Source organism: Protomyctophum parallelum (genome assembly GCF_964188405.1).
Source record: "Protomyctophum parallelum genome assembly, chromosome: 3".
Taxonomy (NCBI): Eukaryota; Metazoa; Chordata; class Actinopteri; order Myctophiformes; family Myctophidae; genus Protomyctophum; species Protomyctophum parallelum.
This window is the reverse complement of record NC_139698.1, coordinates 51,879,125-52,023,303: the sequence shown is the minus strand read 5'-3', so window position 1 is coordinate 52,023,303 and position 144,179 is coordinate 51,879,125. Positions and strand designations below refer to the sequence as shown.

Below are 144,179 nucleotides of genomic sequence, written 5' to 3'. Positions count from 1 at the left end.
CCCGTTTAATTCCCCATTACTGCGCATCCATCCAGCACAGCTGCTATTGATTACAGAATACTCCGTTTTTATTTCCATTCCAGATAACATCCAGGCAGTGTATTACTCGGTTTCAACTAAATCATCACGCTAAAATATGTATCTGAAAACATTATAGGGTAGAAATAAGCCACATAACAGTAAACTGGTACACCTGGCCGACCATATGATTCATAAACAAACACTCACCACGCTGTTGCGCATAGCATTAGCCACCGTCCCTAGCTACCGTCCCATCGCCTGAAGGGCTCTGATTGGTTCAGAAACTTCAGACCGGTGTTTCATGTTGAAACACCATTTTCATGTTGTTCACCATTTCCGTTTCACTACACCTTTAACATTGAGGTTGTACTTCCGCATTGGACCACCAAACTTTGGTGGTCCATTGCGGAAGTAGACGTTTTGAGACGGTCATTCAGGGTGCTTCAAAACGCCACTGAGCAACTTCCACTGACATGAATAGCGGAGGGGGTGGAGCTTCATGCCAGATCAGTCTCTATCCTTCTCTATGGCTACTACTCCATGGGTGTCTGGTTCAACACTTTGCTTCGAGATACACTCTGCCTACGTATGAATTCCTCAACTAAGCACGGTTCCCTGGTTATAGTATGTCACAGTAAATGTGTCAAAATACGTGTTGTCTTATTAGCTAAGTGTCATTGATTGATTGAATACTTTATGAAAACAGTACGGGTACAGTCATACACTTGTCTTGGGCTAAAAGGATAACACAAAAAAGTCCTGAGGACTTGTTTCCTTGTGCATGTATTACATCAGATATATAAAAAAATCACTCCCGTGTGAAGTGAGGGGCGCTCTTAACATCATACATCATCTCATTCTGGCCAATTTGCGTGATCACTTTCCCCTCTTCACTTTACTGTTTACACAAACCCAGAAAGCTGGGCATTGCCTCGAAAACACAATCACATTTGACACACTATCATACAGCAATTTCTATTGTTCTAACGAATTCTATGCTCTGCCACACTATAATGAGTGTCAAGGTGACACTCGGGCGTCATCCAGTTTGCCAGATTGGGTTGTTTTCCGCCCAATTGGGCTGCTTTTGATTTGATTGTGTAGGGAGAATGTGCTTGGGTTGGTGGGAAAAAAAAGGTTTGGTTTTCTATGATTTGGGTTTTTTTTTTTTTTTATCATAATTTACATTGCAATTTGTATAATTTATCTCCACACCCAGTCATTTATCCAAATATTGTATTCCATACTGCACTATTGAGTATATACTTATACTTGTTAGGTGCATACTGCGTGCACACACACTTTTTGCTACAGGTTACAGGTTTTGCCTCACACAGATCTCTACACATGCATGATTCATATTCTTTGAGGGGCTCTAGCCCCTCCTATATCAGCTTTTGTCCCTACACGTCTCAATATTTGCCATTGACAATGAAAGGAGAAATTAGGTCAAATATCTGCCAAATATGACGGGGTGTATTTCGGAAATGATATAACTATTATAGCACTATAGCCTGCCTAGCATTAAGCCAGGCCTGCCACTGCATATAACCACACTCTCAATTTCATCTCATTCTGCCATAATTTATGACATTGAAATTGCACATTTCTTCCCACATAATCATATTTTATTTGACAACTATAACTCTTAAATTCCTATTACTGGATCATTCACCGTGTCTTTGTTACATGTCTATCTGATACTATACTGCAGCTAAATTAATCAAAGACCTGAGGACGATTCTACAAATGTCTTCTAAATCATTATAAGTTTTCTGAAAAACCTATGCTTCTATATCAGTGGTTCTCAAACAATTTCATGTCAAGGACCCCCAGAAGGGTTTCCCGTCCTGAATGGGTTAATTCAATGCTTTGTCTCAATACAACAGCTTCTCGAAAACATTGCCCCTCTAAAAAAAGAATACTAAAACAAACAAGGTTTAGCTTCATGGAACAGTATAACAACCAAACCTGCAAATTAAAGCACACATTGTGAAAACTTTAAAGTATATGGCAAAAGAAAACCTCGATTAGTTTGGCATAGATAGTCTTAAAATATATAAGACCCTCTGTAATGCCTGCTACAGATTACCTATTACTCATAGAGGAAAATAAAATAAAACAACCCTATAAAGTAGATTCCCTTTCAGCACATGATTTGGCCAGGCTGAGTCATAACTCTATTGATCCATGTACAATTTACAATGTAGGCATTCAGCAGATGTTCTTATCCAGACTTACAAAGTGCAAGGAGTAAATGGTATATGAACCCAAAAGGCAGGGGGTATATAGGGCCCCTTAAAGGCGTAGTGAAATGAAAAATACGTTTTTCATACTTTTAGACCATATCCGTGGTCGTCATATATGGGCATACCTAACGGATGCCAAAAAAAAGTTATACCTTTTCTCACCGGTGCCTGAACCAGAAAGTTATCTATGGGGCTTTTTCGGTTTTGTTAGGGAATTGGGGAAACCTGTTATGCGCAAAACTCCGGATTTGTAGATGGCGAAAGAAATTTTGTCTTGGGAGATCGAACAAATTTGAAAGCTCTTGGAAGTTGGAACGAGCCAAAAACGTTATTAATGTATAAATCTTGTTTGTTTCCCAGATATGGCAAATGCCCTATCTGATACGGAAGGAGGAAAGACATGGTTTTCTATCAGTGGGGCCAGGGTGGAGAAGGTCTGTAGTTCAAAGTGTCGTTTAAACTGATTCCAAATTTGGCCCAGGCCGTAGCGTAACGGTCTGGGCACCGGACTGGTGATCCAGTCGCAGTGTGCCGCGGGTTCGACTCCCGGACCCGACACAGCCTTTACTGCATGTCATCCCCCCATCTCTCTCCCGTTTCCTGCAGTCAGCCTACTGTCTGTCCCTTCAAAAATCAATAAAAGGCGTAAGCCGCAAAAAAATATCTTAAAAAAAAAAAAAAACTGATTCCAAATTTGTATTTAACAATTATATTATTTGTGTACAAGGAGGAGTTGCAATTGGGAGGGCAATGTACCAGAGCAGCCAGAGATACAGGCCTTGAGGGAAATGTCTCCATCTCTAACCACTCTGGTGGAGGGCTAAGTGCTCCTGGATATAGCCAGAGTTGTAGCATACTGAGATTCGCAGCCCAATAGTAGAATCTAAAATTTGGCAAGGCCATTCCTCCCAATGTTTTATTTTATTTTATTCAAAATAAAATCCAGTATTAAGCTATCAAACTTTTTAAAGAACGTCTGTGGGAGAAAAATTGTTATGCACTGAAATAAGTAGGAGAACTTGTGTCGCATACGAAGTAGGCATGGCTCAAAATTGGCCTTGAACAGATTGTTGAAATCACTTGTAACTTGAATTCCTAAATAAATAAGCAGATATTTTAAATGGGAAATTATGTTAAAAAGGATAGCTTTGGGCTGTTGTGCCCAGAGGGAAAAGTTCACTTTTGCCAATGCTAAGTTTTTATCCTGAAATTAAAACTAAATGAGTTCAGCGTGCCAGCTGTGCAGCTGGAGCAGATATGGACAAGTTGGAGAGGTATAAAATGAGGTCATCAGCATAAATTGTATATATTAGATATAGATCTTGATCACTGACTTGATCTTGATGACTCCAGAGCAGAGATGATGACAAAACTGGGCAAAATCTATATAGTGTGTGTGCACGCACGCACGCACTCACGCACGCACGCACACACACACACACACACACACACACACACACACACACACACACACACACACACACACACACACACACACACACACACAATATAAAATGTATTCCATTTCCTGAAAAGTAACGGTTTTGGACATACAGTTGCAGTAAGTAAGTAAGTACATTTTATTTATATAGCACCTTTCACAGAGAGGACTCACAAAGTGCTTTACATACAATAAAAATACAGAACAAGGTAGACAAGCAAAACAATGCAGAATAAAACATGTGCTGTACAATTCAGCTCAACAGGACAACAATATGATCATCATACGTACATCATAAAACAAAAGGTAGGTTAATTAAAATCAGGTTGAACCATCCACAAATGCTTGTTTAAAAAGAAACGTTTTGAGGCTATTTTTAAAAATGCCCACAGAGGAGGAAAATCTCAGTGCTAGTGGGAGAAAGTTTGGCTGCTACGGCCTGAAATGATTTGTCACCTTTAGTTTTTTGTTTGGTGGAGAGTGGGTCTAATAGACCCTGATTTGCAGACCTAAGGGCCCTTCTGGGCACATAACGAGGTACCAGGTCAATCAAGTAGCCAGGGGCCTGACCATGCATCGCTCTGAAGGTGAGCACAAGTACCTTGAACTGAACCCTGAAGTTCACCGGAAGCCAATGCAAGGAGGCCAGGATTGGGGTGATGTGGCAGAATTTGCTGGACCTAGTGGGTAGTCTGGCTGCAGCATTTTGGATCATTTGAAGGCGGTCCATGGTGGTTTTATTTAAGCAGGTGAAAAGAGAGTTACAATAATCAAGCCTTGAGGGAACAAATGCATGGATAATTTGTTCCAGTTCCGTGAGATGGGCAGTATTTGAAATACATGTATTTGAAATACTATTTAGTAATTTGTATTTCGCTGGGATGGAAGAAATGAGATGTATTTTGTATCTAAATACTTTCAGATTGAGTATTTTCTGTATTTCAAATACATAAAATACTTTTTTTGTTTTAATGTAATTTTATTCTCAAATGGACACATTTACACTGCCTCAGGTTTAAACTGTAGGGGCAAAACACACGCACCCATACACACAACACAACACAATGTGTGATGACACTTCTATTCCACCTTCTGATTGGCTTACACACTTGATTGATTGATTGAAATATGTATTAACAGTTTGCAGAATTACAGTACATTTCAAGCACAAACTCAATACAAAGACTGTTAACTGTGAGTGGACGACCCAATTAAGCATTACACTTGTTTACAAGAGGGTCCACCTTGTTCAATTCATCAAAACATTTAGAGACGTACAAATAGACACTATATAGTTAAAGAACAGAACAGGAATTCATCATAAAGGGAAAATAAACATACAGTGAGGGGAAAAGGGGGGGGGGGCGGTGGGGGGGATTCAGATTTTACAGGGACCAGTTTCGAATTGCAGCCATCCGTAGGTGCCCTTTGAGAGCGTTTTTGAAGGAGTCAAGGGATTCACATGTCTTAATGACTGTTGGTAGAGCGTTCCACATTTTGGTGGCATACGTAGGAGCGAAAATAATTTAGTCCCTTGTTTGTGCCGAATCTGAGTTGTACATGGTTTGTTGCACTCCCTCTGGTGTTGTGGGTGTGGACTTTATTTACATTAAGGAAGTATCTAGACAGGTACATGGGTATCGAATCTTGTGGACCAGACCCATTGCAAGATGCTGTACTTACTCTGTCGTCAACCCTAAGCCATCCCAGCCTGTCAAAGTGGGCAGGGGTGAGGTGGGTTTGGGGGGTGAGGCCAAGTAGGAGCCTGACCAGTTTGTTTTGGGAGGTCTGGAGCCTTGTTTTAAGGGCCTTTGAGGTGCTGTGGTACCAAGAGGTGCATGCATATAGTCAAATAAACCTTGTACGAGGGCTCCTGTTAAGGTCTTCAAGGTGTTTTTGTTGACCAGTGAGGAGATCCTGTAAAGGAATCCTGTTCTTTGATTTACTTTTTTTATTACGTTGGTGGCCATTTTATCACCGGAAAGATTGGCCTCCAGGATGGAACCTAGGTAGGTAATTTCATCTTTTCGTGTGATAATATTGTCACCCACTCTAACCAAGAAGCCATCTGCCTTGCTGAGATTACTATTTGATCCGAAGAGAATGGATTCAGTTTTTCCCAGGTGTAAGGATAGTTTGTTATCAGCGAGCCAGGTGCAGATTCTACCGAGTTCAGAGCTGAGGGTCTTTTCAACCTGCAGTTTGTTCCTGTCCGAGAACAGCAGTGCTGAGTCATCTGCGAACAGGAACAAGTTGCAGTCACAAGCTGATGTCATGTCATTTACATATATTAGGAACAGTAAAGGCCCTAGTATGCTTCCTTGTGGAACGCCACAGCTCACTGGGAGAGGGGGGGGGGGGGGGGGACAGACAGTGTTCCGTTCTCAAATTGAACCACAAATGAGAGGTAAGTTTTGAGTTACCATTCCTTTGTGGGTCCTGTTTTATAATTTGCTTAAAATATAAAGTGTATCATTCTTAATAATCTTCAATGTATTAGACATTCTGACGGGTCATTAATTTAATATTTGACAATCAATTATGAATTTACTTATTATACACATGTTCATGAAAATGTATTTTCATGTATTTTCAAAATACAAAATACGTATTTGTATCTCAAATACATTTCTCAGACCAGTATGTGTATTTTGTATTTAGATACATTTTTTGACCCAGTATTTGTATTTTGTATCAAAATACATTTTGAATGTATTTGCTCTAAGCTTGGCGATGTTTCTCAGGTGAAAAAAGCATGTCCGGGTAAGTGATTTAATATCAGTGTCAAAGTGCATGGATTGGTCAAAATTGACGCCAAGGTTCCTGATGTTTGGACGCACATTGTGTTTGAGGGGCCCGATGCAGTCCAAAACTTTAGGCACAATATTGTCAGGGGCCACAATAAGTACCTCAGTTTTGTCGTTATTTAGCTGGAGGTAATTATTTGCTATCCAGGCTTTACCTTTTCAACCCCACGGGGGTCCGGGAGGGAAAATCTAAAATATCGGAGTTGGAACCTAAAACCTTGACCAGCCCCATTTACCCGCTGAGAGCTGTTCATGAGGTGGACAGAATCTAGCCCCCGCCGCCGGGGGATTGGGGCTCAGGTTTTAATGGCTGATATGCATTCAAGTAAAATATCAAATTAATCAGCAGGACACTTAGTGTTAAAAGAATAGTAAAGCTGGATATCATCTGCATAAAAATGATAAGAAATGTTATTAAAAGTGCGAATAAGGTGGGTCCCAGGACCGAACCTTGGGGGACCCCACAGGAGAGGGGAACATAGTCTGAGATATGGGGACCTACTGCCACTGAAGATGTCCTATCTGAAACATAGGAAGTGAACCAGTCAAGGGCCTTCCCAGTGACCCCTACCCGATCCCTGAGCCTATTTATTAGTGTGGGGTGATCAATCGTGTCGAAAGCGGCACTAAGGTCCAACAAGACCAAAATTGAGCATCTCCCGGCATCTGATGCCATCATTATATCATTTGATACTCTTGAAAGTGCGGTTTCAGTGGAGTGCATTTGTCTAAAACCGGATTGAAATTTGTCTAAAATATTGTGCTCATTTAAAACAGTTAAAAGTTGTTCGGCAACAATTTTTTCTAAACTTTTTGAAATAAAAGGGAGCTTTGAAATAGGCCTATAGCTATAGGTAAAATAAGAGGGGACGTGGCCAGAGACAAGTGAGAGGTTATTGATGGAGAGCAGGGATGGACCTATGGAGCTAAAAACATCTTTCAACATGGAGGTAGGTATCACATCTAGAGGACTGGAGGAGGTTTTCATGCTGCTTAGTTAATGATGGAGGGAGATAGGTGCAAATTCATCTAGAGTTGACGGATGTTGGATGTTGTAGACCGGAAGGGAGGTGGGAGTCGAGGGAATAATGCCAGCCCTAATAGGAGCAACCTTGTTTACAAAGAACAGGAGGGAATTATTGCAATCATTTTCAGAAAAAACATGATGATTGGGCGTTGGAGGACAGACAATATTATTTATGGTGTCAAAAAGGACTTTTGGATTTCGTTTGCTGGATGAAATTTGAATTTAGTAAAATAAGTAGCTCGGGCATTTTTAACCATAGAATTAAAATCAATTAAAAGTGATTTAAGAAGTAAACGGTGGGCCTCAAGGTTTGTGGACTTCCACTGGCGTTCAGCCCTTCTACACTGCCGTTTAAGACGGTGAGTAGCTTCATTCAGCCATGGGGTTTTGTTTAAAGTGCGGACAGTGCAGGATTTGTAGGGAGCAACTTCATCTAAAATATCTGTACAGTGCGAGTTAAAAGAATGAACTAAAACATTAATATCATCAATCATTGGCATTTGGGGGCAGTTGAATTGTGGAGTTGGAAAAAGCAGCAGAAAAGTTTTCAGCGGATTGACCATTCACTATACGGGATACAAGTTTTCCACTCGACAGTGCAACACAACACGATAGGGGTGTTATTGAAAGTACGTCAGTCAGTGAAGTGTCTGTATCCAAAATATACACCAATGTTTCTTTAAAATCTCTACAATGTCTCTTCCAACCTGTGATACCGAGTACAGCATCTTCCGTTTGAGACACATTTTCAAAAGGTGTAGCTGTGATCCACTCTTCCCTGTAGTCGCATTTTCTGAAGCTGTCCTTAAGAACAACTGATTGTTCCTGAAAATCCTCATCAGAGCTGCAAATCCATCTACTTAGACGGTTGGATTGTGACTGAGACAGGGAGCTCTTCTTAAGAGATGTGGGATGGTAAGATTTCCCATGCTGTAATGCGTTTTTCTCTGTGCTCTTACGATAGACTCTTAGTTTAGTTTTAAGGGCATTACCCTCCTAATCACCAGAATGTGTTTGTTTGATTGATTGATTGAATACTTTATGAACAGTTGGCATAGACAAGCTAAAGCTACCAAATAAATGTAGTGGAGTAAAAGTAGGTACAATATTTGCCTCTGAGATGTAGTGAAGTAAAAGTAAAAGTATTGGAAATAGGAAATACTCAAGTAAAGTACAAATACAGTACCTCAAACCTATACTTAAGTAATAAGTACAGTACTTTTAAGTAAATGTAATTTCCACCCCTGCAAAATAAATTGAAAAGGCAGGTTCTCCTGCAGCAGAAAAAGAGTGAATTATAGAGCTACAAAATCTATAACAAGCGACTTTACAGTATTCAATTTACGCTTATGGTATATCTATTTTCCCCGACAAATCAAATTAAAGTGTATTATTCGGCCTCCTCCGAAAACCTGCATAATCCTCCTCCCCCTCACCTCACCCCCCCACCCCAGGAGAATTGTGCTCGTGGTGTGTGTTGTGTCGATCAAAGAAGGACCACCCTCTGGAGAACCCACCAATTTGTTAAAACACAAATGTGCAAAAATATTTGCTGACAGAATGGGCCAAGATAATACAGCAGAGACTGGTGAAATGAAATATAGCAGATACGTCGTCCAGTGGTTGGTGATGACAGCAAAGCTGTGTGCAGCTACTGTAAATCTGAGAATATGCCTAGTAATTATATACACACACACACACACACACACACACACACACACACACACACACACACACACACACACACACACACACACACACACTCTTTAACAGTCAGTGTTCATTGCCATCTCCTGACTCCTCTGAAAGAAATATAGTACATGGCTATATATATATATATATATATATATATATATATACTGTATAATTACTTGCGCGAGCAGAGCGGCGCAAGTACTGTTTTCGGCTGCGTATGTCAGTGACAGCCTCGGCGAATCAGGGATTGTGCATTCTTGGTGACCCCCTCGGCCAATCGGGGATTGTGAATTTTTGGTGACCCCCTCGGCCAATCAGGGATTGTGAATTTTTGGTGACACCCTCGGCCAATCAGGAACCACCGTTTTTACATTAAACATACGTCATCAGCCAATCCCTGATTGGCCGAGAGGGGCATATGTCGGTCTTGTCCCTCGGCCAATCAGGAAAAATACACAATATGTATACATATGTGGATGACGTAAATAATTTGAGTTTCAAACTTATATAATAGGACACTTAAGACATTTAGAACGAATGGGATTTATATAGACATAACTCAGATGTTTCAATAACTTGGTTGAGTTGCGCGCTCTGCTCGCCATTCATGGCCAACAAGTAAGCCATTCATGGCCAACTTGTGTGCAAAGCGCAAGTTGGCAATTTCCCTCTCCTCTCCAACGCGCTTCCGCTTATATATTGACGTGACGCTAGCGGAAAGGCATTTACGTGGATTTCCCACATTAATTTGGAATTCATGGAGATGGCCGTGAACTTGACGCTGACTTTGATTGATCGGAAACTCCGCTAAATCCTACGGGACCTCTTTAGGTGGCGGAGAAATTTGCGGAAGCATACACTTGCATATAGATTTATTCAGAAGGCTTTAGTCTTCATGCTGAATCAATAAATAGTCCCCAAATCTCAGATAAAATATGTAGGCATGTGTCCCCAACATATTGGTCGATCAGCACATAAAAAAACGATATATATATATATATATATATATAAAAGCCGAGTGCACTTGTATGCCTAAATGCATGCATTCTAGGCAAGTTAGCCTATAGAGTCCCATACAGAAACTGCCCCGCAAGCCCGACACCTTTTTATTTATTTATTAGGATATTTCTATCATGCGCGATTGAGGCTGCTCACTCGGCAGCCTTCTACTCGAAGTGCAACGGTTGTGAGCTTGTAGATCGGATCTCGCGGACTCGCGCTGCATGTTAAAAAACAAACTCACAGTTATAATAAGAACATAGGCTTATCTGCATTCTGCACTGTACGAATTCAATCCAACATTGTTTAGTGTAGTAATGCCAGTAGGCGGCAGGCCTAATTAAATTGTTTTGTTACGGAGATCCTTGAGTCAGTTGACTGTCGGTAGAAGACCAATATTAGCCTAATGAATGCAGCGTGTTTGAAAGTCGGCCAGTCATATCAGTTTTAAGCCAGCTCACCTCCACTCGCGAACATGACGGACAGACAGACAGAATTTATAATAATGTATATTGATATTGATCACATGGATGCCACACACAGAATAGTTTAACTCACTGGATAAACTCACTGGATTATAATTTCTTCAGACAAGAGGATCCCAGGCCTACGAGGTAGGCCTATAATATATTCACTTATGAATGTATGGTCTACTGTTCTTTATCGCGCAACAGTGTCGTCTCTCTCTCTCTCGCTCTCTCTGAAAAGACGACTTTTGCATTGACATATCCGATATTTTAAATATCGGATATGTTTTACCTCTGCAAAGGTGTGAGTGAGCAACCGCCTTGGTCCCGAACTTAATTAAATAAATTATAATTATATTGCTTCAGCGGAGCACGCACCGTTGTAATCTTTTTATTTCCTTTAGGTGTCCTTTGATGGATTGATGTCAGTTTGTACATATATAGTAGCCTACAGTGGTAATATAGCCTACAATGGTGCAAAAACGACATAACATAAAAGCCCTAACTGTCCTGCTCCTACATGTGTAGAATTATTAAATTAATAGAGTGCGGGCTATATTCATAGCAGTGACCGTGGCTGTGATTTCTTTCCAGCAATCATTTTTATTGTAATTTGTGAAGGCGCTATTATAGTCTGCGGCTGCAAAGCCTTTTTTATTTTTTTGACAGACGGATCTCAAACTGCTGTCTGCTGAGTCATGCTTGAAGCCTTTTATGGTCGATATGGGGCGTGGATCAATGCAGATGAGGTTGTCGGATGCTTCTCCGATCACTTTGCACCCGCTGCTTTCAGTATGACATACACCTGCGAATACGCCTGTGCACCTGTGGTACACACCACTCTCTGAATAACACGTCATCTCAACGCAGCTTGTTCGGACGGATAAATACGATCTGTTTCCGCCACAGTGTAACGGTGGCGTATTTCATTTTTAATGAATTAGGACCTATAAACTTTAATTTACTCTCTCTATAAACTTTCAAAGTACTTTGGATGAATTGTATGACTTGTATGACCGTCTTTCTAGTTCCAAGCAATTTTAGGTGGATTTAATCAAACTGTTTTATATTGGAACTATCTCTGCATCTTGGATCTTATACTTAATCTACTTAATTTTATTTTTTATTTTTTTGTGCTGGCTATGCTAGGACATGCCATGTATGAGGCAGCTGCCAGCCTGCCTCCTCAAAACTTGCAGACAGCATTCAGCACTTGATTTGAGGGAGATGGATCTGTTTTCTTCCGGGTATATCTGCTGGTGGCACCACAGAGACTAAACACATCTTATTATGCTCTGTGTCATCAGAGTGGTTCCCGACCGACACTCTGATTCTTTTAAAAGTGTGAAACAGGAACATTGGACACAGAGCAGAGTGAATGGAGGTAGAGCAATTTGAGTTTTATTGCAAAGCAATAAACAGTCCAAAAAGGACAGGCAAAATCTCAAAATACAAAAAAGGAGGAAAAACAGCTGGCAAAACAAAATTTTAGCATGCAGAACTCAGAAATACAAGATACAGGCAAGCAGAAGGCTAGGGAGCCAAGACAGTTATTCACGCCAAACATATAATTAACAAACTGGCAAGGAACACAGTAAACAGGGCTGTACAATACACAAGATGGCTATAACTAGACACAGGTGAACATGATTGACAATTAACACGGGATTGGTTGAGGGAAATGAGCTGAAGTGGAAAGCAATGTGGGAGTGGCCAGAGGGGACAGACAGGGAAGGAAGGTAAAAAAAAAAAGGGAAAAAAACACAATAATAGAACATGACTTCAAAATGAAAGGAGCAGAATGTGACAGATACTGTACCACCCTGCCATGGTTTGGGTCCTTTGTCGCTGCATGGGGCGAGCTGGCTCTATTTCCATCCTGCTGGGCCGGCTCTGATTGACGACCTGTGGCCCGACCTTCAAGCAAAGCCAAACACCCAAGCCATTTCCTGTTAGAAAATCCAACTCACATTAGTAGCAGTATACTCATGTTTATATATTCCTGTAATTATTAACAACTCACGAGCCGTCGTTCTATTGTGCACAAGAATGTTAAAAATAGTATGTCCCAATTTATAATGTTAACTAAGCAAAGAATTCAGATTTTGTTTTGCCATTTAGTTAATGGTTTTAATGTACTCTGCACCTCTGATTTAGATACTGCAACATCTTCAATCTATCACGGTGGTCCTTGAGGGGGTTCCAGGTGGTCTCCAGTTAAACTTTAAATGATTTAGTTGGTAATGGACCTTTAAAGATCTTTATCTCTTGAAAGCATAACATGAAACCAAATGGACCGGGTTTCATTTATTTTTTAAATCTACAAACACCATGTTTTGTTTGGGCTGTCACAGCACCAAATCCTTGTGTTACACGTATGTCTCACTGACAGCTGTTTGATTGTGCTGTGCTCGTTGCATATTCCTGTGTTGCCTTCATTGGGGGGATTATCTGGGATCGACTACTTCAGTCTTATACAACATGTGTGATGATGTTGCGTTTGCTGTTATGTTTACTCTGAGTTTGAAAGTAAAGAAGAGTTGTGTTTAAGCTGTGTCATGGTCCACTGATTGACAAACACAATACCTTGTATGAAACTTAATTCTTAACTGTTTACCAATGGTTTAATTGAAAGCTTCCAAACTCCAACACCTGCACAGCATTTCTTGACAGAAAATAGCTCATATAAACATGTCTACAGTGGATTTTTATGAAACACTTTGCACAATGAAAGAGGATAATTCAAGCTTTCCTTACAGTTGCAATGTTGGTGAGTTCATCAGATTAGACCTTTCTGTTTGGATGATGATTCAACCCGTTAAAAAAATCTAGTGTTGCAAATTGCGGTACTAGGCTGTATGCTGTAACCGGAAGGATGCAGTATACAGATATACAGACTGTGTATGTTTTGTCTGCTGTTGCTAGTGAGTTGTGACAGGGTACAGTGTAGGCTACACTACTGTATGTGGTTCTTGGTCAGCTTTCTATGGGCATTTCTACCTGTTTACTTTCTTATATTCAAAGCTTATGTTGTCTCTCAACCTTCTCCACAGGTACACGCCAGTCACGCCAGAGTGATGACCCCAGATTCCCAAGATCAGCTTCTCCAGTCCATTCTCCAGTGACATGCTGTGAATGCTGAACCCTGCCTAGAGTCTGCCCTAAATCCCTGACCACTGCACTACACCAGAATGCTATGTGCAGTACTAAACATCCAAGACTGAGTGAGAAGATGGCAGCCAGGAGAATGAGGCTGGTCTGTGCCATTGATACTGGGAGGAAACTACTGGCCAGAAACGCCACTGGAGGCCTCATCATGAACTAGACTAGAGAGATAGACAGAGTTCGACTCTGGCATCACTTACAGGACTTGATGAACTCAAGTAGAAGACGACTCAAGGTAGGAACTTAAGGGGTGCTAGCCCCTCCTATGTCCAGCTTTGAGGGTTTGTGTAAACAAGCATCGTCCTAACACAAGCATTGAATGCCATTGACGGTGAATGGCAAGTTTTGAGTCTTTGTCCTAACACAAACATTGAATGCCATTGATAATGAATGGCTAGTTTTGAGTGTTTGTGCAAACACTAACATTGAATGCCAATTATAAGGAATGGCCAGTTTTGAACACAAACATTGAAGACGAAGGTGAGGACGCAAATTGTGATTGGCCGGAATGAGATGATGTATGTCTGATGTATGTACTCAGTAGGTGCTTTGGCATAACTTCCGGATACACGTATATGATGATGATGTCACCGGCATGCCCTCTATAGGAGAAATACTAGTATATTTACCAGTGGGGGGTAATTTTCAAGCTAGAGGACTTGTCTAGGTCCAGTTGCAAATTGCGGGCGGTTTTGAAGGAGGGTAGGGAGTCACTCTATTTGATGGCTCGTGGTATAGTAGGGCATTCCACATTTTGGTGGCATATAGTAGAATGAATCCAACCCCATGTTTTTGCTGAATCTGGGGGCAATGAGATCAGTGGAGCTCCCTCTGATGTGCCCGTGGGTGTGTTTCACTCTTTTGAAGTAGTCTGACAGGTACATGGTCACTGGTCGCTTGAGTATCTTAAACAGGCCCATTGCAAGTGTACTACCTTGTCACTGTAACTATGGTTACCACATGAGAGAGGCCGGCGGGATGAGTGGGTCAAGAGGTTGCTTCCCGTCTGAAAAACCCTTAACTTAAAGTACTTGTTTAAAATGTTGGCTAGATTAGAAGAATGGTAAATTCATTATGGTCAATTGAATTTTGTGTTGGCCAACATTTAATTAAATGAACACAGTTGGCAGTGTTTGTAGGCGGAAAGCAGGCAGGGGGATTGTGTCCTTGTCAATGCGCTAACGACTACACTACAGTTGGTACGTGTTCAGCAGGGAGCAGAACTGGCTTGAGATAGCGCGAACGTCCACGCACATCACACTCAACCATTGAAATTGAAAAGAAGCGCCTGGCAACTTCACGTGCATCGGAGGAGGCATGTGGTATAGTCACTCCCCTGTGACAGGGGAGTTGGCAAGCCATCAAGGCATGAGGAAGCTGGGGGGGATAGCATTTCGATGACAAACCATGCAACTTTTTGAATTTCTGGCATCCCCTGTCAGCAGTATATGTGATAGTTGCAAGAGTTACACAGCCCTGTCTAGGCAACCCAACCTGGTGGAGAAATGTGCTCGGTGGAACACCTTTCTAGTTTACATATAACTAATGTGGACAGATCTAAGTGCTTACCACGCCTACGTTCTTATCCGTGAACGGCTGTAGTTTCAGTCCATCCAATTACATGCAAGCTAGGCCATCCCACCACCAGTATTATTTCTGCTAATGCTGCACAGTGAACACAAACAATCTCTTCAAACCCAGTCTGTGATTGCAGAATGACACACTTTTTTCCCCCTTTTTTTTTTTTTTACTGCATTTCAACATTACTGTTGTGTGAGCTGTTGTCATCAGTGAGGTTATGTGACAATGTAATGATGGGACAGGAGTAAGCTTGTATAACCAGTTATTTGGAGACTGCAAAAGTTGCATTTACTGCTTGTAAACAACACTGACATTTTATTATGGGCTTCCAAAGTTACAAAAAGGTTTATTATTTCAGCTGTAAGAAGGTAGAACTTTGAAACAGTTGAAGTAACTATACCAACTGGGTCCAAACTCCAAACACAAGCTGTGCTTCTACTTTTCTTGGTAACAAATAGACAAAGGGTTATTAGACCCTCAACTATCATTCATTCGCCTGTGGGATAATAAATTGTAACTCAAGTGGGTGTTGTTAGGTGTTATGGAATGAAAATGCAAAGGCAGTGCTTTGCATCTTGTCTGCAAAAACAAAAAATAATAGACGAGGAGGTGCTTGCATCATTTGATGCACCCCACTCCTCAAATATACTGTGTGATCTCTTGAATGTTCTGCTCCACTGAATGTACTTTTCTTTTATCGACTGTAATGTAATGGCTTTATTTTGTCTCCGACGACAGAATAATGCACGTTCGGCAACAATGGCTCTTATTATACTTGTAAACTATTGAGCATCCTCAGGTAAGAAGCGGGCACGGGAGGGGTCTTGGTGTTTCGCCGCCAGGGGGGAACCCATAACAAAATATCCTAAACTGATTATAGGACGTGAATAATAAACCAACGCAACTCAATATGTCAATATGGAACAACGTACTCATGACACTGCTGTGATTGATGAAGTTGTCGTGCTTCTGAATTAGGGAATTCCTAACCTATTGCCAATGTGGGCATCTGATGCTGGTGTATAAAGTACCAGAGGCCATCGTGTTGGATGTGCAAGATCAGGCAGTAGTACAGAGGAAAATACTCGGTGTTCATTTATTTATTTGTAACTCAGAGTTAGTGTATCTTCCTCTTGTCTTCTGCTCTTTTTCTCTTCCTTCCCTTCCTCTATACCTTTGCCTTACACGCACGCACACTCACACACATGCGCACAGCCGCACACACGTGTGTGTGTGTGTGTGTTTACTGTGTTATGGGTTCTATACTCGCCTAAAGCTGCAATAGCCGATCTATAAGTTTGCAATGTGTCGCGCTGTGAAGCTTTGTGAGCATCTATTTATCTAATTGTACTATACCTTAAGACATTAAGGCCCTCACAAGTATGGTAATACACACACACACACACACACACACACACACACACACACACACACACACACACTCCCTACCTCACCTCCCTATGGTGACGGATGACACTGAAGGCAGGGGGTCCAGAGTACCCACCCCCTGCTCCCCCCTCTGGCGCGGCATATGCCAGCCTCCGCATCACTGCAGCACCTCGCCTGCCCTTCCTCTCCTCTCTTTATGGACACGGGCAGACAGAGCTGCACAGCTTTTAATTACTGTGCACTAAAACTCTTTGTCTTTCATTCTACATCCCTGGGCTGGACCCAAGCAACGGCTTGAATCTTTGTTTCTGTGGGACCTGGGTTCAAATCCATGGTAGCACTTAACCCATTCTGACCTGAGATCAGATTCATACGAGGTTTCCACTGGACACACACTGGTCTGATCAACCCATTCTGACCTGAGATCAGATTCTAGAAATGTCAGTCGCTCTTCGATTTTTCAAAAATAGCAGACCTACAAGCTCGTATCGCGCCACTCGGTGGCGCGATATGAGCTTGTAGATCTGCTATTTTTCAATAGCTAAAGCATAACATGATGCTGACGTTCAGAATGGGTTAAAGCTTATTGACTGAAGTTTTAACCATGCACTTGAACCCCAGCATTCCTATTCTGGAAAGCATTCCTATTCTGGAATGCTGGGAGCTTGTGGATCAGCAAAGTTTGGCCGAGAGATTTGGTGTAGACGGAAAAAATTGCGGTCCAAATGGAGGTCCATTACTAGCATGCTGGCCGCCTTCCTACTCTCCTTTATCTCCATATCTCTATGTCTATGTCTCAATAGCTCTGTTAGTCTTTCTCTCGCACACACAGACACTCAATATAAGTCAATATTCCTTCTTTGACAGGTGCTGACAAATGTATGTCAGCAATTGTTTGGCTTAATTTATCATATTTTCTCTTTTGCTTTTTGTTGGACCTCTGGACTGTGTGACTTAAATATTGCCCAGTTTTAGACCCATTTCAAGCTGTCATTATCGCTCAGGCGGATTTAGGGATTTTTAGTATTTGTGTATCCTCCCGTCTTTTCAGATTACTGCAACTAGGCAGTTTGTACAGTATGAGACATGTCGCACATATTAGTTAGTTACAGAGATAAACTAATGGAACACTGTGTGTGTGGACTCTTTTGGGACAGGAGGATCAGCGCAGCTCAATGTGCAAAACAAAAAGGATAATCAAATATGACAAGGATTTGTAACATGACATGACGGAAACCATGACATATATGAGTTGATGCACCGAATCTGCTTCACTCGAACAGACCACTCTTTGAAACGACTGGGGAAAAACCAGTGGTAGAACTGGGCCTATTTCATTTTAAACAGTGGATAAATAGCTAAACCTGCCTCTGAGTCTGCTTACAGTATTCCCCCTTTGTTCCATTCCATCCTAGCGGTGAAGGCCAGGGGGGCAGAGGTAGTGAGTGACTTACACGTTGCTTTTCCATTCTTCCATCTCGTTCACCCTCAGCTTGGATCCACATGGCTGCCCTTCCCTGGGCTCCACTGGTCGGGTACTATCCGTGAGTTAATGGGCCTTGTCGTTCTTTTCTCATCTCCTATATCTTGCTCCATGGACTCTTGTCTGGAACCGCCCCATGGTCCCCTTCATCTCTCCCTCTCTGGCTCCACACACACTCACACAAAGACATTACACTGTACATGCACTACACACGCGTGCCGTGGACACAGACCAGCAACTCCCCCCCGGCTCTATCCATTTCATGCCCTTCACTCTGTGGGGCAAAAAGTATCTCTGTCTCTCTCACTCACTCTCTCGCTCTTTCATTCATTTCCCCCCCATATTTCCTTATGTTGACTGTCTCGCTTTGCTTAATGTACTTCGTCCCATGTGCTGTACCTGTACGGTGCCTTCCGCTGGCACTTTGTTTGTAATCTTCCCATCTTTCTTCTCCTCCTGTCATACCAGTATTCGTCTTATTTGCCGTGCATTTCACCATCTTGTTTCTTTCTCCTCGTGCAGCTGCAGACCCCATCTATTCTCTCTTTCTCTCTCTCTCGCTCCCTCATTCTTTGCAAAGCCCCCTGTAAATTCATTGCCAATACATTTCTCACGGTTGAGGTGTAGCGCGCATTCAAATACGATATAGGGTCTGTCATGCAGAAACATTACTCGACATAAATATTTATTTCCCCCTCCTCATTGTGGCTGCCTCCGTCTCCATCTGTTCCTCTCCAAGACCCCCACTTTCCCCCGACTCTGTTCCCTCCCTTTTATTTTCTCCATCATTTCGTCGACTGCCCTCCCTTCCAAACTGTACCGTGCTCGGTTCAAGCGTGCGTGTGCTCCTTGCCGGGTCGTGGGGGAAAAAAATGAAATAAATAAGACATGGCCATTGTTTATGAAAGAAAATCACTTCTGACAGATTGATGCACCATATAAAAGACCTCACCTTTTAATGAAAGTGCGAGTCAGCACAGCTGTTTTTGGCAGTCCCTCTGGGGCCAGGAGTAACAGTACAGATAAAAAAAGAGTGATGCCGTATAAGACTGAAACGATGAAACACGGGTAGAATTCACTCCAATCTCTTTACGTTTATTATTTCACTTATCTCTCTAATTATCTCTTCTGGTTCAGTCTTGCCCCTTTGAGGAAGCTCTTGTGCACATTGGGAAATATAAATTACGGTCACAAACCGTAAACTGGGATTGCGTCTCCTTGATTACATTTGCTACCCAGGGAAAAACAAAACACACTTCATCGCTCAGTCTCCGAAATAAAATTCAATATAGAGATCATTTGCTCATTAAGCCAGAAACCCACAAAAGGCTTGTGGGAATTTCCATTGGGTAGAATTAATTTACTTTGCCTTTCGCGTTTTGCCTGTTCTTGTTGATGATGTCGATGTTTTCTGCTTTCCTCTATCATATTAGTCATACTTTTATCATTCTTCCACATTCACTCCCATTAATCTGTTACACTTTTGCTCATTATTAAGGGGCGGTAGGCCCTTCTATAAACAGGTCACACGTCAAGATTTGCCATTAGCAGTGAACGGAGAAGTGATGTCAGATGTCCTTTTTATGACGTAAATTAAACACTAAACGCCATTGACATTGTAAACGAGCAAATCAGCTAACCAATCACAGGCAACAGGCATTCTGATTGGCTATAGTATGGGATGACGTATGATGACAAGAGCTGCTAATTCGGCAAAGTATGACGTAAATTAAACATCTGAAACTGAGCTGTCGATCGATTCGCTAACAATGGCCATCGTCTTCCTTGATTTGTGTCATGGTCAAATGATAATAACACAGGTGTGATTTTTTTTAAATCCACTTACAGTACCTCTTGAGAGGTTACCTGGCCTTTCCATGTTTGTTGGTATACCAGTGCCCTTTTGACCCAAACCCACTTGATGGAACAGTGACAGGCCAGACGTCCCAGGCAGCGGCGGAAACCTTTTATTGGTTGTTTTGAGACTCTGCACATCCATGATTGGATACTGAGTGACAGAGGTTCTGCCCAGTGGGAGTGGAACCAGTGAAGTGAAGAGCGGGTTCGCACAATGCCTGCAGCTCTGAATCAGCACGGGGGATGACTTGAGACAGAGCATCAATCACATTGCACAGGCTGCGTCAGCTTTTCCTCCAGTCTTCTCTGTGTGTAGCTATCTGCGAGATCATATCATGCACATCATACAAATGAATGAGTGGCGCAATAACAGCTTAATGGCATTGCAGATATTCTTTGGATATCTATCTGAAGGTTTCTGTATTAGAAGTGAGTAATTGACCATGACATTGTTTGTTTGATGTGGGGAAAAAACGAAATGGCATGTATACTGCTCCGTTTATATGCAAATACAATGCTGGCGCCAGTAGGTTAGGTTACATGCTGAAGTATCATGCGCGTTTGCATTTGAATTACATTTGCCATTGTGGGCACGCATTGGGAAAGAATGCATATTCTGCAGTAACACACAAACGGCACACACGCACGCACGCACGCACACACACAGTCAAATGCATGAGCAATTCACTGTTCCTTGCCTTCAACATAAGTCTGAAATTTGTATTTGTTTCCAACAATCTGTACATGTTCATTGGCATATAGGCCCATCCATGTTATAAGTTGGATGCGAGTATGAGAAGAACATTTTTCTATGATGTACTGGCATGGCTGTACACATTGTGTGATATAGCAAACGACTTGATGGAGGTGTTTTGCTCTGATGATGTTTACCGGGCGCTTCTCCCACCTGTCCTTGTTACATGGTGGCTGGCTGTAGCTGGAGCCACCTACAAGCCAGCCATAATTAAAGTGTTTGATCTCCTTCTCCTCCCCGCCGAGATGCGCATTTCCAGGCCGACCGACACACACACACACACACACACACACAGTACCGCTGTAGCAACTGTGATCAATGACTGAGGGAGAGGCGAGAGCTACGAACTGACAGTGCAGAGATTGAACCGGGGGGGAGGGGGGGGGGGGGGGGGGGGGAGGAGGAGGAGGAGGGGGCTACAGGAAAGCTGGAGGGTGGAGAGGAAGAGTGAGTTAGGGTGAATGCTGCTGCCAGGGCTGATGAAATAAGAGTCATATACCGTGTTATATGAAGAATATACAAATGCCCCTTCTTTGCTTGGTGGAAAAGCTGCTTTGTTCAATTTCCTAGTAGGTTCTTTCTTGTATACCTCCTAAAAGACAGAATCACTCATTTGCATTCAAATTGAGCAAATCCTACAGGCATTGTAAAGCTATAAACATCGCAAAATGAATGATGTAGAGTAAACTGTAGCAGGTATAACGGCAATGGCGATTTTCAGTGCAAAAAAATAAAAAAGCCCAAGGTCTTGAAATAAAGAAGGGCTATGTGGTTTTATATTACCCCTACGGGTCTTACGGGCTCTTTTTGAAGAGTTCTTACTCTTAACTGCCTGATCGACAAATAGTTATAGTTATAGTTATATGTATGGTGTCATTGATACAGCACACATTCATATACACTCAAATATCCCATTTTGGCTGTCACACCAAGGTTAATCATCCCTTCTGCTCCAACTGGTAAAGTGGGTGTAGGAGGTCCCTAGCACCAGGACAAGTGAATTGGCTTTTGGCAACCTCTATCCCAGCGGCATGCTGATGGTGTCGCATCTTTGCACACTGCATGCATACTGCATACGCATGCATGCATGCACGCACACACCAGAGGGCACACAGAGGTCACACACACAGAACCTGCTCAGGCCTGAGCTGTATATCTTGTTCCTAGAATCCCTGTCATCTGCTCCCCCTCCCCGTCTCACTCTCTCTGTCCCACTTTGTTTCTCTCTCATTTCTCATTCTCTATTGGTATCCTTTATCTCTTTCTCATTCTCGGTCACTTCTCACTTTCCTCTTTTCTCGCATCTCTCTGTCTTACTCACTTTCCATACATGGGTTTCGCACGCACGCACGCACGCACGCACACGCACGCGCACGCGCACACTTTTTTCACACCTCTGTGCCTGATGCCCACCCCCTCTATCTCTTGCATCTCCTTTTGCCAGTCAGCCAGCCAGCCCTCCCATCTCTACACTCCCCTTCTCCAGACCTCTGTGGCTGGCTGACCTTGGGCCATGGAGGACAGATCAGAGACAGACAAGTCGTGAGAGAGGCCCCTATTCATCTTATGTCGGCACAGCAGCCTGGCCAAACAAGCTCGGGGAAACAATCCCTCGCAAGGGAGGGCTCTGAGCGTCGCCGATCTGAGTGGCACGATCCGTCAAATTACCTTAGCTCGCTGGACCATATAGCCCAGCAACAGACTGAGAGGCTGACTGCAGACTTAACCCATTCTGACCCGAGATCAGATTCATACGAGGTTTCCACGGGACACACACTGGTCCTGATGAACCCATTCTGACCTGAGATCAGATTCTAAAAAATGTCAGTCGATTTCGACTTTATTTTTATTTTTTTACGATTTTTCAAAAATTGCAGACCTACAAGCTCGTATCGCGCCACTCGGTGGCGCGATATGAGCTTGTAGATCTGCTATTTTTAAATAGCTAAAGCATAACATGATGCCGACACCAAAATGGGTGCCCGTTCAGAATGGGTTAAGGCTGCTCATGCACCCAATGCATGCACACAAGCACACAAACAGAAGCACACACACATATCATCTCATAGTGATTGGCCAGTCCAGTTTGATAATGGATTAATACAAATGTATATTTAATTGTATTTAATTGTATTTATTTTGATTGGTTAGTTCTCATACGGATTTGTCATTTGACACAAGTGGCATTACTGTAGTGTAAAAATAGATTGTGTATGAATGCAATTAAAGTCTGCCTTATAACAAGGTGAATGTTAATAAGGTGATGTCTTCGATGGAGCTCTCTCTGCAATCTCTCTGCAGATTTTCCTGCAAACTTTGAAAGCCAATGTTAGCCAATCGGGATGGAATTATGAAATATCGGACAGATCCATCTTGAACACATGACTATAGAGATAGTGTGATACGATTTGCTGTATTTTTGGACAGAATCTGGAGGAGTAATATCAAATGTGTTTTTCAAAAGTCGGCCTCCTGGGGGCACTATAACAGGCCGTTCTGGAAATTGTGGGGCAGAGGTTCATCGTTGGCATCCAGGGAGTGTGTGTGCAAAATTTGGCATCAACCGGATTAACGGTACCGGAGATTAGCTGTTCACAGACGGACGGACGGACGGACAGACGGACACACGGACGGACAGACAGACGGACACACGGACGGACGGACGGAGTGCAAAACATACTCTCTCCCCATGCCTTCGGCCTGGTGGAGACAACTACAATAATGACCCTTATTGTCACCCTGACACATACGTGAAGAATAAACACGTAGGCCTAAACAATCTGACACTTACTGTACATGGAATGTTATATCAATAGTTAAGTTTGTTTTGCTTACTTTGCAACTGTTTAATTGTTTTATTGGCTTAAATAGGCTACGTTGCAGATGGAGTACCGCCATTTTTTCGGTGTTCATATGTTTATAAGATGTATTGATTGATTGATTGATTGAAATATTTATTAACAGTTTGTAGAATTTACAGTACATTTTAAGCACAAACTCAATACAAAGACTGTTAACTGTGAGTGGACGACCCGATTAAGCATTACACTTGTTTACAACAGGGTCCACATTGTTCAATTCATCAAAACATTTAGAGCCATACAAACATTTAGATGTATACATTTTATACATTTTATTATTATACATACATTTTATACATTTTATGTATTTGCACTGTTTAGCCATATTGGTGATATAGTGACCTGTGAGTCCAGCCCACCTGCTATTTACAGATATAACCAAGAAGATACCTTTAAAATGATTCATGAAAGGCTGTAATTGATCATTTATCTTCATCAACTGTTGAAAAACCCAGCCTTTTGCACTGCAGAATCAGATATTAATATTGTATTAGTTTATTTAGCATCAAAGGTCGCCTATGCATAATTTATTGCCACATTCCAGAGATGCCCATGTGCAAACAACCACGGTAAATTTTCAACAGCCGTGTTTACCGTTGCTCTGCCATGATACTCTACAAAACCTATTAAAAAAACAGTGAAAGGTCATGACGGTTTACAAGCTATGCAGTCAATACTTTATCAGCCCTTGTAGAGTAACGGAGAGGTAAAACAGGATGAAGAGGTGGAAGTGGGTTTTATACAAGTGCCGCTCTGAGAGCTTATCCCACCACAAACATTACCGAGAAGCAGAGAAAATGAAAAGCCTTTCTGACCTGGTGGTTGCGGAGCAATTTTCCGTACACAATTTTGTCCGAGTGATCCAACGTGGGACTTGATATGGCTTCAATAAAGTCACACGATTGGCTGGAAGAAGAGTGGTCCAGGAAGTGAAGTAATAGCCGGGGTGCCCAGAGGTATGACGGCAGTGGATTAACGGCGTGCGCTAACTGGAGAGCCAGCCTTGGCACCATTCCCTCTGTCTACGTAGAGGTAACAGCTGGAAATGTCTCCACCCTCGCATCCTTTTTGCACACCCCCTTCCCAAAAACTCTTGTTCCTCTCCATTTGGCGCGTCATGCAGTGGCGAGCACAGACGGGGGAGCTTTTTGAGGAGGGAGGAATTCACACTTGGGGACCATGGGGGACCCCACAGCTGTGCCATGCGGTATCCGTCAAGCTGTTGGAACTTAGTCCACATTGGAGGGGGGGGGGGGGGGTGCAGGGGTGACGACAGATGACAGGCTTACTGCACCAGCACGGCGCAAACTCAGGGGCCGGGAGGATGGATGGAGGTTCAGGGAACTGGAGCCTGGAAGTTTTGCTGATTTATGCTCTGGAGATGCCACCGGAGAGCTGAGTCAGCATGGAGAGTTGAGAGGTGTGTGTGTGTGTGTGTGTGTGTGTGTGTGTGTGTGTGTGTGTGTGTGTGTGTGTGTGTGTGTGTGTGTGTGTGTGTGTGTGCGTGTGCGTGTGCGTGTGCGTGTGCGTGTGCATGTGTGTGTGTGCGTGTGCGTGTGTGTGGTAGCGGAGAACCCCTCCTCATGTCAGTATAGCTTTACCCCACTTCCGAGCCAGAGAAAATGTGGAAGGACTGCTTGGAGGTCACTGGCTGCCCCCCATTGTCCCAAGATCATATGTGATTAGTTTTTGAAGACAAGACCTCCCTATCCATTCTCAGGTCCTTGAGCCAACAGACAGTAGAAATGCTAATGAGTTTATTGATCATTTAAATTGCCATGAGAGTGCTGACTCATTACACACACACACACACACACACACACACACACACACACACACACACACACACACACACACACACACACACATTTTGGATTCTTGAAATGCATCCAAGGCAGTGGGCCTATATGTAAATGACCATTCTTCATGCACTGTGCTGTTGTCATTAACATGTTGCTTTCAAGAGGTGCTTGGACAATTTCTTTGGGAAATGAGTGTATCAGAGTACTGAAAAAGAGGATGTATAAGAAATGTGGGAGGCGTGTGCATATGAGCACACAGTGGAGTGCTGTGTCTTAATTAATACGCAATGAAGTTTCCCCCTCTGCTTTTGTGAGAGCATCCTTGGAGAGACTGTGCCAAAAGAGCTGCATGTAAAGTGTTTCTCACACTCGCACACATTGTATGTACTGTACACGGTACATGCGCACACACACACACACACACACACACACACACACACACACACACACACACACACACACACACCCTTCATGAACACAACATAGACTGCTGGCCACAATTCAGCATGTGTTTTTCTTTACATATTTTTTGTGCTTTTTTTTGGTTGATAATTGAACCATTTTGTAATTTCTTTTGAAAAGTGTCTTTCCACATTTCTATTTAACCCATTCTGAACGGGCACCCATTTTGGTGTCAGCATCATGTTATGCTTTAGCTATTTAAAAATAGCAGATCTACAAGCTCATATCGCGCCACCGAGTGGCGCGATACGAGCTTGTAGGTCTGCTATTTTTTGAAAAATCGAAGAGCGACTGACATTTTTAGAATCTGATCTCAGGTCAGAATGGGTTCATCAGACCAGTGTGTGTCCGGCGGAAACCTCGTATGAATCTGATCTCAGGTCAGAATGGGTTAATCCTCAACCTCCCCCCCCCCCCCCCCCCCTTCTCTCTTTCTGTGATATTCCCCCAACCATTTCTTGACGGTACCCGTAGCGAACTGAAATGAAATTCCATTTGTCCAGTGAAACAGTGTAGAGACGGCGTTGGCTGTGTCACCGACTGAATCAAACTAAAACTAACGGAGGGAGTGGAGTGTGCCTTGAAAATGGACCTTGACCAGTGTATAGGGAGGAAAGGGGAGAAAAGGGGTGGGAGGGGAAGTATTGGCGTGTATATGTGGGGGATGGAGGAGGGTGCAACCCAAAAGATCATCCTTAAGTTGTTTGTGCAGAAGCCGTATAGCAATTGCGATGGGGGAGGTGGGGAGAGTGCACATATTTGCCTGCAGATTTAATGCCGTCAGCAGGAAACATATCTCCCCTGGGACCACACGGCGGGCCACTAATATCATTCCCTGCTGTAACCTGCACTACCACCACCACACACAAACGCATGCACGCCCTCACAGACGTGTGCGTGCACACACATACACACACACACACACACACACAGTGCACCACACGCACACTTACACACCATGTGACCTTACTGATCACACCAGACTAGAGTGTTCAACCCGCCGTGCCTCAGTCTGTCCAGCACAGGCAACTAATCGGAGTCATCCATTATGTGTGGATAGGCTTGCTTCGAGTGACCAGCTATTCTCTGTGATGGATGTGGGGGGAGAGAGAGAGAGAGAGACAGAGAGTCTTTGTGTATACAGACTGTACAGTGTGCGTGTGTGTGTGTGTGTGTGTGTGTGTGTGTGTGTGTGTGTGTGTGTGTGTGTGTGTGCGTGTGTGTGGTTTTGTGAAGAGAGAACAATGTAAGTAAGTCATCTATGACATTATTATGTGATCATGTTATTACATGCGTGTGCACCGATGCATGGCCTCTATGCTGCACGTCCCCTTATTCGCTGCGCAAATCCTGGACTAATTTGTCACTTTGACTCCTGCCACGCTCCCACAGCTTTGCATTGTGATTTCCATACGAGAATTCAGTCGTCAAGAGTATTAACATGCACCCATTGAATATAGGTGCAGTGAATAAGACTATACCTTGTTATGTTTGACATGATTTAAGTCAGAACTGACTGGGAACATAAATTATTTCCCCATGCAGCATTCCTGCTGCATGGGTTAGATAGGTCACGTGTTGGAAGGATACCTGGGGGACATAGTGAGGAGGCATGCGTGTGGTACTGTGATCTTTCGGACAACAAAATGTCAAAGTAAAAGTCATGATTCAATTCAGGATACACTATCTAATTAAGTAGTAAAATAGACAGTCAACAATGGTGATGGGCGGGGGGGGGGGTACAATTGCAGCTGAGTTAGCTTGAGTTTCTTTTCACTTCAGCTCAGGATTAACCTCATTGCAATTTGCAATGATATTGCTTTCAGTTTGGCGGTGTGATAATAACAGCTCCTGTGATGATAACAGATTACCATGCGCATGCATGACACAGAACCCCCGGAGCACAGCATAACGTTGAACCTTCAATTGCATGAGTTAAGATACTACATAGCCTATACATATCGTATAACAATCCATAGAATCCCAGTACAATTACAAAATCAACCATTACCATAAAAACGAAATGCCACAGGGAGGGAGGGAATTTGAACTCTTGACAGTTCAACAAGTTGTGGCAGCTTAGGCACTTTACGTATAGCCTAGAATGAACAGTGTAATAGAGACGGCTTAAATGGACCAACCCGAGTTTCACTGTGGGTATGAGGGTGTGTTTGAGTTGAAGTGAGGTTGAACGTGGAGAGACAGACTGACTTGTGGGTGTATGAATGAATTAACTTGTTAGTGGGGCAGGGAAAGTGTACACATCCTGCCTTCCATGCCTACCTGAACTATCTATGCTGGATGTTACAAAGATCCAGCTATTCTAGGAGGACCATGATGGGTGCGGCGTTGGAGTTGCATGCAGATGGGAAAGGACTAATCATTAATGATGATACAACAGCTGTTACCCAACAGAGGAGACAAGCTGTGCTTTTATACCTTGCTGGATTTATGAGTCACATGCCGGTGTGGTGAGAAGCCAAATGCAAAAACAATCCAGGTGGAGATAGCAAAAAAAAAATTGGGTGTTTTAATTAATACATGCAGGTGAAACTTACACAGACAAGAACTGAAGGATATAAATAGCATGCACAACACAAGGCAATGAACCAACAAGGACAAGACTGGTATTAGCAGTGCTGGGAGAGACAGCTATGAAAGCTAGATATATGAACAGAATACACAGAAATACAAGACCTATAGACAAGACAAGAGTCTGTGACTGTGACAAGATGTCTGTGCATTATGCTGAATACATGCGGTAGCCTATACTTTGTTCCTCAATGCAGAGTTTGGCAACCATACGTTTCACAAGTGAGAAATCAGATGAGACTGTGCAACACTGTTCTTGCACATCCAGACGAAGGACTGTAGCAGACACAGATAACCAGATATGGGATGCAATTCTGAGAAGGAGGAAGGGCATGGACTAACACTCACCTACATGTTGGAATTGGCCTCACGGTGAAAGAATTGGAGAACATATTGCTGCTATATGTCTCTGAATGGAGAAAGGAGGGAGACAGAAACTATTCATCATACCACACAAACAGGAGAGGAGGACTATAAAAACAGGATGTAAGATAATGGATAAAGAAGCAAGGCATTCAAGTGTGAAATCACATGGGTGGCACGGTGGCACAGTTGTTAGTGCTGTCGCCTCACACAGCTAGAAGGTCCTGGGTTCGATTCCCGCTGGGGACGCTGTGGGTGCTGGGGGCATGTTCTCTCCTCCGTGTCATCAGTGCCCATACCCGAAGGCAGGGTTGGCGAAAGGCCCTTTCTGTGTGGAGTTTGCATGTTCTCCCCGTGTCCCCTAGGGTAGGTATACCCTCACAAAAACATGCAGTAATCCTGGTCTCTAAAACTACCTCCCCCTGGTCAGCCAGGGCGCCTGATGGAGGGGAAAGGAACTGGTCGGAATAACCTGTTCCTTCCACGCGCTACATCCGGCCAGGGAAACTCTCTCCTGTCAGGTGAAAAGAAGCAGCTTGGACTCCTCATGCATAGAAGGAGGCATGAGGTCAGTCTGCTGCCACCCAGGTTGGCAGAGGAAGTGTCGGGCCAGGATTACATTAGATAATTGACATTGGGTGAAAAAATGGGTTGCAAAATTTGTTACAGGACTGATCAAGGTAAACCACACCTTGGGGTAAAAGACAACCATGAAGCTAAGAGTGCTGAGAATAGGTCAATATGTCTCAGCTGTTACAGACAAAATCCACACTCCTGCAGCAATACACACATTTTGTTCAAGTGAGTGGGAAAGTGGAACAGATTAGCCTGTACATCGAAGCTTCAACAGGTGGTATAGGAAAAGACAAAATAATTGATGGACGTGGGCATGGGTAAACGTGGAGGATCTACTGACCCTGACAAGGATATCAGGATGTGCCTAGACACGATATGAGAGGAGCCAATATAATGCAATCATGAGGGAACAGTGCTCTATTCTATTCAATACTCCAAAACAAGAATGGCTCGCTGCTCTGCTGTGTTTACGATTGACCTGACTATGATTTGAATTGACCAGAGTCATGGAATACATGATTTGTAGAACACAACACAGTACAGTATGCCGATGCAAGAGACCAACAGTTAGTGTCCAAGTGCAACCGAGCGCTCAATGTTAAACCAGTCAGCTCTCAGCTCTGACCAGTAGGGCCGAGTGCTTCAACACTGGAGGTGACAAAGTGGCACTGTTGAGCTTCAAACTGCACAGGTGCATGATGGGAAGCTGAGTTTTTCTCAGATCTACAAGCTCACAACGTTGACCTCAAGCCCCCAGCTGTTGCCGTGCACCAACGCGTGACAAAGTGGCGCTCAACAAGTACCGTACAGTACTACGAAGAACAGTACAGTATAGTACTACGAAGAACAGTACAGTATAGCACAGTACAGTACTACGAAGAACAGTAAAGTATAGTATAGTACAGTATAGTACTATGAAGTACAGTACAGTACTATGAAGTACAGTACCAAGAAGTACAGTACAGTACTACAAAGTACAGAACAGTACTACAAAATACAGTACAATACTACAAAGTATAGTACAGTAAAGTACAGTACTACAAAGTACAGTACAGTACCGCGAGGTATATACAGTACAGTAAAGTACAGTACATGCGTGCTCGCACACGTGCACGTATACTGTACATGTAGGAATGAGAAATTCCCACTCTGTGACTTTGTAGTGCTGTTAAATCATTCTGAACGGGCAGCCATTTTGGTGTCAGCATCATGTTATGCTTTAGCTATTTAAAAATAGCAGATCTACAAGCTCATATCGCGCCACCGAGTGGCGCGATACGAGCTTGTAGGTCTGCTATTTTTGAAAATTCGAAGAGCGACTGACATTTTTAGAATCTGATCTCAGGTCAGAATGGGTTCATCAGACCAGTGTGTGTCCAGTGGAAACCTCGTATGAATCTGATCTCAGGTCAGAATGGGTTAACATTGAGTAAAGGCACACTGGGGAGTCTCTACTGCAGCACGGTGGAGTGTGAGCCGGTAAAACAATGACAAGCCCTATCTATCCACCCCAGGGTGGCTCTGGCGAAATCTGCCGTATTAAACTGAGCTCTGCGATAAAGCGGCTTCATGCATATAGTTCACCCGCGGGGGAAGGGTGGCGAGCGGGTGTGTGGGGTGGCCCCGCACTCCTTATCCCATTCTGACCTGAGATCAGATTCATACGAGGTTTCCGCCGGACACACACTGGTCCTGATGAACCCATTCTGACCTGAGATCAGATTCTAAAAAATGTCAGTCGTTCTTCGATTTTTCAAAAATAGCAGACCTACAAGCTCGTAGCGCGCCACTCGGTGGCGCGCTATGAGCTTGTAGATCTGCTATTTTTCAATAGCTAAAGCATAACATGATGCCAACACCAAAATGGGTGCCCGGTCAGAATGGGTTATGTATTCCTGTCGTGCGGCATATTGTTTGATATAATCAGCGTGGACCTGGGGGGTGCCGCGCTGCACTCAAACACACACCTCTCCCAAGGGTAATATAAGTCTTGGTAACATTGACATGATTTATGTGGATTCAACACATGGCTATGTGCGATATTGCATGTGAGAGAGGCCGGGAACCCAGAATTTTCCGCGGGTGTCATGGTGAGGTGTTTTTTTTTTTTTTTTTTTTTTTACGTATTCTTGGTAGGTGTGTTTGTGTGTGTGTGTGTGTGTGTGTGTGTGTGTGCGTACATACATGCTTGTACACACACAAGAAGAGCTGTGTTTACGTGGTCATAAGCCAAGGGAGAATGTTGCCATGGGGCATATTTTGTGGGCACACAGTCCATGCACATCACAATCCTGCCCAGTCATTCATTACGCTTCACCTAAAATGCATTATTTCTCAGGCACAATCTGCCCTATACAATGTATCGTAGCCTAATGCAGATTAGGCATGGATGCGTACCATAGCTTTGCAACACACTCGAACACTGTATACATTTAAACACTTTGGCTGGGACTCAAGAAGCCTTGGAAAATGAAAAAAAGTTCCACTTGCCTGGCCAAGATGGGTCTTTACATACCAATAGGATTAGTTGGGTGTTGAAAGTTTCCAAAGCAGTCAACCCATTTCAGGAGAAAAATAAATATAAATATAGCTGCAAGCAGCGATAAGGCGGGACCAAGGAGGTAGGCAATAAGCAATAAGAACAATATGCAAAATAAGCCATAGAAACATGGAAGACTGAACTTGAGAAAAATAAGACACTTCTTGAAGACTCATACGCTGAGTTGGCGGTGGCCAACCAATTACCTTGTGGTCCAAGGTGAGAGCTCAACCGCTATCCAGACATAATCAGTTGTCTTATTGGAAACAGAAATAATTTAGTGTTTTTGATGACAATTATGTGTGTCCTGGTTTTGGGGATATCTTTATCCATTACTTAAAACTGTGTTTTGCTGTAAATGTTTTCACATACAAACTTCTCTTCAACTTCAGATAATGGTCCATAGATTGTGTTTAGAATGATTCAGGCAAATTGCTCCAAAAAACAGGCAGAAAATCAGGTATAAGCGTTTTTTAAACGTGGCAGAAAATCTGAGGGCAGAGCTTACTGGTCAAAGTGACAGATGTGTTCCCCGTGAGTTTTCGTGCATTTTGATCAACGATCATGGGAGGAGATAGATTTTAACTTTTTTTTATATAATTCAAAATGGCGGGTGTTTTAAAGGTCAGAGGTCAAAAGTCAGTATGTATTTGTCAGTAAGTATTTGTATCAAAGTTTCATTGCCAACAGTCGGCAGTTCATGATTGATTGATTGATTCTTTATTGCAGACTCAGGGGAATCGAATATCACAGTACAGAACAACAACACAGCGCATTCAAAGTTTGCATTTTCAATTGAGTGCTATAGCGCCACCCTTTGGCCAATGGTCATGGGCTTCACATAGTCAGCGTTTGGCATGGCCCTCTACCATATTGCCGCGTTTCGCGAAAACCGATTGCACGGTTCAGCCAGAACTGCTATTTTTGGCGGAAGAAGGAGGAGAACTAATTGGTCCCTTAATAATAATAAAAATCAACACAAACCCCATTGGTTTAGAATCTACTTAGTAGGAAAGCCTGGTGACGTGAGGTTATGAATCTAGGCAGGCAGTGGCACTGCAATGAAGAGGTAAGCCATTCCACTTGACTACAAGGCTGGTTTGCCTATTTTGGTCGCAAGAGACTCAAGGACTTGATAGGTAATGTAAATCATGGTTTGTGCTTCAGGAGAGAGAGAGAGAGAGAGAGAGAGAGAGAGAGAGAGAGAGAGAGAGAGAGAGAGAGAGAGAGAGAGAGAGAGAGAGAGAGAGAGAGAGAGAGAGAGAGAGAGAGAGAGAGAGAGAGAGGAATAACAGAGGAATTCTGTTCAGGACCCAAGCTCTCCAAATACGGCTTTGAATTACAATGAAGCAGATAAAAATGGAAGAGCCGACGGGCCGTCATAGGAACTATAGTATTTGACAGTGTCCAGCAGCTGTTCGTCAATCCATTACTAAGTATGTATGTAAAGACTTTATGAGTTCATAGTAACTTCTTAGTTTCATGTTAGTGATGTAAAAATGGTTAGGCTTAATGGGCCTCATGCGCCAACGGTTCTTAAGAACTTCTTAAGAGGAAATTTGTTCTTAGACCCACTAAGGACGTTTTTAAGAAGGTTTTGGGATCCCTCAATGTTTTCTTAGCAGTGATTTGTTCGTAGGCACATGTAAGAACAGAATCTACGCACACTGTGGAGGACTCTTAGGGTGCCTTTTTTGTTCTTAACCCATTCTGACCGGGCACCCATTTTGGTGTCAGCATCATGTTATGCTTTAGCTATTTAAAAATAGCAGATCTACAAGCTCATATCGCGCCACCGAGTGGCGCGATACGAGCTTGTAGGTCTGCTATTTTTGAAAAATCGAAGAGTGACTGACATTTTTAGAATCTGATCTCAGGTCAGAATGGGTTCATCAGACCAGTGTGTGTCCGGCGGAAACCTCGTATGAATCTGATCTCAGGTCAGAATGGAGGACCTCAAGGGGTCCTTGAGGAAGTCCAGGCAGTGCACAGCAAAATATGGAACATTTTACCACTTTAATCCCATTTTATACTTTGAGAAAAGCCAATCTACAAGCTCACAAACGCGTCCCATTTTGAGCTTGTACATCGGCTATTTTCGAAACATTTTGATAAATCTTCAGAACATTTCCGAAGCAGAAAGTATTTTCATATGGGGGTCTGCAGAATGCATGTCAATTTTGGGGGTCCTTGACATGAAAATGTTTGAGAACCACTGGTTTAGAGTTTGCAACCCAACCCAAACAAACGCACCATATCCACCACTACTTCTGAACATGACATATGGAAAATATTGAAATATTGAAAATATGAAAATGTCTGTTCACTTCAGTACCTCCACAGTACTATTGATTTTTAATGTTTGGAGTCTGGCGTTCCACCATATTTAGACTTTATTCTTGACTTCACTCAACTGTATTTCTGTGTGTGAGGTCCTGTGATTTCTGTGTGCTGCAATCACACACAGGTGTGACTGCAGGCAAGGCCATGGAGTCATGCAAAACCACACCCACCTGGGTGAACACAGGCAGGAAAGTGAATTACCAATGCTTTATATGGGATTGGTGGGGCGGTTCCCCATGGTAATTAGGATGCTAATTAGTGGGGCGTCATGGCACACCCCTTTGTGTGCATTTGGATTCATCACCATAAGAACATGCTTACGAAAAAATCTGCCTACTTAAGAACGTTTCATGAATCTGACTGGACTTCTCTTAGGAAAAAGTGTAAGAGGAAAAGTTATAGGAAATTATTGGCGCATGAGGCCCATTAACTGGAACTGCATCCAAATCCACTCATAAAGGAATCAACAATGTATTATGTATTACCTACACATTGTCACTCACAAGCTGCCTCGTGCTACGGAAACATCCAGTCACATCGCTTGGGATTCCCTGGTTCACATTCACAAGGTTACTTATTTATCCCCAGTTAATATATGAGTGAATATACAGTATGTACAGTATACTGTATCATATCTCATCACAGTTATCCTTAACGTGCATCTGTCAACTGTTCCATAGTGCACACATCAAAGCCAGAGTAATAATGCAAAAGAACGGATATTGCCAGAGTCAAAGCAGGAGCCAGTAATCCAAAGAACAAAACAGACGGTGCAGGTCTAAGCTCTCATATGTGGGTCAGGCGTCGTTGTGAACCCTGATGGCTATACTGGCACAAATGACTGTCCAGTCGGCATGGCACAGACGACTGTCCAGTCGCTTTGTGGTGTGGGATGGATGAGCTGAATGTGTTCCTCCTCAGGCCTACTCATCCTTAGAGAGGGGATGGGTTAACCCATTCTGACCTGAGATCAGATTCATACGAGGTTTCCGCCGGACACACACTGGTCTGATGAACCCATTCTGACCTGAGATAAGATTAAAAAAATGTCAGTCGCTCTTCGATTTTTCAAAAATAGCAGACCTACAAGCTCGTATCGCGCCACTCGGTGGCGCGATATGAGCTTGTAGATCTGCTATTTTTCAATAGCTAAAGCATAACATGATGCTAACACCAAAATGGGTGCCCGTTCAGATTGGGTTAAGCCGGTTTATCAAGTACGCTCCCCACCCTCACCCTCTGTGCAGCACAAGAGATACTAATGGGCCACCATGTACTCCAGACTAGAGCAAGTTAATTGACAAAATGCATTTGACAGAACCATGTTGTTGTTGACATCTCAAGATGTTTCCTGACACGTCGGAGGTGTTGGTTAGGTGTTATTAATTACAAATTAATTAATCTCTCTAAATTAGTTAATCTACATGTCAGTGTATTCTTCCCCCCTTGCCTCAAGCCCCACCCAACTCTGCCAAGCCTGCTGGGCAGGAGGTGGGATTCTGGACAATAACACTGGGAGACTGAGCCTAACGGAAACAAATTACTACAAATAAATAAACAAATAACAAATAAACAGCGGGATGAGGGAACATCAGTATTCCGTTGCACTCTGAGAGGACGAGTGGGAGGGGGGAGGAGGGAGACCCTATCACTCCCTTCCGCTAATTAAAACTAACGACACCAGGTGTGGCGCTGGAGCCGGACTGGAGGAGAGGCTGGGCGGGGTGTTTGCGTTGTTGGTTCACCTTCATTACCATCTCCATCCATTCTCCTTACGATGCCGCCGCGGTATTGACTGGAAGCCTGACATACAGTATTGCAGTATGCTGCAACAGAATGGGGTGGAGGATGGTGGTCTAAATGCAAATCATACTGCAACCGCGTGCAGCATATTAGACACGCGGTGTGAGTAGTGGTGATATAGGCAGTGTCGTGAGAGGAAGATATCTTTGGAGAGCGTGCACGTCGCGGTTGCAATCTCAATAATGGCCACCAGTCAATAACGGTACCACACCTCTAAATGTTCCCCAAAGCCACGTGGAAGGAAGTTTCTCTGGAGTCAAACAGTCAATTAACATGTTATTTCCCTTATTGGCCTTTAAGCAAGGCTGAGAACAATGAGAGAGAGAGAGGGAGGGAGAGAGAGAGAGGGAGGGAGGGAGAGAGACCTGTCAGGCCTGCCGAGCCCTCAGGTCACACGCACACACACGCGCGCGCGCAAGGTGCTCTACCCAAAGGCTGCCAACTGACATTCATAACAATGACACATGATGTTGATTTGCCCAATACATCACCAACACAGTGGAAAATTGGCCTGCATTTAATTCTAAATAATGTAGAGCAGTGTTGTGTAAAAGATATCCTACTATAATTGTGCCACGGCTCTGTGTGTGTGTGTGTGTGTGTGTGTGTGTGTGTGTGTGTGTGTGTGTGTGTGTGTGACTGTGTGACTGTGTGTGATGCGTGTAACTCGAGAACCGTTCGCCCCACCGACTTCAAATTCGACACGCGTATTCCACACCCCCGCTGCCCGCAGGGAGTGCAGTGCCCGGCCTCGAGTCGGTCGGACCCACGGTTCCCCAGAACCACCACGAAAGGCTCTGGTCAGGCTCTGCCAGTGGGCCTAATCAGCCTAAATCCCCTCACCTGTGCAATTTCCAGGCTCTGCCTCAGCCAATTGATTGCCATGGCGACCCCACACCTGACAATTGATTAGTCTACTTAACCATTCCACTTTTCACAGTCAGTCATTTTGCCCTCTTTATCGGTCCGTGTATTTTACGGCCATTTGAATTCTAACTTCGTATTTGACAAGCAGTATTCAGAATACGGTTTGGTATTTTCTGAAAACTGTTTGTCAAATATATAAATGGTAAATTAAAACATAGAATATGGTTCGTTTTCTCAATACTGTTTAGAAATTGTTCATTAAAAACTTAGAAATAGAGTATTTAAAACGAAAATATAACCCGATTCTAGATTTTCGTTGGTGTCGTTCGAAACAGAATTAAGAATTCAAAACAAGAGGCACCGCGACCTGTGTTCTCTGGTTCATTTCTCTGCTGTAACGTCCCTCCCTTTCCCTTAACCCATTCTGAACGGGCACCCATTTTGGTGTCAGCATCATGTTATGCTTTAGCTATTGAAAAATAGCAGATCTACAAGCTCATATCGGCCACCGAGTGGCGCGATACGAGCTTGTAGGTCTGCTATTTTTGAAAAATCGAAGAGCGACTGACATTTTTAGAATCTGATCTCAGGTCAGAATGGGTTCATCAGACCAGTGTGTGTCCGGCGGAAACCTCGTATGAATCTGATCTCAGGTCAGAATGGGTTAAAAGGGGACGGAGGCGTGGCCACGGCCGTCTTGAGTGACAGGCGGGCTGTGCTGCTGTGACTGCAAGCAGACACAGGCAGCGCTGTTGACGATCACACCAGGCGATATTATATTTAATGTATCCTTTATTAGTTATTTAAACATATTAGCGTGCTTTTAGATCACATTTTAACGCACTGATGTTATTATATGCCTTTATCTTCTGGATGATTGAACCTCAATGGAAACGGTGCCACTGATTAAACATCCGCTTTGCAAAACTTTGCAAACAGTTAATAAAGTATTCAATAGATATAGGTAGATCGATAATAAAGTCTTCTCGTATTTTTATAGATAGAAAGATATGGATGAATGGATGAATAGAGAGAGATGAGATGGAGAGATGGATTCAATAACATAAGACTATAAGTGCCTCATCATCGTCATCTGTGTCATTGTTCTGTTATTACAGGTATTTGTTATTCAATTGGATGTTTGTAGAGGCGGGTCACTATAGCGCTTATAACGCGGGCCAGTCATCTCATCATGCCAACCAAGCTATGGAAGTCATTGAAGTATAGCCTATAGTAATGAATAGAGTTAAGGTAACGCCTCGGAAATAACAACACCTGGCAATACTGTAACTGTAGGTGTACACATAATCTGGGTCTTATTTGTCACTGTTTGCAGTAGGCTACATGATATAACTACAAAGTTGGACCCCAATGGAAAGTGATTTATTGGGTAGATGTTGTTATTTTCGGAGTTAGTTATGAGGAGGCTGTCAGTGCAGGGAGAGCAGCTGGCATGGAGGTGAAGACATCAGTGTTAAGGTTAAATATCAACGTTAAAACGGGTCAAATCGACATAAAAAAAGCCTTTTTTTTTCGCCGCCGCCCTTCGGACGGCGTCGAACACATTAAGACACTAGAGTCTCACTCTTGACATTTTCTGAAATATGGCAGCCCTGGTGTATATATACACACACACACACACACACACACACACACACACACACACACACACACACACACACACACACACATTTGTAATCAAAGCTATGGGTTGAATGAATTGTTTGAATGGGTCTGACAGGATTCAGTCCGTGCGTGCATGTGTGTGTGTCTGTATTTGTTGCCCTGTCTCTGTTTTTTTGCCATCGTTTAGCACTTTCCAACATCAAAGCCTGTCCCCTGTGTCAGAGATGCTGTAGTTGCTGTGTCCTATGGCCAGCAATCAGTCAGTGTAAACAAACAGCTTCCTTCACAATGATAATGTATTTTTTAAACACACATGCACTCATTCACGTGCGCATGCACACACACACACACACACACACGCTTGAGTTTGGTTGGAGGATACAAACCCTTAACGCCTATAACCAGGCCGAAGGCACATGGGGAGAGAGTATGTTTTGCACCCTGTCCGTCCGTCCGTGTGTGTGTTGGTCTGTGGACACCTATCTCCACCATTGGCGTGATCACTGCCAAACTGTGCACACACACTTTTCACATGTTATAGCGCCCCCAGGAGGCCAATCAAAAAATAAATAAAAATTGGACAGTGCACCTACAGATTTTGTCCAAACATCATGCAAATCGGTACACAGTCTCTCTATAGCCATTAAACGAAATGGGTCTTCCATACTCCACCCTGATTGGCTAAGATTGGCTTCAAAAGTTTGCAGGAGTGCTCCATTTTGAACTAAATGCCTCAAATCATGAATTAACAGACCTTGCATCTCCATATTACAGTTTCTTTTTTCTTCATTCAACAGCGTAACACAAAATCTACAATCTCACTATGCGTTGTAGATCGGCTATTTATGCTATTTTCTAATTTGGCTTAAAGCTGCTATAAGCAATATTATGTCAAATTTTTAATGATGGTATTCAGTGGTATTCAGACAGCCAGCAATGGGTAAAACGCTCCCAACAGAATTTAGTCTCTGTGACTAAAGGAGCCACAATCTGCATTCAAAGATATTTCCTAGAAGCTTTGTCATTGGTCGATTTGCCTGTCTACTTTCTGATTGGTTAGTCATTTCGACAGTTTTCTTTTTACTAATGGCAAAGCTTCTAGGAATATCCTTGAATGCAGATTGTGGCCCCTAGATGTGTCACAGAGACAAAAAAAATGAATAATAAAAAAAATAAAAAAAAGGTAATTAAAATGTTGACATGTTATTGCTTATAGCAGCTTTAAGTGAAAGTGAAAAATGTCTCTTGAATGTACTCATAGTATATGCTTACCAAGTTACCATGTTGTAAAAAATACATATATATTTTCATCAAATACTAACAGTACTATTGTGCTCTTATAATCATTTTCTTTATCTCAACACAGGTTAAGTCTGTGTTGCATGCTCTTTCTAAAGTAATAAAGAGTTACCAATCATTTCCTGCCAATGACAATTTGTTTTAGAAACATCACATCACAGCTAGAAGGTCCTGGGTTCGATTCCCGCTCAGGACGCTGTGGGTGCTGGCGCCGTGTCTCCTCCTCCGCGTCATCAGTGCCCCCGAGGCGGGGTTGGCGAAAGGGCTCTTCTGTGTGAAGTTTGCATGCTCTCCCCGTGTCCCCTAGGGTAGGTACCCCCACAAAAAACATGCAGTAATCCTGGTCACTAAACTGCCTCCCCCTGGCCAGCCGGGGCGTCTGATGGAGGGGAAAGGAACTGGTTGGAATAACGTGTTCCTTCCGCGCGCTATGTCCAACCAGGGAAACTCCCCCCTGTCAGATGTAAAGGAGCAACTTGGACACTCGGGCATGAAGGAAGCATGAGATCAAGTCCGTTGCTCTCCCCATGTTTCCATATATGGGGACTAGGTTGGCGGAGGATGTGTAGAGCCCAGGATCACATTAGATAATTGACACAGCGGTGAAAAATGAGTCGTGGGAGAAAAAAAGAAAAAGAAAAAAAGAAACATCACATCAAAATAAAAGGTGAAGTTTGATTGATTGATTGATTGATTGATTGATTGAAATATTTATTAACAGTTTGCAGAATTACATTTCAAGCACAACTCAATACAAAGACTGTTAACTGTGAGCGGACGACCCAATAAAGCATTACACTTGTTTACAAGAGGGTCCACCTTGTTCAATTCATCAAAACATTTATAGACGTACAAATAGAGACACTTCCATATAGCCAAAGAACAGAACAGGAATTCATCATGATTTGTCAAGTGATGACAAATGGATAAGCAATGACTGAATAAGTGAAGATGAAAATCAATTCTATCACCCTCAGTGACTCTACTGCTGCATGGGGCTGATAGAATTATACGGATGTTTCTCACCCCTCCCGCTTGCATCTAAAATGTAATACTCACATTAACACAGTTGATGAGATAAGTTTAATTTGAACAAAATCCAATAAATAACCCATTCTGACCGGGCACCCATTTTGGTGTCAGCATCATGTTATGCTTTAGCTATTTAAAAATAGCAGATCTACAAGCTCATATCGCGCCACCGAGTGGCGCGATACGAGCTTGTAGGTCTGCTATTTTTGAAAAATCGAAGAGCGACTGACATTTTTAGAATCTGATCTCAGGTCAGAATGGGTTAATCAGACCAGTGTGTGTCCGGCGGAAACCTCGTATGAATCTGATCTCAGGTCAGAATGGGATAAACTTGCCTCAAGGGGAACTGCTAAGTTATCAAGAATGAGACGAGATACAAGGATGAGTTGAATGCTGTGCCAACGGCCTTAGTTGGGTTGAAAACAATTATCCAAGATGAATTTAGCACTTAATATGACTCTTTACAACCATCTTGCATTAACTGTAGACAAAACGAGTGGTGGAAAAAAGTACTCAAGTAAGTTCTACTCAAGTAAAGTATCAATACTGCAATGTAGAAATACTCTACTATTATTAAAAGTCTGGAATTCAAAATTACTTGAGTAAAAAATGATTGGTATCAAAAACTCAAAATGTACTTAAACGACAACTTTAGTTTTTTTCAACCAAGGTTCATGTTTTAGGTTGTTATCAGAGTGTTACATTTCTTTCATTTGCTGCTTTCTTTCGTTTGAGGGATTTTAGCTCTTTTTGACAGGGGGGCGGGGGCATTCGAGCATGGGGCTAAATATGTATTTTTTCACAAAATGTTATGGCGATTTCATTTTATTTTATTTACTATAGTCCTACTAGACCCCAAGAAATTACATCTGGCCACAAAAGATCACAAGATCTTTGTATGTCTACAAACTGACATATTGAGCCTATACACACATTATAAGCCTTCCCCCCAGTAGGCTACCTTCACATTCAGTAGATCCTGTGATCTGCTGTGGTCAGATGTAATTTCCTGGGGTTTATTAGAACTATAGTAAATAATAATAAAAAAATCACCATAAAATGTTGTACACAAATACATATTTAGCCCCATGCTCGAATGCCCCCGCCCCCCTGTCAAAAAGAGCTAAAATCCCTAAAACGAAAGAAAGCAGCAAATGATAAACAATTAACACTCATCTTTTACTTTCTCTAATAACAACCTAAAACATGAACCTTGGTTGAAAAAAACTAAAGTTGTCCTTTAAAGTAGGCTACCAAAAGTCGAAAATACTCATTATGCAGAATGTCCCATTTCACAAGTATTCACAAGTTTTCAAATGTATAAATTGTGGGATAGGTGGTGTAGCAAAACATTTGGCACAACATTTGGAATAGAATTATTATTATTATTATTATTATAATAATTGTCTTTGGGCATTGCACAGCAGCACATAGGAGTAAGAGACTCGTACTGAATGATTGCTATATATAGATTATACTGTAGTCTGGAAATTGGGTTACATATTCTGTGAATTAAAGTTTTGGAAATTCATTGGTAAAATTGTGGAGGAACCCTGTAAAAATACCTCAAAAGTGTACTTGAGTAAATGTACTTTGTTACTTTCCACCACTGGACAAAACAGGCACAAATCTACAGGTTTTAAAAGTAATCTTTTTTTTCTTTGAACTGAAGTTTGTCTTGTCCTAATAAGCATACTGTAGGTGTATAACTCTTTGTATGACCTTTTGACTGGATGCAGATGGCACTGGCATCACTACAAAATGCTTTACCTCCATTTCACCTCAAAACTTGACCTTAGTCATGCTATCTTTTCATTGAAGGCCACATCAGGCCTGCTTTGTTTCTAACTTCAGCTGAGAACAGGCTAATCATATGCAACATTAGCTTACGAATAATGTAACTTACCTGATAGAGTTATGTTATGTACATATACAGTAGATTGATATACATAAATAACAGTGATGCCTTATGTTTAAAAATGAGATATTCAGTTCAGAATATCACCAGACAGTGGCCTTGTGGTTAGAGTGTCCGCCCTGAAACTCGGAGGTCGGGGGTTCGATCCTCAGCCGGGTCATACCAAAGACTGTGAAAATGGGACCCAATGCCTCCCTGCTTGACACTCAGCATCAATGGGTTGGATTGGAGGTCAAATCAACTAATGATTCCCGAGCGCGGCACATGCTGCGGCTCACCGCTCCAAGAGATGGGTCAAATGTGGAGAACAAATTTTACTGCAGTAACGTGTTATTGAATGTCTTCTACATTAGCATAAGTCCTGAATTGACAAAATGACACTTCTACAGTCTGAATTTTCTCAGAGATATTAGATCTATTGATAAATGTATTAGTTAGGCTACTGATTTTCCATTTACAGATTGGATATATAGCATTTTGGATATGCAGTCTTATCATTAATAAAAAAGCACCAACACCTTAGTTTACATAAAGGGGTAAAATCCCAATTATGTTAAATATTGGCACTCCCAAATATTGAGATAATTTACAATCTGGAACCATAGTTAAAGGAGAATTCCATGCTAGAATGCTTTTTTTATCTTTCTTACCTTTCTTTGTAGTTGTTACGTCCCCACCAAAGAGGTCCAGGTGTTTTTTTGTGCAAAAACTCCTTATTTTCTATTTCCCCTACCATAAGCCCTCAATGAATTGCATTGAATGGGAATTGAATGGGGCTATGGGGTGTTGTGCTAATTCGCTTATTTCCATCTAAATAAGTAGTAAAGTGTGACACTTGGGATATTATTTACATTATGAAGAGAGGATATATACAAACAAATAATAATTTTGAGCGATGGAAATAAGCGAATTAGCACAACACCCCATAGCCCCATTCAATTCCCATTCAATTCAATGCAATTAATTTAGGGCTTATGGTAGGGGAAATAGCCAATAATGACCTTTTGCACAAAATAACACCTGGACCTCTTTGGTGGGGACGTAACAACTACAAAGAAAGGTAAGAAAGCCTTTTAGTATGGAATTCTCCTTTAACTTTGAAAATGGAAATCACTGTGGTGTCTCTGAATTCAGTGAGCTATGAATTCTATTTAGTGCTGCGGTAATGATAAACAACACATCAAGGCAGTTTTCTTCTACTGTTCAGTGAACCTATTTATTTAGCACCAAGTGCAGACTTTGGACCAAATTTAGATAAAGACACTCTGTCACATTTGAGTAATTCCTTTTCAACTCATGTCATGCTTATACAAAAAAAAGCATGGGAAAATATTAGAATCTTACAACAAAATAAATAGAAAAGAGTATTTTTTTAATTAGTTCCAACACATCTACTTTTGTCACATTGACAAACATCATACAAAACTAACCAAAATGGTTAAGCAGCTGGCAGCAGGGCCCCCAGCCCACCTGGCCTATGCAGCAACTATTGCAAAACATTGTGCAGTGGAAGATCTGGCGCTTCTGCCTGGTGTGTTCTGGCTTCTTCTGTGTGGGGAAAAAACAGTGATGCAGGTGTTTACATCTCTAGATGTACACAGTAGGCTACACATACACAATGCACTGCAAAATCACGAGTGTTCATTTTTACATTCAGTTAACAGTGAAATTAACACGCACGCGCACGCACGCACGCACACACACACACACACACACACACACACACACACACACACACACACACACACACACACACACACACACACACACACGCATGGCTCATTCTGCGGCAAAAGCAGAGTGACACTCCATTGGGAAAACACATCCACTTAAGGTTTTAATTTGCTCACGGTAATTGGTTTAATTAATTCTGTAAATGAAACATACCATCAACGATTCCATTGACTTCTCTTGATATTCTGCCACCGGAGTGTCATTGCTCCCTGTCTCCTCCAGCTCTTGCACCTGATAATGAATTAAGTGCATTCAGGAATAACGTCTTATGCATTTGCTGACAAATCATTTATAGCTAACAAGCAAATGAGGTGAGCTTAACTACTTAAAGGACAACTTTAAGTTTTTTTCAACCAAGATTCATGTTTTAGGTTGTTATTAGAGATAGTAAAATATGAGTGTTTTTTTTTTCATTTGCTGCTTTCTTTCGTTTTAGGGATTTTAGCTGTTTTTCACAGGGGGTGGGGGCATTCGAGCATGGGGCTAAATATGTATTTTTTTTACAAAATTATTATAGCGATTTCTTTTTTTTATTATTTACTATAGTCCTACTAGACGGTACCCCAAGAAATGAAATCTGGCCACAAAAGATCACAGGATCTACTGAATGTGAAGGAGGCCTACTGGGGGGAAGCCGCACTGTGTGTCGTAGGCTCAATATGTCAGTTTGACACATTCAGTAGATCCTGTGATCTTTTGTGGCCAGATGTAATTTATTGGGGTCTAGTAGGACTATAGTAAATAATAAAAAAAGAAATCGCTATCAAATTTTGTAAAGAAATACATATTTAGCCCCATGCTCGAATGCCCCCGCCCCCCTGTCAAAAACAGCTAAAATCCCTAAAACAAAAGCAAGCAGCACATGAAAAAATATTAACTCATCTTTTACTTTCTCTAATAACAACCTAAAACATGAACCTTGGTTGAAAAAAAACTAAAGTTGAAAAAAGACCTTTTTTCTGAAGTGAAAAGACACAATATACAAGCTCACAACACGTCACAACACACTGCGTCACATTGCGTCGTGTTGAAACTTGTGAGCTTGTAGATCTGCTATTTTTCACTATAAAAAATGTGTTTTTGAGCTACACCAGGTTGTTTAACTAAAATACTTACCCCAGCAATGGGGACAGCATAGCTCTCCATGACGCAAATAAAGGCGAGCACGAGTGTCACTGCAACTGCAATGCTGAATGCCTTCATTTTCCTTCTTTAGTTTAGATAGTTTATTTATTCAATCCTTTGAATGTCAGGGTCCGACGGGTCTTCTTTTCTCATGGGTGTCGAGTCAAAATCTTCTTCAATTAATTATTGGGCTGCGATACCTTCTTCGAGTCGTTTGAGTGCCTCCTCTCAGTCCTCTGTGTGGTGGTTGACTGAGAGACAGAGTTGGTACTTTTTTTTATACACCCTTTGGCCCATCCTCCATGGAGGTGCAGCCTCCATGGAGGCAAGGGGCAAGGGTTACCTAACTCCAGCAGGGAATGTTTTGGACTCCCCTTATCCTTTCTGGCTTTCTCCTCTTCATATTTCTGTAATACAAAAAGTAAGGCACATTCTCTAATCTGTTTTTGATTATGGCCCCATAATATCAAATCAACGATAACATTCTAAAACAATTCCACACGTGAGAAATGTTCTGCTGAAGGAGGCTGTTGTCACTCAAGGGCCGCGGTAGGAGCAATATGCGCTGTATTGATGCAGTGCTAATGCCATCTGACAACAACCTTAAAAATAGTTACCACCCACCCTCGATTATATTAAAAAGGGAATTCCCACACCACAGGCTCCAAGATTGCATCAGAAGTGGTTAGAATAAGCCTCACTCCCAATCTTCCACCGTAGTCTGAAAACCCACCTCTTCAGACTCCATCATGGCCCGTAGCACCCGATGATCTTACAGGCGTATGCAAAGGCTCAATTTATGTAACTTAGATAGCATTTTATGTAGACAGCACTATGCTGTATATAGTATATATGCTCATAGTTTCTTAGCTTATGTGTATAATAATAACTATATATATATATACTAATAACTACTTTTTATGTATGTGATGTATTGCCATGCTTTTTGTTCTTGCTTAATGTAAATCGCTCTGGATTAAGAGCGTCTGCTAAATGCCTAAATTGTATACGGCTGAATAAAACACACTTTGTTGACCTAGGAAATCCTCTGCCAAGGAAAGGAAGTCACTCTGGAATACCCATGGCTCAGTCCAAAGGATGAGTAATTGCAACCTCTGAAATTGAATAATTACCCTTTCATTTTCAACACTTTCTTGTTGTGTGTAATACATGGAAACCTGCAGTTGAACCAAATTAAATCGCTTTGAGAGTGGCAGAACAGTAGCCGAGGCCTGAATAAAAAGGTATTGGGTGTTGGTGAATAGGTAATGTGTTTTAATCATTAAAGATCATAATACAAAAAAAGCAACATTTGTGAGAAGAAGCTGTTGTATATTGTAAGTTATGGACACTGTCAGGTGCAGGCACTGAAGTGTGGTACAGTATGTTTAAACTATTTAAATTACGGGATATGGCCTTGTCTTACAGCTGTACTTTAATGTATCACATCTGACATGCTCTTATGTAACATGCCTGATGCCTACTTGTCATCATGCAGAACATGCACATTTACATTTGACTTTGTACATTCATTCAAATCAACAATCAATCAGTCCTTATCCATGGATAAAAGTCTCTGAGTTGATGTTCAGAAGAATGGAGCAAAGAGATCAAGTACAACTGCAAAGGAGAGGAAGAGGGGCCCATAGAGAATGTGTGATGGAAGAGTAACTCAAAGGGGAAGACAAAGAGCCAATGATTTGATCCATTGATCACGTAATCAATCACAGCCTTTTTAATGAGAGAAGCTGGGCAGCGGGTCCAGACCGTTCTCTGAAAATCAACGGTGGCATCAATGGTAAGAATATTCAGGAATTAAAAGGTTGACTGTGCTATATGTATTTCAGTTCTACTGTAAACTATAATTATGTCAAACGGTTATTCCATCCATGTCCTTTATGGAATGATCAATACACCCTTTTCTCCCCTCACAAATGTCTTTACAGAAGTCAAAGACAGGCCTGGGCTGTTGAAAGGGGTACACTGGTACAGTCTTCAATGCAGAGCAAGAAACTGCCATAGTGGGTATGGTTGTTGCCAACAATGCCCTTTGATTCAAGAACACCAGACCAATTCAAGAGCACAATATATGTTTAGCAATGTCAACAGTGTAAGTGCATGTAGCCACATGCTGACCAGGTCCTTACTGTAAAAGATGATGGGATGATGGGAATACCAATATGCAAAAGTGAAAGTAAAAGTAAAAGTAATGATGAATGAATAATGGTATCAAAATAATGGGAATATGTAAAAGTGAAAGTAAAAGTAATGACTGGGTCAAAGTGGTATCAAAATAATGTTGCTGTCGGGAAATCTCGTATTTTCACGAAAGCTCTATTTTATTTTATACATGTCATAGCCTGGGCTTTCCTCCGAGGTGGAAAGCCTGGTGACGCGAGGTTAATACATGTCATATGACAGTAGATCTTGTAAGCTAACTGTTTTGGACATACTGTACAAGATGTCCACCTGACAGCAACAATAACCATGTGTGTTGAAATCTGTAGTGAACTTGTTCTTACACACCTTCCCATAATCTATTTCATTACAATAAAGTAAAGATATTTGCTGCAGCTTTTGCTCTTGAGTGAAATTCTTTCTACTATGGTCTTCTTTTGGTATTATCTTTTCCGGCAACAAGAATAGACCATGCTGTGGTCAGTGTGGTGGTAGTGGATTGCCTTTACATAACTTAATTATAGTTTCAAAAGTTGCGCACACACACACACACACACACACACACACACACACACAATAGGTTAGCAATGTTATAGTTGCTGTTAGTGTTCATTGGGCCATTGTTTAATGATCGATAGACATAACATTCTGTGAGATGAAAGTTATGCTGTTTTGGTAGGGGTATTTTTGTTGGACATATTTGTTGGACGTTAGACGTATTCTATGTTTTGGTGTCTTATTAGCATTTTGGAAACTCTGAGACCGTGTTAACTGTTTTGCAATAGTGACTTCTGTTTGGAAAATGTGCTCAAGCAATCAAGAAAACATTTAACAGGTGATAAACTGCCTGATTAAGATTAATTAACCTGGTTGTCAATATGTTAACAAACTAAAAACTAAATAAAAAACAATGTCAATAACAATATTGATGTTAAAAACAATATTGATGTTAAAAACACATAACTGGATATAAATTGATTGCTGTATAAAATTAGGGAGCATTTAAATTGTCATAAGAGTAATATATATTTATTCAAAACCATCATAAATGGTCTATGCTATAATACTCTTAGGTATAACATGTTATGGGAGCGCTGTTGAAAATCAACTGTGGCATCAATAGTACGAATATTCAGGAATGAAAAAGTGACTGTGCTATATGTATTTCAGTTCTACTGTATACATTAATTACAGTTTTTCCATCCATGTCCTTCATGTAATGATCAATACATGACAGGCCTGGGCTGTTGAAAGGGATACAGTCTTCACTGCAGAGCAAGAAGCTGACATAGTGGGTATGGTTGTTGCCAAGAATGCCATTTGATTCAAGAACACCAGACAACAGTATAATTCAAGAGCACAATCATATTAATATTAATACTGTTTTATTATCCATTTCAACTTTTTATGTTTTGTCATATTGAAAGCTATACAAAAAACAGCAGATCTGCCGGTATAAGCTTACAATGCCTTGCAAGCGACATGTTGTGAGCACAACAATAACCATGTGTGCTATCTCCACCTTCCCACAATCAATTTCATTACAATAAAGTCAAGACATTTACTGCAGCTTTTTCTCTTGAGTGAAACATTAATGAAATAGGTGGTTATTTAAATTGTCACAAGAGTAATATATTTCTTTATTCAAAGACGTCATACATGGTATAACGCTATAATACTCCTGGGTGCAACAACATGTTATGGGAGTCAGGCTAGACTGCGCCAGGCTGTCTGGCTCACTGATAACCTTTGTGGTTCTATGTGTTGACTTTGGGTGACCACAATGTCAGTGTCAACGAATTTAATCCATGAATGACTCGGCATCCAATGGAATCTATATCCATATTTTAGGAATCAGAAAAGATGAAAGTGTTGGCCAAATGGTGGTGCTGGTTTCGTGCAGTAGCCTATTAGTACAGCAGATAATAGGAACGATCTTTCACTTGGTGATACAAGCGTGACATTTGTCATGAACCTTCCTTTGGGTCAACTCTTTAACTTTTTTAACCGAGCCGTCCAAGAATCCAGTATGGCGGTGCTATTTCAAGATGGCCGCCACATCTAAATGTTAGCCTATGTCTACATTTCTTACAAAATTTAGGAAAAATTTCACCATTATAGATAGATAGATAGATTTTTTTTTTTATATATATTTTATATTCTTTATATTATTATTATTTTTTTGTTATTATTTTTAGTTTTCATACTAAAAATGGTAGCATGCTAATGCTAACTTAATGCTAACATGGTAGCATGCTAATGCTAACATAATAATGCTAACATACACACAACTAGCATATTACCATGTTAGCATTATTATGTTAGCATTGGCATGCTACCATGTTAGCATTAAGTTAGCATTAGCATGCTACCATTTTCAGTATGAAAACTAAAAAAAAAGAAAAAAAAAGAAAAAAAAAAAAAAATCTATCTATCTATCTATCTATAATGGTGAAATTTTTCCTAAAATTTGTAAGAAATGTAGACATAGGCTAACATTTAGATGTGGCGGCCATCTTGAAATAGCACCGCCATATTGGATTCTTGGATGGCTCGGTTAAAAAAGTTAAAGAGGTGACCCAGAGGCATGTTCATGCCAAATTTCACGCTTGTATCACCAAGCGAACAACCGTTCCAATGATCTGCTATATTGCACGAATTGTGTGTGTGTGTGTACATCTGTAATCCACGTAACCCGAGAACCGTTCGCCCCACCGACTTCAAATTCGACACACACGTTCCACACACCCACAGGGAGTGCAGTGCCCGGTCTCGAGTCGGCCGCCCCCATGGTTGTCCAGAACCGCCACAAAAGGCCTTTTTTATTTGGCGGCCATCTTTAAAAATGACCGCCATATTGGATTTTTCGCTGGCTCGGTTAAAAAAGTTAAAGAGGTGACCCAGAGGCAGGTTCATGCCAAATTTCACGCTTGTATCACCAAGTGAAAGGTTCTCTCACAATATGGCTGTTAGCCGCTGTACTATATGTATACTTTCTTGAGAGAGAGAGAGAGAGAGAGAGAGAGAGAGAGAGAGAGAGAGAGAGAGAGAGTGTGAGAGTGTGCGCGCGCGTGCACGCAGGAGAGAAAGTACAGTCACTACATTCTTGAACTTGTACATTATGTCCTGTCATAGTTGACACTGTATGTAATTTTCAGTATGCATGAGTCAACAATGTTTGTGCATTCCCATCTGTTCCAACCACCAGAAGCTATCAGTGAGGATCTTCTGGTCAAACAAAGCGAGGCACCAGTGCGGCGGCCGCATTCACCTCAACAGGCGCCAGTGTACCTCTTCCCCCTGGCCCAGGGCATTGCCCCCTGTCTGTTCCTCTTTCGACATCCAGGCAATCCCCACCCCATACCGTATTACATAATGCCCTGATCCATAGTGACTACAGAACCAAAAGGACAGCCAGCTCATCTGAAGGCCAACATTAGACATGGGCTATTTTTTTCAAATGTGGTTAGAAACTGTTCTATATCATATTCGTGTGACTTGCGCCGGGGCCTGGACCCTTCTTGCTGATCATCATCACCACGATGTCTCCCTTTTGACTTATACCTGTCCATTCAAACTCTAGACGGGCCTGCCCCAAAGTTATTAGTGCAGCCGCGCCCGGCAGCCTGCGAAAACTAGAGTTCTCAACAGGCCCACCTTTCCATTCAAACTCTAGACGGGCCTGCCCCAAAGTCATTAGTGCAGCCGCGCCCGGCAGCCTGCGAAAACTAGAGTTCTCAACAGGCCCACCTTTCCATTCAAACTCTAGACGGGCCTGCCCCAAAGTTATTAGTGCAGCCGCGCCCCGGCAGCCTGCGAAAACTAGAGTTCTCAACAGGCCCACCTTTCCATTCAAACTCTAGACGGGCCTGCCCCAAAGTTATTAGTGCAGCCGCGCCCGGCAGCCTGCGAAAACTAGAGTTCTCAACAGGCCCACCTTTCCATTCAAACTCTAGACGGGCCTGCCCCAAAGTTATTAGTGCAGCCGTACCCCGCAGCCGGTGAAAACTAGAGTTCTCAACAGGCCAGAAAATGTGTTGGTTTTCTGCTTTGTTGGTTTTCTGCTTTATATGTAAAGTGTCTTGAGACAACTGACTTTGACACTTAAATAAAATTGAATTTAATTGAAGAGAATGCCCCCGCTACCACCCTTATATCTCCATATACTGTATGGTGACTCGGTGTACATATCAGAGTAAGAGTAGAGTCAAGAACCAAATCAAGATAGAGGTATTGTCCAGTAATAACCAATTTCTGGGGAAACATATTTAATTGGTTCTCCAGACAACTGGAAATGGATATTTAGCCATTGCTGTTTAGCAATATGTGGTGCTCTGATGAGACAAGGACGCTTCCTAATTCCCACCAAAATCAGATGTTATCCCATTCTGACCGGGCACCCATTTTGGTGTCGGCATCATGTTATGCTTTAGCTATTTAAAAATAGCAGATCTACAAGCTCATATCGCGCCACCGAGTGGCGCGATACGAGCTTGTAGGTCTGCTATTTTTGAAAAATCCAAGAGCGACTGACATTTTTAGAATCTGATCTCAGGTCAGAATGGGTTCATCAGACCAGTGTGTGTCCGGCGGAAACCTCGTATGAATCTGATCTCAGGTCAGAATGGCTTAAGCTGGAACAAATCCGTCATGACGGACGCAAGAAAATTCCAAAAAAATGTGGATGCCATTCCTGGCAGTGTTTGTTTGACAATAGTTGAGAATAATGTTCTGTATATCTGGCTGTTATGGTGCAACCTTGCATCTTTCACTATTGGACTCATAACTATAGCCCTGCTTTCTGATGGTCATCGATCCCACCAATGTGTCCCTTTATTTGTATCGTTATTTGTTAAGCTTACCTTTCTGTCATTTGATGTCTCGTATTGTTGTGTCTTGTATTTGACAATAAATCTAAATAATGTAAAAAAATAAAATAAAATAACTAAATAAATAAATTAAAGAAACTGGCCCTATAGGTATCTGCAGTGGATCTCTGAATAAGTGAATAAATGTACATACAATTTAGCCTATGAATGTGGGCTACATTCTATTAACAAAGAGTAGTTTAACAAAGAGTAGTTTATACGTGAGGTGTGGATGCTGTGAGTGAGACATGGGCAGTGCCGTGTAGTGATTACTGGAGGCGTTGAGGAAGATGAGACTCTGTGTGATATCTTTGTACCATACAAAGGTGTGAGGAGCACTGTGCAGAAGACGGAACAAAGGCCTTTCTGCTCGACAAATAACCCATGCTGACCTGAGATCAGATTCATACGAGGTTTCCGCCGGACACACACTGGTCTGATGAACCCATTCTGACCTGAGATCAGATTAAAAAAATGTCAGTCGCTCTTCGATTTTTCAAAAATAGCAGACCTACAAGCTCGTATCGCGCCACTCGGTGGCGCGATATGAGCTTGTAGATCTGCTATTTTTCAATAGCTAAAGCATAACATGATGCCGACACCAAAATGGGTGCCCGGTCAGAATGGGATAACAACCTCCAAGAGAGAGGCATTGCGAATTAGGCTGAGGCAGTGGACAATACCCGCTGCTGACATTGTATTTCTTTACACCCAGTATAGCTCAAAGCACAAAGGGAAGACAAGCATGTGGGCCGTGTAGTTTCTTGGCTTGTGTTTGGCCTTAGGTATTGAAATTCAATGAGAATCGTTCGACCATGCATAGTGTTCTTCACACCGGCCGTTGGTAGAAGTAGTTAAACCCCAGGACGAAAAGATCAGATTTTCAAGGTTAATTGAAGTTTGCTGTTTATTTTCCGATGCAGTGAGGATATATTTTGAGAAACAGACAGAAAGGTCAGATGGGTAGACACATTTATTTGACACTGACCAGAGATAGACAACTGGCTTTTTCAAGGCTATCATTTCAGCAATTCAATGTTATTACTTGCAGCAAAACAAGTGACATGTACGATAGATGTGGATTTCTACTTCACCCGTCATTTTAACCCTACACTCATCTCCGAAGAGATGATTCATGTCTTAAGAGATGAATGTCGGACTGAGAGGTCAGTGACGAGCGGCAAGATCATATCAAACAGACTCAGCTGCATTTGACTGGACAGTCAGATTAACTGTCCGTTGAGGGTGAGAAGTCAAGCGATGCCATTGGCCCTGACGCGACAAGCACAAGAGAACTGGCAATGCCACAAGTGATTGATTAATTACATGCTGTATCAAAAGTATTTTGAGTGTTTGTGTGTGTGTGTGTGTGTGTGTGTGTGTGTGTGTGTGTGTGTGTGCTCGCTCGCGCCGTACAGTAGACAGGCTAGCCCGTGCATAGTGTATGTTGTTCATAAACCTGATTGCCTATGAGGAGCAGGCCTAATGGTTTTATGCACCACTAAAGAAAATACATGTCTTCAAGAAATAAATACCATTTGGTCCTGTTTTCTACTCTTTGTTGAACTTCTCATTGCTTCGTTCAAATAGCCAGGGTACATTCTTGGCTATTTAAATGAAGCAATAGGGAAATTCTTGATACCAGCTCAGTGGCCTTGTGGTTAGAGTGTCCGCCCTGAGACTGGGAGGTCAGGATTCGATCCCCGGCCGGGTCATACCAAAGACTGAAAAAATGGGACCCAGTGCCTCCCTGCTTGGCACTCGGCATCAAGGGTTGGATTGGGGGTGAGTCCCTACGACATACTAACGTCATGTCCAGGGGGTGTACTTGTATATCAAGCTGCCTCACGCTACAGAAACAGTCAGGCTCCTGCCCCTATGGGCTTACTAATAGGAAAATTATTTTGTTTTGGTATTCCTTTTTCATGCAACATTTCAGGAGTGATAGCCTTTAAAGATTACAGGGGATAGCATTGCAATAAGAGTGAGTAAACCACGATAATGGCACGGCTACTCAAAACAAAGATTTCAGCCGTGCTTTTCTCTCAGAGCGCGCAGCAGACTCGGTGGCTAGGCTAGCTAGTTTCTTGGGACATTTGTGGCTGTAGTGGCCACATCTGTCATTGAAAAAATAACATTTTTCAGCGATTATCTTAGTTTTAAGGGTAACTGTAGTATAATTGCAATATTACACGCAAGGGTGTCCTTTATCATCATTAACCCATTCTGACCGGGCACCCATTTTGGTGTCGGCATCATGTTATGCTTTAGCTATTGAAAAATAGCAGATCTACAAGCTCATATCGCGCCACCGAGTGGCGCGATACGAGCTTGTAGGTCTGCTATTTTTTGAAAAATCGAAGAACGACTGACATTTTTAGAATCTGATCTCAGGTCAGAATGGGTTCATCAGACCAGTGTGTGTCCAGTGGAAAACCTCGTATGAATCTGATCTCAGGTCAGAATGGGTTAATGCACTTCTGCGATACCTTCCGGAACTCGCCCTGTGGGCGAGTTCCTACAGCACCGCAGGTGTGCATTAATGATGATAAAGAACACCCTCTCGTGTAATATTGCTTAATTAAATAACATTTTCAGGACAATAAATGGTCTTAATTATGTAAATCTATGCATCTTCAAAGAAGCATTGATTTCATAATTACACAACATGATTTTTATTTTTATTCCAAAGGCGTGCTCACCTCACCTCACACATTTTTCAAATGGCTAATCAGTAGATGACAGAGAAAAAGCTCAGCATCAAGTACCTCAAACAAATACAATCTGTATAAAACGTACATAGTACATAATAATGTACATACGTACATTATTAGTTTAGGCTTTCAATAAAAAAAATATGACTGGAAGTTTGCGGTTACTGTATTATATTGGCTGCGTTATGCCCAGCCAATAGCATATTACATTATGTAAAACAAATGTATTGAGAAATGTTGTTCCGTTATTGGATTATTATCGACTCATCGAGAATTTAAAAATATATATTGCCAGTCATTACATTATTGGAAATTAAATGATCTGCTGCAGGCCTACTCTTCTGGTAATAGGTGATGCCAATACAATATAGAATACAATCTTTTGAATAGAGGTCCCATTCTGACATTCAATCATACCTTTCACCCAAGGTGCCCTCCATTTCTCCAACCCATTTTTTTTAATTTAAATTTCACCAGTGCATTTATCAATTAATGACATGAACAGCAATGAATGGAATGGGTTATATGGGAAACACAGTCTATACTGTGGGGACAGACAATGAGCCACACCACCACCACAGCCCATCAAGGTTATTAGCCAGTGAAGTTTTATTTTTCCATCGTTTTACTTAGAAAAGACAATCTAACCTGAGAACAGCAAGGCTGCTACCGAGCGGGCAAAAAAAAAAAAAAAAGCTTTCAAGTTTCCGTTCCAAAAATTAAAGTGGAAGTAAAACTAAATTGCCACAAATGACCTTTCATCTGCATACAGCATTAATCTTATCTTCATGCTCAGACCTCTGGTTCTCCCCTCTCTAGATGTATCTAGAAGTCTACTGCAAAAATATTTACATTAATAATACATTCAACTTTGGCTAGGCTTTTTCTTTATTTTTGAAAGCTCACATACTGCGCACTATCCAAGATAAATTTGAATTTAGCAGCAAGAGCAGAACATCACTTCCAAAGCACATGACATTAACTTAACAGTCCGAGATATTCAAATGTGATAAAAGTCTGCGATTTTGCCAGGGGGGTGGGTCTCAGCGTTGGTTTTGGTTTGCTGGATCCTGAGCTGTTGACACAGGGAAACGCAATCACACTCCAATAAGTGACTCCAAACCTTGATATCTCTCTTCCAATTTCACCCACATTGCCCAAAGCAGGAGAAAAATACATCATGTATATTCATACACATCATCAGCATGATTAATATTATTTTTTCAGTTTGTACAACCAATTACAGCTTGGTTATTGTTCACCTGAGTGGGTGGAGAAATATGCAAGACATTTCTTTTCTCTTTTTTTTCCACCTTGGAGAGTGAGTTCTGCTCAGCTAAGAAGTGCAACACAGAATAGTCTCTGTTGTCTTACTATATTGAGCTGAAAGTCTTTCAGTGTTTCTCTCCAGGGTACTCGTCCTCTTGTGCATTGAACTCCATTTGAAGGGTTGCATTACTAGAATAGTGCAAACCGCTTCAAATGAAAAACATGTGGGATATTGTCACATATATCGAGACACCAGAAAACCACACATGAACAGAAGATGACCAAAATTATATATATATATATATGAAAATAATGTAGTGCCTATATTTAGTTTGGCAAAAGTTAGAATTCTGCACTGCACCCGATCTGCAAAACAGAGTATTTTGGAAATGTTGTACATCTGTACTTGATGAAGGTTCACAGATCTGCCATTTCTCTGGCCAATAAAATGTTGTAGAACACTACTGCAATGAAGTATTAAGGTTGCTTACACTTATAGCAATTATTATGACAAAGGGCCAGCATAGTTAATGAGTTATTGATTACTATTCTTTCCTATGTTTACACTAGCAACATAATCTTCCTCCAACATCTTAAAACATCCGGAAGTTGTATCAAAACACATTTCACCCAAGCACCATGAACTGTCAAATATATCAAAGTAATGCCTCTGCTTTGCGTGGAACAATATCACAGATATCTGTGTCACTTGGATAAAACAGAGGCATTATTTCCCCACTGTGCCAAATCACAGCGGTTTGCATAATTTGCAATTTTCCACTTCAATCAAATTCTCTAGGGTTCTTCAACGTAACTGGTCTCCGTCAAGGTTTCTGACAGCAAGCGGACTAATAAATTAACATACAACAGCTAAAAACAACAAAATATTAATACAGAACACACACACACACACACACACACACACACACACACTCTAAGTCAGGCAGTTGTCAGGAGAAGGGGAAAAAGTGAATGACAAAAAGGTCAACATCACAGTCCATGAGTGAGGTTGCATAAGTTCAAAAACAAGAAAGGAGTCAGCAGAGATTTCGCTTTTCTAAATGCTAGTAAATGGCTCTTGTAGCGGTGTTGGTGGTGGTAGTGGCAGTAGTAGTGGTAGTGGTGGTGAGTGTTTTTGTTCTTAGAGCACATTTCTAAATGGTGGTTATCTCAATAGGAGTGGAAGAGTAGAGCAGCCAGAAAATATCAGCCAAGGGTTTCCTGGAACACAGCCTGGTGATCCCAGGAGAAAGAATGCGTTCGGCAAAATAAAAAAGCAAAAAAGAAAGTTCATTGTCAATTTGTCTGCCCTCTACTTTTTGTCTTCTCTCCAAGTTGGTGATGTATTCAAGTGGTGGTACTCCTTTTTTTGTTCTCCCTCTCCTTCACTGAGGTGGCGTTTCACCAACCATCTCAATGCCGTGTTGCTGGAGTTGCGCTCGGAGCAAGGCATTCTCGTTCTTCAGCTCCTCAATCTGAAAAACAAAAAACATCATTACTAAAATCATATTACTTTAATCTTCATCATCCGTCACAAGTATAGAGGGCCCAAACTTTACACTCTCTCATGTGTTGCACACATGCTTTTGACGTACAAACGGGGCTAGTGTCCCTGCGACTGAACAGTATCACACTCGGCACCTCACAAAGATTCTCCTGCCCACAAGCACCTACTGTAGCTTATGAATTCTGAAGGTAAACCCACTTTGCTCTATTCCCTTGGGCGAATCCCTAATGCGCTGTTCGCTCAGGCTGCGGGTTCGACAAGCGGATATTGAGCTTTGAATGTAGGAATTGGAATATATCTACCGTCAATGCCCTCGCGGGCCTTTGTTTGAGCGGGAGAATGAGACGGTAAGGTTTCACATTACCTTTAAGTGCATTAGTATGCCGGTAGTCCTTGCACAACCCCATGAAGTACAACACCGCTATCTCTCCCACTGCTCGTTTCAGGTAACAGTTCTTGTTGTAAAAGCATAAACTCTTTGTCAGGGCCTGATAGTAAACTATGCAGGCTAGGACCGTTGGGGGTTGTTTTAAAGAAATTACAGAAAATACATACGGGGATGGGTTGCAGGCATTGCTGTGCACTGTGAAGGAGTCTAATCTAGTTGATATGAAGCGCATATGCACTGCTGTGCTCCGAGATTGGGTAGCGTGGTGAAGAGAGCCATCTCCATTGTACAGCTGTACTGGCCTCAGATTGAATGCCAGCTGAGCTGCATGTCCCCTTGCGCTTTTCTACCATCTGTCAAAATGAAGTGAGAATACTAATAAGGGGCGCGCACTTCTCAATAACAGAAAATCGTCTATCTATAAATGCACCAAGTCTCTGTACATACATCTGTAATCCACGTAACTCAAGAACCGTTCGCCCCACCAACTTCAAATTCGACACACACGTTCCACACCCCCACATGGAGTGCAGTGCCCGGTGTTGAGTCCGTCGGATAGCCGGTTGTCGAGAACCAGCACAAAATCCTCTGCCCGGGCTCTGAACTTGAACCCGGTCTGGCCTGGTCATCTGGCCCGGAGTGCGCTGACGGACCGCGGGGTCTACAACTGCGCAGTGCTTTCCCAGTTCGACGTGCGGGTGCGTAGTGTCTCCGTTGAGGTCTACACGACAGTCCAGCTCGAGATCGTGGACGAAGCGGAACGCCTGGAGAAGTGCGTCGTGAGGGGCGCCCCCACCCTGCTGCTGAGATCACGTGGCAGAGGAACGGCCTGCCGCTGATAGCCGACGGGAAACGTGTCGTCGTCGTCTCCACTGTGACGATGGACCCGTCCACCACCTCCTCTTCTCTGCGCTACGTGGCCAACTGGCCACCAGGGAGGACCAACAAATGTTGCCCATATACCCTCATGATGACATCAGGGATCTCCATCATCTCCATATATATTTGGAGCCATATATGGGCATATAAAGGGACCCAGGCGTACAGAATGGTACAGAGATCTCCATCGTTGACTCATTCGGGAATCCTGGGAATTACCGTATGCGGTGCCCAGGACGTCTGTGGACGTCTTTTAAAAAGAACATTTTTCTTCTCTATTTTGAAAGGGTTGTGTGGGCACACAACGCGTTTTAAGACTAAGAGCATACATATAAAACCAACCTCCCAGGGGAAAACAGAACCCTTAGGGAAAGCAGAGACAAATGATTGTGCGGTGGTGGGAGCAAACAAAACCAATTCAGTGACACCGACAAGAGGAAAAACAGTGAATGAGATGAAATAGACCGCCAAATTGGTCAGCTGCTTGACAGATCAGTGTTGCTGACACGTCACATACAGTATACTGTACATTTCCCACATAGTGATACAGGCGCATGTAACCCCTCGAGTGTATCAGCCTGAACTTGCTCACAAGCTACGCATCATTAGAATTCACCGCTTTTCACACATCTTGCAGTTTTGTAGTTGCAGTCTGGCTGACCATGCCAGAGCCCATTGACTAGACCCACAATATACCTGCTGTCCTTTTTCCCCAAAATGTTTTTTTTTTGTTTTGTTTTCATCTGAGTAAGGCAAGCCATCCATTAATTATAATAATTATACTAATCATGTTTATAATAATCAATATGCAGCGACTATAGCATCCAAAAATATGGACAAACGGAGCCGTGACGTTACCCATTGGTTTCTACACAACAGTTTTGAAGCCACTATTTCAGCTAATTCAAATCCACCATCTTAGAATTTCCGGACCCGAAATGAAGCTGGAAACAAATACTATTAGGTGGAACGGCAGAGAGGTTTAATGGGAACATCATTTACAAAAACGTGATATTTGAAAGACACCCTCTAGGCCGGTCGGGACCCATTCGTGGGTTGTAGATCCATTTGTGGGTCGCAAGTGAATATCCCTTTGTTTTTTGTTTCCTAATTGTTTCCTTTTAAAGGATTTTCTAAAGATTTCCACAAAAATTACAAATTTCCATTAATTGAAAATTAATTAAAACTTAAAAAACAGATCTACAATAACTTGTAGATCTGCTATTTTCATTGGTTTGGGACCCGACCAAATATCTAATTTCCATTTTGGGTCTTGAGCTAAAAAGTTTGGAAACCACTGCTCTAGGCCATTAATGAGAAAACAGCAAGGTAAATCATCCAGCTACAGAAACTTGCCACCGGAACTAGAGCCCTGCTCAACCATGTTTTCTATTCAAATCTGTCAAACAAAAATGTTAAATGACTAAAGGCCGTTTCAGACGGGGAGTGAGTGACTCAGGCGCTCTCACCTGGATCAGCTGATCAGTCTGCTCATGAGGGGCTCACCAAAATCCAGGTCTAGTCGACCACAGGCGCATGCAAAAGGAGCATGCGCGACAATTTCACGGGACCGTACTCGCTTGCGTCAATGCCCCACAACTTCTCTGAGCTTCCAAAATAATCACCTGATAACCTAGTATCCAGACCTCGTCTTTCTCAAGAGAAAGGACAGAGATGGCCACACAAGATTAATGTCTGGAGATTAGTTTACACATCATCGTTCATGGAAATGAGACTACAGTGGGTTGAACAGATTTGGCATGCACACATACGGACACACATACACGTACGTGGTAAATACCTTCTTTCCGCTATATTGTCGCTCTCGGCCAGAAAACAGGTACTTTCCAGGAAATGGAAAAAATAACCAGTGTTTCAATGGATCCAATGTAATTATAATCTAGTCACAACAAGCTCTTGTTAATACTTAGCCCCCCTTTTCCTTTCTAAAATACTTAGCCCTCAGACCATTCGACCTGACTTCCTTATTTTGGGTATATGTCATTACAGCGAATGTTTTCTAAACATTTCATGAATAGAAAAGATACAAAAAAGACACAGCTTGTAGATCGGCTAACTCATGCAACTTTCATACGTCAAAGTATACATTTCTTAATCAATTCATGAAAAAACTAAGAAAGTGAACTATGGTGATACAAGGTTTGTCCCCGATAACGATATTAAAATGTATTTTTTGATCCTGTGTTCATGATCCAACAGTGATGATGCTGACCACCTGACGCTAGACTGCAGCAGAGAAAAACGTATTTCTCTCTGTATCTCACACCCTCTCTCCACTGAAAGCACATACTGTGACTTGAGCCAAATCTCAGCATTAACCTCATTTCATATGTATTGGGCCCTACAGTATGTGAACCTGATACCGTAGCAGTCCACTATTGAAACCTCCTTGAGATAGCAAGGAGATAGCACATCATTGGGTTATATTATTGTGTTTGTTGCATTTTGATGAAATATTGATTTCATCCATTGAAACATCCACAGCCGTTAACCGCACAAATCATGTTCAGGCAATATTGGCTCAATTATTCAGATAATTGGTTGTTTTAATGACTTGAGATGTTTTCATTACTTTAGATTAAATCTAAAAGAAAAGTACATAAATAGTCTGTTTATGTACAACAAATGGCTGAAGCTGTGAATAAACAATAAAATGATACTGTTAAGGTCCTTTAAGAGAAATAACCAAGAGGGCAACCTTTATTACATAATTATTTGTTTAATTACAAGAAATATCCAAAAGCCCCAACAGTAAATTGTCAGTATTGATCAGATTTAGCTACCTGCAAATATCCTGAAAGTGAACACACATACAGTACTTAGTTGGCAGCATCACAACATGAACGCTTAGAAACACAAAGTGCTTTAGTCCATAAAAGCAGGACATAATGTTTGACTGATCAGCACTAGTGGACAGCAATAAAAATGCATTGATCTTTAAAGAGGAGATCGTCTTATCTCCTTCATTCTTATTCAAAGCTCTGGAGAGCTTATTTACTGACAGAAGGGATCTGATCCACACCTCTCTTTATCTCTATTGCACCACATACTGTGACTTGTGCCACACCTCATCTTAATCGTCATATCATATAATAACATTCCCGGAATCCACTACAGTACCTAGAAGGCCATCTGTATTATCCCATTCTGACCGGGCACCCATTTTGGTGTCGGCATCATGTTATGCTTTAGCTATTGAAAAATAGCAGATCTACAAGCTCATATCGCGCCACCGAGTGGCGCGATACGAGCTTGTAGGTCTGCTATTTTTTTGAAAAATCGAAGAACGACTGACATTTTTAGAATCTGATCTCAGGTCAGAATGGGTTCATCAGACCAGTGTGTGTCCAGTGGAAACCTCGTATGAATCTTGATCTCAGGTCAGAATGGGTTAAATACTGAATATTTGACAGGTTACCTGCTGCCTGCAGAGCTCATTGTCCACCTGTATCCTCTCTGTCTCCTTCAGACTGTCCTGGAGCCGTTGGTTGCTCTGCCTTAGCTCTTGGATGTAGTCACATGCCTTGGACAGGATGCCCCCTTTGCTCTTATAGAGGACAGAGAGACGTGATGTCACACGGTTTAGAAGTTGACAGTTTTTACATGGTAGATGACAGAAAAGCTAAGCAGTAACCCGACAAGTTAAACCGAAGATAAATGGCCTTACTGCGCCTGTCTTGGTGCTGTCCATGTTGCAGTCCGGGATGATTTTAGAGAGAGTGACAATCCAGTTGTTGATCTTGTCTCTCCGCCTCCTCTCAACTTATGTGTTGGGAAGGGGGGAAAAGACAGATGAAAACAGGTCATTAGACATAATAAATCATTTGAGTTATTGTTGGAAGAAATTAATGAAATTTTAATTCTAGTCTCCACAGATGCAGAATTCGTTTTTTTTAGATATTGTTCATTCACTGCTCCCCCACCCTGCCACCCCAACCCACAATATCTTCTCTCAAGTATGGCAACAGCAGTCTCTAGTGGCCAATTAAAGAAAACTATGGCGACTATCAACATACAACGGCAAAAACTTGGGGCCAGACCACAAAGACACGAACAGAAGCCTCTGCCCACCTTCATTATGTTGAGCTCTCCTCCTCTCATCACGGGGCGTTCGAGGTCCATCCATTTTCCTGTGGACAAAATGGCAAATTAACACACTTCTCATACACAACATCCTTTCTCAGTTGCATAAAAAATCAGCCACAAATCCCCAAGCCTCACATCCATCAAATTTTGGTGCCAATTAAAAACCGTTCTCCCCATTATCCTTAAATTGGCCGCTTCTGTAATCACAGCCCTCGCCACCACCTCTGTGCTACTTGACGAAGGGGCATTAGCCCATTCTGACCGGGCACCCATTTTGGTGTCGGCATCATGTCATGCTTTAGCTATTTAAAAATAGCAGATCTACAAGCTCATATCGCGCCACCGAGTGGCGCGATACGAGCTTGTAGGTCTGCTATTTTTTGAAAAATCAAAGAGCGACTGACATTTTTTTTAATCTGATCTCAGGTCAGAATGGGTTAATCAGACCAGTGTGTGTCCAGTGGAAACCTCGTAATGAATCTGATCTCAGGTCAGAATGGGATATGAAGCAACATATGCCGTAATGACACCATCCCCGGGGTACTGGGGAACTGGGGGAAATGCTCTGACTGGAATATTGAGTCTGTACTGTAAGCAGACTTCTTATTCTATCGGGTTGTCCTCTTCCCAGGTGTGGCCCTGAGGGAACCTGCTGTTTTATTATGTGGTAAAATTACAGCGCTGTTGAAAAAAGAAAACACAGAGAAAAAAACACACAGACACACACAGATGCTGTCTATTGGAGTCTGGGCGTACGGCTAATGACACGACTGTCTCCGCGTCTCTCCCCCTAGGTATTTGGTTAATTAAGTTCCGGGAGACGTGACGGGGGGAGTTATGCAGCTGCCCACCACCGCACTAGTATGCACAGGGCAGTGGCACACATACATAATGACAGAGCTCTATAAATATCAAGCGTGGTTTTGTCCTGCTTAGTGGAATGCATTTCAACCAATTCATGTGAAAATACAGGCGGTGTCAAAAACATACCCGGGTATTACCGGTAGACTAGATTATGGGTACGATTAAGATTTCATTTTAAAGTTACTGAATTGTTGTTTCAACAGTCAAATAAAAGAAATCTAATAAAAACAAAAAAAATCAGACCTGTCTGAAATGAGTGGTGCTGTACTATCCTTCCTCCCTGGCCTGTGTGTGTCTGTGTGTTCGGCTGTGCAACAGTGACACTGGGTGGTGAACAAAGGCTATAACGCTATTTTCGTGCTCGGACACATTTTCTCTCTCTCACACACACACACACACACACACACCACTCAAAAAAGACATGGTACACAATGCACATATGATGGGAATTATCTAAATACACATAAATGATATACACAATGCCAAACCCCTTCCTTAATGAAGGGTTAATGGGGGCTTGCTACACACACACACACACACAGAGAGAGAAAGTAAATGAATGTTATTCAAGGTCACTCACAGCCATTTCCGATAAATACATACCAATTTACTAACATTAGTGTCGAGCTTGTGATCTACAATGGCACAGCACCGTTTACATCTTTGCACAAGTAAGCCAAGCAAGAAACTGGATTCTATCTTTTATCTCAATGAATCTTAATGGAATTTCAACTGTATAAAAGGATCCTGTCCCACAGTAGTTGTGTATGTATGGTGCGATAAAAGTGGACCATTGATATGAATGACTTGGCCAGAAGATTAGCCATGAACAACCTGACTGGTTCAATGCCCTTATGCTGTACTGTCTGGAGGAACAGACGTTGGCAATGTTTTACCCAATGCCCCATTTCAATTCAAGGCCTGGAATCTGAGTCAGACACACTCATCCATGTCCTTTGCGGATTACAATCTTTGCTAAATGTGACGTAAGGGACAAAATATGTAATTTTGATGCTTGGACAATTCTCTTGTTGGATGCTAAACAGACAGGTGATTATGATGGATCACCAACAATTTGTATGCAACATTTTGTTCTGCAATGGAAAAATGGCCAAACTGGAACTGCTAATAAAAGTTAATTATCATTATCCAATCCTTTGATTATAACTACAGTATTTATCACCATTGTGAAATATTTTACTCTGCTGTTTCAATACTTTTATAATACTACTGACCAAATTAAAGAACAAGAAGGAAAGAGGACGCACGTCTTTTAAATCGACACCAGAATAGCAGTGAAGATATCATCCATTTTCAAATGGATAAGAGTAACCCAATTTCCTAAAGTCCTAATGGAAAAACAACTTTGCCACAGGCATAACTAACAATAGTGGATCAAGGACGACATTGAAGAAAATGATATATCTGTGTCCCCACACATCAAGAGCAGGGAGAAACAGGAGGGAGCCATAGTAGAGAGTGCTGCATCCTTCTTTGTGCGATCTAGGCCAATTTAATTAGTCTATTGGCTGCAAAGGTGTGTGAATGTGTGTGTGTGTGTGTGTGTGTGTGTGTGTGTGTGTGTGTGTGTGTGTGTGTGTGTGTGTGTGTGTGTGTGTGTGTGTGTGTGTGTGTGTGTGTGTGTGTGCGTGTGTGTGTGTGTGTGTGTGTGGTGAGAGTGGAGGGGTCGTGGAAGTTGTCCTCACCAGTTTAAACCATCATGTTGCAGCGCCTCGTTTTCATCTCTGTGAACGGCAGGTAGTTTTAATTCATTTTACTCAAACACACAATTGATTATGTCAGTAGTAATTACGTTACACTTTCATGTCAAAGGCGTGAAGCCTTTGTCACAACGACAAATGCCAGTACATAAAGAGAATCACGAGTCATTTTATCAGAGGAGATCATTAGAAACGAACATGCAGGCCGACAGATGAGAGAACAAAGTGCTTCTATACAGATGTGCAGGAATATGAATTATGAAACTTGCCTGTTCTCATAACTGACAGTAAAGAGGTCTGTGGTAGGTTAGGGTTATCCAAGACAGTCCATTTGCTGCTGAGATTACAACACCCCAACAGTAATTCCAAATGGGAGTACGGATCTGTGACTCAAAGCAATGCTTAGCTGAATGTTACAGAGGCAGAAGCAATCTCTGCTGTGGACCCCCTGTGATTCATATTCTAATCCTATCCACACACCAGGGGCCTCATGCATAAAACTCTGTGTAGAATTCATATCAGTGAGTGTACAGACAAAATGAGAAAAAACATTGTACGCCCCAAAAACATTGAGACGTACAAAACCATCATAAACTTTCACAAGTAATCTTTATACATCCCAGTTAAATTAAAATTGTACACACATGAATGCACTTCCAATTTTTAAGCCCACCTCAGTAACTCCCACAATTAGCCATGAATGGTAGCTGAAACACCCTTCAGTGGACCTCACATGTACAAAAGTCCCATCACTTGAAATCTCTTGCATCGAACCATGAGCCAGGACCAGCACGCAGAACAATGCTCAGCCAATCATATGAATGGACTGGGACAGAGAATGCTGCTTAGTGAGACAGGAGGGGGAATTGGCAATAGACAGTTGTAGACTTGGTAGACCTTTATTAATCACATGGGGGAAATTCTGTTTTAGCTTCACCCAGTGGGTGGCTGCTCAGATGGTTGTGATGAGTGCTCGGAGGGTAGCTGTTAGCCAAGTGTCTTGCTCAGGTACACTTCCACACAAAGACATAGGGCCGTGAATCGATGACGTTCTGATTACGAAACTACCCAATAAGCTACGACCTCCCCAACTTGGTGTTAAGAGAAAGATAGAAAATGTTTCACCTATTCATATGCTCGCCACAAGGTCACTCACAGCCATACACTTCATTAAACTTGTCACAATAAACCAGGTGACTCCAAAGAGCACATGAAGATGTAGACCAAATACAATAATTTAAACTTACTTAATTACTTCCAATGTAAGTGTAATTCGATAACTATAGACCATACATGACATGCCCATTTAAAAAATCTAGAATACATTGAATAGATTAGTATGAAAGCCACATTTAGCATTTCTGAGGTGGAGGCAGCAGAATGGCCTAGTGCTCAGGAATAACAGACAATGGGAAAGTGTGTTCCTCAACAACCACGTGTTTGTGTCCTTGAGCAAGACACTGATGGACTACCTGCACATTCATAGTAAGCCGCTCTAGCTAAGAGTGTCAGGCAAATGCCTAAAATGTTGTCATATTCAGAGAATGCAAGTGTGGAGGGAAATGGCAGAAATATACACTCAGCTCCATGATAATTTAATTTGTCAAATAGATCATGTGCTCATCTTGAGCAGATAAACAAGTAAAAGGACTGTGTATTCATTTTTCTCCAAATGCAAAAAGAAACAACAATTGACCTTAATTAAATGGCTTTATATTTCTGAGCCATAAGGCTCGTGAGAAACAGCCTATCCAGCACATAAGCATATTCTGAGTCAGAATGGAAGGACACTGGAATACTATTTCTGAATGAACGTTATAGCTAATAAGCCTAAGGTACTATATGTCTAGCCAAGGAATATGTAGCCACAAGTACATTTTCTCTATATTTAAATGCACCCTGATTGTCTGTCGCTGTTATCTATCTGATTGCAATCAACAAATGAAATGTCAAATGATAATTACGATGCACAGTTCTGCTGTCGAGGTAAACAGAAGGAGGAAGAAAAGAGAAACCAGGTCAGGCAGGACATGCAGAGATAAAGATCCCCAGGATTACATCACCCTGCTCAGCGCAGAGCTGAGAGAGAGGCAAACACAGTCTAGCTCACGTTAGAAAAGTATACATACATAGTAGCTCTATATCGGTCCTCTCTGCTTTTGAAAAGCAAAATATATTCAGTCAAATGCAGTACTGCAATTTGTCTTATTCCCCAGCAAAATAAGAAACGGTGCAACTGCACTGTCAGTGGTGTCCCCTTCCCCAGTTGGAGGTAGATAGCATAGTGGAGCAGATACTCACGCAGGATAGGGCTGTGTGCGTGGCGCTATGGTTCGTTGCGTGCCTGTCTGAATAACATCAGGGGGGGTCATCATCACGTAAAACTGACCTGGGGAAGTGATGAGAGGGGTCAGAAGAGACGAGTAGAAAGACATGGGAAGCATATGATTCTGGTCTTGTTTAGGCATATAGTGTCATCACTCATATCTTTTGGTCATTTTTAGGTCATTTCATTACCGTTCCTTTCCCCTCCTCCCCATAGCCGAGCCTTATTCTGTGCCACGTCACAATCACTGTGTTAGTCCGTTTATAAGCTCACAACAATTCAAGCTGCGACTTTCAGTGTACGACAACGGCACTGTCTCAAACTAAGTACAACCCATTTTGGGGCGGGAACCCCTTTTGGTTTATGTTATGCCTTAGCTATTGAAAAATAGCAGATCTACAAGCTCATAGCGAGCTTGTAGGTCTGCTATTTTTGAAAAATCGAAGAACCACTGACATAGAAACATAGCTTTTTCAGAAGACTGTCAGGATGTAGAAGACATTTTTTTAGAATCTGATCTCAGGTCAGAATGGGACAAATCACTGAAATCAGGCTATTAGTGTCTTAACTCACCCCCTGCCTGTGTGAGAGTGGGATCCGTGGTGGCCTGCACAGACACTGTCCCGTCGCTCACCGCCGTCGCGGGGAAGTAAGCAAAGCGTGTCTCTCCTCCCACTGCCTCCCCTGCTGGGCTACCGCCATTACTGAAGGGGTTCTGGATCACAGCCTGTGACAGACAGACAGAAGCCTGATTTATACTTAGTTGGGTGCCGAAAATAGCTGATCTACAAGCTCACAACACATAACTTAAGGTCTTAAGCCATAGGGGAGAGAGTTTTTTTTATCAAACAGCAACACACCTCTCTTGTACGCACACACTGTGTATACAAAGACTCTCTCTCTCTCTCCACATAGCTGGTCACTCGACACACACACACACACACACACACACACACACACACACACACACACACACACAAAGGCACAAAGGGAGGCGAGTGGGAGACTTGTTAGCAGAGACAGGAGTGGCAGGTGAGAGGTCTGCACATAGTATGTGACATTCTGTGCATTAAATACATGGGTTGCATCATTGCATGCATCCATACAGCAGCAGACAGTACAAACGAGTCACATAATACTACTGCCAATTTAGGCTCAATCATAAAACGGCTCATGCTTCGCACAGGTCTCCTTAGCCTTTAACCATTATTTTACACTTTAGATGTTGAAAAATAGCAGATATAGAAGCTCATAGCACTGACCAAGTGCCCGCTATGTGCTTGAAGACTTGCTATTTTAGAAAAATCGTGAAAATGTGTACAAATCTTTGAATATACATTCTTTCACAGCAAACATTTTTAACTCAAATCTTTGCTTCTGGGGGTCCCTGGAACAAAAATATTTTGAGATGCGGGTCTGCAGCCAAATGCAGATAATTCTGGGGGTCCTTGATATGAAAATGTTTGAGCACTGCTCACTGACATAGAAACAAAAACGTTACGTTTTTCAGAAAACTGGTAGGATTTAGAAGACATTTTGTAGAATCTGGTCTCAGGTCTTAATGGGTTATGGTTAATTTATACATTTTCAAATGACCATATGCATATATTAGCCTTTAACCCATTCTGACCGGGCACCCATTTTGGTGTTAGCATCATGTTATGCTTTATCTATTGAAAAATAGCAGATCTACAAGCTCATATCGCGCCACCGAGTGGCGCGATATGAGCTTGTAGGTCTGCTATTTTTGAAAAAAAAAAAAAAAAAATTGAATCTGATCTCAGGTCAGAATGGGTTTAATCAGACCAGTGTGTCCCCGGCGGAAACCTCGTATGAATCTGATCTCAGGTCAGAATGGGTTAGTGGAGCCAGGTTCGTGGGACACTGTTGCCAAGTTGCTGTGGGTCAGGTACCTGTGCTACTGCTTGGGGACCGCCGGCGAAGGCGGTCGAGGAGACCACGCTCACCGCCCCTCCTCCCTGGTCTCTCCCCTCCAGCTGCTGGTCCGTCACCTGGACGACGCGGTACGTCACCTGAGGGACCGTTGAGACGGAGAGAGGGGGCGGTGTGACACAAAGGGTAAAGAGAAAGAGACGGACCACAAGAGAGAAATAAGAGACCCATGGAGTGAGAAAACAGAGAGGGGTCAGTCAGCCTCTCATGAATGTAAACAGTACCTACCATGTAGAAGATGTCTTTATCGTATGCAGTAGTTTCAGTTCAGACAATTCTGCCATTTGCCGCAACAGTTCAAATTTAACCCATTCTGACCTGAGATCAGATTCATACGAGTTTTCCACTGGGCACACACTGGTCTGATTAACCCATTCTGAGCTGAGATCAGATTTAAAAAAATGTCAGTCGTTCTTCGATTTTTCAAAAATAGCAGACCTACAAGCTCGTATCGCGCCACTCGGTGGCGCGATATGAGCTTGTAGATCTGCTATTTTTCAATAGCTAAAGCATAACATGATGCTGACACCAAAATGGGTGCCCGTTCAGAATGGGTTAAGCATGTAAAGATCCCAGGCATTATGCCTCAGAATGTGTTCAATTTAATTTAAAAAAAAAAGAAATCAGCCTGTTTGTTCAAAATAATCCGTATTTGTAACCCGTAATCATGTGACTCTCCGCCTGACTGACATGTGACACGGCCGCATGCCAATCCTGGTCCAGACTGGAATCACATGATCACTCACACCAGCGCTGTTTATGCCAAATGAGCAACACGCATCACCTATAAACTTGTTTCCTCTGTATTCATTTCGAAACAGTCTGCCGCCAATGTCAAGAAAATTACCCTAACTGAGTTAATTAGTAAGGCTGAAGGCACTGCAAGGCAGAACAACATAGCCTAATCTCCCTTTTAAAGCAAAATGCAGTATGGAATTAATGTGTGGGGGGAAAGAATATATATACTTTTTTTTACATTGCACTAAAATGGCATGAGCGAGTGAGGGGCTGAACAGAAACAAACTGACCCCAACAACAGGGCTATTTATATGGTACATAAGTGGTAGAAAACATTGATTAATCAGACAAAGTGTGAATGCTATAATGTCTTTCACAAATAATGTATAATCGTTACACCATTCTCTATAGTCTTGAAATGGTCACAAGATGTAGAGTACAATGACAGCAGTACTATTTTCAATTTTCATGAACCATTTTCATGTACAGTATGGGTAAACGCATGCAGATAGTGGATATACAATAGTACTGTCTACCAACCTGGACAGCTCCTGAACAATTAACGTCATGATAGTAAACAAACACCTAAATGTTAAACATTCAGAATTATTGTTATTACCTTCAGCTGTGTTTACCCTGGCCATTATGTGATGTGAATGGATACTGAAAGTAATAGTTACTGGTGTTGTTTTGCACTGCATGTGAACTTGAAGTATGTGTACGACACTGTTATTACAACGTTATGTACAACGTTGTTATTTAAATGTGCTAAATAAAGGTGGTATGGTATGGTACATCTGAGCTTCAATGCAACCAAGATCCATTCCTGTATTCATATTTCATTTTCATTTGACATCATGAAAATAAAGTGTGAGCACTGCTTTTCCGTGTGAACTCCTACACCAATGTAGAATAGCATTGTCTGTCATTACCAAAGAAAAAGACTCCTGTGCTGCAATGTGAAGGTATTATTTTCCCACTCACTACGTACCTGCCCCCCCTCGGTGCGGAACTGGTATTGTATGTTGTGGTCACCGAATGCTGAAGCCTGCTGCACGCTGGCTATTGTAACAGCTGTCTGCTCCTCGCCCCCTGCACCGGCTCCAGGAAAGGGAGTCAAAAGGCAGTATAAGGAGGGGGGAAACAATGCAATGATGACATTGATGATCCTACCAAGCCATGCTGTGTAGGACAACAAACTGCTTTGTATTGGTATAGAACTAAAAAATACACAAGGATGAGCAGGAAAACACAGACAACTCTATCCATCAACATGAATGCTGTTAAAAAGTGAGTCGATGCCCTGTCCAATATAACAGACAACACGACCGCAGGATCCAATACCTTCAGATATCTGAACAATCTCCTCTTCTTGCTTTTCTTGGCTGCAAAACAGGATTGAAAGCAAATAAAAAAAACTAGGTGAATGTAATGATCACCTTATATTCTTTAAATTGGCAGCAAGCTGCAGTAGTAGACTATAGTAGTACTGACTGACAGTATCTCTTGCCTAGTTTAAAGTCATCCTCAACTTTAGATTAGATAATTTGATACATAGGCTACAGAGTTTGTAATGCAAAATGTCACCAACGTCCAATCGTACTTAAGTTACTTAGTTGCAACAGTCAGTGAAATATATAGTTTTATGTTTTGATAGATTAAGCTACCGAACATGTTTCTGCCTTCGTGTTACCTCCAAAATCTTGGCAACAGCTTTCAACCGTAAGATGTTCGTGGGCTGCTTCTCTAGCTGAATCGTGTATTGAAATAAGTAATAATTACTTATTTTTTAAACTTGTTAGTTTTCAGGTCAGGCCTGTGCTAGCGTCACCAGCTAGCGCGCATAACATTAGCCTGGGCTCAGTTAGCCATTTTAGCTGGCAGTGAATTTACCTTGTGGTGTCCAGACTCTGTTCGAGCATATCCATCAGGGTTGGAATAAAAAGTGATATTCTGTGTCACAGACGGAGATGGAAGTGCTGATCACGGGAACAAACACTCGGGTCATGTGAGAGAGACAGCCCAAGACACGTGAGGTATGGATCGGTCTCGGAGTTAAAATGGAGAGCGCTGCTGCAGCTGGTTATAGACTGTTATAGATGTGGATCTGGATCGGGTCTGATCCACTGCCTCTGGTCTGGTATGGACCGTCGCAGTATTGTTTTTGTTGATGGGAACTTCAGTGGCGCACGGCACAGCCCATTCAAAGCTATGCTTGCACAAGTTTAATACTTAAAATATATAGGCTATATAGGAAGAGAGAAACTATATAAAAGTGTCTAGTCTTTGTCTTACGCTAACATCGGTTACCGTTATACTTCATCATAACAGCTTTCCGTGCAGAAACAGCTGCCTTCGGTCGAATGTATGCAGACCATCCACTCTTATCCCAAACAGGGATGTGATGTGTAAAGGGCCTGAAGGCTGTCGCATTATTCTATTGTGTTTCTTAATACTTTGTTGTTGACAATCCATCAAAGGGCTTGATTTGGCACGATTGTGATTAGCCTTTGATTCTTGTGAAGGTGTTATGGCAAAAGTCAAAACTGTCACTATAGCAAAGTAGACTACATGAAAAAAATATTTCAATCAATCAATCAAAGTGTGAACTGAGCAGTGCAGGCTGTGTGTGTGTGTGTGTGTGTGTGTGTGTGTGTGACTGTGTGTGTGTGTGTGTGTGTGTACTCTACTGTTATTGGTCAGTGGTACAGCTCAACAGCTGTACTGTAGCCCTGCTCAACAGTGTCACTTTACTGTAGGTCACCCAGCGGTATTGGCAATTGCAGCTTTGATTGATTGAAATTTGTATTCAGTTTATAGAATGTATACAGATCAAAGAAAGTACAGTTCAATACTGCTACGAGGATACATACATACCCAGCCAATCGCAGTACTTGCGCGATCTGCGGGGGGAGCGGGGACTTTAACTTTTTACAGGGGCCAGTTTCGAATTGCAGCTGCCTGTACGTACTCTTTGAGATCGGTTTTGAAGGAGCTGTCCGTAAACGGACACATACAAAGGGACAGACACAGCTGTTCATTGGAGCGGTTAGGCACCGCCTCTGGGAGAAATTTTGACTCATTAGATAATGAGGATAGTTCGCCAGCCAACAGGCTTCTTTTGTTTTAAGCAGGAAATTTGGTATATATTTTTTTATTGGCATACATTCATGAATCCACTTGCTGACCGGCTGTCAGTATTGAGCATTTTTTGTCAGGTGAAACCTGACCTAACTAAGCTTATGAAATATAGACGGCCTAGTCATCATAGTAGCGACCTCCTCGCGATTGGCGAGGTCGCATGCACGCATCTGCCTCGTTGACGGCAGACTGCTGTGGGAGCGCTGGCGCTTTGGCATGGGGGGTCAGATCTAGCCTGGATCCAGCCCAAAGACCCCGCCCACTCTCTGAGTGGACTGGTCAGATCAACATGGAATGAATTCTGTACTGGCCAGTGGCCATATAAGGAGAATGTCTTGAGTGTACAGGGTTTGATGAGGTCAGATCAACATAATGGAATGTCAGAACAGGTCAGCTCCATACAGTATATGGAGATATAACTGTAAGGGTGGTAGCGGGGACATTCTCTTGAGTGTACAGGGTTTGATGAGGGCCCAGGTAGGGCCGGGCCTTAATTTTCGGGCCTGTTGAGAACTCTAGTTTTCGCTGGCTGCCGGACGCGGCTGCACTAATAACTTTGGGGCAGGCCCGTCTAGAGTTTGAATGGACAGGTGGGCCTGTTGAGAACTCTAGTTTTCGCTGGCTGCACTATAATAACTTTGGGGCAGGCCCGTCTAGAGTTTGAAATTTGAATGGACAGGTATAAGGGCCAATTCATACTCCTATTTTACCGCTGTTTCGGCGCTGTAGTGCCGAAATGATTTCGGCTCGTCAGAAATTTTCAGTAGCACCGAAGAGCCGACTTTAGGACGGTACCCGGCTACCCGCCCCCCCCGAACCTCAAATGACGTCACATTGTAGGTTCTACAGCGCCGAACGAACTTTTATTCGGCTCTAAAATAGGAGTATGAATCGGCCCCTTAGTCAAAAGGGAGACATTGAAGATGAAGGATGGATCAACTTATTGAATGTCAGAACAGGTATGGACATATATCCATATATGGAGATCTAAGGGTTTGAGGTCAGATGTAGAGTTGCTGGACAATATTGATGACATCAGGGATCTCCATACATGGGCTTAATTGCGCCTGCAGGTCGCATTTACTATGACATCAGGGTCTCCACATCTCCATCCCTGATGATGTCACATGATGTCACGAGACCTGGGCACCATATATAGGGGCTTGCCTGGGGTGAGAAATGTTTTTATGTGATGTATTCCCATGCTTTTTTGTTCTTGCTTAATGTAAATCGCTCTGGATTAAGAGCGTCTGCTAAATGCCTAAATTGTAAATTGTGGTGACCAACCAACCAATTCATTGACAGGAAATGCAGGATTCCATAGTAAATGCGACCTGCAGTCAATAATAATACTGTTACATATAAACCCCTATAAAAATTGCTCAATACCGACATCCGGTCAGCCTGTGGATTCACGAATGTATGTATTGTATATAGACAATATTTTAGGCCAATACAAAAAAAACTATATAGCCTACCAAATGTCCCACTCCACACCCCCAGCTGCCGGACTATGAAAATTGAGAAAAGTCACATGTTTATGGATTTTGATCTCCTGGCCATGACAATCATGCATGGAATGCATAGGTATTTGCACCTACCTAAATATTATAAATATTATTTCTGTTAAGTTGTGAAATGTATGTGTAGAGTTTATATTGTCTTGTGCCGTGCCTATGCCTCGGCCACGCCAACCACAACTGAAACAAATTCTGCTCTGCTAGTAAAATCTGCTTTATTATTTTTTATTATTTTTATTTACATTACATTAATTATGTATGCATGTATTTCGTATATAGATATATGTATTTTCCAACTATCCTTGGGATTGTGGGTGGGGGGTGGGTGGGATAGGGGATGGAGCTTTATTTTTTATTTCTTTCATATTTGATATGTCTCTGTCTAATGCTTGCCCCTGGGTTTGATTGTAAAAAAGAAAAAACTTCAATAAAAAGATTTTGAAAATAAAATAAAAGAAAGAGTTTATATTGTCTGCATCCATGTTCTGCAATGTCCCATCCATGTAATTTAATAATTTATGTGTGTGTTATTGTTTCACTGGTGATGGTTTCATTCCACTGCGAAAATAAATGGCATACAGTACTCCCGTGCAGTTGCCCTGATTGTGTGAATGAATAAAATCATTGTGGTCTCTGAATGGGTGATTTCAAGTTATGCTCGACTCGATGTAGTAGATGATCCATGGACAGTGCATTTAGATTTGATATCAATGCGTATTATTTATTTGGAGAATTACAGTACATTTCAAGCACAACTCAATACAAAACTGTTAACTGTGGACGACATCACGACACCATAAAGCATTACACTTGTTTACAATAGGGTCCACCATGTTCAATTCATCATAACATTCACGTAGGCTACAAATATATACCGTATACAGCCAAAAACAGGAAATCTATGTATGTCACAATGCGACTGCGTAGCCTATGTAATGTATGTCATCTGTCGGCCGAGGTTGGGGGGATAAATGACTACTTATTAGCTGTGTTATGTCCTACAGTCCAATGATGACCGCATATCACAGTCAGTCACCCGCCATGAACTTTACTCTACTTACCGGCAGCGGAAGTTGCGGAACGTTTCTTTACGAGGGTTTTGTTTGCGACGGAGATGACGAGAACACACTACAATATGGACTGTGATTGGCTATGAAATTCCATATGATTGATGGTTTGCATTAATTGCAGCTTCTGATTGGCGTCTATGGTGGGCGGTCCCATTTAGTCCCGCCTTCAGTGGATTCACTCTAAAACATTTCCGACCTTCCTTTAAGGTTCATTGCGGTGACTGCCTGTGTGGCTAATTCAGTTAGCAGAACTTGCACCAATAACACCACACAACTGCAATGTCTGGCCGAGTTCTCGTTGGAGTTAAACGTGTCATTGACTACGCAGTCAAGGTATTGTCTCCTAACTCTCCTTGTTTAAAAACAATTTCCAGAACATGCAAAATATGCTATTTGTCGTACTCTTTGAGGTGCTGTGACCTGCTATCCTCTGGGTCGTCTTTAGGCATGTTAGCCATATCTGACTGACGGCGTACACTGCGCTGCCAGCCCAGTAGACACGTTACAACAGCTTGTATTGTAGGAAAACTAACGTCGTTACAATTCGTTACAATACATTGCTAATGACACACGGTTTTACGTTATAACCTATAACGTGAAAATCAATTGACCAGTTTGATTGATTGAAAATTGTATTAAAAGTTTGTAGAATGTGTACCTGCTGGGATTGATATTCCATGCAATGGAGGACATAAGGGGCTGAAGCTGGTCAGCTGCAATGTCAACAATTTATTTTTGTAGTTATAATGTTATAATGTATTAATCCCCATACATCTAGCTGCAAAGATTAACCTAATCCTATTCAATTTGATCAAAACGTGCTACATACCTGTATGTGTAAGATATTTTAACTGTTATAATCATAACTGGGGTGTTTTGTTTAATCAAGAATTCTATCAAATTCATTGCCTCATCTCAAACCACGTTTGCTTGATGTTATTTTTGAGGGGGCGCTTTCCCACCTATATTCAGCTATTAATTAGTGTAGATTTACGTCTTAGACAAACATTAAATTCCCATTGACAATGAATGGAGAATTTATGTCTTATGTGTCTGAGCAAATTGTTATTTCTGTCCTACACAAACTTAAATTCCCATTGGCAAATTTTGAATGGATAATTTATGTCATATGAGTCTGAGCAAATAGACATGTTATGTTACGTCATGAGGATGTACCCCTTAAGAGCGCCCCTCACTTCACACAGGTCACAGGGGTGTGATTATGTTATTTTTATTATTATCTGCATTTATCAGTATCTGCATATCTGGCAACATTGAAAAATAGGTGTATATTCACTGACTTACGGTATTCACTTCACTGACTTAAAAGTATTCCCTGACTGATTTATATTCCGTCTGCATATTATCAAAGGGATGTGTAACACCCATGGCCATGCTCACTTTTACCATAGAGTCGCGGGTTGAGTTGTCCTTATTCTTTAAGGATGATATTTTCAGAGGAGAAATTTCAATTCAGAAGCACTGCCAGAGATGGGCTAAAAAATCTGGGGTCTCCTGCTAAACTGTTGGCAGTTATGTGTATCTGTTTAGTTTACAGCTGCTCTCTGCAGTGGTCGGAGTGTTCCTGCTTTAGCTGCACTCAACTGGATCTGTCATACAGCCAGGCTTTCAGTCTGTTTGTACAGTGATACAACTCTTTCCTACTAGCAACTTTCTCAACTATGAGACAGGGGAGCAAAACGTGTCTGTCCAAGCTCTGTTCAGGGAAGGGTCACTCTGGGAGAGTTGGCACTTTCGAGGATTAGTCTAAGGCTTAGATAACTATTTTTGTGGATTAAAATGTACATTGCCATAAATGTTCCTTAAAATACATATATTGTCAATCAATATATTCAATCTGTATTCTGTATTTTATATATAATATTCACACGGTATACGATAGTTCGTAAAGACTCTTTATGTGTCAATGGGCAACTGATAGAAGATGAAATATTATTTTTTGACGCTACTATACACAATGCAAATAGGATACAACTATCTGAAGTAAAAGTTCAGACATACATTAGAATTTAGAATAAATTAATATATACTACTCTGTAGTTAATGTTCTCTTTCTCAGCAGCTCACTGGAGTGCAGTTACGATACAGTCATACAGATGGTAACAAAAGCATTCGGAAGGGGACGCAAACCCTGCACTCTCCCAGTGCTGAAGCAGCAGAAAAAATCGTTTTATAGCAATTAGAACATATTTCATGGTGCATCTGGTCTGTTGTGGGGTGGCATGCACCAAAGGTAGTCAACCGGAGAGTGGCATCCAAGGACCATGTTGTCTAATGCATATACAGTGCATGGATCAAAGCAGCTGAAGAAGTGTTACTTTGGTTTATTGCCTTTCAACACAATGCACCAACCTGTCTCTCTCTCTCTCTCTCTCTCTCTCTCTCGTTGCTCTCTATCACCCCGTCTGTCAGGTTGTCCTAGAATCTAACGCTACTTGTCCCTTTCATCATGCTGTAGTGTGCCCCCATCGTGACTGTCCTAATGCTTTCTTCTTCCTCCTACAGATTCGTGTGAAGCCAGACAACAGCGGCGTTGTGACGGATGGCGTGAAGCACTCGATGAACCCCTTCTGTGAGATCGCTGTGGAGGAAGCGGTCAAGCTCAAGGAGAAGAAGCTGATTAAGGAGGTGGTGGCTGTCAGCTGCGGGCCGCAGCAAGTACAGGTGGGTGTGACGGAGCACCAGGCCTCTGCACCACTGCCTCATTACAGATGTCCTTATAGACATGCAGGGAGTTGGCCAATAACCCATTCTGACCTGAGATCAGATTCATACGAGGTTTCCGCCGGACACACACTGGTCTGATGAACCCATTCTGACCTGAGATCAGATTCTAAAAATGTCAGTCGCTCTTCGATTTTTCAAAAATAGCAGACCTACAAGCTCGTATCGCGCCACTCGGTGGTGCGATATGAGCTTGTAGATCTGCTATTTTTCAATAGATAAAGCATAACATAATGCTAATACCAAAATGGGTGCCCGCCCAGAATGGGATAATAGCCATATAGTACTCATTCTTGGAGCAGGTGCACGTGGAGTCTCAGAGAGTGAATAAATCTTTATTCTGGTTATGTTTTCATTTGTTAATTATAACCATGCTAAAAATAAGCGTTTCCATAGATTGTAAATGCGCTATGCTCAGCAGTTCTCTTCTGAAGTGCTGGGTGGAGCAGGATTTCAGCATTGAAAGGTGAAAGTAGTGCCATACGCCAAAATGCTTCATCCATGGCTTATAATAGTACAAATTTCTTCACAGCTACAAGTACATTTGCAGAACAAATTAATTTGACAATTGTAGAGCCACCTGCTATGGCCCTTCTCAGATATTCAGGGCCACAACCCAGACAGGCTTAATATGCACAAGGGCCTTTTTTACCAATGTCCTCTAGACATGCACTGTGGCAACTTGTCTGCTTTGTGTTCAGAATAAAAATTGAGTCATAGATTGATTATTTTGAGTTTTATGGGGTACTTTGTTAGCTATTGTAGGACTGTTATCTTATTTGCCATTAGGGCTGCAAGGCAACTATCGATTATTTTCTCAGCGATTATTCGCTGAGAAGTTTTATATTATTATTGCAAAAAAAAGTGAAGACTATAATGACATTAGGGTTCAATTACTAAGGCATTATATTACGTTTGTTATGATTATGATGTATTACATTGATTATCCTCATAACTATGTTAAATACCTTATATTAACATAATTGTATGCGTGTGTTTGTTTGTGTGCGACTTTTCAGCCTCTGTCCAGGCCATGAGCTGTTATGGCAGCTTGTTGTGTTTGCTGTCTGAGAATGTTTGAGCCCACATCCTAGGCTAGAAAGATTTGTTACCTAACCATTTCATGGGATTTAGTGAGGTGGTGAGTGCAGTTCGTCTGAGGTGGTAGTGAGACTGAGAGCCATGCCTGAGGATTCTAATTAATGTATCTGATCAAATGGCATAATATTCTTTCAAAGAACATGTCTAAATCTGAACATGAAACTAGCTCAAAAGAAGTGCACATCGAGATAAAAAAAGAAAACCTTTTGAAGTGCTGGACCCAAAATTAACAAAGATCAAAGGCAAAGAAGCACAGCTTGCATTGTAGCTCCCTTTTAAATTAAGCATTTCAAGCCAAAGCTCTCTTATTCAGACTCAAGAGCTTTAGCTTGAAACATCACACATTGGACGCCTTGATTAAATTAATTGATTAATAAAGTCACTTAAGGGTGTGTGCCTGTGGACTTCCTTTTTGCCTTTAAAACCTAACCATACCATTACATACAAGTTTCAGTTCTGTTGTCTTTGAGCAAAATAACCTATATATCCAAACCTATATATCGCTACCACTTAACCCATTCTGAACGGGCACCCATTTTGGTGTCGGCATCATGTCGTGCTTTAGCTATTTAAAAATAGCAGATCTACAAGCTCATATCGCGCCACCGAGTGGCGCGATACGAGCTTGTAGGTCTGCTATTTTTGAAAAATCGAAGAGCGACTGACATTTTTAGAATCTGATCTCAGGTCAGAATGGGTTCATCAGACCAGTGTGTGTCCGGCGGAAACCTCGCATGAATCTGATCTCAGGTCAGAATGGGTTAAAGAATATACTACTGTATGTTTTTAGTCATGGATTGCAGAACTTGTCTAATGACAAAAATATTGTTACTCGGGTGTTGCATTCTTGGAGCTCTTTCTTTCTGTCTTGTCAGAGCTGCGTCTCAACTTAAGTGTATGTTGTTTATTCAGGAAACCATCCGCACTGCACTTGCCATGGGGGCAGATCGTGGCATCCACGTGGAAGTCGCTGCAAAGGATTACGCTAACATGGGACCCCTGCAGGTCTCCAAGATCTTTGCGGCTCTGGCAAAGAAGGAAGAGGCTCAACTCGTCATCCTCGGCAAACAGGTTTGAGATATCCGAAAGCAAAACTACCACTTTAGTCAAATTCCGCTTGAAACATTACTATTGGATGGATATATTATCAATAAAATGATTGAAAACCAACCACATAATATTCCCATTAAAACATTGTCTACTTGACTGCATATCATTAGGTTATCTCATCAAAAGTTGTTTTGGTAGCTTGGCACTTCATTCCTTATATCCAATAAATTATATATTCTAATATTTTAAGACTCACTGCTGTTCTCCCCCCCCCCCCCCCCCCCCTCCAAAGGCTATTGACGATGACTGCAACCAGACAGGTCAGATGACAGCTGCCTTGCTGGACTGGCCTCAAGTGAGTTTTAACTTTGATGTGGTCATTGAGTCATAGTATACTGACTTGCACCTAAAAGCATACGGTGTTGACATTATGTCACTGTACCACGTGTCTTATCAAGTATGGTGGATTCTAGTTTGAGTCAGTCAGAGCTACACAAATCCTACTATGAAGGTCAAAGGCTGTTTGGAATCAGTGTTGTAGGGTGTAGTTACTATGTTCAGCCAACAGAGGAGGCACTAACACTGTTTAAAAACTCATCCTAAGGTTTAAGCAATCATAACTTTCAAGAGTAAGTGTTTCAAAATGCCCATCCAACAAGAACAAACTTCCATAATTATTCAACCTGATGCTTAACGACTGCTGGATGTTGCTACTTAAAGCATAATACAATTGTGTACATCCTGCCTGCATATAGGTTATTTATGGTACACCAACTTTCAGCAGCTGTCACTGATTCCCTAGCCTCGGAAACCCAGACGTTTTTATTTCCAGGGAGGAAAGAAAAGTCTGGGTCTGAGTCCACTTCAATTCGGCATAGAGTAGCGCAAACGTTGATCACTCTCTGCTGATTTCTGATCATCTGCACCTTTGTAAAATTTACATACACACGCACACATGTACACACACACGCTCCTCTCTCTCTCTGTCGCTCTAAGTAATTAGTCTCATGTCGCGCAGCTGGGCATAGTTTCTCCCGGCGGATCCTGCCGGGAGCTGCCTATGCCATAAAAAGCATAGGTGAGTTCCAGGCTGCTGATTCCCCTAGGGAAACTGAATTTCACATTGGTGATGAAATGTATTAATCCTGACTACAAGATAACATAGGGACTTAAACAAGATAATGTCATGTTAATGTTGCCTGTCCCCGAGGTCTTGAATTGAGGCTCAGTGTTGTTATTTCAGGGCACCTTTGCATCTGAGGTGACATTTGAAGATGGTAAGGTGAAAGTGGTGAGAGAAATCGATGGTGGACTGGAGACCATTAAGATCAACTTGCCTGCAGTGCTGACTGCAGACCTACGACTCAATACCCCCAGATACGCCACTCTTCCCAATATCATGGTACAGACATGCACACACACTAGAGTTACAGAGTTGATTTCAGGGATGTGTTGACCAATAAATCGGTCAACTCTTGAAATATGAAAGCTCTTGTTCATCTGGTCTTGAATGCATTTTGGTGTAGTTTGGTGTTGTGCACTTACTCACCATTACCCAACCATGAATGAATGCTCCAAAGATAAGCAGTTATTACGGTGCACCCAAATTGTTTTAGCAAAGATTCACTCGTGTTCTTCGTCTCCATTACTTATTTAGAAAGCCAAAAAGAAGAAGATCGTTAAAATGCTGCCAGCAGATCTGGGCGTTGACATGACGACACGATTAGAGGTGGTGAGAGTGGATGAGCCTCCTCAGAGACTGGCCGGTGTGAAAGTGGAGACGGTCGACGACCTGGTGAGCAAGCTCAGGGAGGCAGGGAGGATATAGAGGCCGAGCAGGAGAGCACAGGAACAAAACAGAAGGGTGAGTCTACTCTCCATATGTACACATCTTACACTGAACTCTCACACACACATTTACAGCCTTTCTCTTACACATATACACCGCTGCAATAGCCTCACCTCAATGGCAGTGTCCAATCTGGGCAATCAATGCAATTCTTATACTTTGTTGAATGTTGAACTTGCGAGATGTTATCAATAAGCTGGCGCCAAGTATCGATATTTTACTAAAATATTATGAATACGCATATGAACGGTTTCTGTAATGTAAAGGTGAATAAGATGGGGAACAGATTACCTAGTATAACTAGCGGTTTCAGATGTTATCAGATGATTTAATCATTTAAGCCCTTATCAAGACCATGCAATGGAGCCAGAATGGACATTTCCTACATATTGATGTCAGTCATTGTACGACGTCACGTTTGGCGCGTTGTCTCACTACTAACCCTAAATCTAACCTACATAAACTAAATTGTAAGGTACAGAAACAGAACACTGAAGTCCTTAAACCAGAAACCTAACCCTAACCTCAACAAAGCGAAGTTGTTGTATAGTGCAGTTTCATCATGTTTTTGCTTCAGCGACAGTAATTTCACGTCCCCGTTTCCTAGTCGCCTACTGGCGTTAGGCAGTTTGTGGAAATGTCCATATTACCTCCATTGCATGGTCTTGATAAGAACATAATTGGTGATTATCGGTTGATAACATTCGAAGCAGGTGTTATAAGCAACCCTAGTCAACGGCAAAGATTCATTACAAACCTTGCAGTCTCTTTGCATCTCTGTTCCTTATAATATTGCTCACCATAATGTTGCTCTGTCCTCCATACTTAACATTATGGATGTTATCTGGTTTGTGAATACTGTGATATACAGTAGACATTAGACAGTTATACTTCTTGTCTTCACGTTACGTAGATATCATGATATATCGTGAATTAAATGTCTTGCAATATATCTATTATTGCAGATATTGTGGAGTCAAATATTGTCACAGTATAGTATCATCATCCCACCCCTAGTCGTACAATAGCATTGCTTGCAGAAAAAAGCAATGCTAATTTCGGCATCGAACAATGAAATATAATAATTGGGCACTAACGTGTTTTGTTCATCAAGTTGGCTAATATTTGTCCCGTCAAACTAATTAAAGAAGATGACTCTCGGTTCAACGCAGCTGAGTGCAGACGGCAGAGATTAATGGTCATAAATATACACGCATGGAAAATCACAACTTGTTAATTAGTTCAGAGGCCATTTGTAAAACATGCAACACAAACAAGGTTGTGTTGTGACATTTAGTTGTTTATTTTGTGCACTTTAGGTTATGCCGACACTCTTTTTAGCATTTCACTGTATAACACATCATGTTTGACCCCATAAACAGAGTATAATATTCAGCAACTGTTGAAGCCAGCACTGCTAGGAGAAAAAACAAAAGCCAAATCATCTGCATACTTTAGATGGTTAATTGGGGTGATGCCAACCAGTTTTGCAGCTTCTTAGTTGTTCGTATAAATCATTCATGTACACATTAAAGATGTGTCATAGTCTATTCAAACACCAAAGGAGGCAGAAACGCTGTTACCCCATCTGACCTGCATACTTTGGTTGACATGCCAGGATTCTTATCATCGTGGTATCAGGCACTGTTGACTCTATTTCTGAAATAACTTTTCATGGGTGACCCGGTCTAAAGAATTTGAAGCCAGCATCAATGACACGGGGAAGACTGTCTTTTCCACATTTCAGCTACTTGTTTCAAGGCACAAATAAGTACACCATGCTTAGCCTTGAAGTCAAACTGTTTTGTTCATTAATCATTACTATATTTATATTCATGAAACCGATCCAATAGAATAATTTCCGTGACTTTAGATGCCACACTAGCTAATCGAATTGTGCATGCCTAGGCTATAATTAACCGGCCAGCATTGCCAGATTTGACCTTGGTGGCAGGAACAAGAGTTATGGACAACATAGAATCTATCAACAGTCGTGTTTGCAAATATATAATGACATGAACCTTGCATTGGTCAGCTTTTTCTAGTCCAGGGCAGGGCTCTACAGTATGTGGGCCTACCTGAACCCAAGCCTTTAATGCCTCCATAGCTTCTGTAGTCGCATGCTTATTCCAATCTGGCTTGATCTGGATGTGGAGGATCTACTGGATCTCCCTTATACACAGCTCCCACAATACCATCATACATACTGTAGACTAGGGCAATAGTACAGGTGATAACAATTCAGGTCCAGGGTAGTCCGATTTATTTTCCTTTTTCCTTTTACTTAACCCATTCTGACCTGAGATCAGATTCATACGAGGTTTCCGCCGGACACACACTGGTCTGATGAACCCATTCTGACCTGAGATCAGATTCTAAAAATGTCAGTCGCTCTTTGATTTTTCAAAAATAGCAGACCTACAAGCTCGTATCGCGCCACTCGGTGGCGCGATATGAGCTTGTAGATCTGCTATTTTTCAATAGCTAAAGCACGACATGATGCTGACACCAAAATGGGTGCCCGGTCAGAATGTGTTAATAATAATTTCACATTGTAGAAATACTCTAAAGGCTTGTATTAAAAATATTCGTACAATGCCAAAATAAAAGAAAGAAAAGCAGGTGCGCTACCTCTGGATTGAGGGGGGGGGGGAGAATATATTTATATATTTGACCAAAAGGTGATCATGTAATCAAAAGACTTTATAGAATATCAAAGAGTAAAATGTAGCAATTGTTTCATGATTAAACTAATTAAATGTTACAGTTTAAAAACCTACAGTATGTCTTGAGTGCTGATGACTTCTCTTTCTTGCTTGTAGGAGTCCTGGGTGAATAAATGGACATCATTATATATAAGCTCACCCTGAGGACTGGTTGCTCGTGGCGGAAGCCTATTTATCCACCTAATCCCTCTGTTTGGGACTGTGACTCCAGCGGTTGTTCAAGCGAGAAGTACTGAGGGTGGAGTACTGAGAAACACTGTCTTGTAGCAGCCATCTTCCAGACCCATGGGGCCAGTCCTGTCTTTTTATGTGCATTTTGTATCACATGGTACATGTATAATGTGGCTTACATACCTGTTGTGGAGTAATAGACAACCTGCTTGCAGAAGCAGCAGAACACCAACATTCTTAACATGCAATACGTTCAAACTTCTTGCCGCCATCCATTAATGTCCCTGTTTGTATTGCACTATACATGTTGCCATGGTCGGTACAAAGCAATTTCATGAAGTGGCTTGAAGTCTGAATTATACCTTATCGTACAACGTTGTCACACGCCGAAAATAGCCGATATACAAGCTCACCGTACAACACGCCGGGCGTCACTTTTGAGACACATTGTGAGCTTGTAGATGGGCCGTTTTCGGGGTATTAGGCATGTCTCAGCTGTGTAAGTTTGTGTAAATGGTATATGTAAATATGGAGCCCAACATGTTTATTTGAATATGTTGCATATTGAGCATTAGTGACATGTCTACTGAGTGACTTTGTCTGTATATTTTATAAAATATAATTGAAACTGGGCACCAGGTCTGCCTAGATAGTGTCTCTCAGTATGAGCAAGAGAAGAAAAAAAAAAGAAAAGAACACGTAAAGCTTACTATTTACCACAAGCGCCTCGATTCTGTGTAGATTGTACAGATACCTTCCATGACAATAAAGTAAACTTGTTTTTTAATATCTAATATAATCAATGGTTGTCATTTTATTTGGGCATAATTTGGATTTGTTCAAGTTTTGAGCTACAATTCTCCTAATATAATCGGACTGACTTCCTTGGATCAGAGTGCCTGTTTCTATGTGTCCTGTTTCTTAGATTACCTTAATGTTTGGAAATGAATGAAAGGCAAATGGCCTCGATACTATGAAAGAGTCAAGTGAACAGTGAGGACTTGTTGATATCATGCATTCAATTGGAAAGGTTTGTCATTTTCAACATAGCCTACCTACATGTATACAAATGTATAGTTGTCTGATTTTGAAATTGTTACATTTTTATTTTCAACTGTTGATGTCATTAAATTGTAATAAATGTTACAAATAATGTCTTGACATCCTAAAAAAAAGTGACATGTTTCATAGTGGTGAAGTAGTGTTCAAGGCAATGTGGTTCAAATGGGATTTGGAAAAGACTAACCTATACTGAAAAATGTGTCTTATATGAATTATAATACATAATACAATGATTCATTGTGACATTAAGAACTTTTTATTGTAATTGTTTCATTGTTTTTCTCAAGCTTTCTGTGCTTCAGAACGAACTGCACCCCCTAAATATACATCTAATCATATGATCATTTTGCACCAGCTCGAACAATGGAGGGCTTCAGCAACTCCAGAATCTTGGTCTTCAGCTCCCTGGCTTTCTCTGCATTCTCTCCCTCCTCTACCACCTGCAGACCCTTCAGGACAGACTGCAAGGCATCAGCGTTCTTCACTGAGTCCATCTGGTCCCGGTCAGCCCGGATCTCTTCCACCCAGTCCAGGTAGGCCTGAAGTAAACCAAGGTCATCTACAAAGTTTCCAATAATGCGGAGATCCGGCCTTCGTCGCTCTAGCTCCCTCAGCCTTCTCCTTCCTCCCTCTCCGATGTCATTCCCCGCAATGCTGATCAAACACACAACAATAGAAATGTAATTCTCTCCACACTCCAGTAGATGGCATGGCAGTGTGAACATGTTTCTGGAAACTGAACAATGTATGTGAGGGAGTCTTTGTACTTACGTCAGTGTCTTAAGAGAGGTGTTCTTGCTGAGGCAGTGGACAATGTTCTCTGTGCCCATTTCAGTGATGCCAGTGATGTCCAGGTAAAGTTCCTCCACTGTCGTGTTGTATTCCAGAGCATTCCACAGCTGCAAAACCCCTTCTGGACCCAGATTATTGCCACACATACTGCAGGACCAAAGTCATTCCATTCAATAATAGCATTCAGTCTATATAATTATATTTTAGGTGGTGAAATGTTCTTAAAGTAATGCTTTGAATTCAACATTATTTAATATACTTACAACAGCTTCTTCACCTGGCATTCGTTTGATTTCAAAACGGCAGATTCTAAAATGGCTGCTTGTCTGTCAAGGCAGTTGTATCTCAAACTGAAAGAGATACTTAGAGTAAATAAAGCATTTCGGAATGTACGCGTTTCATTAACTTTCATGTGGTGTTTAAAGTTAGTTGCTATCTTTGTTTTGTTATGCATATTGTAATCACACATTATATAGTGTATGTTGTATCATCACACTCACTAGAGAGATTCACAGCGATGAAGGATTGGACCCAGTCTGCTGAGTCCTCTGTTTCCGATGTTTGAGTAGCCTAGGTTGAGCTCCTCTAACTTGTGCGGGGAGAACTGCAGCACGTAATGCATTGCTGCACAGTCCACCACACTCAGCTTCATTTTGAACAGGTTCAGTTTCTTGATCTCTGGTGCTGCAGTGCTTGTAGCTTCCACCATGTGAAACTCCATTAGACAGTGGAGAAGATTCAGGGCATTTTGGTTTCCCAGTACCCTGCCTTTAAACTGGGCCTGGAACCATAAACCTAGCTTCTTGGGGAGGCCATCCTGTTGCTCCATGGGGTTAAGGGCCAACCCCTCAAGCTGACCTGCCAGCCGTGCACGGAGAAGACCCATGAAGAAACGTGTGAACATGTGCAGGCTCTCCAGCTTTTCCACATCCAGGTCTTTATTTAGTAGAGGTACAGCAGTGGGGGTTGATGGGAATTCACCAAAACACCAGAAATCCAGAGCCTGGATTATATCTTCCTGGTTGTCAAGGTTGATTGCGCAGTAAAGGGCAGCCAGATGCTCCTGAACAGTCAAGTGAAAGAAGGAAAACATGTCGCCTGTCTCTTCTTTAAGAGGCTGTAGGATGTTGAGGAAGGTGCTCTGTACTTCAGCAGGTGCAACACCGTATTTCTCCAGATCTGCCCGGTCAAACAGGATCTTTCTGTTTAGAAGGTTTTCATAAGCCAATTTTCCAAGGCTGGTCAGTTGTTGTCTAGCCAGTGACAGGACCTCTGATTTTGGGGTGCTCCTCTCTGCCCTCCCCTTCAGTGCATGGTGCTTCACGGCCGTGAACAGGTAGCAAAAGTAAACCTCACTGACTGTTCTGGGTGGGTTCAGCTCCAGAGACTTTGAATCACCGTGATCATCTTGTTTCCCTGAGCTGAAAAACTCGGCCATAGCCGTGCAGATGATGTAGCAATAGAGAGGGATGAAGGACAGCACAAAGAGGTTGTCATTGCTCAGGACATAATCGTAGACTTTGTCAGCTACTTCCTTGTCTTTGAAGAACTTCAAAGTGTACTCCTTCACCTGCTGTTCTTCAAAGCCCAGTACCATGCAACACCTCTGGAAGAAACGCTTGGGTGCCTCTGTAGAAGGCCTCATTGTGACAATCACTGATGCCTCTGGAAGAAGGCTCCCTTTGATCAGGGCCACCATCAGCTCTGACACTGGCACTGTAGAGTTCACACCAATGTCACAGGTAGGAGCATTCCATCTGAGACGGAATTTGAACTCATCCAATCCATCGAGGATGAACAGCAAAGAGCTTGGTGAAGCAAAAAGGTCCGGTAGAACTGTCTTTAGATACAAGAAGCGTTCTCCAAGCAGATCGATTAAGCTCAATGGCACTTCAATCAGATTGAGCTCTCTGAAGCGCAGGTCAAAGATGCAGGTGAAATTGCGCATGTTCTTCCCCAACGCCCACTCATAGACCAGTCTCTGTACTGCTACACTCTTTCCGATGCCAGCAATACCTTTCACTTTAACCCTTTTTGGTGGCCTCCCTGTTGGGCCTCCCTGGGGGCTAAGGAGGTGACGTGGCTGGATGCGCTGGCAGGCCTGGTGGACATAGATGCGTGCACGCCGACTGGCTAGGTCAAAGTACTCATGTTGGCTGCTGTCAATGAATTCATAGTCTTCTGTCAAAAAGAGATCTGTATAGCGGATCTCGATGTGAGATGCAGAGTTTGAAGCATTTCCCTCACCCTCAGAGTAGCATTTTAGTTGCTCTGTGCGTTTCAAAAGAGTAGTTTTGTGGGCAGAAATTGGAACTGTAGTTGACAACACAAAATCACAAGCAATTTATGTCAATGGATTTCTTTTCACATAGCTTGTTAAAGATGGAGTGCTGTGATTTTTGTTTTACTTTTTCTGTTTTGTATGTGTCTGTGGAGTTACTCTAATAATAGACCCAAGGTGTGGTTAGAATATTAAAATATGTCTTCCCTGTGTATTTTTGATGGGCGCCGCGCTAGCCCCTCCTATACACAGGTTTAATGTTTGTCTTCAGTTCAAAGTTTGTTTAGTAAACGCATTGACAATGAAGGGAAAATGTACATATTGTCTCTTTATTGTTAATGGCGTTAATGTTTGTGTTGGCACCGTTTGTTTTATATCACCATTACATCACCTAATCAACATGACTTTAACCCATTCTGAACGGGCACCCATTTTGGTGTCAGCATCATGTTATGCTTTAGCTATTGAAAAATAGCAGATCTACAAGCTCATATCGCGCCACCGAGTGGCGCGATACGAGCTTGTAGGTCTGCTATTTTTGAAAAATCGAAGCGCGACTGACATTTCTAGAATCTGATCTCAGGTCAGAATGGATTAATCAGACCAGTGTGTGTCCAGTGGAAACCTCGTATGAATCTGATCTCAGGTCAGAATGGGTTAATATATTAGCGCCCCTCACTGCACACGGGTGTGACTTTGCATTGAGTCAAAAGGCCCAATCAAATGACACAATTTTTGTGACATAACTCTAACCCCTCCCCCATTATCATACAACACAGCTGTGGGCGAGGCTTAAGTTCAGTTGGGTTGTGCCAAGGTGAAAAACAGGTATACTTTATGAACTGGTGGGTGTGCCGGTATGGCCACACACAAACGCAATTTTAACACTTTCTGTACACAAATCTTAGTAATCTTAGTAGCTGATGATCATGTTTTACGGGGTAAAAAAAAATCACGGCACTCAGTTCTGATCAAAGACAATATTGGGAGAAAATGGTAAAAAAAAAAGTTTTTTACATACCTCTGATATTGGCTGACTTTATGCTCCTGCGAGGTTTCAACTCTTTTTTAACTGCATTATGCAAAAGATAAATTTGAATTGTCATAACATGCTAAATGTAATTCTAAATCATTAATTCAATATTTAATTAATTTATTCTACAAATGAATATATATATTCATTATTTATAGTGGTACTAGCCCATTCTGACCGGGCACCCATTTTGGTGTCAGCATCATGTTATGCTTTAGCTATTTAAAAATAGCAGATCTACAAGCTCATATCGCGCCACCGAGTGGCGCGATACGAGCTTGTAGGTCTGCTATTTTTGAAAAGTCGAAGAGCGACTGACATTTTTAGAATCTGATCTCAGGTCAGAATGGGTTCATCAGACCAGTGTGTGTCCGGCGGAAACCTCGTATGAATCTGATCTCAGGTCAGAATGGGCTAGGAGGAACTAACTTCCCATGATGCATGAGTAAGGACATTTACCTTCAGTGGTTACGGTGAAACCTTTGCTCTTCTTCCCCGTGAATAGCTTAGCAATTCGGCCTTTAGATCTTTTGTCTGTAGTAAGGAAATAAAATGCAAGGAAAAAAAGATGCTGCCATTATAAACATACAGTATACTGTACAACTACCCTATTGCACTTGCACAATAACATCTTTGCTTGGGTTATGGCACTGAAATTGGCAAGACATCAGAGTATCTGAATTGCACCCTGTCAATCATTTTCCTTCAATACTTCTGCTCATGCAGTAAATCTTTGGCTCAATTCCAATCCCTTATTGTTCTGATTGCTTGGTTCTGAAAAAAACATTAGGGCTTAAGTTGTCCTGGGAGCAAGGCAAAATGAGATGCCAGTAAAATCTAATGATCTACCCATATTGCAGGATGTCTTCTATCAATTGAAATGATGAGTAAGCATCTATGACAAAGAGCCATGAAAATATTTTGCAAATAGTCTTATTTATTTGTTTATTTATTTATTATTTAAACAATATTAATACAATTAAATAAAGTTTGTTATTCAGAACCTTATATTTGCAATATTGTTAATACAATATTGCAAACTTCTCTTAAATGAGTATGTGCATGCAAATTAAAGGTCATTCAGTATAATTTGAGTAGCAAAGACTTAATAAAAAAAATATATGAATAATGATTGCCATTATTCCCATTATTAGGGTATGGTTCAACATACTCGCTCATCTTACCCCGTTCTCCCCTACAATGTGTCTGTGTTAAAACCTAAACTATATTACTTTCCTAATAGGCGCAGAGATCATAAATATATCTTGCTCTTGTGGCCTTACTCTACCTTCAAGTTGAACAGGAACAGGCTCCAGCTTCGTGTCTGTCTCATCTCTGCAGTGTCTCTCCACCCAGGCCTGGAGATCCTCGCAGTAATAGTCCTGCACCTCCCTCAGCACTCGCAAGAAACTTTGGCTACTCTCCTCGCTGGCACACACTGCCTCCAGGGCCTGCGCCACGGCATTTGAAGGTGACCGCTCCAGTAGGGACAGGTAGAGACTGGAGGAGAGCACATTGGCGTCGCGTAGCCAACGCAGCAATGGTGCCGGGTGGTCACGCGTCCAGTTCAGCAGCAAGTCTCTCTGAGATCGGAGTAGCTGCTGGGTTGAGCTCATGGTTTATAGGAACGGTGTCACTGTCAAGAATGAATGTTGATTATATTTAACTAAATTCATTTGAACTTTTTTACCCCTTCCCTCCCCCAGAGTTCCACAATCCATTAACAATGAAATAAAAGGCTCAATCTTGTCTTTAAACCCATTCTGACCTGAGATCAGATTCACACGAGGTTTCCACTGGACACACACTGGTCTGATTAACCCATTCTGACCTTAGATCAGATTCTAAAAATGTCAGTCGTTTTTTTAGATTTTTCAAAAATAGCAGACCTACAAGCTCGTATCGCGCCACTCGGTGGCGCGATATGAGCTTGTAGATCTGCTATTTTTCAATAGCTAAAGCATAACATGATGCCAACACCAAAATGGGTGCCCGGTCAGAATGGGTTAAGAAAGTTTAGGCTAATAAGTCATACCCACACATAAAGAAGTGGGTATAAATTAGCTTTGCATCATAATCTGCTACAGTCCCTCGATTAAAAATCTCTTTGTCTCTTGCAGATTATGCAATGCTAAACTATCAGAAAAACTTTTAACCTCATTACAGAGTCTGTAATGAGGTCTGTAATACAGACCCACACCCTGAATGTAAACCATACCATGAAGAAAGGAGAAAACACAAATTAATAATGTGTTTAACATACTTAGCTAGAAAAGATGGCATCGATCCACTTCCCCCATAGTCCGTGTTCTACTTGCCTGTCTTGCTTGTAGTATAGAGATGATTTATTCTGTGCTGGAAGGAGGAGTGTCAAGGCTTGGACACCAATTCAACTAGAGTCTAGAGTCCATAGTTTATATAATATGTTATATAGTATGACCCTGATTGCATTATTTTATTGGAACATTGAAAAACATTAATTTGTGTGGCGTGACAAATGTTTTATCTTTACATTTTAATATTTTGCATTAATATTGTTTCAATAACATCCTACATACTGTAATAATAGTGGTTGTAAAAACTTTTGAAAAGTCACAACATTTTCAACAGAATGAATGTCGCACAACTAGTGGTTAGGTTTTTGATTCAGTCAGAGAAATTGCAAATAGCTGGGCAAGTAGGAAAAACCCTGGCATGAGTGACTCATTCAGTGTCATGAGTTATCTCACATTTCTGCTGTAGTCTTGTCTTTCAGTTGCAAACTTTTACAATGGATAATTCCATCAATTGAACTACTGACCTTTTTTAAAGCAGTCAAAATGAGGTGAATTAATTTCTAAATAATCTAAATATTGTCTGTCCCCCAGTAAGATACTGCAAGTTTAAGAGGACAGATGAACAGGACAGAAGATGCCTATCCACAAAGGCAAATGAAACCAATCACGACTTCCTCTTCCTGCGACTTTGTCTCCTCGCCTGTCTGTTGGCTGAGTGGTGTTGCAGTCATGCATCTGGACACGATGTTTCTTGTATGTCCTGTGATTTTTGGTGAGTGTGTTCATTCTATTGGTTTTTAATTTAAAAATATTTTAATTCAATTAGATATTCTTTGTCAGTCTGATTGAACCGATTTGAAAATGTCGACTATTGACTGGCCTTAATTGTATATTACAACAGATACAAATCATGCTAAATTGAAAAGAGATGTTTCTTTCCAAGCTGAAATGTTAATTGTTTGATGCAGGTACAGGTATGGGACACTCTGCTCTTGGGATAGGTCCACATTATTATGTTTTCAAAGACAATTATTATTATTTTAATAAGGCACTGCACATAACCCAGTGAAAAGAAAAGAAAAACATGCGTGCTTGGCGTGCTAAAGTTGCTGCCGAATCACATAGAGACGAGGATGCTGTTTCTCCTTTCTAAAAATACATCTGTTGTGAAACATATTTCATTGTGGCACATTAGATTAACGCTACTTGACAATTTGACACATTAATTGAACCACTTAAGCCCTACGTATGTTATTACTGTATACACTAAATTGTCAAGTAGTGTTAATCTGCTTCATGTACATTTGATACTTAGTTCCATGCACTGTGCGGTGTGTCCATGTCCACTTAATAGTTAATAGTCATACAAACATTACATTTATTGGAAGTACCCTCACTAAAAACGCCTGGACAACGCTCCACACGTCCCAAACTCTTCTCCCTTCTGGCTCCAAAACTGTGGATTGCACTTCCCATTGCAGTCAGAACTGCAGCATCACTCCCAATCTTCCGCCGAAAACCCACCTTTTCAGACTCCAAACACTTACCCTACCCCCTTAGATAGCATTTCTGTTGACTTAGATAGCATTTGACACAGACTTATAGCATGTTATGTAGACAGCACTATAATTGCATTGTATATAGTCATAGCACGCCATAGTACATATGTATAGCATAGTAGTATATAAGTATAGTTTATATGTATAGTGTATGTATAATTTCATTCTATAGATATTCCACTGTTACTTTCTTAGCTTACGCATGTTTCATGATAAATGCTTTTATGTGATGTATTCCCATGCTTTTTGTTCTTGCTTAATGTAAGTCGCTCTGGATTAAGAGCGTCCGCTAAATGCCTAAATTGTAAATTGTAATTGTGATTGTGTCCTCTCTGTCACAGCATCAGCCTTTTGGACAGGCGCCCAGGCTGTGTCCCCGAAACCCTCTGTCCCTGAGCGTGTGCACGCCCTGGCGGGCTCCTGCGTGGTCATACCCTGCTCTTTCACTCCTCTAGCTCCTCACGCCGCCAGGGGGAGGGTGGACGTCAGGCTGAGGTTCAAAGCCAGAGGTGGCAGCTACTTGTTCCCTCTCCGCAGCACAGCTTTCAACAGTGAGGACGGAAGTCAAGTGAGCAGGGACTTCCTGGGCCGCACGGCCCTTTACGGACACATGGCAGATGGAGACTGCTCTGTGAAGATGGAAAGGGTCAGCATGGATGACTCTCACCTCTTTGAGGTAGCACTGAAAGATAGAGATGATGACTGGGGGAGGCCAAGTAACTTCATCTTGGAAGTTTCAGGTGAGTGGGAGAAAGCCCCCCAACAGTCTATCGCATGCACGCATACACACACACACACACACACACACACACACACACACAGACAACAATTTTTAGAAAATAACTATTGAAGTGGTTAGTCTGTTGTAAAGTCTCTGTTACAGCATGTTTATTAGTTATACATTGATACCTAAAATTCTGTCTGTATGCATTCCTCCTATTCCTTGAGTTACAATGTATTGTAAATATATTTAAGTAATTTATGTGCAATTAATTAACCTTAAATAATATAAAGACAATGAAAATAATGGAACCAATCTGGCCATCATGGACAGATACCCCAGGGCCTCCTGTCATCAGTGGCATAGAATCCGCCACAGAAGGACAGTTGGTGACCCTGAACTGCACCGTCAGCAATTATTGTCCTATCGAACCTCCTGCACTCTTGTGGCACTGGGAGAGAGGAGCCCTGCAGGGAAATGGCAGTGATCACGGGGAAAAGGAGGTGCTACATCCCCAGTCGCCCAGTCCTATGATAGTGGCCTCTTTGTCCTTTATCGCATCATACCATGTAAAACCCAGGCTCCGCTGTGAGGCCACCTATCCGAGCAACAACATCAAATCAGCTTTGAAGGATCTCCACGTGACATGTAATGTAACCATTTTGATTACTATTGTCTTTTTTTGTGTCATTCTTCTATCTATGATATCATAATTAATTTGTGTAAAACATTATTGCAGGTAACTTTAAATGTTTTGCTGTTCATTGTTTTAAAATAACCCATTCTGACCGGGCACCCATTTTGGTGTCAGCATCATGTTATGCTTTAGCTATTTAAAAATAGCAGATCTACAAGCTCATATCGCGCCACCGAGTGGCGCGATACGAGCTTGTAGGTCTGCTATTTTTGAAAAATCGAAGAGCGACTGACATTTTTAGAATCTGATCTCAGGTCAGAATGGGTTCATCAGACCAGTGTGTGTCCGGCGGAAACCTCGTATGAATCTGATCTCAGGTCAGAATGGGATAAATATTTATACAATACCCCCCTCTCTGCGTATACTCTTCCAGTTCCTCCGAAAGATGTGACGGTTCAGGTTCAGACCTTGACCGTGCTGGAGGGGGCCACAGCGTTGCTGAGCTGCTCCTGTAAAGCGGACCCCCCCGTGTCAGACTACCACTGGTCCTACACCCAGCGCGGTGTCACCGTGAAGCTTCACCGGCGCACGTCACACATGGTCCGCTTGTACAACGTGACCCGGGACATACGGGTTCGCTGCTCAGCTCGAAACACGATTGGTCAAGGAGAGTCCCATCCTACGCCGCTGAGCGTGCAATGTAATTCTGCAGTACCTTGGTTACATACAATTCAATTTAATATTTCCAACCGGGGCTTTCAAGTAAATCAGTGGCTCGCAAAGTAACGGGTGGCACATTATGCTTATTCCAGATGATTATATGACACAGCTTTACTTCACTTCCTATGATTGAAGTGTAGTAAACATGAACACCTTACAGAGGCTAATTCTTTAGGTGTGTGGTGGGTATCACTTGTCTTAAAGCAATATAATCCCCCCCTTTCTCATATACTTTCTCTTCCCAGACAAGCCAGCCATCCTCCATCTGTCATCCTTCTGTGCCATTGAGGGTTTGGAGGTGCAATGTCAGTGTTCAGTTGACTCCTACCCCAGGCCAGCTGTCACCTGGAGTGTTAATGGGAGTGTGCCCCCTAGTGGTTACAACATGTCAGTGACATCTGATCATGGAACTCAAACAGCTTCACTCAGGGGCCACGTGTTCAAGCCATTTTTTTACAGTCTATGGTTCAAGCCTGTGAGGGTGGTTTGCTTTGCTGTGAATGCGTTGGGCAATGACTCCCTCACCCTGTTGCAGGGAGAAGAAGGTGTGTTCTAAACCGTTCACCCCATCCATCTACAACTATATCTACAGTATCTAGTTTATCTATCCAATAATTAACCCATATCATTAAATATTGTTTTCTAGCACTTTTGCCAGGCAACCGATACTGTACCTTGTACTGTACTGTACCAAGACACACCTTTTTTAAGTGTAAACTAAATTATACTGAGATGAAAAGAAAGACATGCTGACAACAATATCCTGATCCACTGCACTTTGTTTTCTTTTTTGTCGTCAATGTGCAGTGATGGGCTCTTTGTTGTGGTTGGTGATAGCAGCTGTGGCCATCAGCCTGATCATCATATTCTTAATTTCATTTCTTGTCCGGTTATATTGCCGAAGGAAGCCTGGAAAGTAAGGAGCTATGCAATGCCGCCCATGTACCGTAGTAGGCCTACATTACAGTCAATTTGTCACAGGTGTTGGCCAAATTGGAGTTGATTTTTATTGATCCTTTCAGACATGTCCTCAGTAGACCTCCACCAGTCTACCCAGGAGAAATGGGGATCTATCAGGACCGGATGCCCCTCTACATCAACTGCACAGAAGTGACCAACATTTACAACAATGGCAGCTATCAGCTTGTATACCAGAACTGCACGCCTCTGTTTGTCCGCACTAAACAGGTACAGTATATGGATGACCTTACATTATAGCCGGCTGCAGAGAGGCCATAATATAGAGAAAATCATAATTGTGCCTCCCTGATTTGATGATTAATGTGTCCCTCATCCAGACTCGCCCAATAGGTAGAAGGGGAGGGGAGAGACGAATGGGTGAGAGGAGAGGAGGAGAAAGAAGAGTGAGACCCGGTGGTTCCCGGGTTAGAGCTACGCAAGCGACACATAGCAGCACGACTACACCTGAAACCGAGACGGCCATCTACCTGGAAATACTCTGAGCTCCACACAGGACTTGTCACATATACCCTCACACAAATTATGAATACACATTTACCCTTTGTTAGTGTTCTTGTTTTGGTTTAAAGTGCTTAGTACTACATCACAATTAAATAAAGTGCTACATCAGAGGATCCGTGATGGCTAAAACCATGTTCATCAACAGTGATGTTGATGACAAGATCTCCCTTCTGACTCATCAGTGCATCCATGGCAATGCTCCCCCCTACCCTCAAAGAACTTCTCAAACCACAACCCTCTATTCCAGGGGTGCCCACACTTTCTTAACCCATTCTGACCTGAGATCAGATTCATACAAGGTTTCCACCGGACACACACTGGTCTGATGAACCCATTCTGACCCGAGATCAGATTCTAAAAATTTCAGTCACTCTTCGATTTTTCAAAAATAGCAGACCTACAAGCTCGTATCGCGCCACTCGGTGGCGCGATATGAGCTTGTAGATCTGCTATTTTTCAATAGCTAAAGCATAACATGATGCCGACACCAAAATGGGTGCCCGTTTAGAATGGGTTAACTTGAGAGCCACTTTCAAAATGACCAGCTCAACAAGATGTACCCACCAGAAAAAATATGATCCCATTGCTGAAATGTGTTTAAAAATGTACCTGGGGGGGCTTTGAATAGAGTTGCTGGCGTTGCATACAGCAAGACAAAACACAAAGACACTTGGAATGGGGAAATAGAGGAAAATGGAATTGGTAGGGTGTTTTTATATATAACTTTGTAATGCTATACTGACAACAAATGTCAGGTTCCAAAAAGTTTTTTTATATTTAAATTAAATATATGTTTAGGAGCATAGTGTGATCTACCTGCACAGCCTTTGTGATCTACTGGTAGATCGTGATCTACCTTTTGGGCAGCCCTGCTCTATTCCAACCAACCTCCTCCTTGCCCTCATGACCAATCTCCGCACCATGGGCGACCGGGCATTCAGCTACAATTCCCTGCAATCTACCGATGACTTTTTTAAATGGACTCTAAACATACATTTTTAACAAAGCGTTTGCTTTGTCTATTCTTTTTAAGGTCATTTACAATATGCTTTAATTTGACAAGAAGGGTCTTATGTTGCCAAATGTTTTTTGTTGTTTTTTGTTATTTCCGATGTCATTGTTTTTAAACCATGTAGCATGTGCATTACAAATAAAATGTATTCTTCTTCTTATTATTAATCAGTGTCTTTCATCCAGTCAGACTGACCCTTACACCTGATGCACTGGTGTGTTTTGTTTCACTAGTTTATCTTTGATGATGAATAACGGTTCAGTAACTGCATGCACAGCACACATAATCACTCGTAATGTCTTCAATTCGACTTATAATTAAGTCAGTATTGTTGTCACTGTTGAGAGATTACTGTACTTAACAGCTGTGTCCACTGTCCAGGCAATTCCTCCTTAATGTCGGTAGGGGGCGACCAACCTCACGTCAACAGCAAATCTTCGAAGAAGAAAACGGCTAATCTAATTGGCTGAAACAACGGACTGGAGGAAACTACGTCATCAGTCAACGTCAGTTTTTGGTGCGAAATTGAGTTGGTATTGTCATTGGCTTTATTTTTAAATTTAAAGTATGATTTTTTATTTTCGGGTATTTCTTGAAACGCAAAGATACCAGTATAACAATGAGATATGATCCAAATGCGTAATTCTTCTCAACGTTCACATGAAACGAGTCTTTAGACGTATTATTTTAACCAAGCTAGCTAGTTAGCCACAGTAGTCATTGTTTGCTTTGCTAGCTAAACGTTAGCTCGCCTGGCTGAAAACCAGGCATTGGTTGACCATAACTAGTAACTAACTACAATATTAACCTGTAGTAACCATAGTTCCGGTAATATATAAATATTTTTAAACAGCCAATTTATATAGGGACATTTGCTTAACCTACTTTATTGGTGTGTCAACAACATAATGCCAGAAATCAAACTCAAGCACGTTGTGTCTTGCAGCAGCGAAGACACTGTAAGTTGACATTCTTTTACTCTCCGTATAATTGTAATAATATAATCAATCACAATTATAGTTTCCCATCACCTACTGTTGCTTTTCGTTGTTTTTTCCTCACAATTTCTAGCTTATTTAACGCACATTTGCCACATTCTTATTTCTTTATCAATATTGTATTGCTTTGCAGGCTCACAAGGCTGAAAACTTGCTTAGCTCTGACACCTACAGGAAATGGAAGGCAGCAAAACCAGGAGAAAAACAAACCTCAGTCATTCTACAGGTATTCATCTACGCCTATAGTATTGTGCTTTTGTTTAAACAATGTGTTTTGTGCTGATATGACTCGAGTATACCAATTCCATATTCTTTACAGTAAGCTGTGAGTCACAGAGCTCAAATAGGTTCAACTGAAGTTTTCAGCCATTTAATGAAGAGCTATTTAATGAATGTCTGGAATAACTGGAACGTGCTTTAAATATGTGCTGTTTTCATGTTCCCAGCTTGAGAAGGAGGAGCAGGTGCACAGCATAGATATCGGGAATGAAGGGTCGGCTTTCATCGAGGTGCTGGTGGGAAACTCAGCAGCTGTCAGAGACCAGGACTATGAGGTATTAATTAGTATGAAAACCAATGCACCTCAGAGATCATTAGAAATAGAATCCAAAAGGAAGTACGCACATTTCTAAATAAAAGAAGAAAAAGATACGTACAGGAAAAAGGAATGCAGTAGTAGGATGACAATGTTTCAACCCCAATGGGTCGTCGTCAGGTCTACCTGATGAAGGATACAAAAATACTTGGATTATACTCTTATTCAATCAGCGCAAACTAATGGAACAAAAAATTATAAGTAATACAAAGTAATTGACAGAGGAAAAAAGGTATTTTGAGGGAGTAGTACTCCTTTTAATAAAGACACCATAATTTGGTATCGGGTACGGTCGCCCCTAAACCATCTCGATTTTTTCCGCCGACCGCTCGGTCTGGCGGTTCTTGTATTCTTTATTTTGTTTTACTGAGAAGAAGGTTAGAAATAAGTTCAGGGTTAGGCATAGTTTTACTGGGGTTAAGTGTAGGTATAGGGTTAGTTTATGCATAGTTTTACTGAGGTTAAGGTTAGCAATAAGGTTAGGTTTAACCGTTTAATCATCATTTACTTAGATTACTTTAGGAATACCAGGCCGTGCAGTTCCGCCGGCTGTACACCTGGGGCGAGTTGGTAAAGGGGCGAGTCGTTTGGTATTCCATCATTTTGTCAAAAGATCTGTCATTTTTATAGTTCACGGTAATTTCAATGTTTCTACTAGGTTCTTCTGGTTACGTCATCCTTCATGTCTCCCACTGAGAGTCGAAACGGCACCAACACGAACCGAGTGCGTTTCTTTGGGTCCAACCAGCTGCAGAAGACCACAGCCCAGGAGAAGTGGGACCGCGTAAAGATTGTGTGCAGTCAGCCTTACAATAAGGTGAGTGACGTTTCACTCAGAGGGTTGTCTGTGCATGAATTTAACCCATTCTGACCTGAGATCAGATTCATACGAGGTTTCCGCCGGACACACACTGGTCTGATGAACCCATTCTGACCTGAGATCAGATTCTAAAAATGTCAGTCGCTCTTCGATTTTTCAAAAATAGCAGACCTACAAGCTCGTATCGCGCCACTCGGTGGCGCGATATGAGCTTGTAGATCTGCTATTTTTCAATAGCTAAAGCATAACATGATGCCAACACCAAAATGGGTGCCCGGTCAGAATGGGTTAAATACATTTGAATCATGACATTCACGAAACGTGTATGATCACTGGTTTGATGATAAAGCATTGATACAATGTTTCCGCAAGCATAGTCTGATTCATCACCATTGAACATCAGTCCGTTGAACATGTGTTCAGATTTGAGTTTTGAGAATTTATAGCAGATTTGTTAAATATTGTATTACCTGGAAAGGTTATTCTACAGATACAATTTGAAATGATTATTTTACTCCCCAGAGCATAGCATATGGAGTTGCATTTGTGAAGTTTCATTCACCACCAGATAAAAATGATCCACCAACAGCAGCATCGCCGGTAAGGAGGGCTCATTCTCTTGTCCTTTATACTCTTTGCTGTTAACTTTTAGCTCTTGTCATATGAAAATAAAAATCTTTTTAACTTGCACAGAGCAAGTTACGTTTATGTGGCAAAGGGAGCGCAGAGCCAGCGTGAATGTCTCACACGCAGACATGTGCATCCGAAATCTTTTGCCTACTAATTATTATTGTTACATACATATTCTGTATTGTGACTGTTTTTACTGAAAAAGTTATTTGAATTTCTTGGTTTCCACACAGTTTTAGATCTCACCAGGTGTATCAATAGGCAGAGATATCTAGTCGTCTGGCTACATGAAACTTGAGTCACATATCTCTAACTCATATTTCTTACACCAAACTGGCTAATTCTTCACCCATGGCAGAAGTTGACAAAGCTGGGCCAGTTTAAGGTAAAGGATGAATCTCCCTCAGCAGCCCCCAGTCTGCAGCCTGGCCACCTTTTCTTCAACCGGGAGAACATCACAAAAACCAGCCCTACACTCAAAGGTAAAAACATCACTTTTTATTTAATTGAGGCAGTGATTGGAATTAAAAACCCTACAGTGATCATCTTTTATTCGCAGGTCTTTATGAAGTAGACGGTTGACATTTGTATTGTAAACACTCTTTATTGAGTAGTATTTTGTTAAGGGAGCTTGTCATGTTTTGGGGGAGATTCGGAGAACACAATTTTGTGGAGAACTGAATTTTAGAACCCATTTCTAAGCACTAAAGAACACTAGGTCTAGGGTGCATGCTGTCCAAATTATCTTTTCTAGTTTGCACTAGGGCAAATGCAAGTGTAATACTCCTTTACAAACATGTCCCTCCACCAATTAAACATATTATAGCCTGGATGGCGTAGAGGTCTGGGTACCTAGGCTCAATGTAGTCTTAGTGCGTTGGGGGTTTAAGTCCCGATCCCGACGTCCTTTGCTACATGTCACTGCGCATTAACCTATTTAGACCTGAGGCCGATTTTGAAAACTAAATCTAAATCCAAAATGTTCTGAAAAATAAAAGCACAAAAATATGTTTGCTATACACGTTTGCTATAGCTATATATCGCCTGTCAAGTGGAAACCGTTAGTTTTCAAGATAAAAAACGAAATAGAAAAAAAAAAAAAAAGTTTGGATCTGCTACTTTTGATGCCTTCATGTGACACTGTAGTATGATAAATTAAGGCATTATTAGAGTATGGAGAGTGTGTAGAGATGTCTTCAGAAGAACATTTTTAGTTTCATCTTTATTTCAAACAATTGAGTGTCTGGTGTCCTCTCTCTATCTCCTTTAGTTTCTCCTCAGATTGAGAAGCTGAGCTATGCTGCGGCCACCCTGCAGTCTAGTGGTGCCTCTCTGTCCTCGGGACCGTCCTCGGGACCGTCCTCGGGACCGTCCTCGGGACCGTCCTCCACCTCTAGCAGCACCTCGTCACAGGTATAGAATAACAGGCTACAGCAGCACTTCTGAAAGGGGTTTTGAATTATTCCAGGAGGTCAAGATGTTTCCAGTGTGAGTCTATACACTCTTGAGGTTTCGGTTTGTTACGTTTGTATTGAGATATTCTGGGGGTTGCCTAACCAAAAATCAAGAAGCCTAATGCCGTTCTTTACAATCATCCCAGTGCAACGAGTTTGGCGCCTTGTTTAACATTTGTGCCTACAGTATACTAAAGCCTTTAACACCTTGAGGGCCCGGGCCTATTTAATCTATTAATAAAATTTGACCGAGTACAGTGATTTGATAAACAAGGGAGCCATGGTCATTTTTCAGTTTTTTACATATTATGAAATACATAATGTAAGCTTTCATATGATGTATTGTTCATTGAAATTGGAAAAGAAATGAAGAAGATATGACCATCTGAAACTTGTTTAACCGGAAACCCCAAAGTACAGAATTTCCCCTGCAAAGGTTCCAAAGATTTTAGCACCTCTGGGCCCCAGGAATGGGTGTGACAATAGATACTTGTCTCCACATGTACAGGTGGAAGTACAAAAAAATCACTCGGAGGGGGGTATAAGGAGGTTGGGCAGTCTCCTTTTGACCCGCTGACAGTGGCTACGTTTACATGAAGGGTGATCATTCCGAATAAATACTTCAGAATAAAATACATCCGATGTAATGTTTTTTGCCGCGAGTTTACATGGGAAATGGTCATTCCGAATGAGTGTTTATATGGAGAAGTGATAGAAGACATGATACATGTTAATTCACGTGAAACTACGCCATCTGTTGGACACATAAAATATAGGCAGTTCATTCATTGTGACTGTCTCAACAATACATATTACAGACGAAAGACGATACTTTGAAATCCCATCATTTCATTCCGCAGTAGCTTTGAGGCTGCTGGTTGGATAGGGACGGGCAAATATGTTTACCGTCTTTTTTTCCCCACCCGCTGCGGCTCCGCTTCTCCGCTGGGAAGGTGATCATCTCGTTTTTATTTGTACTTTATTATCTACAGCACGGCCTGATTATTATTGTATCGGGTCGCTCGTTATTTTTGAGAGAGAGAGAGACAGAGACCGTTGAACACACACATACACACAGATCAGGGTTATCGTCATCTGCTGCTGCTCCACGTTTTTTTGTGGATTTCGGATCTGAAAAAAGGAACGAAATAACACGCTCTATGTGCAAACTCCTCGGCGCGCCTTGGATATGAGCTCCTTGGAGCATGCTCAGAAAGACCAGAATGAACTTGCATCCGAATTAGTGTATACATGAGTCCAATTTTCTTTCAATCGCATTGAACATCGGAGTAATCATCGGAAGTAATCATCGGAGTGACATCGGAATCGTTTTTAGATCGCATCGAGCGTTTTCATTCGGATGTACGTTTTTGTAGGTGTTTACATAACAACGTTTAATAGGATTGAAATTCTATTCGGAATGAAAAGGGGATTTAACTGCTCATGTAAACGTAGCCATTGATAGGTGACACGAGGATAAAGGAAACATTCAATCCAAACGTCCAGTTTGCTAATTCACAACTACTACTACTACCGTACTTTGATGTTGAAACTTTCCATTTCTCGTATAGGCACGTAAATTTACGCTATGTTGGGATTATCTGACGAGGTTAAACCTTACATAGGCAAATTATAGCCTACTAAATTGGTCAATATAAGTAAAATAATGTAGCCTTTCCATAGGAGTATCTTTTTATATTTTTCCAAGGAGAATACAGCCAGTAGCATATTTGAAATAACTAAACTCATTTACCTCTTGAGAATGTTTTCATTCTGGATAAGATCATAAAAATGGTCTGTGGTCTAATCTAATAAAAAAATAAATGGATGATCAAATGCAGGAGCTTTCACGACTCATCTAACTGTAACTAGGGCCGTCACCTTGCCCCTCCCACCCCTCACTGGAGCGAAACTGGGTAGGAAAAACGGTGGAAGCATTTTAGACTCACAAAGACCCATAAAGCACAAAATTGCCAAAGCTTCCTCGTCGTGCCGCCAGACCTCTGGGTATCAGGTTTTGAGATGGCAGAAGTCAGAAGATTTGAAGTGGTATTCAATGCTCTGCAGTCTATGACTGACTCTTTGACTTGATCATCCATCAAAATTAACACATTCTGACCTGAGATCAGATTCATACGAGGTTTCCGCCGGACACACACTGGTCCTGATGAACCCATTCTGACCTGAGATCAGATTCTAAAAATGTCAGTCGTTTTTCAAAAAATAGCAGACCTACAAGCTCGTATCGCGCCACTCGGTGGCGCGATATGAGCTTGTAGATCTGCTATTTTTAAATAGCTAAAGCATAACATGATGCTGACACCAAAATGGGTGCCCGTTCAGAATGGGTTAATAGCCAGTCTATTCCCCTAGGACTTGGGAGAACAGAATCATGTCAGTCATCTTTCAACACAATGTGTTAAATACAAACGTGTAAATGTTGCCATGTACACCATCTCCCAGACACCCACACTATCGGGCAGAGGCAAGTCGTATGAAAAGAGATTCTAGTGCAACTTTTAGACTTTAGTTTAGTTTAGCAGAGAGTGTGAACAAAATAATTGGACATGGCTAATCATTTGCATGTTCTGTGCTGTGTGTTTGTGATTGTCACATTAAGAACAAATTTACATTCTTATTTTATATCTCCGTTAACTCATAGCCTCCGGTAAAGAGAAAATTTGAGTTCAGTAAAGATCGCCTGTCATCACCGGCTCCATCCATCTCGAAGAAGACCAGTCCCTCAGGGTCACCCGAGTTGAAGGCTGCCACTCCTAAAGCCAAGCCTAAACCGAGCCCAGCCAGCACCCCCAGCCCAAGCTCTACTAATAAAGGTAACATGCACACTAGCACTAGCTCCAACCACTAGTCTATTATACTGCATGTTATATAAAGTTGAGGGATATACATCACATTGACAAATTGCGGGGCATTTAGTCTTTTATTAATACAAAACTCTTTGTGCTTCAGCCTCAACAGCTCCGAAGACCAGCGACAAGAAGCGAGAGAGCCAGTCCAAGCCAGAGCCTAAAGCTAAACCACACAAAGTGAAATCACAGAGCCCTGAGCAGGTGCCTCTCAACCAGATCATGCAGGGCGTGGTGTTTGTCCTCAGCGGCTTCCAGAACCCCTTCAGAGGGGAGCTGAGGGACAAGGCGCTGGCCATGGGTGCAAAGTACCGTCCTGATTGGACCCCTGACGCCACACACCTTATGTGAGTGACAGTGAAAATACATTTTCATCCCCTTGCACCTTGTGCGTGTAAAAGCATAATATGGCACACAACTTCCTGAGTTGAGAGGCAGAGAGGCAACAAAAAAATGTTGCCTCTCTGGTGTCGGCGTCATTTTGATTGTGTCTTGTTTCTGTCCATCTGTGTGTAGCTGTGCCTTTGCCAACACCCCCAAGTACAGCCAAGTGAAGTCAGCAGGGGGCATCATTGTACGGAAGGAATGGGTGATGGACTGCCACAAAAGGAAACAGAGGATCTCCTTTAAACGGTAAAGCTGTGTGTGGGAAAACATCACTTTTCACAAATAATGAGTAGACGAATAAAGAAATCACACATGTGTGAAGTGAGGGGTGCTCACGCTGGACATGAGGCCCTCAAAAAGCACCTTACAGACCTATAGTCCAATAAAATGGGTGATCGATATTGCACACACAGCACTAAAACATTTTTTCATGCAGACACAGATAACGTACATCAGGTTTACAAAAGAGCCTGAAAATGACCCTGAAAATAGCAGATCTACAAGCTCATATCGCGCCACCGAGTGGCGCGATACGAGCTTGTAGGTCTGCTATTTTTGAAGAATCGAAGAACGACTGACATTTTTAGAATCTGATCTCGGGTCAGAATGGGTTCGTCAGACCAGTGTGTGTCCAGTGGAAACCTCGTATATGAATCTGATCTCAGGTCAGAATGGGTTAAGTCATTATCCGATTGTACAGACAGAGACCACCTCCTTCTCGATCCTCTCCCATTCCCCCAGCCGGATGAACTCAGGCCCCATCCTAGCCATTCTATTGTGCAAGAGTGGTGCTTTGATGATTTATCCCTTATTTAAAAGCTGCATCTGTCATGTGTAATTAAACCAGCCACTTACTTTGATGATGACGACAAGTACCCAAACACACACACACACAGACATGGAACACGCATAAACACACCCACTCTCTCTGTCGCTCCTTCACACACATTTGTATGTAAATGCACAACCTCTCTCATGGTGGAACGGTGCTAATAAATTAATGCCTTTGCATCAGGCACAATTCTCTTATGTATTTTTATGGTATTTCGTCATCAGCTAAGCACCTCAGTAATGCTCTCTCAATAGTCTTATCCAATCAGAGAAAACCTGGGGACTGAAAAGAGTAGAAGGGGGGAAAAGTGGCTCTGGCTTCCACCTTCCACTCAAGTCGTGTAGAGTAAACAAATTTCTCATTAAAATGTGAAGGGCCTGTAGTAGCATTCATTCAGAGAGCATGGTTGGAAACATTTCAGATTCGCATTTTGGCAATCTCACAGGAAGCAGATGCGCCTGCCAACTGTGACGATAACCGTTTGAACTAAAAAACATGATTGATAGTGATGTACTTCAAAAGCTTGTTCGATACAGGGGAAGTCGGGCGGTGGTTATGCAATCTTTTCAAACTTCAAAGTCATGCTTATCTAGTCTGGATTTGGCTCTGTAGAACTGTCTAGAATAAATTCAGCGTGTAGTGACTAGTGATACACGAGAGACTTCTAGGTTTACTGGACTCATAAGAAGCCACTGTGTGCTTTCTTTAACCCATTCTGACCTGAGATCAGATTCAAAAAATGTCAGTCGTTCTTCGATTTTTCAAAAAATAGCAGACCTACAAGCTCGTATCGCGCCACTCGGTGGCGCGATATGAGCTTGTAGATCTGCTATTTTTCAATAGCTAAAGCATAACATGATGCCAACACCAAAATGGGTGCCCGGCCAGAATGGGTTAATGGCATCACTAGCTGTAGCTACTAGCTAGGACATTCAACAATGATTACAATATCAAGTGTATGGGCTAAGTCATTTTTATTTATTTATATATATATAAAATGAAAGATCAATATGGGCAGGTGAAATATTTATTTAGTTTAGTACAAAAAAACCTGGAGCTGTTTCACTGACGATGACTTCACACCACCACAGCATCTTTCCTGTGTGTCCTCTGTGTGTACACTTCATACTAAAGTCATTCACCCAGTTGATTGTCACTAGAGCAGACATGTCTGTCTGCTTTGTAGGTATAAGCCTCTGTTGCCACAAGCAACAGTGTCTGCACTCTCCTTTTTTCCTTTTTTAAATTTCCTTTTGGCCGCATCTTGTGCGATAGATAAGCATGGGACTGTTCATTTCTCCCCACAATGTGACGCGTGATGATGGATACAGGAAGTGTGGACATCTAGGAAGGTGGGCACATCGATGTTGAAAGGAAAATTGTCTTATGTAATTGTAGAAATATTTATGCTTTACATTAACAGTTTGACTGCGGAAAACGATTTACCAGACTTTTAATCAACCCCCCTTCACTGCCGAGATTGTTGTATTACCTTTAGAGCATACGCTGAATTATGTGGGCTTTTAATCCGCGAAAATCAAGCGAAAAAAGCTCCCCCCGTTTGTTATGAACGGCAGCACCACCCGCCATCTTGGTACACCCGGAAGACGCAGCACAGGACCCTCCTCCATGAGGCGTTGAACCCCATTCGTTTGCATTGGCCTCAATTTCCCAGAAGCCCTAGCAGCCCACAGCATGTGACGATTTCCGGTTTCATCGTCAACACGAATGCATCTACTCTCTTTCTCCGCGGCGAAGAAGGATTTTATTTTTATTTATTACATTACGGCGGATTAAACACATAAAACAAAAGTCGCGTATGTCCGATATGGCAGCGACATTAACCTGGAGTAATCCATTCAAAGCACAGAAACTGTTAATTACGACCATTTTCTTTTTTTTTACATTTTGGGAAACAAACCAATTTAACATAAGTTGCACATTCTTCCTTTGTGCCTAGACTGTCTTACTCTTCTGGTTGCCACGATATGATTACTCTTTGTGGTGGTATTTCATTCTCTTGAGTGGGGGTGGTTTGGGGTGGAGGTCACGTCTTCACTGAGTGAGAATACCATAGTCACGTAGTGTTTGCACAACCACATAATCGCTCGGCCCAATTTGGTACTACTACACACTCCCTTATCTGCACTAGACTCTTAACCCATTCTGACCTGAGATCAGATTCATACGAGGTTTCCGCCGGACACACACTGGTCTGATGAACCCATTCTGACCTGAGATCAGATTCTAAAAATGTCAGTCGCTCTTCGATTTTTCAAAAATAGCAGACCTACAAGCTCGTATCGCGCCACTCGGTGGCGCGATATGAGCTTGTAGATCTGCTATTTTTAAATAGCTAAAGCATAACATGATGCTGACACCAAAATGGGTGCCCGGTTAATTTACTTCTTTACATTCTGTCAGTTACACATCACCTTGTTGTCCAAACACTACACACAATCCTCAGTTGTTGCACACACTTCTCACGTAAAATCCCAAAGCATCAACCTACGACACAAATGCCGGCCTTCTGCTTACATTATCTTTGTGAATATTTGGTGTGTTTGACTATAAAAAAAGTAGGCCTACGCAGAGTCATTTTACAAAAGGAGAATTGGCTCATTCTCCAGAGTCATTGTCATATGGTGTGTTCCATTTCTAAGATTGTGTTTTCAATGTTGCTGTAAATGTTTGGTAGTGTGCAGCAAATGCTTAGTTGAGTGTACTAAATGTACAGTATGTTTGTCATTTGAAAACATGGCTGTGTACCAATTGAAAGCACGAGTTCCATTTTTGTGACAGTGTCAGGGTTTATCATTTTGTGTGTGATGTTTTCAGTTTTGTGTGTGGGTTTGAGAAAGCAGTTATCGTTTTGAGAAACGTGTTAACAATCGTGGGGAAAAACTGTAAGCTGCAGCTACTGTACCTACCTGACTTCAATGGATGGCATCTAGTTCCCACTCTACTGTTGACGGCAACAGATTTTAGCAATTAGCTTTCATGCAATATCTCGACAGGATAGATTTATCTTTTCCAGAAAAACTGCAGTATACATTATTCTGTGGTATTGTGTTGTCAAATAAAACATCATGATAACTTCACACCTTGTGTGCACACCACTGTCTTAATGAATGTCCGAGGTTTCCCCGCAACTTTATTGTCACATCACAGGTTTACGCAACAGTGTGTTTTCTGGGGGCAGACACAAATTAATACAAGTCAACATACAGTGTTTGTCTCGTTTATTTTTGTTCATCTGTCTCCCTTTCACCTTAACACCAGGCATTTGATGGATGGAGCAGAGTCCAGCTCAGAGAGTGAGATGGAGATGGATGAACAGAGCGAAGAAGAGGGAGACACCAGGGTAAATGTGTTATTTTAGCTACATTTGTTATTTAGCGGAAAAATAAGGATTAGAAACAAATTGGAGGAAAAAAACCTTTTCACGCTATACACACTGACACTGTGCTGTCTAATAGCGGGCTCCAACAGAGCAGCAGAGGCAGGCCACCCCAAAGAAGATTCCAAAGGTGGCTGAGGAAGACGAGTATGGCGGCTCCACAGACATGGATGAACCAGGTTTGACTCAAGCTCCTCCCCCAATTGCAACTTCTAGATATCAGCAGCAGATCAGCCTTTGTTAAATTTGGCACAAGCTGTCGAAAAAAAGAAGAAATAATACTGCTGTTTTGCGTGTGGTTGAGAATTAGAGGAAAAATAAATGTGCGTTTTGCAAAGTGTCTGCTAGTGCGGAGGGCATTTACAACTTGACTTGCTATGATTTTGTATTCAGTTACAATCTGATCATCCAGGACACATTAATCCAGGTGTAAATGGGGTCATGTGTGTCCATCATGGATACGTTCACAGCAATAGTTCATTTCTAGATTGTTGGTCCAGACTTGTCTTATAAGAGTGTCACACTGGAAGTCCCTGTCTGTTTGCTAGAGAAAACGTGGACAGTGGGCTGAGAGGGTAACACGATGGAGAAAGAAGTGGACAGACTTACCCTTGAAAGTCAACAGCAGCACAAATTGAACGATTGACTGCCAAGATAAGACTTCAGCTGCAGTACAATAATAGTCTTATCCACAGGGCAACTCCCTATCGTGCGTGCACCATGGTGCTCTTTGTGGAATATAGGCTTTACCATGTTCTTGGTGCCTTTTTTATTCCTCAAATTTGAATCCTTTAATCTTCCTTTAATCAACAACCTTCAAAACTTCTGCCCTCTAATTGTGTGTTGATCAACTACGTACATACACAAGTTGGCTGAGAATTCTTTACATGGCGGTGAGACTTTGGTAGGGATTTTGCCTTTGTAGACTCAATTAACTTAAAGGGATAGTTCAGATTTTTTTAACTTAAGCTGTATGAAATACTATTAATTGATTGTGGTGGGAGTTCTGCTCTGGTTTTGGTCGATATTAAGTACTTCCGGTCATTTTGTGGGTGGCACTGGGGCCACGCAGTAAAAGTAAATTCATTCACAAAACTAACGCCATTTGTATTGTTGACCTATTTCTAAAATATTAGCGCAACTTTCGTACAACATTGACCCCTCTATCACATGGAACTATTTTGGCGTAGTGATATGGACACAAAAAGCATAGTTCCGTGTGATAGATATAAAAATGAACGAAAGTTGCATTCATATTTTAGAAATGGGTCATCAATACAAATGACGTTAGTTTTGTGGATTAATTTACTTTCACTGCGTGGCCCCAGTGCCCCCCACAAAATGACCGGAAATACTTAATATTTCACCAAAACCAGAGCAGAACTCTCCCCACGGGACTCGGGCAATCAATTAATACAGTTGCAACCACTATATTAATGGCAAGTATTTGATACAGCTTAAGTTAAAAAAAATCGGAACTATCCCTTAGTTTAAGACGGAGAGAGGGCATGCCATACTCTATTGAAAAAGCTAAAGTATGGGCGCCCGCTGGTCTAGCGGTCCAGGCGCATGCCACCTATAGGCTCTGGTCTTGTTCCTGTCCATCTTCACTGTAACTATCAATAAAAGCAGAAAGAAAGAGAGAAAGACAAAAACGCTTAAGTACAGTACATGAAATGAATTGAGTGGGGCAAAGGCACATGTTTGAGAGTGAAGGGATTGGAGGAGAGAGACCACTTTTAGTTTTATGAAGGTCTGGCAGAGATGGATTGATGGACACCATGAAAAGGATACGGAACACAATGAACCGTGAAGGGACTTGTGCATGATTCTCATTTCTATGTTAATGTGAGGCCAGGAGTAAAGTGGCAAGGTGCATTAGTAAGGCAACATGATGGCACTTGCGTACAAATGGCTGCCTGGCACCCTTTCCATCCTATTCAGCCTCAATAAGGATCGGTGTACTTACGTACAGAGGCATTCACTGTCTTGCTTCTATTTCCTTGAAGAAAATAGGATTGAAGCATAATAGTCTTAAGTCTTATAAGGAGCTATCGATAAACTCCTTTAAACCCATGTGTATTATTGATAGAAATGGAGGACGTACTTAATGGTTGACAAGTTCTCCCCCTCTTATGAGTCATTGCTAAATGTGATTGTGACAATAACTTTAGGGCACATGAGAAGATCATAAGCTACCACTTTCCTCAAGACCACATGCATATAATACATCTCTGCAGCTGGAAAACGATGTGCACTTCTGTGCAAGGATACCCAAGACTCAAATGTAATGAAACTAATGGATAAAATGATGTGCAAAGTATCCGCGCAAACTTGCATCGCTACCGAGGTGATGTCCAACGCCTGCATAAGAATGGAGCATGTGTAATGCAGCCGTGCAGTTGTTGCTGATACTTTTATTTAAAATATATTAACACACATTGGAGAAAGATCTGTGTTTGAAGGGATTAAGCTTTAGTTTACATGCATGTATGTGATGGAGACCACAGAGATCAGTAAAGTTGTAATTGTGCATCAGTTTGATCAATTTCCTAATTAGTTTCATAACCCCCCTCTTAAGTACAAGGCCAGATATTTCCCTCAACATATTGTAAGATGGCTTAACTTCCTTGTTAATTACAAATGAACACTACATTTCCCAGGAGACGACGATGACTCTGCCATGGACACAGAGGACGAGCTGAAGAGGTGAGATCAATTCCAATGTGTCTGATATTGATCGTGACGGGGTGTGTTGTGTGCTCAAAACTGGCCAGTAATGGATTCCCTTTGGCGGGCTCCACATCAGCATAGTTTGAATGGGTGCAAGAATACAAATAATTAATTAATGGAAAATGAGAATATTTTTCAAGTTATCAGCTTTAAAAAAAATCACACCCGTGTGAACTGAGTGGTGCCCCCCCCCCCCCACCTCTCTCTCTCTCTCACATTAGCAGGCAACATTGCAGCACTGTCCCTCTCTGTTTCTGGCGCCCCCTACTGGTACCCTATAGTCATATACTGGTGCTCATGACCACACAGGTACATAGATAGGTGTACACGGACATTGCTGGTTGTAGGAGTGTTTGCACCACTCAAAAATAGTGAAAACATCAATGGTTTTTGTAATTATGTTTTCCCCCCCTCTCTCTATATAAAATGACATCAAGTAAATGTTTTTGGAATTTGTGACGGTTTGAAGCTGAAGCACTGAAGTGTCCCCATATCTTTGTCTACCTGACAGAGTTGAGACTGAGAGCAGACACAAGAAAGCAGAGACTGGAAAACACAGAGTGAAAGAAGAGGATCCCTACGGGGGATCGACAGATGAGAACACCGACGCAGAGGAAGAGGTGGACTACCCCATCCCAGAGTTACCAGGTCTTATATCTTATTTCTATATTTCTATATTTTTTTACAATAACATGTACAATGTATACTGTATATACGCTGACTGAATATGTTTAAACTGCACATGTTATGTTTAATCCATTTGAACTCCTTTTTGTTGTTCCTGTATACTTTTCAATCTGGGAACCACTTTTTGTAACATTAGCTGTTGCGCTATATAATATATAGAGAGAGTAATGGATAGATACATATATATATATATATAGAAAAAGTTCAATTAAAATATTAAGTCTTCTTTCCTATCAAAGGGAAGTAATACATATCTCTCTTCATATTAGTACAGCTAGTCTGAAGCCTGACACACACCGTCTGCGGCGCGACGTGTTGCCGCGCGGCGCCGCCTGGAAAATAGAACTGGGTTCTATCGGCGCGCCAGGCGACGCGGCGCGACGCGGCGGACGGAGCCGGTGTGTGGTGGGCTTTATTCTCACTGTACCACTCCCCATTTATTTAATTCTTTTTAAATTATTTTGTTCATTTCAGTCTTCCTGACAGGAAAAAAGTTTTTCCTTTACGGCAAGTTCCCAAACAACGACAGACGCCTCCTTCTACGGTACATCGTTGCATTCAACGGGTGAGGAAGTTGAGGTTTTGTTGGCCGGTGCAACTCCACGCCAAAAGATATTATCAAGGAAATGCTGTCAGATAGTTGTCCTTGTCACACCACCCTGTACATTGATTGGCAGTAAATATTATAATGACAAACATGGCTTTAATACTGTTCTTTACTCGCTCATTCTGGTCATTGTGTCCCCTCCAGGATGGTGGAGGAGTACATGAATGAAAAGGTGCAGTTTGTGTTGACCAGCGAAGGATGGCACGACTCCTTTGAAGATGTAAGTTGAGAGCTTCATGTGCAAATAATCTGTCGATTCTGCCTTCACAATTTTCTGCACACATGTACTACATAAAGGTTTGATTGTGTCTGTGGGTGGAGAATCCAGTGAGGGATCATGTTCGCTGCATTACTTGGAATGTCCACTGAAAGTGACTTTCACATGTGAACTTACACCAAATAGCAAGGGATTTTCGGAATGGGATTGATACAAATTCTCTGAATCCACTCTGACATCTACCGGGGTGGTAATGAAAAAATGTATGACCCAATCTGATCTCTGGACGATCCCGGGTGTTACGGTTGTTTGGGTCCGTCATTTGAAGAATATATCATATCTTGGAACAAAATGGCGTGTGTGGGTCCATCATTTTGGACCCATGAAGACCTATAGTGGAGGAGATGGCATCAACCTTTGTGCAATTAGGCTCTCTGTGATGCTGCTCGTCGGGTGAGGCAGTTGGTAGTCTATCCCATTCTGACCTGAGATCAGATTCATACGAGGTTTCCGCCGGACACACACTGGTCTGATGAACCCATTCTGACCTGAGATCAGATTCTAAAAATGTCAGTCGCTCTTCGATTTTTCAAAAATAGCAGACCTACAAGCTCGTATCGCGCCACTCGGTGGCGCGATATGAGCTTGTAGATCTGCTATTTTTCAATAGTTAAAAGCATAACATGATGCTGACACCAAAATGGGTGCCCGGTCAGAATGGGTTAATGTCCAAAGATATGGTTTATTTGTTCAGACAAAGAGCGTGTGCGTGTAATATGTTTCACATCACTATCATGTTATACCTTTTTTCATTTGCAGGCATTGATGGAGAATGGCAATTTGTGTTTTGTCAAACCGACATGGATTTATGCAATCAATGAACGACAAAAGATGCTGCCCTATCAGCCATACTCTGTTGTCCCTTGAACACTAGAAATGCACATACATACATACATACCGGTACATACATACATGCATGCATGCATACATACATACATACGTACATACAGTATGATACAAGCAAAGGGGAAAGCCATAAACTATTTGTATGGATTTTTGTTTTTGTTTTTGTTTTCCCAATTCACTTCTAGTTGAATTACTCGTTTGAAGCAATAAAGTTATACTGTAGTTCATAATTATCCTGTCTTAATTTAATTTTAAAATAGAATTGCCAAATTTGCGACCGTATGTCGCAGATTTCATGAAAACCTGCCAAACCTGTCCGTCTCTCCATCACTCACATCTCCATATATGGTTGTCTGTCCAGCATGCCTCGTGACACGCTCCATATATGGCTGTCTCCATATATGCAGATCACAACGCCTCGTGACAAGCTCCTGAAGGTTGTCAGTCCATCACGCCTTGTGACACGCTCCGTATATGGCCGTCTCCATATATGTACAACTTCATGGTCTCAACTCAACTGCGCATGTTTCTTTCCTTCCATGGAGCAACATGGCGTCGCCTGTACGGTCTTTGCTTCTCGTCCTCTTTAGACAGTCCTTGTCCCAGTGTAAATTCTTCCGCCTCTCCTTCAACACACATCGCCCCAACGAACTGCAGCGGCCATCTATTTTTTAAATATCTACCTTATACGTTTTGTCCCAACCCAACCCTTTGGTGTGGTTTGGGCTTAAGTGTGCTCGTTGGATATCACTCAACGGCCCTGTGTACCATGAATTTGCACATAATGCAGGAGGCAGCAGGACGTTGCTTTGATGAAAGCAAGTGCTTCCAAACTCTGACACTGAATTTCTTGACAGAAAGTTTCTCATCTTTAGTTTAAACCTGGCTCGCTCCTTTGCACATGAATCCTATAGCATCCCTATTTTGAGCATGTCATAGTAGGTGAACATTCTGAGAAAGATTACAAGCTTGAAATGTGTCGCGTTGTGAGTAGCTTGCCTATATTCTGCAAAGAGAATTGGTATAGAGAGGAAAGAGTAACATCCCTGGATGCCAATCGATGAAGTGTATAGGGTTTGAGTGATTAAAACTATCAATATTTAAAAAGACAGTCCCATTTGTCATCACCCCTTTATTCTTTGGTGCATAGCCACAGCGCCTCAAAGAGCCTCCGTCATGAAGTCTTTCCACTGTGGCTCAATAATGAGACCCTTTTTTTATGTAGGACCTTTTTGCTTTTTTGTTCTTGGCTTGTCTGGTGTTGCTCTCCTGCTACACCAGGATTTAGTACAGATGGATGATGTTAATTGCGAACACCTTTCTTACATGAAGTCTTGGCTTAGGTACATCAATATATTGATTGTCTTTTCTAGTACTGTTTAGTGTTTACATCCATTAGTTTTTGTCTATATGAACTAGGCTACCCTCTGAAATTCTCATTCAACTGAAACGGGCCTCAAGCCTACTTGGCTACTATCTGCCGATAGCCTTGACAAAAGTTAGACATGGGGATTTACTTCAATATTTAACAAGACAGTCCATTTGTAGGTGCAGAGACAAATTCAACTTTAAAAAAAAAAAACGCTTTGCATTCTGGGCTGCAATCTGGCATTACTCTCCTGCTATCTCCGGTTACTCCAATGGCCTGTGATGACGGCTACAGGCACCTTGTTTTAGTGGCCACACTATTTAGAGAGCAGCAGTAAGTCAAGTGAAAGGTGTCACTGTAAGTGGTCCCATAAGGACTGTGTCATAGTTGGCTGAATGGTTAAGGCTCCAAAAAGATCAGTGTGTCCCAAGAATGCACATTTGAGGTTTTTATTCACCTCCCAAACACCAGCAGTCCACTGTGCAGTCCAGTCTATAATAGTGCACCCTCTGCAAATACGAAAAATAAGACTGGCCTAGATAACAGTTTTACAAAACAAACATACTTGTAGGCAAGACTAAGGAACACCTAAACAGACGAGAAGCTGTAGCAGGATATACCCTTACTATACTGCAAAGGGCACACTATTAACCCATTTTGCGCAGGAACCCCTTTTGGTGTTTTAACGAAGCATTATTTTATACTTTAGCTATTGAAAAATAGCAGATCTACAAGTTCAAAGCGCGCCACAGAGTGTCGCGCTACGAGCTTGTAGGTCTGCTATTTCTTTTAAATCGTGAAAATGCGGCACAAATCTTTGAATATATAATTCTTTCAGAAGACTTTTTTTTTATTTCAAGGTCAGGCCTAAATGTGAGAGCAGCAAGTCAAGTGAAAGGTGTCACCGTGAGTGGCCGTGTGTTAAAAGTTCTATGTTTATAGTAGTTTATTTTTGTTGACCACAGTGTTTTGCATTCCAAAATGCTCAATGTAGGCAGTCTGAAAGTGGTTTGTCAAATGGAAGTGTCTCAGCCTTCTTAATGTTTACTCAAATTCATTCGTTAATAAAAAACTAAAGGGGTTTTAATTGTTTTTATTTTTTAATTAGACAGTTTCTATTTGTTTTTTTTCTGGCCCAAGGGCCACTTTCACGCACCCATCTTGCATCCCTAGCCCTCTCACTCCCTTTCTAATTTATTGCTCCTCCTGTTTTGTGCTCCAGACACTGGGGCCTCTGCTCTTTAGCTGCTGAGATTAGGGGGGGGGGAATTAATAAGTGGGAAGGAGGACAGGCGTGATGAGGTTTACTCTGGAGAGGGTATGCAATAGGCCTTAATATTGGTGTGTGTTGAATCCTCAGCACGGTTGACTGCACTCTTGGGGTGCCGCTGGCCTGGTGGTTAAGGCATATCACATGCTCTAAAGCAACCTGACAGCGAGTCGCAGTTTTGAGTCCAGAGCCCGACAAACTTTTTTCCTTTTAGACATTCTTTTTTAACCTTTTTACTCCCTAATCTAATCGCTATGCCAATTCATTCTTCCCCCACACATTTCTGTGTTGTCACTGCTGTCTCACTGAAAAGAGGGTGCTGTTTTTCCTTAATGTTTTGACGATGGGTTCTCAGATTGCTGCTGTTGTAGTGAGGAGCGCCCACCAGGAGGACATAGAGCCTTTGTCCTACTGCTCCTGAAGTATTGAAAATAGCAAATCTACCAGCTCGTAAGATCATCTGTTTTCATTTGCTTTTGTCCCAGGGTTACAAATCAAAAATCTATTTTGGGTCTCCATGCAGCTAACATAGTCTAACCCTGTTTAGAATGCTTGGGCTTCGGCCACAGCCAAAGTCATGTAAAATTTGATTTGTAAAAAACAAACGAGAAGTAATAAAACAATTGCTGTATATACATACACATGCATAAACATCACACATGAAAACGATGTAAGCAATTACTTGGTTCAGACTAGATTGTATCTGGCATTTACTTTGTAGGGAGATGAGTACAGGGGTGACGTGATAACATTTTCATGTCCTGGTTAATATCCTGGCAGCTGTGTTTTGAATGAGTTGTAATTTGTTGGTAGTTGATTTAGGTAGTCCAGAGAGATGTGTGTTACAGTAGTCTAGCCTAGATGATACAAAAGCATGGAGTGTTTCGGCATCAATCATTGACAGAATGGGGCTGAGTTTGGCATTATTGCGCCGTAGATGAGAAGTATGCAGTCTTTGTAATTCATTGATGTGGTTCTTAAAAGAGAGATGCGAGTCAAATAGGATACAGATTTCTAACGGTAATGCTTTGTGGAATGGTTTGAGCCAGCTAAATTTAAAGTGAGATTATTGAATTGATGTCTTATCTGCTCTGAACATCAGCTTTTTCTCACCCAGAATTTAAGAGTCAAACGTTTTAATGACATCCATTGTTTGATTTATGAAAGTCACAAATAGTGACGGTGGTTTACATGTGAGCCAACATGTAAACTGAAAAGAGAGTATAGGACACTGTTTTAACCCATTCTGACGGGGCACCCATTTTGGTGTCAGCATCATGTTATGCTTTAGCTATTTAAAAATAGCAGATCTACAAGCTCATATCGCGCCACCGAGTGGCGCGATACGAGCTTGTAGGTCTGCTATTTTTGAAAAATCGAAGAGCGACTGACATTTTTTAGAATCTGATCTCAGGTCAGAATGGGTTAATCAGACCAGTGTGTGTCCGGCGGAAACCTCGTATGAATCTGATCTCAGGTCAGAAGTGTGCTGCTGTGATAGATTAGCCCCCCCTTCTTGCTTTCTCCTGGTACTAATGTACGGTTGGCCGCCCAGTGCTCGTCAAACAGGCTGCTGCTGCTCAGTTGCTCTGACCCCCAAGCACCGCCAACCACACAGACGGCAAGGGAGGGGGTGTGTGTGTTGGGGGGGGGGGCAGCTCTTTGGGAGCGCTGCCAGCGAAGTGTGCTGCCCGTTAACTCGTACCACGTTGGGTTTGAGGTGGATGTGCTACAGACGGACAGCTAACCCTGATCTGTTATTCATCGTTGTCCTTATGAGGGAGTGGGGATCCCGACCCGGCCGTGACCAGCACTATTGAGTGAGGGTAAGTGGAATTCTTATCATTGGATCCACGGATGTTATGTTTGTATTTGTCTTTTTTCACTGATCTAGAGAATAATATTAACTTTTTATGCATTTTCTTATAACAGTTGATTGATTTCATCAATGACCATTATTTTGATTACTCATTTACCCTATTAGTACTATGTCAGGGGAGACTGAGAGTGTGGTAAGATGAGCCACTATTCTAAGTTATCCTTGAGGCAAGGCAAAATGAGAGAAAAGTTCAATCTGTCTTCTGTCGATTGAAAAACATGAGTAAAAATGACCTGAAAAAATGTCCATGGCTCAAGTCGATCCAAGTCCTCTGATATAAAAAATGTTCAACTTTAAATTAAAAAATATATATATTGTATTCATTATCAAACATAATTTAACAACATATTCCCATTTCTAACAAGTCTTATTTCCTTTCCTCAAGCTAACTTATTATTATTCAGTGAAAAACATATATGAATAATTAATATTGGGGGTAACGATTGGCTCAATTTAACCCAGAGCATTTGGCTCATTTTTCCCCACAGATACTATTTTAGACAAAACCAGCTAGTATATTATACAGGGACTGGGTCACCTTACCCAATACCCACTGAATCATCTTACCCTGTTCTCCCCTACAGTGGGTACAGGTATAATGTAGTTTGGGTAGGTTACCAAAAGGTACCGGCACAAGTTATCTTGTATAACAATGGGACGATAATCAGTTTATCGCAATAATCATATATTTATTGTGAAATTCTCCATCATACACTGGACCTTTGTTGGCTCTGTACTTGGACTGCTTTTTTCCATCTACACCAAATCTCGTTGCCAAATAGCATAATCTACAAGCTCATAACAAGCTCATTGCAATGCATTGTTGTGAAATGTAAATCTACTATAATGTTCCCACCATAATATGGATGCTGGGGTGCAAGTGGTTAACAAAAGTGGCGTTTTAAGAGTTTTAAGAATAATATTTTGTTTTATCGCGACGTAATCAGTAATCGTAATTATTTCATCCACAATAATCGTTGATAAATTGTGTCATTTAGGAGCTCATGTATGTTGTATGACTGTTTTGCTGGACAACAACATATTTTCATTTTTGTCACTCACACAGTCATGCCACTAAGTATAACCCATTCTGAACCCATTTTGGTGTCAGCATCATGTTATGCTTTAGCTATTGAAAAATAGCAGATCTACAAGCTCATATCGCGCCACCGAGTGGCGCGATACGAGCTTGTAGGTCTGCTATTTTTGAAAAATCGAAGAACGACTGACATTTTTTAGAATCTGATCTCAGGTCAGAATGAGTTCATCAGACCAGTGTGTGTCCGGCGGAAACCTGGTGTGAATCTGATCTCAGGTCAGAATGGGATAAATTAGCCCTGCTCTCTACAATACCACTTTCCAGAGGGCAGAGGAATGCATCTACAGTATGTCCAATAACATTAACCTGATTGATTATTGTTAAAGCGTTCATGATGAAGTACCAGCACAGCGGCCTTGTTGTGTAGTGTCTGCCCTGAGACTGGGAGGTCAGGGCGGTCAGGGTTCGATCCCTGGCAGGGTCATACCAAAGTCTATTAAAATGGACCCAATGCACTCAGCATCAAGAGTCCCTGTGACATATTAGCGTCATGTCCTGGGGGTGCACTTGTACATCAAGCTACGTCATGCTGAAGAAACAGGAGATAAGCTCTATAGGCCACTTACTTCCATATTCATGATCCATTGGGAAAATTTGTGTAACTTTACTTGGACAGTGTGTGAGTCATACTTCACAAAGTATCCCTGTGACTTGATTTTACGTTTGAACATGAACATTGAACATGTTCAAGTGATATGTGTCCCATTGTTGTTTTAGGAATCTGTGACACTGTGATGCAGGGGATAAATTAGGCTGAAGAGAATAAGGTATTATGGTAAACATTGAAAGGAGTAACAATGCTGTCTGACAATATGACGTAAATGAGTAATTACATATTATGACGTGAATTATCCCTTCGTTGTCAATGCGTTTTTCAAAACAAACAATGTCCTCTGTGGGTCAGAGTTCAGACAATCAAAATGGTTTTGGAAGGAAGTTCTAAATAAGATGAATCAATCCATGTCACAGTATATGTAGGTTGCAAATCTTCTATGTATTCTTGTGTATTGATTGTATTGACTGCTCTGGGTTAATAAGAGTGTTGTTTTTATTTAACCTATAGGCCTATTGGCCTTAATTTAGGCCGAAGAGAAGGCATGGCCAAGACTGTTTTGCACCCTCTCCCCCAAATTTTCAGATCGGTCAGTTATAGCGCCACCAGTAGGTCGATCTTTGCAAAACACTTTTGTATCACTCCTGCAGATTTTTTCCAAACATCACGCAAATCAGTACACAGTATAGTCAACAAGTGACTCAACAAGGATCTGTCCGATTTTCCATATCCCATCCTAATTGGCTTCCAATATTGCAGGATTGGTCAGTGAGATTTTGCATACACATTCACACTATGCCGAGGACAAATGGCACTTGAAATGAGTCCTGAAATAAAGCCAATTATTCAGTCTGACATAAACACTTACAATCAATAGCGGTGATGGCTTCATGCATTACCTTGCCCATAGGCTATTGTATTCAGCTGTGTGACTGACTTTCTGTTAGTTAAATGCAGTAACGGATGGGGTCAAAGAGTCAAAATCCAGACAAAATGTACACTTAGAGGCTCATATTTCAGGAAGGAAGATGTACTGTAGATTTTTCTCAGAAGTCAGAAGGAACACATATTGCCCTTTACAATAGAATATACATTACATAATAATAATAATACAATATAGTGAAATGATTGTCATGAAGCCCCAAAACATCTAAAATCTTTGTTTTTATTCTGCTTGCGTGGTACTGGCAGAATAGACGTAAAGGACCATGCTGTGTCATCCCCCAACCTCTACTTCACCAATACAGCAATACAGTTCAGGAAGCACGTCATTAACCTTAACGTACATATTCTGTATTTAAAATGGAAGAAGCAAAGCTACATTGACCAGGAAAATCAATTGGACTACAGTTGATTAATAGTCATTGATCCCTTAGTAATTTGTATATTATCCAATACCGTCACAGAGAACAATTACCATTGTTTCCCATAACCAGGATATGCCTATACTATTATGCTTCATATAAAATAAAAATCACACTTGCGTGAAGTGAGTGGTGCCCACTGTGGCTGCCACACGATTGTTGCCTTCGGAACACTTATCATCCTCATCGTCCTCCAGTCCACGAGACATAAATGCATTGTTTTTGTATGAAACGGAATTAATAAAGAGTTGTATATATATCGGCCATATGACATCTCGCGTCATGTAGTGCGCAAAACAAACATTAAAGTCAATAAACTTGGCTGGCAAACAATTTTTGTTAGAGCTCTAAACAAACATTAAAAGTCCATAGACTTGGCTGCCACATGACGTAATTCCGGAAATTGGAGGGACTAGCACCCCCTAAAAAAGAAAACTGTTAGATAAAGTGACTGTAATGGTCCTAATGGCAACTACAGGTATGTAATGGGTATTTATACATTGTCTGGTTTGGAATCCATACTGTAAATGTAAACACATAGGCACCACTTAATGTATCAATCATGTACTATGGATGAAAAAGTTGAAACGATTTAAGTCAGTTGTCAGTGAAGCCTCTCCATGTTGGAGCTCACACCAGAAGTCCAAGTAGATCTGATATTTATGTCAGTTGTCAGTGAAGCCTCTCCATGTTGGAGCTTACACCAGAAGTCCAAGTAGATCTGATATTTATCCCATTCTGAACGGGCACCCATTTTGGTGTCGGCATCATGTTATGCTTTAGCTATTGAAAAATAGCAGATCTACAAGCTCATATCGCGCCACCGAGTGGCGCGATACGAGCTTGTAGGTCTGCTATTTTTGAAAGAAATCGAAGAAAGACTGACATTTTTAGAATCTGATCTCAGGTCAGAATGGGTTCGTCAGACCAGCGTGTGTCCAGTGGAAACCTCGTATGAATCTGATCTCAGGTCAGAATGGGTTAAGTCAGTTGTCAGTGAAGCCTCTCCATGTTGGAGCTTACACCAAGAAGTCCAAGTAGATCTGATATTTATAGACCAATGTCGCTCTCCAAGGTGCTGATCCTGTAGAACTTGCTGGTGAGATGGGAAACGTCCAAGGGACTCACCATCTGTCCCACTGGCATGTTTGATTACTGTGAGTGGGAACGCATGACCAATGGGGGAGGGATAATCAGTCATGCCTTCATTATGATCAGCTGCGCTATGTGTGTCTCCTCCCCTGTTGTTGTTACTGAATCCTGGAAAAGCATTGATCAGATAACACATATCTGTGGGAGTGATTCCTGTATACGTTTTTAAAAAAAAGTCCTGCAGCTGTACTTACAGTTTAGTTATATCCCCTGCCCAAGTTGGCAGTAGTTTTTTCTTATTTTTGTATTGCTTTTCTACTGAATACAGTATACAGCAGTGATTCTCAGTGGGCCACAAATAAGGGCCTTGCAAGTGGGCCCCCAGCAAATTGGCAAACACTACAATTTTAATGATAATATAACATTATAGGCCTATTTGTAAAGAATATATATTATGTAGAAATAAATGTTTCAATTTACAATTCCTGTCTCCTTTTCTGTCGTATGGTGTCACCTTCCAGAGTGTTCCAGTCCAGGGAGCGAAGCCATGTCTTTGCCCAACGAGACAGATGGGACTTTTCTCTTCTCCCCCCTGGCCCACGAGCCACCGTCCCTCTCCTCTTCCTCCCCTCTCTCCTTCTCTGCCTCATCCTCCTCGTCCAACTGCTCCAGCACGCCACCTCTCACCTCGCCCCCGTACAACTTCTACGCGGTGTGTAATGGAATTATATGACAATACTATACACTGTTCCATGATTATTGTTAACTATAAGGTTAGGCCTATATTATAGGCCTTCCACTGAAAGGAAATTTGCCCACTCTGCAGGTCTGTTTAGAACTCACATGTTCTCACCTGTTGGTATATAGCCTGTCAGAATAAATATTTCTAAATGGTACCATGTATGACTGTTAAATAACCACACCTCCAGCTATTTGTCAGTCTGTTTTTGTATAAAAGTCGACAATGGGGAGGCTGCATTTCCATGCTGTATACAGTGTATAGTCTCCGAGAGCTCTCATTTTTGAGGGCCGCTAGCACCTCCTATGTCCAGCTTTGAGGGTTTGTGTAAATACAAACATGGCTAGTTTTACGTCATTGTCCCAACACAAACATTACGTAAACACAAACTGAATTGAAGACGAAGGCAAGGACACAAATTGTGATTGGCCAGAATGAGATGATATATAAGGGCCAATTCATACTCCTATTTTAGAGCCGAATAAAAGTCGGTTCGGCGCTGTAGAGCCTTCAATGTGACATAATTTGAGGTTCGGGGGGGGCGGGTACCGTCCTAAAGTCGGCTCTTCGGTGATACTGAATATTTCTGACGAGCCGAAATCATTTCGGCACTACAGCGCCGAAACAGCGGTAAAATAGGAGTATGAATCGGCCCTAAGAACGCCCCTCACTTCACACGGGAGTGATTTCTTTTGTATAACAAATGCACTGATTAATTTCACTCTACCCTCTACCCATTTTGTAGTACTGAAGTAAAGTTGCATATTCCTGCGATGATGACAGGTGCTATTGGTGCTGCTCATCTTCTGCGTGGTGTTTGGCAACGTGCTGGTGTGCGTGGCGGTGTCGCGGGAGCGCGCCCTGCAGACCACCACCAACTACCTCATCGTCTCTCTGGCCGTTTCCGACCTGCTGCTGGCCACTCTGGTCATGCCCTGGGGCGTCTACCTAGAGGTACTGTTGACATCTGCTGACGGGAACCCCTTTTGGTGTATTATGCTTTATTTGATACTTTAGCTGTTGTAAAATAGCAGATTTACAAGCTCAATGCGCAGCACTGAGTGCCGCGCTACGAGCTTGTAGATCTGCTATTTTAGAAAAACCCGTGAAAATGTGGCGCAAATCTTTGAATATATATTATTTTAGAGCAAACGTTTTAAAGGTATATTCAGTGATTTCACTCAAAAAACCTTAGGTTTCGTTTTTGGCTGTGGGACCCAGCCTTTCGTCCAATCAGGATAGAGAGTCAAAAACGAAACCTAAGGTTTTTTGACCCCCAGGGGTTAACTGGGGACAGGGAGGAACTCCTTATATGGCCAGCACACTCTATAGTAGGGAGGATTATCACAACAAAACAAAAAAATAAGTGATATTTGAATTAAGTGAAATCACTGAATATACCTTTAACTCAAATCTTTGCTTCCGGGGGCGTCCCTGGAACTACATATTTTCAGATGGGGGTCGGCGGCCAAATACATATAATTTTTGGGGACCTTGACATGAAATACTTAGAGAACCACTGATATAGGAACATTGTTTTTTCAGAAAACTATATTTTTAAAATCGGCCTCAGGTCTAAATGGATTAATCTAACCCTGGGGGTCTACCTAGAAGTACTGATTTAATCTAACCATGGGGATCTACCTAGAGGTGGTGGAAAAAGTACTCACATTTTCCTTTACTTAAGTAAAAGTACCAATACTGCAATGTAGAAGTAGCCTATACTCTGTTACAAGTAAAAGTCCGGAATTTAAAATTTACTTGAGTAAAGGTACAAATGTATCCGTGTCAAAATGTACTAAAGTACCAAAAGAAGAAAGTACTCATTCTGCAGAATGTCCCATTTCACAAGTTTTCTAATAAGGTTTTTCAGTATAAAATCTTTTAGCAGATCTACAAGCGCATTGTGAGCTTGTAGATTGGCTATTTTCAAGTGGCCAAAACTTATATATGTCTGAAGTGGTCAATGCATGTTTTGTAATATTAATCAAAATCTATAAGTAACTAACTAGTAACTAAAAACTTCAAATAATTGTAGTGGAGTAAAAGTACAATATTTGCCTTTGAGTAGAAGTAAAAGTGCTGAAATTGGAAATACTCCAGTAAACATTTACCTAAATATTATAGTATAGTACTTAAATGTAAATGTACCGTTTTGTAAAACTACCGTATTGTCCCGAATATAAGACGACCCCCATTTTTCAAGAAAAATAACATTGAATGTCAAATAGTCTAGTCCCTGATTATAATTCCACCCTGTATTTTAGCATATTTCCAATGTGAAAATGGCCAATGGGGTAGTTACTTTACACCATGAAAACTATGGAAAAAATGTTCGTCGACTATACCTTTTTTTCACTGATGACTAAAACTAAGACTAAATATATTGACAATTTCATCAAAATAGCAGATCTACACGATCACAACGCATCGCATGCAGCTATTTGCGGCTATTTTCAGCATATGATTGATCTGTCATGATTTGTACAGTGCGTTGTCTTATTTCTCAATTACAGGTTTATAGCCCTGAAGTACTGTTTAGTGTTTACACCTACATGAAAGTCGCATTATTATTGGGAAGTGGAACCAGGGACGTGCAGAGAGTCTTAGAGGGGCAGGGTCTGAGATCCCGTAATGAGGGCACTTTTGGACACAAATAGCGAAATTAGCAGATCTACAAGATGTAGATCTGCTATTTTTGGGGCACGACCCAGCACTCTTTAGCTAGTGGAGATGGATTTCTAAACAAATTTGTTCAACGCAAAATACTCAGGAGACTTCAGGAAAAAAAAGCAATTCTCCTGAATGCTGCCTTCCGGTATGGCATGGAAAGGAAAGGAGTGGCATTTGCATTTCTTTGTAGTAAAAAAAAGTAAACGCTGCATTCGTGGTCTGGAAAGGGCAATTCAATGAACCCATTCTGACCTGAGATCAGATTCATACGAGGTTTCCGCCGGACACACACTGGTCTGATGAACCCATTCTGACCTGAGATCAGATTCTAAAAATGTCAGTCGCTCTTCGATTTTTCAAAAATAGCAGACCTACAAGCTCGTATCGCGCCACTCGGTGGCGCGATATGAGCTTGTAGGTCTGCTATTTTTAAATAGCTAAAGCATAACATGATGCAGACACCAAAATGGGTGCCCGGTCAGAATGGGTTAATCAATCTTTATTTGTCACATACATTATTAAAAAAGCAGTATCTTTAAAATGCACTGAAATGTACGTAGGTCAGCCCCCACATAAGTGAGCCGTAAAACAGGACAAGAGGACTAAAGCTAAAAAATAAATCTACCATTTAAAAAAACTTCCAACCCTAAAATAGCAAGACTATAATAAATAATTAAGTTGGACTGCAATAATAAATAATGTCCATAGAGGTATTAACCCATTCTGAACGGGCACCCATTTTGGTGTCAGCATCATGTTATGCTTTAGCTATTGAAAAATAGCAGATCTACAAGCTCATATCGCGCCACCGAGTGGCGCGATACGAGCTTGTAGGTCTGCTATTTTTGAAAAATCGAAGAGCGACTGACATTTTTAGAATCTGATCTCAGGTCAGAATCGGTTAATCAGACCAGTGTGTGTCCAGCGGAAACCTCGTGTGAATCTGATCTCAGGTCAGAATGGGTTAAATGTCATGTCCATGTGAAGGACCTGTCTGTTTTACAGACAGGTAAAAGGGCAATGATGTCTATGTGTGCACACATCCCTGAGTGGAACGTGTTGCCATGTGTTTCACCAGCTCCTGTTCATATGGCGGGTGCTTATTTGCAGGTGGTGGGAGAGTGGCGCTTCAGCCTCATCCACTGTGACATTCTGTTGACCTTGGATGTCATGATGTGCACAGCCAGTATCCTCAACCTCTGTGCCATCAGCATCGACAGGTATGCAGCTATGTGGCTCTGGGGTCATTGTTCCTCATCTTTTCTTTCCCCTTCCCATCTCGTCTTAGCTTTTATTGTTTTTATTGATTGGGTTGTTTGGGTCGCAAGGTGAAATTATATATCCTCCTCTCAGCAAAAGGGAATTCAGGTTTCCCTGTGAAGGACGGATACCTGTTGCTCTGCTGTTTTAACCAGTAGTAAAGTGGTGGCGGGCCAATTAATATACCTTTTTAAACTTAGAATTATTTTACTAGTACTTTGCTGGGTGTTTTATTGTATTTCTATTAGGGCCGGGACTAATTGCGATTAATTACGATTAATTAACTACAGAAAAATTAATGCATTAAAAAAATTAACGCATTTTAATCGCACAATTTTTTTCACCGCGGAACGTTGTCACTGGACAGTTTTCAGACGGACCTGCGCACCAAGTGTCTGTGTCCTCTTCAGATAATAACACCACCAGACACCGCAGACAGTTCACCAGACTGGGGGAAGCCGCTGAGATCACTTTGCTTGTCCCCGTGGATTGGAAATAGGATTTAAAAGGCTATCCGATGGTAGCGTGGATTACAGCACAGTTGTGTGCAATTATTCAATAAATAATTATTACCCCTATTACTACAAAAATGTTTTATTGCTTAAACTTATGTATTCACTATTCATTGATTCACTAGTATACCAAAATCCATTTGAAAAAATTGCTTTCTCACTGTTCTCGGGTCAAATAATGATATGCGATTAAAATGCGATTAATCTAGATTAATTAATCGAAAAGCCTCTGATTAATTAGATTAATTTTTTTAATCGAGTCCCAGCTCTAATTTCTATATTGTCCTGAATGCATTGACCTGAGCAAAACAATGTTCCCTTGTGGATAATAAAGACATCTAATCAAATCTAATGTAAATAGGAAATTGAGTGGAATGAGTATGGTCCATTGGGTAAAGCCATTAGCCCCTCTAACAATGTTGGTCCCTGTCCCTAACCCTCTGCCTTCTCTTACTCATTAAAATGTTGTTTTCCTACAGAGAACTGTTCACACCTGTGCTTTAACCACAGTAACATTTTGGGTAATAATAGGCTTTAGGTGCTGCTTGGTAATGGGTATTTGTTGTGAAGACACCTGCAGTGTTTTCAGTTTTCACTATCGGGCTGAACCACGAATGGCAGCTTTTGTCCATGTTTTTCACGTGGCTGAGGAGGAAAAATGGCCATTTTCAGCGTGGACCCTTGCCAAATGTCCAAAACCTATTACTTTTCAGGAAAGGATCCAATGGATCATGGGATTATAGTCATTATAGTCACACATTCTTGTTAATACTTTTCATTGGTTACAAATTTGCAAAAATCTAGTTAGGCTTACAATTAAGGAAAGATTCAGGTTATGGATTACATATTTAGAAGTTAGGTTTAGGCGTTAGTGTTGGATTCATACGTAGTTACGTGCTGCCGAAAATAGACACGGTATCTTTAAGCTCACAAACGCAGCTATCTTTCAACTTTATGCTTATGGTTTTGGTAAAAACAAATGTATATTTTTAAATTCCATTCATAAAATTGCCATCCTAAAATGTCGTCCTCACAACAGTTGTTGTGTGTGTGTGTGTGTGTGTGTGTGTGTGTGTGTGTGTGTGTGTGTGTGTGTGTGTGTGTGTGTGTGTGTGTGTGTGTGTGTGTGCGTGTGCGTGCGTGCGCATGCTCTTCCAGATACACAGCGGTGGCCATGCCCTTGCTGTATAACACCAGATACAGCTCGAGGAGGAGAGTGACAGTGATGATTGCTGTGGTGTGGTTCCTCTCCTTTGCCATATCCTGCCCTCTTCTGTTTGGACTCAATAACACCGGTAGAGGCAGCTGACATTCATGCATGCACGGGAGTCCCTCTTTTTAGGGTGTTTTGCCTGGGATAGGCATGGTTTTGATGTTCGGTTCAGGCGTATTTTTTGTGAGGTTAGGGATAGGCACATTAGGGGCTAGACTGGGTATACAGTAGTTACTGTACTACTGCACTGTATTGCTTTAGTAAGCATTTTTTCTAAACAGAATTTTCCCCTTTAAACACAATAATACCCATGAAGAAACGCTGTAGCCGTCATGCATATTCCTGAGTCAGAAGAATAGCCGATCTACAATACTAATGTGCCGTTTAAGGACCTGGCATTCGGGGCGAAAATAACCGATCTACAATACTAATGTGCCGTTTAAGGACCTGGCATTCGGGGCGAAAATAACCGATCTACAATACTAATGTGCCGTTTTAAGGACCTGGCATTCGGGGCGAAAATAACCGATCTACAATTCTAATGTGCCGTTTAAGGACCTGGCATTCGGGGCGCCTGCTGGCGAAGTGGTCCAGGCGCATGTCACATATATGCTTTGGCCTGACAGTGCGTCACGTGTTTGAGTCTGGTTCATGACAACCTTTGCTGCATGTCTCTTCCCTTCTCTTTCTCCCTCTTTCCTGTCTTTTCTTCACTTGATACTATCAATAAAGGCAGAAAAGCCTCAAACAAATCTTTAAAAAAAGGACCTGGCATTCAAGACTATACATACTTATAAAACTGGGGAAGCGAACATGTACTCAGTCATGAACATGCAGGCATAACATGCACATGGCCATCAACAATATGCTGGCCCAGCTGGCTCTGAATTAGATTATCATCTGTTGGTGGAGGGAGAGACTAAATGAATAATCAATCCTATACATCTGTTCACTCGAGATGCCTAACTGTGTGGCAATTTAGAGCCCTATAATATGTTTCTAAGCACAGATATATGGAGTGGAGTGTTCAGTAACACATCTTGGCCCCATATGCTTTGCTCCTCACCTATCAGTAGAACAGGTGTCCTCTGAAAGACACGCCTGATGTCTGTAAAAGCAGACCCTGTGTCTGTGACGCTCGGTGGACAAGTGGGCACACTTAATCTTTGATTTACCTCATCTCACTTGAAGAGTTGTGTCACAAAGCACCAAGTGATAGCTGAGGCTCTCAGTGTCTAAGCCCCTTCCTTAATGAAGGCAATTGCAGTGTGGTTTTCAGTGTCTAAGCCCCTTCCTTAATGAAGGCAATTGCAGTGTGTGTGTGTGTGTGTGTGTGTGTGTGCGTGTGCGTGTGTGTGTTTCCGTCGAGCTGAAAAGCAACCACTTGATCTGAAGTGGCTAGCAAGTGATATGAGATGTAATATAAATTCACCAAATATGGCAAAGGTTTGTACATGTTCTTGTTCAAAAATGTATGCTAAAACCAAGACAATTCATTCAATTAAAATATGCTTTGCTCGTACGAACATTTTGGACAGAAAGGTATAGCTCCTCTGAAGATGAATGAATCGTTTTAAACCCTATACTTTATTGACCAAAGTCCCGCAGGGATTTATACTATAGGCTCCCTTCTTTGCTCCAGAATAGGGGATGCAAGGGTTCATGTGGTTCAAGCCTTTCTGCATAACCTGTATGGTAAAAGGAAGTTCTTGAAGGAGGTGGAGTGCCAATAAGAGATTCTGTACTAATGTATTGGCTTGTGTGTTTAATGAGCTATCAAGTGTTCTGCGGTTTGACTTGGGAGCCTTTCAAATATTTGTTCCCTTCAATCCCTTTCATGTGGGAACTTAAGAACTAATGTCTTTGATCAAGACCCAGCTAATGATGGTGGAACTTTACACAATTAAACATAATAACTATTGGCGACTTTCCCTACTTTAACCCATTCTGACCTGAGATCAGATTCTAAAAATGTCTATTACATCCTGACAGTTTCATTATTAACCCATTCTGACCTGAGATCAGATTCTAAAAGTGTCTTCGATTTTTCAAAAATAGCAGACCTACAAGCTCGTATCGCGCCACTCGGTGGCGCGATATGAGCTTGTAGATCTGCTATTTTTCAATAGCTAAAGCATAACATGATGCTAACACCAAAATGGGTGCCCGGTCAGAATGGGTTAATCTGTTCCTTTTAATTAGTCCACTTTCCAACAGTCTGTCGGGGGAAAAAGGCAAGCTTTCGGTATTGACTGCAATGTTAATAAGAGATTTATTTCATAAGAAGAAGCCGAAAATCACAAATCGATTCGCGATGAACCAATCTGTTTCAGAGAAAAATGGAAAGTCAAAGTATAGAGTATACAGTAACTAACCTGTGGGGGATTTATTTTTTAGCATAATTGGCTATTCAAAGTCAATAGCTCTCTGTCCCCCATCCCTGGAGGAAAGGAGACTCCTCAACTCACTAACCTGTACTTTGTATTTTCCCCTAACAAGTCCTCATATTTTTCCTTCACCAGCAAGCCGAGAGGGGACCAAATGCAGCCTCGCAGACCCAGCCTTTGTGGTGTACTCGTCGGTGGCCTCATTCTACGTTCCCTTCATCGTGACATTGCTGGTTTACGCACAGATCTGTGTGGTGCTACGCCGGCGTGGCCGACGCACTGCCCCGCCTCACAGACACAGCCTGCACCCACAGGGAGAGGCCGCAGAGGGGCAACGGCACAGGAAGGTGACCCCTGACAATTCTCTGCAAACAAGGGTAGCCATAGATGATTCTTAACCCATTCTGACCAGGCACCCATTTTGGTGTCGGCATCATGTTATGCTTTAGCTATTGAAAAATAGCAGATCTACAAGCTCATATCGCGCCACCGAGTGGCGCGATACGAGCTTGTAGGTCTGCTATTTTTGAAAAATCAAAGACACTTTTAGAATCTGATCTCAGGTCAGAATGGGTTAATAATTAAACTGTCAGGATGTAATAGACATTTTTAGAATCTGATCTCAGGTCAGAATGGGTTAAAAATCACACCTGTGTGTAGTGACTAGTGAGGGCGCTCTTATATCATACATCATCATATTGAGGAATGAGGACTTTTCTGTCCTCAAGTTTTCTCCTCAGGTCCAATATTAGCTCTTGAGCCCCGAAAGGGCTAATCACTTGTGGCATCCTCAATTTTCTGTCATTCAGTAAAGGGTTTCTCTCACACACATACGCACGCGTGCATATACACACACACACACACACACAAATCTACAACTATTTTAACTACATTTGAAATAGGGCATATGTGATTAATTCATAAGGTCTTGGAGTGGAGTCAAAAGTTCAATATTTGTCTTTGAAAATGTATCCAAAAATACAAATACTCAAGTAAAGTACAGATTCTCGAAGGTTATACACACAATAAGTATACAGTAAGTCAAGTAAATGTACTTTACTTCCACCACTGTTAATAATAAATCACTTTGTGTTAGCCTTTCTCTTGACCTCCATGAAGTCACGTTGACTTGTAAGTTTTGCGTCCCTGTAGAGCACTTGCATGAGATCGCTCCTATTGTTCCCTGTCAGAATAAGTGTACACACCCAGAGGACGTGAAGCTGTGCACCATGATTCTCAGACCACCCACTGCTGCCCCGCAACGCAAGAAAGTGGTGAGTGTCTTGAGTACTCTTCTGCCGTCGCACTCCGAAAAGAAATGGCTTCTCAAAGGAATAAAAAGGAATAGTTATACAGAAAAGGGCAAGCTAGTCTTTCAAGAAACTTCATCGTAAATTATAATGACATTTGATGTTGTAAATACTCGGTCATGCACATGGCTGTCCATTCATTCATCCTCTCTGACATGCTTTTAATGATGCTCTTATCCATATGTATAAGTACTAAGTAGTAAGTAAGTCATTCATTGTTTTGCTCAATGTTCACATATAGTGCCATACCAGGTTGAAAGTACGTGGTTATGGTAATGGACATTTTCTTGGAAGGGTTACACCAAAGACCTTTTAGTTAAGCAACACTCAGTCTAAGGACAAGATTACCATGCCTGAGCACCTCTCCCTCTTCTTCTCATTTAAAATGGGCATGCCTTTTTCCACGATGCTCTGCTTTTGACTTGTGCTTCCGCTTACCACGGTGATCTACTCCCCTTTCCTTGACCCCCCCCCCCCCCCCCCCCCCCTCCCCTCGTTGCCTTCCCCATCTCTTCCGGTCTGTCAGACGCTGGTGAAGGAGGCGGTGGTGCACCCCCTGGAGATAGAGCCAGGGCGACTCCTGTCCCAGGGGGAGGAGAGCCTGGCCCTTCACCCGGCCCCCCCACCGGCCTCCCACTTCGGACGAGCCAGAATCTCCCTGTCCATCTCAGTGGGGCCAACCCCGGCCCCCCCACCCCCAACCGTGAACAGATCGGCCCTGATGCCTCGCCCCGCCACCCTGGAGGACGGCATGAGGGGCCGCGAGGGATGGAGGGACCGGCACCGGGACGGGGACAAAGGCGGAATCACCAAGGAGAGGGTGAGGGGACGGCTGTCACAGCAGAAGGAGAGGAAGGCGACACAAATGCTGGCTATTGTGCTGGGTGAGGAAAATCAACAGCACAGAAGGAAAAGATGGAACTGTGAAATGATGTATTAGTTATTTGTTCGTCCTCAAATACAGCAACCTCCTTTGAAAATGTTAACATTATGTGCCCCGATATAGAGACGCCCAGTTTGAAAGTGGTTCAACGCTCAATCCTCTTTGTGTGTTCTTTATACGCTCACCCTCCCAGGCGTGTTCATCATCTGCTGGCTGCCTTTCTTCTTGACCCACGTGCTGAAGGCTCACTGTGGAAGCTGCTGCATTTCCCCCTCGCTCTACAGTGCCGTCACCTGGCTGGGCTACCTCAACAGTGCGGTCAACCCTGTCATTTACACCACCTTCAACATCGAATTCCGAAAAGCCTTCATTAAGATTCTCCACTGTTGAGAGAGACAAAGAAAAAGGGGCAGGAGGAGAGGGGACTGGGGGCCGGTGGACCGATATTAAAATCACAGGGATGAACGAATGAGTGAGTAAAAACAATGAGAATACATAGAAAATACATGATAATTTACAATAAATTTGGTCCTGCCCATCTTCGCACCCAGTTGTTGCTGGTTGGACTGATATATGGGCACATCAATTGGACTGATATCACAACATAGGCAAACAGTGGATGAAAGTAAGTCATGATTTTGTGCCAATATTGGACTATCTCCAAACGGGAGGGAACCATGGGCGGAAAAAACAAATTGCGAACCCCCCCCTGTGGTCGCGACCCACGGGTTCAGTACCCCTGCTTTAAGAGACCGGCATCACTATGGTTACGAATCTGCCGTAAAGCAGGTCGTCTCTGGGTGACTAACGTGAGCTGTTGTGACTCTATGTATACATGCTGCTGTGTTGTTGCCGAAGCTTTTCAGTAAACTTTACTATTTTGATTATAATCATCGTGTGGACATTCGAGACATATTACAAAGATGCCCCCGCCAGCCCACCCCTCTGCATTGAACTAGCCTACTTACTTGCGTAGTTTTCTAACTTAGAAAGTTAACTATAAGGCAACACTGCAGCAAGCAATCAGGTAATAAACAAATGAATGGCCAAATGAAAGGAATGGCCCCAGGGGGGGGCTATTGCCTCCCCCCCCTGGGGCCATTCCAAGCTACGCCCATGGAGGGAGCTTCAAAGTTGGAGTTAGGCCTTACCAGATCTCAACCCGACGGAGCGAGACAGATCACATAAACCGACGCAACGCAAGGGAGGAATTTCTTTATGTATTCTTGCGTCGATTTACGTTCAACTCTGTCAAGCACTTTAGGTGGTTTGAGTGACACTTTGAGGACCCAATGGAGTGAGTTAGTTAGTTAGTTAGTTAGTTAGTTTAGTCAGAAGCGCTTTTTAATACTTTTCATTGGTTCAATATTTGTAAAAACCCACACACAGACGGTTTCTGCCTGACGGCAACAATATGAACAAATGATGAGGAGGTAAAGGAGTGTGAGCATTTGAGTGAAAGGTGACTGAGGAGGACGAGACTGGAATACATAGAATAGGTGAAAGAGGTTACATTGTGCGTGCGTGCGTGCGTGCGTGCGTGTTTCTTGTGGAGTTGGCTGTAACAGCACAGGATTATTCATTTCAATTTGTATGTGCCTGCCTTTCTCAGATGGCTGGGACATTGTCACGGAAAAAAGATAACAACTAAAAGGCTGCATCTCCTTCTCCGTCCACATTTTTGAAAGATCCATGAGGATTAGTTGACAAACTAGGCAGACAGGGAAGAGTATTTCAATGTCATGTATGTTAAGGCATTACTACTTTGGAGCAAAGATTTTGATTGATTGATTGATTGAATACTTTATTAACAGTTAGACCGATTTTATTTTTATTTTTTATTGAACATTGTAATAATAAACTATGCTATAATTTATTAACTATCACTTTCAACATGTATTTCATTATGGCCACACACAGTTTTGGTGCCAGTTTTCATTCCCAAATAAGCTATGCATTATGTTTACTGGACATGACTGTGATTACCATTTCTGTTGATGAAATGTATATTAATTATCATATTCATTTTAGACAGACATGTGCATATTCATTCTTATGCTCAGTGGTGATATGGTACTTTTAATAGACCATGCCTATATATCTATATCTACACATTTTTTATTGTAGAATATTCATTCATATATTCACTTGTGATGGATATATATTCACTTCACATTGATATTTATTGATAAATTGTACATAATGTTAACTGGTTCACACATTCAGAGATCCAGTTCAGTATATCTTGGGCCAGCACCTCAGTATTTTATTTCATCTAATCTTTTACTTTCTAAATCTTGGTTTTGTCTCTTTCCTGTACTGCACCTGTTTCATTCTCACTGCTGTCGCTGTTATGACGCCTGGATTTCCCTCTGTGATCAATAAAGTTTTATCTTATATTATATTTGAGACGCTAGTTTGACAAACCCATGTAGTGAATATCATGACAAACCGAAGGAAATTGTCCTAAAATATCATTGTTATAAAAGTCTTCAGTGACAGATAAATGGGATTTCCCACCGATTAACATACTCTGTGTGTGTGTGTGTGTGTGTGTGTGTGTGTGTGTGTGTGTGTGTGTGTGTGTGTGTGTGTGTGTGTGTGTGTGTGTGTGTGTGTGTGTGTGTGTGATGTATACAGTATAAATGTGCTGCATGTGCACCTAAACGTGCCATCCTTACTAATCCTGATCCACCGAAACAAAATCCACACTCCCTTTGGCTGCTAAGGCAACATAAACCAATACAGTAATTTATTTAATGTTGAAATTTGAACACTGTCAGAGTTTATAGCTGGGAGGGACCAAAAGATCAGTCAGCTTTGCAACAAGGATTGGAAATCGATATGAGCAGGGAGACACCAAGCGCTGTCTGTGTGTGTGTGTGTGTGTGTGTGTGTGTGTGTGTGTGTTGGGGCACGTTGGAGCAGTTGTAGATGATGAAGGTGTATGGAGGAAGGCTCTACAGTTACTGGGCAGCCATACCATACTGTAACGTGATAGGATGAACAATTGTCCTTGCTGAGGGAAACATGACACACATACACAGATATACACACACCCACACAATTAGGTGTCTTTGTTTTTACAATAGGGGTGTGATGTGATAATTAAGGTATACTGTACACTCCAAGCATATTGTATTTGCTTGCAGGTAGGCTATTTATTGTCTGCACATAGCTGTGTTCATGTACAGGCACTCTAACTCTCCTGTCTCTATATCTCTCTGCTGTGTGTGTGTGTGTGTGTGTGTGTGTGTGTGTGTGTGTGTGTGTGTGTGTGTGCGTGTGCGTGCGTGCGTGCGTGCCAGTCTGTGTGCACATTATGTAGCTGCTGTATGAGGTTGAGTGGGATAGTGACCCATTATTTATATATTACCCTCTGTTGTTAAACTCTGACCCAGGCTCACTATTATCACCATGCATATTTCATGGGTCCCAGATGACACACGTATCCATTACTGCCCTGAGCACTAGCGTTTACCACAGACCATGATAGTAGAGAGAGATGAAGGAGTTCCGCTATAGAAGTAAGAGTGGGAGTGTAGTGGCTGGATAATGCAAAGACAAAATGTGTTAACTGTGGAGGGGAGGGTGTGTGGAGGTACAGGAAAAAGGTTACAAAAAGTGACAATAGCTGGAGAAAAGATCGATTTGTGGTGACAGAATAGATGTCCTTGGATAAAAGATGCATCGGGGCAGGAGGAGTCTTTTGGAACCTTGTTACCGACAGATTATTGATTGGTGAAATTGCTGGCAATTCCGTGAAGGTGGTTACTGCTGCTATGAGATTGATGTACTAAGGAGAGAAGACTCACTTGTATAATCCCTCAAATCGACACATAACAAACACCATGGCTGACATTCAGGTAAGAGCTATTCAAAATATATAGCCCAGATTGTCAATTAAAGTAGAAAGTATCCTTTTTCTTATTCAATAATGCAACTGTGGCTCCTCAAATCAACATTTGACAATTGAATTAATTTTAGCCTATTAGCCTACAATAATTACAAATAAACCTGGAATAATTATTGCCTCATACATCACATACACATTTCAGCAAAGTATAGATAGTGTTTTAAACATGGTAATGGACTGTTATCCTCTTTGCAACTACTCTTTCATTGACACTGACATAAATAAAATCATGTGGTTTCTGAACTAGTGTACATTTTCAATTTCAGCAAGCCCTGAATCCTGCAATTTGTGATCACGCAATATCATTGGCTAACAGCCCTCCTAAACCCCTAACCACACCAACCACATGCCAGTAACTACACTTAACTATCTCTAACATAATGCCTAAATGCAAATATTTTAACCAAATACCTAAACTTAACCTTCTCTAACATGACACCAAACATTTAACAACCAGGATTTATGTCGCCTCTGCATGTTCGCACAATTCATCGTGGGTAAGAGCCACTACCTAAATAAATAAATAAAACGTTTTCTTCAGTCACTGTACATTAGGGGTTAAAAGTATGTCTCCAACAATTCAGTTCGGTCACAAACAAAGCTCGACTTACACCTGTTTCTTTGTGCAGGGAACTACATCTCCCATTTCCAGTGCTGGCATTTCAGGCTCGGACAATGCCTCTGAGGCCTTCCTTCCAGTTCAGCCACATCTAATAGCCAGTGGGTCTTCTGGAGAGCCATGCCAGAGTACTACTCCAAGTCCCACACACAATGCCCAGGCAACGCACCTTCAATCCCAGGAGCACCTCAATGATGTGTCCACCGTGACTCCCCCCACACCCTCTGATGGCTGTGTCCTTACTTCCAACTTGACATGGACGCTTTCAGCAGACCAGACTGGGAGCCACAGCGCCACTACACCACAGCAAGCCGATACCTCGCTTTACCCAAGCCTCGAACATTGGTCGTCATCATCTCCTCAAGCGCCTGCTAGTTCCAAAGTGATGGCTGTGTCATCCATCACCCCTGCCACTCTCCTCACACTCATGCCACACTTTGGTCCTGCCATACAGCAATGGGCAGATGGTGGCCATCGTGAAAGATTATACCCTGACCTATCATCTTTTTCTGAGGTCAGCCCGGAGGCTGACACTCCAGACGTAGCAGCTTCAAAACCTGGTGCCTCAGCCATGCTCATGCCGTGCCCAGATCCAATTGTCAAACTCTCACCAACTCCCAACAGTGACAATCCTCAAGATGTTCAGCAAAGGAAGTCATCTGGAGGGATCCCAGTAGAGGAGGGATTGGTTGGGATTACATTACCCAAAGATCCTTCTGATCAACAACCAGGTATACAGTAACTGAATGGTAAAACCGAGGCTGATGGATATACCTGTAGGATACTGTAGTATGCACTAAATTTATAGTTGAGCTATGCTTAATGCCGATTTCATCAGGGAATTCCTGTATATATTTCAGAGAAAAGATGCTTTACTTACCAGATTTACATACACTGTAAACCCTCATTTCCTTTTGCAGTTCCTTTGCATGTATTGTATGTAAAAAACAATATGTATATGCATAATACAATCACACATTTCTATACATTTACATTACATCTATAATATCGCCACATCGTCAGGTTGTCCATAAGGTGTTGAAATGCTTCGGATAAGTTCTGCATGCCGCCATGTTGCCTTTTTGGGCAACAGAACTTCATGATGCATGTGTATGGACCTCATTCAGAGCTCACATCAAAGCTGCCTCCAACCTCCCCTTGTTAACCCATTCTGACCTGAGATCAGATTCATACAAGGTTTCCACTGGACACACACTGGTCTGATTAACCCATTCTGACCTGAGATCAGATTCTAGAAATGTCAGTCGCTCTTCGATTTTTCAAAAATAGCAGACCTACAAGCTCGTATCGCGCCACTCGGTGGCGCGATATGAGCTTGTAGATCTGCTATTTTTCAATAGCTAAAGCATAACATGATGCTGACACCAAAATTGGTGCCCGTTCAGAATGGGTTAAAAAGCACAATGCTTGTCTGGCCCCAAACAAACAATACCATATTTCACTTTATAATTGTGGGGACACTTTTGAAAGTCCATGCTCAGATGAGCGTTGAAATTATTCCAGTCTAGACCTCTGAAGTTAGTGTGGAGTCGAACCACTCCGTCCGGCTGGCTCGGCAGCCTATAGGTCCCCAGACGGTTGAGCGAACCGTCTGGGCCATATAACTTCAGATTTTTGTACTATAGAGGGTATGCTTAAAGGTTTTATGACATTCATTTTCATTTATTTTTCTTTTTTCTTTTAGGTTTTATGACCTCAATTACACCCAAAAAACCTGAACTTTGAACATTCAGTGGATTTTCTGTGGTCTGAAGTTTTCTTTGGGGTTTTTTGGGCCTTTTGAGCTACAATGAAAACAGGCAACACAGTGAAACAGTGACATCTGCTGGCAAATCCCATTGACATATATGGGATTTGCAGTAAGTGATGTCACTTACTGCCGGCAAATCAGAGCACCTGTTTGAGCCAGAAAACCCCAGATCACAGAAAATCTACTGAATGTTAAAAGTTCATGTTTTTGGGTGCAATTGAGATTAGAAAACCTAAAAAAAAACAAGAACAATTCCAAAACCTTTTTTTTTATGTCACAATCCCTTTAAAGTGAATGGCACATCGAGTGGCAAATCGAGTGGCAAAGCAACATGCAAAGTGAGTTTAACATTGTTTAACGTTGTTTAATGCAATCAGACAGGACTTCTGTGTGGATGCATGGGCTGTCAAGGCCAGAAAGTAGTTTTTTGGCACTCAGTAGACATTCCTGCATAACTTCCAGGTTTGATGATGATGTCATGCCGCATACCCTGTATTGTATTCTCACTATAAATGCAATGGACACTTTCATACAACTGTTCAACAGTTCAAGTTGTTGACAATGACATGCATCTTCTCTATATAAACAGATTGATAGCACATGTTCTAATTATAATAGTGCAAGTAATTTGAGTGTCAGAGTTAACTTTTATACAGAGTTAATTTTATACAGGATAGAAGGAAAGGTAGTAAGTATTTCAATGTGTATATTTCAAATCCATAGCATACCATGTTTCTCACCATTATCATCAGTAGGACGCCCTGAGGGGCAGAGGTTGCGTGCACACATCCGCCTGGGTG

General features: G+C 41.8%; 7 protein-coding genes across 11 annotated transcripts; 4 read left to right on the top strand and 3 right to left on the bottom strand.

Moving 5' to 3' along the window:
• Positions 1 to 44,348: 44,348 nt before the first annotated feature.
• On the bottom strand, positions 44,349 to 46,100 carry LOC310855575 (hepcidin-like). Its single transcript, XM_083760629.1, has 3 exons — positions 45,869 to 46,100; positions 44,906 to 44,983; positions 44,349 to 44,563 (listed from the first exon to the last, which is right to left on the bottom strand). The coding sequence occupies exons 1-3, from the start codon at positions 45,953 to 45,955 to the stop codon at positions 44,444 to 44,446; spliced, it is 285 nt and encodes a 94-aa protein (XP_083616755.1). The 5' UTR covers positions 45,956 to 46,100; the 3' UTR covers positions 44,349 to 44,443.
• A 10,117-nt stretch (positions 46,101 to 56,217) lies between these two features.
• On the bottom strand, positions 56,218 to 73,425 carry usf2l (upstream transcription factor 2, c-fos interacting-like). Of its 2 annotated transcripts, none has more exons than XM_083761074.1 (11): positions 73,283 to 73,425; positions 72,734 to 72,774; positions 72,381 to 72,490; positions 70,612 to 70,731; positions 69,272 to 69,425; positions 68,674 to 68,761; positions 66,358 to 66,396; positions 63,773 to 63,831; positions 63,369 to 63,463; positions 63,101 to 63,248; positions 56,218 to 58,381 (listed from the first exon to the last, which is right to left on the bottom strand). In XM_083761074.1, exons 1-11 carry the CDS (start codon positions 73,315 to 73,317, stop codon positions 58,377 to 58,379), a joined length of 894 nt encoding a protein of 297 aa, XP_083617200.1. In that variant the 5' UTR covers positions 73,318 to 73,425; the 3' UTR covers positions 56,218 to 58,376. The 2 variants fall into 2 exon arrangements, with proteins under 2 accessions (XP_083617200.1, XP_083617199.1); XM_083761073.1 differs by having other exon boundaries at positions 63,120 to 63,248.
• Positions 72,545 to 87,414, top strand: etfb (electron transfer flavoprotein subunit beta). Of its 3 annotated transcripts, none has more exons than XM_083761076.1 (7): positions 72,545 to 72,679; positions 79,647 to 79,805; positions 81,879 to 82,037; positions 82,309 to 82,371; positions 83,260 to 83,418; positions 83,674 to 83,880; positions 86,688 to 87,414. In XM_083761076.1, exons 2-6 carry the CDS (start codon positions 79,701 to 79,703, stop codon positions 83,842 to 83,844), a joined length of 657 nt encoding a protein of 218 aa, XP_083617202.1. In that variant the 5' UTR covers positions 72,545 to 72,679; positions 79,647 to 79,700; the 3' UTR covers positions 83,845 to 83,880; positions 86,688 to 87,414. The 3 variants fall into 3 exon arrangements, with proteins under 3 accessions (XP_083617202.1, XP_083617203.1, XP_083617201.1); XM_083761077.1 differs by lacking the exon at positions 72,545 to 72,679 and adding an exon at positions 73,299 to 73,425; XM_083761075.1 differs by lacking the exon at positions 72,545 to 72,679 and adding an exon at positions 77,327 to 77,453.
• Positions 87,415 to 88,165: 751 nt separating this feature from the next.
• On the bottom strand, positions 88,166 to 94,208 carry LOC310856747 (NACHT, LRR and PYD domains-containing protein 3-like; the record flags this gene model as incomplete). Its single annotated transcript, XM_083762219.1, has 8 exons — positions 94,194 to 94,208; positions 93,219 to 93,566; positions 92,384 to 92,464; positions 91,919 to 91,969; positions 89,117 to 90,929; positions 88,880 to 88,966; positions 88,596 to 88,763; positions 88,166 to 88,478 (listed from the first exon to the last, which is right to left on the bottom strand). Exons 2-8 carry the CDS (start codon positions 93,544 to 93,546, stop codon positions 88,166 to 88,168), a joined length of 2,841 nt encoding a protein of 946 aa, XP_083618345.1. The 5' UTR covers positions 93,547 to 93,566; positions 94,194 to 94,208.
• Positions 94,209 to 94,901: 693 nt separating this feature from the next.
• LOC310855484 (myelin-associated glycoprotein) lies at positions 94,902 to 99,313 on the top strand. Its single transcript, XM_083760505.1, has 8 exons — positions 94,902 to 94,978; positions 96,107 to 96,505; positions 96,820 to 97,134; positions 97,557 to 97,823; positions 98,089 to 98,388; positions 98,651 to 98,759; positions 98,866 to 99,031; positions 99,142 to 99,313. The coding sequence occupies exons 1-8, from the start codon at positions 94,936 to 94,938 to the stop codon at positions 99,304 to 99,306; spliced, it is 1,764 nt and encodes a 587-aa protein (XP_083616631.1). The 5' UTR covers positions 94,902 to 94,935; the 3' UTR covers positions 99,307 to 99,313.
• Positions 99,314 to 100,835: 1,522 nt separating this feature from the next.
• On the top strand, positions 100,836 to 117,694 carry xrcc1 (X-ray repair complementing defective repair in Chinese hamster cells 1). 2 transcript variants are annotated; one of them, XM_083762272.1, is made up of 18 exons: positions 100,836 to 101,296; positions 101,469 to 101,561; positions 101,782 to 101,889; positions 102,589 to 102,747; positions 103,273 to 103,350; positions 103,742 to 103,862; positions 104,651 to 104,732; positions 104,769 to 104,793; positions 107,497 to 107,668; positions 107,805 to 108,048; positions 108,218 to 108,334; positions 112,203 to 112,284; positions 112,400 to 112,499; positions 114,984 to 115,029; positions 115,565 to 115,701; positions 116,215 to 116,305; positions 116,492 to 116,567; positions 117,384 to 117,694. In XM_083762272.1, the coding sequence occupies exons 1-18, from the start codon at positions 101,246 to 101,248 to the stop codon at positions 117,489 to 117,491; spliced, it is 1,890 nt and encodes a 629-aa protein (XP_083618398.1). In that variant the 5' UTR covers positions 100,836 to 101,245; the 3' UTR covers positions 117,492 to 117,694. The 2 variants fall into 2 exon arrangements, with proteins under 2 accessions (XP_083618398.1, XP_083618397.1); XM_083762271.1 differs by having other exon boundaries at positions 103,739 to 103,862.
• Positions 117,695 to 125,469: 7,775 nt separating this feature from the next.
• drd2l (dopamine receptor D2 like) lies at positions 125,470 to 137,463 on the top strand (the record flags this gene model as incomplete). The annotated part of the gene is made up of 9 exons (XM_083762218.1): positions 125,470 to 125,482; positions 126,618 to 126,808; positions 127,619 to 127,789; positions 130,619 to 130,728; positions 132,439 to 132,575; positions 135,016 to 135,227; positions 136,071 to 136,154; positions 136,717 to 137,074; positions 137,267 to 137,463. The coding sequence occupies 9 exons, from the start codon at positions 125,470 to 125,472 to the stop codon at positions 137,461 to 137,463; spliced, it is 1,473 nt and encodes a 490-aa protein (XP_083618344.1).
• Positions 137,464 to 144,179: the final 6,716 nt, after the last annotated feature.

Bases quoted from the DNA above. Each gene is read 5' to 3' on its own strand.
- LOC310855575 (XM_083760629.1), bottom strand. From the start codon at position 45,955: ATGAAGGCATTCAGCATTGCAGTTGCAGTGACACTCGTGCTCGCCTTT. The intron at 44,984-45,868 runs GTAAGTATTTTA...ATTCATTATCAG, and splicing joins ATGCTGTCCCCATTGCTGGG to GTGCAAGAGCTGGAGGAGAC. The intron at 44,564-44,905 runs GTATGTTTCATT...CCCACACAGAAG, and splicing joins AGTCAATGGAATCGTTGATG to AAGCCAGAACACACCAGGCA.
- usf2l (XM_083761073.1), bottom strand. From the start codon at position 73,317: ATGGATATGCTCGAACAGAGTCTGGACACCACAAG. The intron at 63,249-63,368 runs GTAAGGCCATTT...GTCCTCTATAAG, and splicing joins ACAGCACCAAGACAGGCGCA to AGCAAAGGGGGCATCCTGTC. The intron at 58,382-63,119 runs GTAACCTGTCAA...TTTGTTTTTCAG, and splicing joins ATGAGCTCTGCAGGCAGCAG to ATTGAGGAGCTGAAGAACGA.
- etfb (XM_083761075.1), top strand. From the start codon at position 77,400: ATGTCTGGCCGAGTTCTCGTTGGAGTTAAACGTGTCATTGACTACGCA. The intron at 77,454-79,646 runs GTATTGTCTCCT...TTCCTCCTACAG, and splicing joins TCATTGACTACGCAGTCAAG to ATTCGTGTGAAGCCAGACAA. The intron at 83,419-83,673 runs GTACAGACATGC...TTACTTATTTAG, and splicing joins CCACTCTTCCCAATATCATG to AAAGCCAAAAAGAAGAAGAT.
- LOC310855484 (XM_083760505.1), top strand. From the start codon at position 94,936: ATGCATCTGGACACGATGTTTCTTGTATGTCCTGTGATTTTTG. The intron at 96,506-96,819 runs GTGAGTGGGAGA...CATCATGGACAG, and splicing joins CTTCATCTTGGAAGTTTCAG to ATACCCCAGGGCCTCCTGTC. The intron at 97,824-98,088 runs GTAATTCTGCAG...TTCTCTTCCCAG, and splicing joins TACGCCGCTGAGCGTGCAAT to ACAAGCCAGCCATCCTCCAT.
- xrcc1 (XM_083762271.1), top strand. From the start codon at position 101,246: ATGCCAGAAATCAAACTCAAGCACGTTGTGTCTTGCAGCAGCGAAGAC. The intron at 103,863-104,650 runs GTAAAAACATCA...TATCTCCTTTAG, and splicing joins AACCAGCCCTACACTCAAAG to TTTCTCCTCAGATTGAGAAG. The intron at 104,794-107,496 runs GTATAGAATAAC...GTTAACTCATAG, and splicing joins CTAGCAGCACCTCGTCACAG to CCTCCGGTAAAGAGAAAATT.